Source organism: Patagioenas fasciata, chromosome 8, assembly GCF_037038585.1.
Source record: "Patagioenas fasciata isolate bPatFas1 chromosome 8, bPatFas1.hap1, whole genome shotgun sequence".
In the NCBI taxonomy this organism is placed as follows: domain Eukaryota; kingdom Metazoa; phylum Chordata; class Aves; order Columbiformes; family Columbidae; genus Patagioenas; species Patagioenas fasciata.
Window position 1 is genome coordinate 32924234 of NC_092527.1, and position 140662 is coordinate 33064895.

Genomic DNA, 140662 nt, shown 5'->3' on the forward strand with positions numbered 1-140662 from the left:
ATCTGCTACCATGCATTGATAATTAATGTCTGCTACAAGTTTGCTTCCCCGAGATTATCTGATTAGGTAATTAGCCCATGGAACAATACGCGACATAATGTCTTATTGTTCTATTAAGTGAGATCTGTTTGAGTGCACTGAAGAATGTACTAGTACTGTTTCATTTCTGTGACTCATATCCCAAGCAACACCCATCCGCAGAAAGACAAAATAAGTCAGAAAGAATCGGGAAAGGAGAAGGGAAACAATCCCCAAACCACATGAAATAAACTTAGGCATAAGTACTGTTTACTTCAGAATAGCTTGTAAACAAGTATAAATACAAGCAAGAAAAAACACAAGCGTTGTTCTCCAGAGAAGGCATGTATCAACATCAACAATGATCTATGTGCGATAAATGCCCCTGCAGAGAAAAACAATGAAAAATAGTTTGTCATCAAAACTCAGGGCCTTAATAAATCAATGGAAGGTGGAATCAAGAAAAGGGGCCAGCTCTTGGCCCTAGGTGATTATAAAAGGCACCCTGATTTTATTTTGCATGAGACCTCCAGCACAGTCTAGAGCACAGGAAAGGTTAGCAATGTCAGCTGTAAGTACATGGAAACCACAACAAGCATATAAAAACTCCAAGCTTAGGAGCCTGGAGACCTCACACAATCATCTCCGCTATCAAAACATCAAGGTCAGGATTCATTTGACCAACTTTACATGCCAACACAGTAAGTATCTACATTTGAGCTGATTCTCTCCACTCCTTTTATAGTCAAGAGAATCCTGCCTCTCACATTGGCAACACAAATGTTTTCCAACACATTTATCTGGAATCATTTGCAGAATCACTGTCAACCGAACAGCACAGACTGAAGACTATGTATCTGCAAAATAAGTTGTGGTTCTGGATCAGGCTTTTCTCATTTCAGGGATTCTTCCCTTCCAACAGGCTTCATTTCACAGTCACTACTAAAGACAGTTTTAAACCAGAATCCTTGCTGTTGGTGGAGTCCTCAGTCCATAGTGGCCTTCAGCAGGAGCTGGGCACTGGGGACCCTTAGGGAACCCTACATGGAACCCCAGAGAACTGCTCTGACCACTATGTCATCTCAGTGCGATGGCTTCACAGAATGTTAAGGATTGGAAGGGACCTCAAAAGATCATCCAGCCCAATGCCCTTGCCAAAGCAGGAACACTTGGATGAGGCTACTGCTGTCATATCTTCACTCGGTGTCAAGCAACGCTGTCAGGCCTTGCTGCATATTGCAAAGGTTTTATTCTAACTCTGCATTTTGTTATATATATAAATAACCATCAGGCATTTACAGGTGAGGCCAGGGAAGCACAGGGAGGTGAAGTAGCCTTAGCCAGGGTCATTTAGCAAGCTGGTGAGAGAGCTGGGGCAGGGATGAAAATATCAAAGCAGAATTGTTCTCCTTCCTGATGAGGAACACTCAATAGTGTCTCATACTAAACCACGCAAAAATTACCTCTTTCTGCATTTGTTTTCTTTGGTAATTGAAGGGAAGAGGCAGGTGAAATATCCTCCTCTTTTGACCTGTTAAATATATGTTCAGCAGTTCTCAGTCCTGTGTATAACTTCTTAAGTGATGCTGTGTTTGCTATTCAACAACTTTCCCTTCTATCAGTCTTAAAACTCAAATTCCCCTTGGGCATCACTCAGCTTTTATTTGTTCCACCACAAATAACTTACGAGTTATTCAGCATTTGTCAGGCTTGTTTTTTTGTTTTGTTTTGTTTCTTTAACCACAGAGATATACAACTTTTCCTAGTGTCCAGGAGATGTCTCTGGGCGTTAGCAGTAGCTAAGAACACACTGCTGCTGTCTGAAATAATCACAACTTCAGTTGTTTTCAGTGCTGATGACCTAATAATGAAGTTAAATCTATAGATCAACCCACAAAGCCAGTGCCAGCATGAGTACACTGTCCTTGTCTCTGGCTCTTTCACTACTTGTCTTGCTCACTTCCTATCCTTTTTCTTACTCTAATAACAAATTTGGAACTCATCTATCTTTCTCTTCTGCTAATTGCTGGCGGATGCATCTCCTTACTACATTCACTGACCTCTTCAAACACGTACATACAGCATCTTTGTCTAATTGTAACGTTCTCAGACCTCTGCAGTCTAGATATCTCTAAAGTCAGTCATGCTGCACAAACAATGGAGCACTAAGTTCACTGTATTGAATAACAGTCCTTGACTTTTGGGGCTGAATTTCTTCTTCCCTCCACGTTAAGAGTGTAGAACAAACCTATAGAATCAGGCCAAACTGATCCTAGCTGCAAAACTGGCAACAGCAAATGCCTGCAGAAGAATACAGAAATGGGGCAAGCATGAAACTGTGTTTCCATCAAAGACACTCACCTCGAGTTCAGGCTTTCCTCCAGACAAATTCCTAGAATTTATGCCACATCATGTCTAAAACTTAGAATATACATATTTTTTCTGGAATGTCTAAACTCCTTGACCCATTCCATTACTCCTAATCAGAATGAAATTCTACAGGATTTATCCAGAAAGAAACTCTAGTATGTGGGAAAAAAAATACAGCTTCCGAAACCAACTATAGGTCTCCTGAAGTCCCACCTCTGAATTTCAGGCTTTCATTCCAATTTCTGGTTTATTGTGAAGCCTTTGCATTCCTATTTTTGCTCCTGTTTTTATATTAATAACTGTGTCAGCACGAACACCCTTCCCGATATCACATAGCAAGACAGCATGTATATTGAAATAGTCTACCTTATTTTTACAGTCATTAATGAGAGCTGCTTTTTAGTATCATCCACTGCACCATCTAACAAATTCTAATATCCTTCTAACAAATTCTAACATCTTCTAACATCTCCTCTTGCTATGATGAAATTGCTGGTGAGATGCTGTGTGCACTCCTCAGAGCTCAACTATGAAGGAGATATTTTGATTTAAGTGTCAAGCAATCTAAATTATGTGAGGATTTAGGGTGAAGGCTCCAGATAATCTATGAAAGGTTGCAGACATCTCACTTTGAACAACCTCTCTTGGGTCTTTAAAGCACAGAGTGAGATTTCATAATTGGGGATCCAAGATACAGACCCTAGAAAGAAAATATGAGTGTCCCAAGTGTCAAACTCTGACATTATAAAATACAAGATGCTTGATGCAGGACAGTAGATTTCAGTCATCAGAAACTGTGCTTTTTAATTAGAAATAGCAAATCATATTTCAGCTACTTTCTATCCCTGCAATATGATTTGATTTCAGTAGTAGAATACAGCCTTTCAACAACTTTTTATTTTTAAATTCCAGGACATTTTTTTCCAAAGTAAAAAATTAATGACAACGTACATTTTTATGAACAGTTCTACCAATAACTGTGAAAAAACAGATGTGGGGTATTTTTTTTAAATATCTTTGTCTAATTTAAAAAGGAGGGGGTTTTGATAGAAAGTTTGTAACCACCTCTGCTAAAATTAGAGCTATTATATTCAGAATATGCTAATTTATTTCCCCTTCTTTTTCACTTTTATATTTAAGACAGCCCAAATGTGGTGATCGAAACTGAAAAACCATTGCTTTCTGACAATCCTTTCTAGAATTTGTGATGACTCACTAAATTTAACAACTCTACAAGTACCAAAATTTCTCTAGATGTGGGGGGAGGTGGAGGTGGCATTTGGATACATTTTCCTTTCTCCCCATGATTATAATTTATCAATTTTTATTCTAACATTGAACATATTTTGTCTTGCAAGAGCAATGGCTTAAACTAAAAAGAATTCCAACTCCATGTCTATTCTTACGTCTAGTGTTTCCCTCTTATGTCACTTGGACCTTCCAAATCACTTTTACAGATGATAGGCTCTCTTTGACTAGACATAGGAACTCACATAGATTTTACGCTTCCTGAATATAGTCCTCACGGAGACAGTAGGTATATTAATATAACTATCACTATTATATTTTCTACCATAGTGCCTAAGGCACTACAAGACCAGGTTCCTACTTATGCTAGGCAACAGATAAAGAGCAAGAAGTAATGCCCAAAAGCTTGCAATTTAAAGAAGAGCAGAGTTCCTGTTTAAATAAGATCCAGGATTAATTCGGTGATATCACTACTGGTATTTTTATCTGAGATACAAGCATTTTTCAGTGAGAAAGGTCTCAAAGACAGACAAGATGACTACAAACAGAGCAGCGCTCTCTGTACCTACTCCCTTGTAATTAAGATGTTGAGTTGGAGGGAGGAGAAAACATAACACTTGGGAGTATTTTATTAATTGTTTTTCAGCTTGAGTGCACAAGGTTAAATGTAGCCTCAGGCAGCTTTCACTGATGTGACTCACATCAGCATGATGTCAGAGCTTTTACTGACACTAACAGGCTCATATTTTGCAAAGAATAAACCATCCTCTGGTGTATTAATTAAGCCCCAGTGTGTCCTACGGAGAAGCAATGCGAAACCATAAGAAGTTTTGCACGGTGAGTTTAATGTCTATAAAACATGTATCTTGACAACTGCTGAGCATGAAATCTCATTAATCCACAGAACGTGGACAGCATGGAAAAGAGCCATGTATTTCTCCACTGTAACCATGTCTTCAGTGGCCATGGTCCTGATGGCAAGTCAGCATTGGCCTCTTCCCCAGGAAGACAGCCAGATGACCTGCTTATTTCCACTCACAGCACTATTTTCTATTAATTTTCATATTAATCCAAATGGGAGTTCGGCATGTAGGTAAACATTCCAGTTGAGCTGTTTACAGAAATCAGGAATTACTGCTACATATTTTTTGAATTGTTAGTATTATTTCACCATGTTCACTAACCTCATCAAGAAATGTTATTTTCTTCGTACAGCTTCCGCCAAAACAAACAAACCCACAATATCCCCTTCCCCTCAAAATCCCACAGAACTCAACAATCCAGCTAACATAGCTGCTGCATGACCTCAGTCCATGTTTGTGAGCTCATGGATCCTTCCTTGTGCCCTCCTGGAGCGCAGAACACACGGTGTCGTGGAGGATTCAATACCCAGGTAAACTGCATAAAAGAAAAAAAAAAAATCCCTTTCCAGTAGCAGAAAGAAACAGCAACAACAATAAAAAATTCCTACCATGTTTTCCCACTGAAAGTGTCCAACAAGCCAATCATTCTAAAAATTGAAGTATCACAGTGAACAGACAGGTATAGAAACTGTATATTCAAAAAGATTATTGTTTCAAAATTAAATTTGCTAAAAAATGAAATCCCTTGCAGGAGAAGTGTAATTTTGGTGATTTTTAAAGAGAATCCCAGAACAGAAGTTTTGCTCTTTCTGTATTCTTCCTTCCTTTTACAGTTCTGAAAAGCACACCATTTATAATATTTTTTAAAATTTAAATTTAGACTTTTTCTATTTTCTGTATTTTTAGCACTAAACTATAAAGTTTCCTTACCCCTAACCCAGTGCAAAAATTGACACTGTTGAAGAAATTTGGAAATGACTATCAATTACAAGACTCCCTTTTGTTGTTGTTCTTGTTGACTTACATTTCAAAAGTTTGAAAAGTTGCAGAAGGGAAAAAAGGAAAGCAAGCTAGGGAAGATAAATACAAATCTAAACTTCTATGGCTTGTATGAATATTTATAAGCAGCATTTCTCCTGAGAGACTGAAATTCTTCCACACTAGTATTGTGAAGGAAAAGGACAACATAATCTTATACTCCAGAAAGACCTGATATCTCAGATGATTGGCTTCTCGGTTAGCAGATTAAAGGTTTCAATTTAATCTAGCAAAACCAAGCAAGTTATGGGACCAATAACACAGATCACTACCAATATGGACACATAAACGCAGTTTCACCAAGTTTCTGCAAGCACTTTCTGTGTTCGTTCAAGGTGCCCCAAGCTGATACGCTTCCACCTTCAACCACCTGTTGAAAATGAACAAAAAGAAAACATCATTTTTTCATTTAAATTCCCAAACGTCAATTGCCTAAAATATCAAGAACCTCTTCCTCACACACTCATTTCACAGCTATTTCACTGATCACTTGAGTGCTTGACATGAACTCACATGAGAAGGGTGTAATATGGTCTCAGCCCAATTTTTTGTTCAGACTTCCAGGCTAGCTACATTTTGGTCTTACCCCAAATAACCACTGACATGTTCTTATGTCCTTGTGCTCAGTGCCCAATAGCACATAAAGGTTTGCCTCAGGACTGGAGCTCTCCACACCACACTGTAACTATTTTCAAGTTCTGATGAATCCAATAGTCTATAATATTTGCCATTACATCCAACACTACTCCTGGAGTACACACTCATCATCCTGATGTGCAAGCAGACCACGTTGAACTACATTTGGGCTATGCTCTGTAAAAACTCACAGGATCTTACGGTTCATTTCAACTCTTCCACATACTTCATAGCAGCTTCCACAAGTGGCCATACATCAGAATATTTTGTTGCAATCCATAGCAAAGCCACCCACAAGTACCATGCAGATCTCATTACCCAGATCTGATTGTCCTGACCTTCAGGTGGTTGGGACCACTGCAAACACAGTTTTAGACATTTCAGAAGTAAAGCCAGGGTGAGGTAGACAATTCCAAAACAGAAGTAAAGAAAGAGAAGGAATAGGAGGAACAGACAGGTTTTATATCAGAAAAAAAAAAGATTAATGGCTTGACTTTCACTAGTTAAGATGTTTGCTTAAGTTTATAGATCAAGGGAGTTTTCATTTTTCATGAAGTGCAGGCTTTTTGGAGGTACAGCAGATATCTGGTACTTCAGATCTCCTGTGGTCTGAGGAAGGCCAAACCTTTTCTATTACCTTGCACATCTCCTTAGGTTCTGACTCACCTGGAAGACAAGGATTTCCTTCTAGCCCCACCTCTTATGTGGATCTTTTTTGAGATGCTGTGGAAAGTTACTTCAATACTCCATAAACTCCTACTTTTTTCTGCCCTATTTTCAGATTTGCTGTATGCTTGCTCTGCCAGCCTTGGCTTCTGAAAGGATCCAATAAATAATAACAAATCTGCTGTTCAAACAAAATAGTTTAACAGATTGATTTAGGCGGGGGAAAGATTGAAAATTCAGAGCCCTGGGATATACAAGCATTGTTCTGAAAATAAAAGAAGGAAAATGCTCCACACACAGTAATTATAATTGCTTCATTAAAGTCAAAGGAACTATGGCTATTTTTACACATTGAAGGTGTGGTTTTTCTACCACTAGGAAGCACAAATTCCCTTCTAGTTTTGCCTTTCATTTTTTAGTATCTTGAGTAGAATTCTCTCTCTTCCTGGGCTATTTTCCAATAATCTAGTTCCTGCAATGATTATTTTTTTCCCTGGCAACACACAAGACAAAGCAAAGCTCTATGTAGTCACAGGCAGATTGCCCCAGTTCCTGAGTTAACTTTCTTTGACTTTCAACTAGCAGTTTTCAGTCTTCCCTGACTTCTAAATTCCTAAAATTTTCCAACAGAATTGCACCCCCAGCTCCCTGAGAGCAGATTTATTCTGTTAACAATAGGCTCTTCTCAGCTGTGTTACACAGATTCCTTTGCCCATGGGATGAAACCCACTGCTGTGCACTATCTGGCAGACCACAGCATGAACAGATCTCTGCTCTGAGAAAAATAGCTCGCAGTTTTGCATCTTTGAAAAATATGTCTGGATCTACCTACTAAAATATGAATTAATTGTATTTTGAAGTCTTGGAGCTTGATTATGGCAGCATAAACCAGTTACATCAACAGAGTCAACAGATCTGCACAAGTCTGAAACCAGGTACAAATGAATCCCTTTGTTGCCACAGCCCTCACTGTCGAATCTTTTTTCAGTGAAAACAGAAGTTACGCTACTTTAGCAACTTCAGACCATGACATTGTTCCACATGCACTAATCAAATACTGAACCTACTCAATTTTTTTTCTGTAATGTGAAACAAACACAGAGCTGAATTTTTTTAATAATTACATGGTTAGACCTTTTTTTTTACTTGTTAGTTTTTGAGTGGGTTTTTTTTATTATTCTGTATTACTTTCTCAACTTCTGCTCTTGTATTGGTATGTGCATATATATATATATTATGTAAATAGATACCCTTTTCTCATCCACTACAGGACTAAACTATTCATGTTTGAAAAGCATTGCCTCTATTATGTATGATTATTGCCACAGGGCAAAGCAGAACACCATTTTTTTTTGTTGTCTCACTGGTGGCCCACATCCAACAAAGCACTTAGCCAAATATTCACTTTTCCTCCTGGACTAGAGGTTTGACTATTGGATAGCACAGATCTATGCGCCCAGAAGGGTATGTTATCCATCACTACTGTGAGCCCATCAAAGACAGATGCCTACATAGCTGATTTAGACAACTAGAGTATGACAATTATTTGATTATCCTATAGAAATACAGAGACTAACAGGTTCAGGGACTCAGTTCATAATGAAGGTACATACCGGGCAGCAGGGTAGCCTCAAAGAATGTGACATAACAGAAAATTGCTTCACATATGGCACTCCTTATGTTCTCTGATTATCATATTTTAGAAATTGAAGCATTTGATGAAAACCACTGGACTATAAATTGGTGCCTTCAACATCTAGCTGATTACATTCACAGTATGACCTGCTTATTATATCCCATTAAAAAGGTAAACATGAAAAGATAATGGATTCATTTTGGCAGCAGCTATACACTTCGATTTTTCTGTTATTTCTACTTGGTTAGCTCACATTGAAAAATCCAAGAGCTCTCTTCAGTTACTAATCTATGAATGGCTAGATCTTCATGTTCTGGGATTAATGTTTAAAAATGACAGAGAAATTGCTCACTGGACAAGCAAGAATTGGTCAGAGTTTTGCGTTGGTTGGCATTTTTCAGGCTTTGTTTTTTCCAAAGTTTGACTTTGGTCTCTAAATACGCTTTTCTACTTAGTGGTTCAGATTGAGACAATCTGAAAATCAAGCTTTGAACCTCCCTGAATCTGGTGGTCTGAATTTATATTGAAATCTAGACCTAATTCTTGTCAGTAGCCCAGATCTATTTTCTAGATGAACTAAAAGCACAGCTACTCTGTCTCGGTAATTTAAGTGCACAGCTGAGTAATCATACTTCTAGTCCACTTCCACAGATTCGTGTTTACTGTTGATATTCATGTGCCTAATGTATGAAATATAGAACTGGCAAAACGCTGAGGATCTACCTGGTAGTTTTCTGGCCCCTGAGATTAAAGGCGTTTTTCAGGTATAACCTCTCCTCAGCAGTCTCTCAGAGGAAAGGAAAGAAAGAAGCAGGGAAGGGAGAAAGCACCTTTTAAGGCCTCCCAAAGCTTTTAATTGAATATCAGTGATTCAGGAAATATTCTGTCTTCTGCTTGTTCTGAGACGAAGGGGTGACAAAGAGCATCTTTATGCCAGTTAAACTTATTCTCTGTGCATGCAGACATTGTTTTGTTTAATGATATGTGGCGGTTGCAAATTCGACGAATCCAGACGCCGGCATAAGCTCTTTGATCGAACGGGCGGGCCGGGCGAGAGTAAGGAGTCTAATTCAATGTGAATTTACCATCCGTACTCTTTAATGAACTCTTAAACAACACTGAATATCAATGTCCCCGAGACCACGTTTTTCCAAGCCTTATATACTCTATACCAAAAGGCCATGCGGCAAGTGCAGGCTACAATTGGTTACACTCACAGTCACTCATCCCCCCCCACTATGGTGATTGGCTGCAGGGCACTGTTCACAGACTGTTCATGCGCAGCGGCAACGCCCCTCCTGCAGCCCGGGTTGAGGGCAGACCGGCTTCTGTTTACTGTCCTTTTGTCTCTGGTGTCTCAGGGAAATCCTTCCGTGTAGCACAGCCGCATCAAGCCCTGGCTTGTTCACAGCACACAGCCAGAGACTCTCCACAATTCCTCCTTTTTTTTTTTTCTTTTTGGACAAGCCAGGATTGATTAGCTGTGTGTACTAATCCTTCTTTGATATGTGATAAAAAACAACTTATACATAACATATAAATAACAATAACAATCAACATAAACAGTGCACTTTGCAATAAACCTGAGGTATTCCATTGCCATTTAAATATCGCAATGGATTGGTTAAACAAATTCCAAGAACTTTGGTTTAAAGATACTCAACTTATAACAAACGATGTGCTGGGTGTTGATAAACTTACTCAAGAGGTAGTGGTGTTTAAAGATCTACTTATATAACTATAGTACGCATACATGTCACAGCTAAATCAATGCAAAGGTTACACCTCACTCTGTGACCTCCGAAGGTTCTGCTGCAGGGAGTTGACTTGGTTGAGTTTGTTTCAACTCCGGCTTTACTGCTCGGCTTGGAACCCACAATGGACCTTGATCTGTGGAGAGACACATATACCCTCTACCATTAAAAATAACAGGTACTGGTCCCTTCCACAATCCAGTGGTGGGATCACGATATCTCACCATGAATTCCGGTAAAGTGTTTTTCCTTCCTAGTCTGATCTGATAATGATGAATGATCACAGGAGGCTCCTCATGATCTCCAGTTAGACATAAATAATTCAAGGTAAACAACACCTTTGCTAAACGCTGTTGACAATCTAACTCTTCCTGCTTCTGTTTGCTCAAATACCCTTTAATCATTTGATGTGCTCTCTCGATGATTCCTTGGCCTGTTGGGGAATGAGGTATACCTGTAACGTGTTTCACTCCCCATTTCATTAGAAAAGTTCTAACTTTCTGGCTAACATAGGCAGGGCCATTGTCTGTCTTAATCTTTTCTGGGACACCCATTACAGCAAAACAAGCTGTAAGATGTTTACATACATGTAGTGCTTTTTCCCCTGGTAAAGCAGTAGCCCATATCATTTTTGAAAAAGTATCGATTGTGACATGCACATATTTAAGTCTTCCGAATTCTGGCACATGTGTCACATCCATTTGCCATAATTCTAAGGCTTTTAAACCTCGAGGATTGACACCGATTCCTATACCTAACATCTGGCTTCCACACTGAGGACATGCCTGTACAATACTTCTTGCTTCATTTAAAGTTAAATCGAATTGTCTTTGGAGACCTCTGGCATTCTGATGAAAGCTCTCATGACTTTGTCTCGCTTGTTGGAATTTATCTGTTGGAGGCATGTGCTGTACTGAACTTACTAAACTATCTGCAATTTGATTTCCTTCACCTAGACCAAGATTCCATTGATGACTGCGGATGTGAATCACACAACAGGGTTCTTTTCTTTGATTTAAAATAGCTCTCAATTGTACAAACAATTTTCCTAATCGAGGATTATTCGATTGTCTTAAGAGGGCATTTTCCATTCTGGGTATTACACCTGCTACATACAAAGAATCTGTGACAACATTTAAAGCAGATTTCAGCCAATTATTTAAGGCCCATATTACTGCCGTGAGCTCTAAAGTCTGCAATGAATCCTCTTTTGAACCTTCAATTAAATGCTGTTTCCATTGACTATTCTCTTGCCAGACACATGCTGCCTGGTGTCTTCGTTTTCCTGCATCTGTATATACTGTAAGGCCTTCAACAGGTTTTGCTTTTACTTTGCTTCTCTCTAACCACTGATTTGTTCTAAGGAATTGCCATAGTTTACCTTTTGGTTGTCGTGAATGTACCTTGCCTATAAATCCTAATAATGCATTCTGTATAGGCATCGAATGTCTCAGCCACCATTCTAAATCGGCTCCATTTATCGGAATACTGATGTCATCTGGTTCCTGACCGCTAATTTCTAATATTCGAGATCTTCCTTTTCGAATCAGTTCTCCAATTGCTTCTGGTCTCGTTTGAATACTGAATTTTGGTTGGACACTGAGAAAAATCCACTCTAATAATCGCAAATCATTTTCTGTTTTCAATCTGACAGTGGCACAAAAGGAAGAATCTGTAGCAACATCTATGGGGAATTCCCCGTTTTTGTTTTGCCACTGGCAGATGATTGCACACGGATGTTCTAGATTGCTAATAAGGAGGGAAATTGGTCGATCAGAAAGTCTTCGGCTAGACCAATTTGTCTGTACTTTTTGTGTAATATCAGAAAGACATTTGAGATGCACGGACTCTAAGCTTATTTTCTTAGCTGGATCACCTCCTTTTAGAAGTGAAGTAAGAGGTGCTATATCATTGTTAGTAATGCCTACGCAATTTCTAATCCATTGTATGTCCCCTAACAATTTTTGGACATCATTTAATGTTTGTAAATCAGTATGTAATCCAATTTTTTGTGGACGAATCTGTGCATCACAAATGGACCAACCAAGGTATTTCCAAGGTGCAGACTTTTGAACTTTCTCTGGAGCTATAACCAACCCCTTTTCTTTGAGTTTGATCGTAATTTGGACTATGGAACTTTCTGTGAACTCAGCTTGTTGACAGAACAGAATATCATCCATATAATGATAAATAATTGTTTGTTTCCATGATGCACGAATAGGTTGAAGTGCCCATGCAACATACATTTGGCACAGTGTAGGAGAATTTTTCATACCTTGCGGTAGCACTACCCACTCATACCTTTTAGCTGGTTCCGCTTTGTTTACTGAAGGCAGTGTAAATGCAAAACGCTGTGTATCTTGTTCATGTAAAGGAATGGTAAAGAAACAATCCTTTAAATCTATAATTAGAATATGCCAATTTTCTGGTAACATTACAGGTGATGGTAATCCAGGCTGTAAAGCACCCATGGCTTGCATTTGATCATTTACCTTTCGCAAGTCATGTAATAATCGCCACTTTCCACTCTTTTTTGGTATTACAAAAATTGGGGTATTCCATGGACTAGTAGAAGGCTTGATATGGCCTGCAACTAATTGCTCTTCTACTAATTCACGTGCCTTTTGCAGTCGCTCTTCTGTTAATGGCCACTGGTCAACCCAAACTGGGCTATCTGTTAGCCAGGTCAATGGAGGGTTGGGCAACTGCTTTCCAGTGACCACTAAGGAAAAGGTGAAGTAGTTAACACAGCACCAAGTTGCCCCAAGACGTCACGGCCAATAAGCGCCTCAAGGCTGCTTGGCAATTCCATTACATACACCCTAAGGGTAACACATTGACCTTCAGGGAAACTAATCGAAATGGGATCAACACTTATATTTGGAGTAGTTTGACCCCCTACTCCAGCTACAGTGGAAGAGATTGATTTTTGAAGTTTCCAATTTCGTGGCCATTTGAATTGACTAATGATGGAGACATCAGCTCCAGTATCAAGCATTGCATTTACCTCTACAACAACAGTAGAATCAGACTGAAATAGTTGCACACGTAACATGGGACGCTGAGTCATTGATGAGGTGAAGCAAACTGCAGGACCTGTCGATCCAAATCCTTTATCACGCCTTTCTGTTGAGGATGCTGGAGGGACTCCTGGAAGCATTGGTAGGCAGTTTTCCAGTGCTACTACCTGAGCTATTCTACTCCCAGAAGGAATAAAAATTGGCGGATGCAGAGTGTAGGCCAGGATTTGAACAGTTCCTGTGAAATCTGCATCAATTATACCTGGTATTACTATAAGACCTTTGATACTAGCAGAAGAACGGCCAATCAATAGGCCTCCAATGAGACTATCTTGTCGAAATAAAGGTCCTTTAGCATTAGTTGGTATTCTATGAATTGCAGTATTGGTCAATGTTATATCTACTGCTGTCTCCACATCAACTCCGAGGCTTCCTGCGGTGCTTGGCTTGTTGAGGTGAAAGAAGCCTGGTTCACGGTTGGTCGCTGATTGTGATACAGGTTCGGAGATGTTCTTTGTGTCCGGTAGCTGCTGAACGTACACCATAGTTTGTGGTTGTTTGTTTTGCTTGTTGCAAAATTTTCCAATCGTGTGGTTCCCATACCGCTGTCTGAGTGTTCATATTTTGAATTACCGGTAGGGCTAATTTTGCTGGAGACCAATCACCTTCTAGAATGGCATCTTTGATGACCCCTGACCATCTGCTACGTCGGGGCTGCGGCTGGTCAGTAGAGTCTATAGGCACCTTTGATTGCATTGTTTGTGAAGGGCAAGCTGGTTTTTGAAACTCAATTTGTTCCTTATTTTTCTCTACATTTGACACTCTTAAGTTGTTCAAGCTTGTTGGTAATGACTTGCAGTAACTGCTCTACTGCTTGGGGTGAGCCCAATGATGTAGGAGGAGGCTCACAAAAAACTTCCGCGGGTGCTTGCGGAGGCAAAGTTTGAGGCGGCCCAGGCCCCGGCGGCTGCGCCGGCCCGGCCTCCACGCTTTTCTCGGAGGCAGGGGGGGCGTCCGGCTCGGGGCAGGGCAGAGGCGGAGCGGTAGGAGGAGGGCGGCACTCAGGGCCTCCCACATCCGGACAGTCGACTAGTTGCACTTCCGCCTTCTTGGCGCATTGCCCCAGAGACTCGGAGGGGGAAACTTCCGGTTCTTTGTTTACGAGCCGCGCGGTTTCTAATCCGCGTTGCAGATCGGATTGTGAAAGTATTGGCTGAGCCGGGACCCCGCGACCACCCCGAACGGCAGGTAGACCCCACAGAGTAGCCCACAGGCCCCTCTTTTCTTTTGGACAAGTTTTATCAGTCCAGGTTTGTTCTGGGACAAGCGCCTCCGCGGCTCTTAGGGCGGCACGTTGTTCCGATTTCATAATTTCTAATGATTCTAATACGGTTTTCCACAATTCTCTCACAGCTTTAATTTCTTTTTCTTCTTCCCCTCTGATAGTTTTGTCCCACATAGTGTCCCCCACTGATCTCCATTCCGTTGGGGAAAACAAAAGTGGAACTTCCCCAAAGTGTCCCCACTTCTGAGCTAAAAAAAATCAATGTGATTAGCTTTTCCTGTGACGATTCAATACCTCTCTTAGAGAGAATAGTCGTCAGCAGTGCCGCGGCTGTTTCAATATCCATTATCTTATCAGCGCGGTCTTAACGTAGGATGCGAGTGGCCAGCTCGACTGGTGCCCGTCTTTTGATACCGGACTAAGCACACTATCCCACACCCCGGCTTGGCTCCGTTTTTATGAACGCTGCTCACCGCAGTAATTTCGATCCGGAGCGATATGCTTTGCTAACGATCCATCTTTCTGCTACCATATGTAGATCCGAAGCGTTATGCTCTGCTAACGAACCATCCTCTGCTACCAAATGTGGCGGTTGCAAATTCGACGAATCCAGACGCCGGCATAAGCTCTTTGATCGAACGGGCGGGCCGGGCGAGAGTAAGGAGTCTAATTCAATGTGAATTTACCATCCGTACTCTTTAATGAACTCTTAAACAACACTGAATATCAATGTCCCCGAGACCACGTTTTTCCAAGCCTTATATACTCTATACCAAAAGGCCATGCGGCAAGTGCAGGCTACAATTGGTTACACTCACAGTCACTCATCCCCCCCCACTATGGTGATTGGCTGCAGGGCACTGTTCACAGACTGTTCATGCGCAGCGGCAACGCCCCTCCTGCAGCCCGGGTTGAGGGCAGACCGGCTTCTGTTTACTGTCCTTTTGTCTCTGGTGTCTCAGGGAAATCCTTCCGTGTAGCACAGCCGCATCAAGCCCTGGCTTGTTCACAGCACACAGCCAGAGACTCTCCACAATGATAGCCTTGACGTTACGATTAGCTATGCGTGATCTCCTGATAACGATATCAGTATAGGAGTCACTAAATGCCTTTCCTGTAAAAAATTGAAGACATTATTCTAAGTAAAAGAGATCCCACATAAAATTAGGTTTGTAATGATACTTCACTTATCACAGGATTGTACTAGCAGTAAGGTTCTGATTGCTCAGATAACATTATCTCCAGTATGTCAAAATTATTTGCATTAATTGCCAGTGGAATGGAGATAGAGCAATAAAGCTGCTTCACTAGCACATTGTATACCCAGTTGTGATTAATGGTGTGGTTAAACTTCAGATGCTTTCCCTGTAACACAATTAAGAAGAATAAGCTATTAGATAAGGTTCAGAACTAAGATAAATGCATCTTTTGAGTGCAACTTCAAGTTTTAGCACAGGTATTTACTGAACTGGTATGAAAAAAAGTCTTCAGACCAGTTCTTCAGATGATTCATATTTCTCTAACTCCATATTTAGGCTTAATTTTTCTTATTTAAAGTAGAAGCCAGTACTAACTTTTTTTCCTTTACAACTATGTAAAAGAGATACAGCTCTATCAGTGCAAAGAGATCATCACTTCTGTGCTTCACAATACACAACCTCTATGTTTTTCCATGGTGAAGCTGAACAATAAATTCTACTGAAAAAATCTTGCCTGTAATTTTCCTCCATTCACTCATCATATAGTAGGACAAGGTTATCACTCAGCTTATGTAGCACAGGCTAATTAAGCAAAGGATGCTTTGCATGTACAAAAAGCAGGATGGAAATACCTTAGCAAATGAATATAGTGATTATGTTCTGGCCAGTGACACAACTATGTAATTATTTGGAGAACAAGATAGGGAGGTTTGTTTGTATTTTGGCTTTTTTACCAGCAGTATGTAGGTGGGTAGTTGAGTTTGCTGGAAAACAACTTCAACTGATAGAATGATAAAAGCATTCTTGGTCTCAAGCACTGCATCTGTTGTCTTATATATCTCTGACTAGGGCTAACAACAGTTCAGTGGTGGGGAATTTTGTTTACAGCTCCTTTTTGGCAAACCAGGCTCTCCTCTGGAGATCCTGGTCTGCTGGCTGCAGCATCTCTAGACTAGCCCAGCTGAGAAAGTTCGGAAGAAACTTTCAGACTGAAATCCCTTTGGTGGTTTAACCAGAGAACATGAAGGGTGAATATGCCTTAGAAGGACAGCAGGAGAGTGAGAGAGCTCAAAAAGAAAAAGCAGTGTACTAGGCAGTAAAATACTCTCCAGCTTAGAAAGAGCAGTAAATTACTGAATGTGTTTTAACAACCAGCAGGACTCTTCTGGCATTGAGACCTTTTCACCTGCAACATACTGACATTGAAGTAGGAAGGACAGCATGAGTATGAAGGCATTACTCCTATATTTTACATATGTGCTTATAGTATGCTACAGTAGGGCTACTGCTCACCTGGACTTTTCCAGATACCCTTTACACATTCCTTATTTCTGCCTAGAAGTTTTATGCAATTGGATTTTAACCTTTTGCCTAAGTGTTTCTAAGAGTAGAGATGTCTGGTTTCTCTCTCAAAACACCAGCTCACCTTTGCCTGTTCTTAGTCCTCCTTTACATTATCTTTTTAATGAAACAGATTGTTATTTACTATGAATATCTTCAGTGTGCCATCCAGCAGGTATTTTCTCCCTATCAGCTGGAAACCACACAAGAAATTATGATTAAAGTTATATAATGCTACTTGCTATCAATAGAGAGGTACCACAACATGTTTTGTTCTGTGCATTTAACATGCCAAGGAACAGTGAAATTAGTAAATCCAAGATCACAGTGTTTAGATGTTAATCCTCATTGCAAATTACACTGTCTAGTAGCATAGTAGTTTTATGAAGTGTCTCATTTGGAACTTACAAGACAAAATAGAAAAATGTACCATTTACAGCCTTTCTGCACACTCTATATATGCAATTATGAATTAAAGGGTTTGTTCATGATCTGCATCCTTCTATAATCTCCGAGTGTTTTAGAGATGAAATGTCTACACAACACAAAACAATGGTGAATCCATATCATAATATGAGAAAACCAGCATGATATTTGCTACATTTTACCCAGTTCTGCAGCCACTGTGCAATACCAGATGCATGGCTGTCCCTTCCAAAGGATTCTGTAAGTGTTGAACATTTAGCTGAGTTTAAGGAGATACTGTATTAAAAAGCACAAAAGAAATGCATTGAGTGTTACTGCTTTCACAGAAATCATATCCAGCTCCCAGAGTCCCTGATCTGAAAATTACTGAGGAAATTGTTGAGAGAAACTATTATATCTGTGTTTACCCCAGCCTAGATACCTACCCACAGCCCCTATAAGAGACTGGACAACAAAGATAATGAAGAGTATAATCTGACCCACAGCAGGAGATAAGGGGTTTTCTTGTTATGAAAATATGCTATTCAACACTTGAAAGATCTCTTATTCACAGAAGAAAGTTTAAATGGAACAAAGAGCTGTTAAATTTCTGGTAACTACAAAACCGTGATACAGTCCATGATCCAAACCAAAGTGTCATCATGTTCAATAGTGCTAATGTGATGATAATGATCAGAAGCTGATTAAAACTACACATGTCTGTGTAATGCTTTTAACATTTTAATCCACATATTCTTGTTAGGGGTCTAAATGTTAATATAGAACTCCACATAGTACATTCAAATACCAATTAGTAATCCAATATTTCTAAGTGACCAGAAATGACTCCACATAAGTATAGAAAATAAAGGACAAAGTATGTTTAGGCTAGCACGTTTTGCAAAGACAAATAAGAGGAGGCAATTAAAGCTGATATTAAACCTTAGCCTGTAGACAGCAACAGCCATTAGAACAAGCAGGTAGTACAGTAAAGGTTAAAAGGCTAAGGAACTTCATGAATATGAAAAGCTTTTAATTACTGCTCATATTTACTCATTGTGTGACAAATGACTGAACCCTACAAAGCACACTAAGAGGACAGGGTCACCTCACAGGACACTTGTTGATTTTAGTGGCCATGTGCACAACTCACAGCATCAGAAACTCAGCTGCTACTGAGAGTATGGAGGCTGACAGAGGAATCAAACACAGAAACAATATGCCAACCCACCACAGTATTTTTGAGTTTGCAAAATCTGTTACATCTGGTGACGAACCATGATTATGCTGATCACTGGGAGCACTCAGCCTTTGTTAACCTTTATAGCTGGTACTCAGCTTAGCCTTTGAAGTTGAACACACCCATGAACAGAATCAACCAAAGACCAGGAAAATCTGTTCAGTCCAACATCTGTCTACCTGGACAGCTACCTGTGCTGCCTCATCTACACCTGACCAGCTTCATAGCGCAGGCCATAAGGTTAATTCAGTTGTATCAAGACTTGGATTGTGGCAAAGGCACATGTTCTGGAAAGGTGTTCAGATTTGTATAAAACATGAAGAGACTGAAAATCTGCTTGGTCCCTACGTTTTTTCTGTAGTTAGACTCTTATTGTTATAAATGTGAACTTTATTTCTGCATTTATTATCTTTTACTTTCTCTCTCACATCTATGCATCTTTGTTACAACCTGCTTCACTAGATTAAACTGTTTTAGCTCTCTCAATTAACTGCATTGTAAGCATCCTTTCTTTCCTGCCTCTCACAGTAAGCACAGAGAAAACCCTGGCATATCCCAGCATGAGGGAACTGACAGAGCATAAAACCCTCAGGATCACTGCAGAGAGACTTGGGTTTTGGGTGTTTTTTTTGGTTTGGTATGGATTTTTTTCCCCCTCCAAGAATGGCATCACATCCAACTCTTCTGCCCTTTCAGCTGCTCTATGGAACTAATACTCGTGGCTACAGCCACAAAGTCTACAAGAATCTAAGGGGGCATGAAAATTGTATCCTTTAGAAAACAGAAAAAACCTGTTCACTGAAATCAACTGATCTTTTAGAAGGTTATTTTTAAAATATGCCTCCATAACCTAGAAGGCTTTAGTCCCAGCTTCATATTTTCTTCCTATGCAGCTAGAAGCTACAGGTTATTTCATAATAAGCATTAGTTTTTTTCCTTTGTCATCTTTCACTGAGAAACACAGTCAACATAAGAGGAAATGTAAGTAAAGAAAAAACACCCTGACAGAACAGAAAAATAAACACTTTCCCTTTTTGGAAAAATAAAGCAACAAAACCACAACAAAACAAAAACCACATAACAACAACCACCACACAAAATCATAACCAGCAATAAAATTCAAATGTCATCTCAAGTTAGGCACATAGGATTGAGCTATCAATCACAAAAAAATCTGCTTACATCTGCATCATAGAAAAATAAATTTCATCAATTTTGGACCACAAACAATCCCACAATCCCCCCAGCCATTTTTCTCCAAACTCTTTACTGGATTTAGTTTATGAAACCAAAGGATATTTTGGGTAAAGCATATTTTCCTGTGTTCATTCTAGGACATCTAAATAGGATGTGTGAAATAATTCTTCTACTCTATTTACTGTAAAGAGCTGCAGCCCAATGAGACTGGTTTGGGGGATAGTATCTTAAAGACATAGATATATTAGAAAGATGCCAGGAAAACAACAGCATTATTGCAGGTCTAGAAATCACAACTTCCTGAAAAAATATTGTTTAGCATGAAGGAGTATGTGGTAAATCTTGACATACATAAAAGGCACTTGAAAGAAGGGGACTCTGATCTCTTTGTAAGATGTAATGGGCCTAAGTGCAGCCAGAAAGACTCAGGTGAAACAGCAGAAAAATCTGATCAACAACACTGAAGCATTCAAAGTTTTTAAGAACAGCTTAGACATTTGTCAGGACTGATTAGGTAAAGATGATCTGGCTCTGGGGCAAAGGAAGGAATTGATCTCTTAAAATACTGTCCAGTCCTATTTTCCTTTGATCCGATCTCTTTCCTATTGAGTTGATTAGATTTGCTCGGCCTGCATATACGGATACCTAACCCCGTTAAAAGGGCAAAATTCTTTGACTGTTCATTTCTAAACTTTAAACATTTGAATCACTTTTCATTGCATGTGTAGATTATTCTACGAAAATGATTTATCATTACTATGCTATGCAAACCCTTGATAGACAAAGGTTTTTGGTTAATAACAAAGATGTAACATGTATAATGCATAAGCATGGAAGATTATTACAAAGGTATTAGAACTGAAGAAGGCAAGATTTTCATTATGAGAGAAGGCTAGAAGAACAACCAAAATTGAGAAAAATTTCATTTTATGACACATAAAGAATATTAAAAGAAAATATGGCTGGAGCTTGCAATTGAGAGAGGGCACATCTGGTTCATACAAGTTCTACAGCATATTTACAGTTAATTGCTTATACGCTAAGTTAAATGGAAGTTTGAGTTTTTGTTGATTGGTGGAAAAAGACAACAGCCAGTAACCAAAGGTAGACATTGGTGGTAATGTTACTTGAGATGTCTACTGAAAGGGCTTAACCGTCCTAAATCATTTCACAGGAAATACCTAACGGATAAGATGCAAAACTACCTAATAGACAAGATCCAATGATGTCACAGTTATGAACGGAAAATATAACTACATAACCATGTATTTTGGCAAATTTAAGGAGAAATTACATATTAATCAGTGCCTTTGTATCTCGCTTGTGTGCACATTGTTATGTGCGGTCCTAATAGGAAACAACACATGTGTGGCAACAATAACAGGTGAAAAAGAAGCTTGCAACCAAGCAAAACAGTTACAGTACCAAGATAAAATTGCAAGGTTGTATTCTCAAAAAGAATCCAATGACTTGGTTGCTCAATATTTGGGATGTTCACTTTAGAGACATTAGACAGAATTAACTGTAAGGGTGATTGCTCAGCATTTTCAGTTTTCTTAGTTAATAATTGTGCTGCAGTCCAGAATATCTGAATGATTCTCAAGGAGGCTACTTGCAGAAACGTAGGAAAAAAAAAATAGAAATCACAGCTCAATCTATAAAAATGCAAGCTAGATAGATTTATTATCAACAAAGTATTCCAGCACTAACCAGAAAACAGTGAAGAAGTAATCTCCTTCTAGTTCTAATTCTCTGAATTCATTACCTCTTTTATGAAACCATGTACTACTTCTTGTAACCAACTTTAAGTGCAAAGGTTTGAAGGCTTATCTGCTACATCTTACAGCTTGATGATGTTGCTATATCTTCTATATTATCCTTTTTTATCTGCTAAGAAAACAAAACTGACTACATACCTACACAATACTCAGAAGCGTTGCATAGTTGCAGCATATCACAGCATTAGCACTACTGCAACACTAAGCCAATAAAAATATCCATGTTATTCACATTATTTTCCATGCTACACTATCAAAGTAATCAGCATTTTCTCATTTGTAATATCAGATGTGAGTCACTAACCCAGAAAATTAGATTTCTGAAAGAACACAGATTACATTTCCCAAGTACCAAAAATCTATCAAAATCACTCCATTCTTTTAAATAAAGTTTCTCTGTGCAAAAGCAATATAGAAGGAATCAATATGATTTTTAAAAAATAAAAAATTATTATAATTCATTTATTCAAATAGGGACGGTAGGCTTAATTAAAACAGAGCTTCAGAGACCCGAGGGAAGCACATATATAAAATTCCTACAATTAGTTATTTATTATTGTAAGTAATTATTTATTAAGAGTATTTTTTAAAGCTTGCAGGAGTTTAATTAAAATTATAGTAGGCTCCAAGAATAAAAATTGCACATCGGGAGCACTTTGATATATCAAACCGAGTCAAAATCACTTCAGTGCATGTTAATGTTTAAACAACTCTATTTCTGTAGAAGTGCGAATAAACTGTTACACACACTCAAACAGGATGAGAAATCACAGAGAAAATTATAGTTTACGCAGCCAAGGTAGCAGAGACAGGAAACAAACAATGATGTTCAATGATTAAGTTGGAGCAGCAGTTTTTGTGTCATTTGAGGGCTGGTGCAAATCTGGCCTCAGATCATACTAAAGCCTGCTCTGCTACAGCCTATGTTAATTGGCTCTAGTTCAGGCTGTTTTTAAATCAACCTCCCACCAATACGTTCTCACTATGGCATGGCCAAACCATGCTAGCAGTACAGCTGAGGAAAAGTTTATTATGCTAACAAATTAGTCCAGAAACATCAATAAAAGTGCATTAATTCTAATTGAAAAGTGAAGCCAGCTGTTGTCCTTGGATATGCACAGATGTGTGACAATTGACTGCACTGCAAACCATGTACAGGTGCAAAGGCACATTGGCCAGCTGAGATCTTTTAAAAGCAGCTTCCTTTGAGACTAGACTTACCAGACCAAGCATGCAGCTGTATTTTGCTTAAGTGTTCAATGAAGAGTAGGGGATAGTCCACTATCTGTTTCAGTGAACTCTGTGCAGCTGTTCCTTTGCTGATTTAACATTCATTACAACCACACTGGGGAAGTTCCTCAAAACTTTCATCATTTCATCCTCACTACTTAAAACATACTGTCACAAAGGCACCCCAAAGTCAATTTTAGGTGGACAACAAGTCCCAAAACAGACTTTATTCTAGCTGGAAAAGTGTAGGCAATAAACCAACTGCAAACAAGTTTTATACAATTATTAGGTGCTCCAACAACAGGCTTGGATATCAGTTGAGGTTATTGGGGTACAACAACATAAGAATAATGAGGATCCACAGTGTGCACACACACACACACACACACAAGAAACAAAACTAGAGGCCTCTCACTCATGGGTACCCAGAAAAGAATAATCAGTCGCCTGGGTGAGGCAAGGGCTCACACTTGCCTGGGTTAGGCAAGGACTCATTCAAGGATATATCCAGTAAATAACCACTCACCCAAACAAAAAGGTGAGATGTTCTCAATCCCAGGAAGTCTCCTTAGATGTGTCCCAGTCTAAGGCGGGGGCTCTGGTTCACAGTCCCGCTACTCCAAGACGACCACCCAAATTGGGTCTTCAGCAGGGACCCTGTTTTATAGCCTGGTCAGATCTGGCTGTGGGTATTACAACATGGTCCAGAAGCTTCTCAGCGCACCTCCTTTGTTGAGGATCCTGTCAATTGACTGAGGGTCCCATCCTTCCTTCCCCCCAAGCCCAGTGGAGGTGAAGCCACCTTTCCCCCAGTGAGGAGGACATGACTGTCAGCACCACCTGAGGGGCACAAAAGGTGATAAGAGCTGTCAACTGCCCTATTGAAGGCCCAGGATCTCAGGGGACATGCAACTGCCACACATGCACTGTCAATAGCACAGCCTTCTAAAGAACTTTCTAGTTCAGTCTTGTTTTGGATTCATAAGGCCAAAAGTAAAAATGTTTACTTGGTTCCTGCAAAGAAAAATCTCTCCCTGAAAAGTTAGTATCTACAGCAGGGGTAACTCAAAGGTGGATCTCACAGCTTTGTTACACAGACATCACCAGATACTAGTTAGAAGAAGCTTTTTCCCTCTGTTTACAGTGATTGAATATCAAAAGAAAAAAAATATAGTGACCTAGTTATATTGCATCTTCTTTGGGCCTAGAAGTCTTCGTAATAATTAATGCTACGAAATTGTATCGGAATATTCATATATGCAAATATATTAAAGTTTTTCCATGTTAAGGCAAGCAGCATAACAGTAAAGCATAGACAAAGCTTGTGTAAGGTAAATTGGCACCAAATTGTAACATTTGTTTGTACTAGGTGCCAAAACACAGGAGAAAATGGATGAGCCTGGTGATGGTCAGCAAAGGCACGCTCTGTACCAGGTCATGGTTAGTACAGAACACTTCTAGTTTACCAACGTTACCAAAATGTTTGAAGAAAACAAGATAAGAAACGTGCCTGATCTATTTTGCAAGATTTTGATGAACATATGGAAAATCCTGCTGGTGAGCAAGTGAGGTTTATAGCTATATGCTCAGCCCGTCTCTGGTATGAATGTTGCAAGTCTGCAACACGACAGGAATTGATCATGTAAATTTGCTGATTATACTGTATAAAGATCATAGTGACTTAGTTGAGCTGGGTCAATCTGGTTTCAGAAGGAAAAGACATAAGGAGAAGGGTCTTGTCTTGTTTTTAATCATTGCTGTTGTGTTTTGGTATAGGGAGGTTTTGGGGGTTTTTTTTGTATGTGGTAGGATTTTTGGTTGTTGTTTGTTTGTTTTGTTTTTCAGTTTGTTTTTTGTTGAATTACTATTTCATGGATGCCTGATGTTGAGTAAGAACTCTGAAGACAAGTCTGAACACTAAGCCAAGTACATGTTACATAAACCTCATCTGCATTAAATCCAGAAGGTCCAGGAATCCAGCAATATCCTACCTGTACTGAGGACAAGAGAATTCTGGCACATAGGGAAAAGAAATAGGCAAAGATAAAGGAATTTCTTGAGGGATACAGATGACCAACATCTGTCAAGATGCCTGAGGAGAGCTGAAAACATTTATTGGATAAAGACAGGAGATGAACAGTGTGGCTTGCTTTCTGAGGTCTAAGACGACAAGATCTAGAAAGAACCACAGAAGATGATAGATTTTCTCAGGCTGGAAAAGTATGTGAAAGCTGGAAACACTTGCTCTTTGGCTCCTCCTGGGCTGTAAAGCGGGGGATCAGTGGAGTATCCACCAGCTGACGTCAGTGAACTGGAGACTTAAAGAGTAAGTTTAGGTCCTGACCAGTCTAAGTACATGAGACGTCCTTAAAACCAGCCTGGGAGAACTCTCCTGAATTCTAAAATACAGTAAAAGGAGCAGCCTTCATGGCTACAGTGAGAAAAACATTTGGCACTGGTGAAGCATGACTGACACTGGGAGCATCTCCCTGGCAAAGAACTGTGTGTGAAGCACTTGAGATTTACACACAGTGATGAAGACTCCAAGTACAAAGCAGTTCATTAAGAGAATTAATAAAATAATAGGAATGGGACAGGTGAGATTTCCATGAGCCTCCTGTTCCCATGGAGAGAATTTACACTGTTGAAAGCATTATCAAGTCAACTTGGAGATGCCTCAAGGCCTCCATACAGATACCCATGATGCTCAAGATGGCACACACCTACCAAGGTTGCAAGAATAATCTGCCCAAGGAATATTTTTTCTAAACTTCCCAATTCAAGGTTTGTCTTCTCCCTGAAACAAACATGTCTAACTATTATTCAGTTCCTTGGTTATTAAAATTTCAAGTAACATTGTGATGTATAGTTGCATAGTTAATCATATCAAAACCTAAGAGGTTTTTTGGCTTTGCAGAATACTGTCAGTTTGTTGGAATCTACAGTTTCTTTAGGGATATATATTTTTTTTTCTGCAATTTCATTTAGTGAAATCAAATTGAAGCACTATGTTCCAGCATTACTGGAATGGAACAGTAATTCTGTTTCCAGACTTTTTTTTTTTCCTTATGTGGTACAATATTGTTACTGCTACTTCCATTTCTTTCCTCTGTTTTTTACTTTTTTTTTCCTCAGAAGCAAACACAATGACAAAAAAAAAATCCTAAAGTATCTATTTATGATTAAACAGGAAATTTAAAGTCCTGTGAAACTGCAAGAGCTGCCAATGCACTATGTAAAAACTGTATGCTCTAGCCATTCTGTATATCTCCTTGGAATCCAAAAAAACAGATAAATTCAACAAATGAGTACCTCAAACCCACTCAAAATTGAGTTTGTGCTAGTATCCAAGGTAAGTGAATCTCTGACCAGTTTCCCTTTGACCTGTATGTCCAACAGTAAGACATAGAGAGAAAAATTTAATGTTCAGAGAGATATCAGTTATGAACATGTGAGGTTTGGTCTGCATCCATCAAGAATGAATTGTGGATTTATCCAAACTTCCTTTCACAGATATATTTTAAGCAGCTGAGCAAGATACTAGGACACAAGCTGAAGCAGCCTAATATCCACCATCAGCTGTCTATGATGCAAGGCAGAATGCAAAGGATAAAACATACATTATCGTTGGTGAAATATCAAGGGAATATATTCACTGCATTTTAAAAATTATACATGCATCTATTCAAATCAAACTGTTCGGATGGACATTGCATGTGTACACTCCGGTAAACTAAGCTTATTTTTAAATTGTGTAGAGTGTTTCTGCTGGAGAAGAACTTTCTTAAAAAGCAAAGTGACAGAAGAAAGCCTTAGTATATTGAAGAATACAGAAGAAGCTTATTATGAATTAGTGTAGTGGAAAAAATATGTACTGCCTCAAAAGGGAAAGTCAAAACGAGACAATGGCACTGAGTATCTTCCAGTTCTGTCTTCTGTGGTTCTGCATTATAGTTTTTCTCAGATGTGATGAGAATGAGCTAATGCTTGCTTTAGTCTTCTCAATGAAACTGATTTGGGCTCTGCAGCTATCTTTCCTCTGCATCTCAAGAACGAATTGACTGATGCCTCCTCTCTAATAGCAAATTATATTACATTGACCTTTTCTGGATTCTCCAACTATTTTGCTGATATTTGCTACAACAGAAAATGTAAAATGGACAGCTAATGAAATCAGAGTAGGGGGAAAACATTATTGAAATGTAGTGTTTCTAATTCTTACCTGCCCCTCTTGCCATGAATAGATAGATTAATTAATAGATAGCTCCATGTTTTAACCTGTCAACTATAATTTTTTTTTTTTTTTTTGATAATTCAGACTATTGGTAAAATATCAGTAATCAAAATAAGAAGGTTAAATTCACAAATTTTATGTTCTCAAAATAATATTTTAACATCTTTCTCAGCCATCAAGGATACAGCTAGAATGATACCTATGAAGATGAAAGAACTCGCTGTCTCAAACCAACATCATCTGTGAATAACCTGTTTGTGCATTGTCTTTCCAGCAATGTTATTTCACAACTGTGATGAAGTCAAAGATACACTGAGCTTAAACAGAAGGGATTGTGTTTGTAATACATTATTAAATAGAACCCTTTCAATGAGTTCAGGACATTCTGACAGACTGTAGGGATGAATCAGTCATGGTCAGCAAAGCGCTTGAACAGTAAAGCAAGATGTCTGATAAATAACTTAAGATTCAACAACTACCTCAGAGAATTTCTGCGTATTACATAGAGTACTCATCTTCTGACCCATAGCATCTTAAATAGAAGCAGAAGTAAACCACACAGATTAATATTTACATGTTTACAATAAAAAGGGGATTCTCCTGGTATTCTCAAATGTCAAAGCAGCCTTAAAAGAAATTTCTTTCTTCTATACATTATTTAGCTGTTGTCCTAACCTTTAATTTTTTTTATAGAACAGTAGTGTGTCTTGGCTCTACTGTCAAGGTGAACTGATTGGATTGGAGATGAGGCAGAGGAAAACTGCCGTATTCTGTGTACAATTCCGTTTCCAAAGCAATACACAGAAACCTCCAGTTCCCATCTCTGAAAAGAGAATAGTTTCCCTTCCCTCTTGATCTTGACTGAAAGGTCTTTTATGACAAAGTTAGCTTCATGCCAAGATTAGGTAAATTGCTATGGAGGAACTATAACAGAGTTTGTGTGCATTGACACAGTGCATTTGAGCACAATAATACTTGGAAGGTTTACTTGCTCTCCTTCCCCTTTAATATCAACAGAGCAACTGTAATCTTTTATAAGAGAGGAATTCAAAGGAAACCAGATTTTAGCCAACAGAGGTAAAAGCTCAGAAGCCCTTTATCTGACTTAATAGAATTTTCTCAGTTCCTGTAGCAAAGAAACAGTATCTTGTGTCGGTAAGTACCTTATGCTGGAATGAAATACTTTTTATTTTAACTTTTATAAAAGGCTAGCCCCTAAAACCTGGTACCTTACATCTTGTGCTTTGTCCTTCTGACTAAAGGACAGGCTGTACTGATACACAAAGGCAACAAACAAGCAAAAGAATTCCAGAAAAGAACAGTTGTGACATGAGGCTTAATGTCTGGGCTAAAAATACTACTTAAAAGATACAACAAGAAAAAAAAAAAAAAGAAACAAGACAAGACCTTAAGATACAGATAAGGCAGAAAGAACATGGATTCTTGTCTCAAAGATACTTAGCTTGCAAAACTTGTACTGACACATGGAGCATATTGGCCAGTTGCAGAGAAGCACTACCACCTGATATGAGGAGTTGGGTCAGTCTTTTCTACCTCATTAGATTCTTCCTCTTTTCTCCTTTTGTGTTTAAGATTTTTCCTTGGGGATTCTGACATACATTTTAATCACAAAAGGATTGCTTGCTTCACTGAGCATTACAGGCACCTTGATTGTAATTAGGTGGACTGCCTAGGCTATTTAAGACTATTTATTGGGGTAGCAAACTTCTCTTAAACCACATTTGACAACAGAGAGATATCTATTTGCATTACACTCATCAGATTCAATGTCTGAAGGCTTGTAAGAGGCTTGTCAAAAAAGCAGACTTTCAGCTGTTGCCTAAAGCATCTGCATGCAGCAACATTCCTCCAAGAAGGCAGAAGACCTGTAGGTCCATCGTAGGACTACATGAATATCACAGACATGAGAAAAAGTGAATAAGGATATTTGTCCAAAACATGCCTGTAAGTTCAGAAATTCCTGCCATGTTTCATAAATCATTAACACACACTACATTAATTTTATCTCCCATGAGATACCATCTAATAGAACAATAAAAGACATGGAGATAAACTAAGAACCCAACAGAACTCTAACTACAGATTTTTCAGTATAATAATATTTCATGGCATTAACTTTGTATTCTTTGGGAGATAGTTTTCTTGCAAGAATTTATTCATTTACTTTACTGTTAAAAACCAAAAAAGTAACTTTTCTTGGAACTTTGAAAAAAAATTTCTCTTCCCTTATAGCTGTTCCCTAGCAGACATAAAAAGGAAGAGAAAGAATCAAAGTGGTGAACATATGCATGGAGTACCAGAACATTACGTAAAGCCTGCTTCCTTAGAAGGTCTGATCGTGGGAATCATTAAAAATGAGATTATGTTCTTATGGGAGGCATCTGGGGCACAACATTTGGAAAAAGCTGGGCTGGCAGCAGTCAATAAGGATTCAGGTTCTTCAGAAAGTTTGCAGCATTTGAAACTGTGCAAGACATTGCAGGCAGAGTCTGTCCAGTGCAATTCTCTCAGTTCTGTTTTACACACTATGACGAACGCTCCCAAAGGGCTTAGAATTCTGTTAAGACAAAGATCAAAGACAAATTTCTTCCTTGTAGTATTTATGTCCACTTCCAGTGACTTGTCTCTTGCAAAGGGGCAGCCCCTTGTGAAGGACTGTGCTTGCATGCTGACTTCTGCACGAACACGAACTTTGGGTTTACGTCTTGAATAACACCTCAGAGGGATTGACTGTGAAATGGTAATTCCTAACCAAGAGACCGCATGATGTTTCCTTAGTGTTTTATGTAAGTTCTTGCACTAAAAACAAACAAAAACCAAGAACAAAAACCCACAAAAAAAGCCCACAACCAAAAAAACCAACAACCACCCACCAGTGTTTCATGAGCCAGAAAACTTAAAAAAAATGGTTGCATGCTTTTGTTCAAGGAAAACAGCTTCCAGTGGAAAAATAATTCAGGACTTCCATTATCTTTAAAACAGATAACTATACCATGAAAAGGTTAAAAAGGGGACTGTCCCCCCTGGCTGCCCTTGAAATCTTACACAATTAGAGTGCTCAAGATTGTCTTACTCAAGGCTGCCATAGCTCCATCAGCCTGGTAAGGCTCAGCAAAACAAAAAGAATGCACAGCAAAGGAAACAGCAAATGTTTCAGTCCCATACTAGTGTCCTGCTATAGGACTCAAGAGCACAATCTTTTGGATCCCAGGATACCTCCTGCTTCTGAAACTGTTTCTGCTACCACAGAGGTTCCCCATCCCAAGGCAAAGCCCCAGGCTTCCCATCTCACAGCTTCACCACTCCTATTGCAGATGCCTTCTAAGCATTTCCTAGTTTTTGTCTGCTTCTCAACGACCCACCATTCTTTCCAAATCATTCTATCCCCAAAATGCTCACACCTCAGCCTACCACTCTGCCACGTTTCAAACAACTCTGCATGCTTGTCGAATCTCACCTCTTCCATCTTATTCCCTCTTACAGCATAGTCACTGCCCCATATAACGGACCACTTTTCGGATGCTAACTTTGACCTATAAAAACACATGGCCCAGGAAACTAATTAGACTGGCTTGACACGCCTTGTTCTTCACAAATCCAGATAGCTATTAACTTGCATATTGTTTTCTAAGTCTGTACTTATGTTCACATTCTTATGTATCGCTTCCATTATTATTTATTCCATCGTTTATGCAGTGATTAAAATTACATAGAAATATTTACAACTCCCTAGCTACTCTTTCTGTAAGTCAGACTGTGCTTATCCTTCCCCTATCATCTCCGAACTCCCAGGGTTAACTGCTAATAGTTCTGTGATTGTTCTACAGATTGCCAGACCTGTGATTTTTCAGTCACACCATCCCACCACCTTAAATGAGTAACCAGGAGCTCTGAAAAACTGAAAGGCATAGATGGCTTCTGGCATGAACAGCTGGGTTTATCTGGCATCGAATTCTTCATTAATTAAAACCAGCTTCCAAGTCAATGCATACAAGTTCAGGGATCAGGAAAAGAATTAATTAGTTTCTTATCAAAAATTAATAAGCCAAAACAAAATTCAGATAGGCTTGGAAGCAGAAGATGATGATCATCCTCTGTGTTTTGTGGTTTTTGGTTTTGTTTTGTGGTTTTGTTTGTTTGTTTGTTGTTTCCTGCCCCCTCCCCCCTCCAGGTGAATGTAAGAAGAAATAATTGGATTTAGAAAAGCTTTTTCTGTTATTCCTATTTGTATTGCACCAGGGAGATGGGAACCAACAACAGTTCCAGATCCACATATTTAACTTTCCACTCTGGACAATATAGAAAATGTGAAATCAGTGTCACAGACAAGTCCATTCATGCTCCAAAGGACAAAACACTTCATTCTTGGGTTTGGTAATTCAGAATGCAGTGGTTTGCCTACATCCACCTGGGAACCTTCACCTGAAAGGGACTAACATTTCCAAAGGAATTTTTGTCCAGGATAACAGGGTGGCGCTTTTCTCTTTCTGGCACACCTCTAGCAATAGCAAACTGCCAACTGGTAACTGGGTAAGTTCTCTCAAAGTTGGGAAAAAGAGCAAAGCTAAACTTCCAGGCTAGACACATAACAGTGACAGATCTTGGTATTGACAGGCAGAGGCAAATTGCTGTGCCAGAATAATTCTGGGCACAAGTGAACATGCACTTGGTATCTTTGTGTTACTGTAGTAGCTTCTTGTGTTTATTTTGTCTATAGCAAACCTAAAGATGTAGACTGCATTATAAGTAGACCGTTTCAGAGGTTCTTTTCGTATTACTAAGAATCCAGCTGTGATTAATAACAACTAATTTTATAGTTGCTCTTTAGTTGTGTTCCTGCATAATTTTGTTCTATTTTCTGAAGTTTTTCCTCCTCTTAGACAAATGCTGGCTGAGGTAAAGCACTTGTCTAATAATATTGCAAGTTGAGCTAAGGAGCACAAGAATTAGAGTATGAAAGGAATTTTTCTGATGCACATTTTAATATAATAATTCATAGTTAAGCAAGACAGTGCATTACTAGAATCTTGAGTCAGCAACATTCACTCTCTCATTCATTGTTGCGTGCAGTACTGAAGACAAGATTTTAACGTAAGCAGAAACCCTCTTAAAAAACAAGTGTTTCTGCTTTAGTCTGCAATGCTCTTCTCCTCACTGGAAAAGCAGGCAGGCAAACTACAACCAAACCAAATACTTCAGACAAAGTCCCACACCAAGACACAGCCCTGCCTGCATTGCTGTCTTCACAAACTATCAAATGAAATCACATTTAAATCCATTCGCCTTATCCACTACTGTGAAGCCATTGTAACTGCTTGTTATGAATATCTCTCCTCAGAAACAGATTGTGTGATACCATTTTCCCTACATTATGAGAAGTGGGGAAGAGAATGAGTGGCTGAAGTTTTAGTGAGCAATCTTACTCAGATATAAAAAGAAAAACATGCCAAGAAGTCCATGTCTTTTTAAGGGCTCTTCACTGCAAACAAGCCAACCTACATCACAGTCTTTCTTGCTGAAGTAACAAAGCTACCATTGGATCTCTGGAAAAAAAAAATGAACAACTCCTTAGGTAAATGTGTGAAAAATGTAGAACTAGTGCTTGTGGCTTTTTTTTTTTTTCTTTTTACACCTACAGATTTCCTCTTGCAGCAGAGCAGGTGGAATGAGAAATGCAGAGTAAGAAACTTTCCAAGTCACTACAGAATTTGTTCTCTCCTTGAAGAAGGGAGGAAAGGGGGAGTGCAGAAATGATGTGACAACCTCACCTTCCCGAATACCAGTTACTTAAGTCCACAAGAAGGAAAGAGTTTCATTTAAAGTAGAGGCCTGACACAATTGATGTGTTTGAAAGCTCTTCTACATCTATCATGCAGTAATGTAAAAGCCCAGACACAACTTCTTTAGGATCTTGCTTTAAATATTACCTTTGCCATGTACAGTAAAACAGTACTGTTCAATGTATTATAGAAGGATAAAGAGAAATGCATGTTTACCTTTCCCTGAGCCATTTATAAGGTAAGGTAAATGTCTTCAGAGTCGCTTGTTGTTTAATACAAAAAAAGTAATCTTTTTGTGATACTCTTAAAGTCCAAGTCCGTTTGAATGAAGTCAGCGGATTTGCTGATTAAGATTCCAGTACAGAGAGGCTGAGTTGTGTTAAAAGGAAATGTGGAAAGATTTATATGTTCAAAGTCAAAACTCATTACAGCCAGTGACTCTTATTTACCTCAGTGAACAATTTTTCACATAAACTAATGATTTTTGCCTTCTTCGCCAACAGCAATCCCCTTTTAAGTGTAATTACAAAGCTGTAACAAAACACTACAGATTATTTTCAATTATATTCATTTGCATAGCATTAACATCAGCTAGGGAGAGAAGAACTTTATATTATCAGCTGTAAGAATTCGAAGTAAGATCTCTAGCCAAAATTCAGTGACTTTTGTTTTTTAGCAAAAAGAAATTGAATATAACAATAGAACTAATTTCAGCCTAGCTCAGGACATGACATAACCATTTTAATAAATTTGTAGGCAAGACATATGAAGATTACTAGTTTTGTTTTTTTTCTTAAAGGTACTATTTAAAGAATAGTACCTAATCACAGAGGAAATAACAGTATTTGGCCACTACCTGGATCATTTAACTGTTCTTTCAAGTGTTGTCACATCTAAGTGTAACCAAACTCAGAAGTCTTTGCAGATGTACTGCTTAACACCCTAATAAGTAATTTTAAAAAAATCTACTTTGAGATCTTCCTGGTTTAGAATTGTCATATAATACTGTGATAATTATATTTCTACATGTTAGATGTACTGTGTGATAAATAACAGGTAGTTTGAGAATGGTTTTCAGGTCCTTTAAGTTCCTAGTTCTCCGGGCTTTTATCCCTTGAAGCTTGTTATAATTCCTACCTTGCCTTAATCATATGGCTACACTTTTTGAAAATGGGTTTGTTCAGATAATATTCATTATTATGGGATACAGCAAAATTAATTCTTACTGAGAAGACCCACTCACTTCTAAAGTAGAAAACATCCAGTATATTTCTGTGTAAAAAAATTATTTCTGGGAGAGCTCAGGCACATTTAAAGACTGATTGTGGGAAGACTTAAATGAAGAAACAAACAAACCAACCACAAACACACAAACATTTCCTGACCCAGAGAAGTCGCTGTTACAGTAACTCCAGACTCATCAGTTAATGGAAAAATATCCCAATTCTGATGTGTGTTTTAAGGATCAGAAGTCCAAAATTCCCTTTCCAGTGCCAAGTCTATTATGCAAAGTCTTCACCAGATATTGCCATTTTCAAGAACATAAAACGAGCAGGGGAACAGGGCATAAGTTGTACAAAAAGGACTACTACCATAAAATGACTTGATCATTCTTCCAAGGGAAGCCCATTACCTCTGATTGATCTACCTTTTCAAAAGTACCTCTTGTCCCTATTTGAGGCCCTGAAGTGACGAAAAACTTATCATACTTACAAATTAGTTGTCCTAGCAACCACTTGCACTTCTAGATTATGTTACATCTTTATGCATTTCTATTATATGTCTTCTCTTCATATAGGTGTTTCAGAGATTGTTAAACTCATCGTGTAATTTCCTGTCAAATAACTCAAAGGCCTCGAGCTTTTTAATCTCATTTATAAGGCGCCTTTTCCATATCCAGTATCACTGCTATTGCTGAAGCTACCTGAACTTACTGGGCTTTTTAAAGAACCACTGCTCTTCTCATAAATACCATATGCAGAGAAAAGAGTATCTATTTTCTTTGAATTAAAATCCCTTTCTCAATAACCTTCAGTGATGCTCTGAAGAGCTCCAAACTATTATAAGGATGACTAGAAAAGTGACAGAAACAATCCAGGATTACACAAAACTGAGAAGCTGTTGTGAAGGTCAGAAAACATCTGCAAGATAGCATGTGTGGTCCAGTTGGCTACGAGTAAGTAGTACTCAAGGTATCTGAGCAGAGAGGACAACTGGGCAGTGGAACGGTCTCATAATAGTAATTTTCCCCGGAAAGAATGCTTAGATGAGGAAAAGGAAATTAAAGATGCTGGCACAGAAGTAGAAAATAGTTGTAGCCTTGGTGGGAAGTTATATCCAGGTACCTTAAACCCCACAATTATAAAGCAGAAGCACAAGAATCTGAGCCTATAAAACCATTTTCTTCCAGAAAAATCTACCCATCCATTACTGTAGAGCTGATAGAAAAAAGGTTGAGCTTCCAAGGAATCAGTCTTCTGGCAGCCAGAGAAAGACAAACGAGTACCGAGATAGAATATATTATAAAAAATACACCAACCCAAATGGTAAATAGTTCTAATGGTCAAACGTACAGAGCAGTAACTGGAAAGAAAGACGAGAAAAGAAGAATACACACATTTATACATCAGTGGACTTCTCATAGGGCATAAGTACTTGAGCAGAGGATTAAGATACCCTCAAGAAAATAGATTAACTGGGAAACATTCAGCCCCCAAAGATCTAGAGCTTACTGCAGAAAGGAATATTGAAATGTGCCTTAAGCATCATCTAAAATGAAACATTTGAAAGGATTTTAAGAAGAAATAGCGTTACAAGGGACTTGATGAAAGCAAAGCTCTGAATCCCACTTTGCCAACAAAGCCAGGTCCCAAAGGCTTTTCACATCGATCACCAATGAGACCCTTTTTCCATTACCCAGACATCCTTCACTCGAGGTCCAAGCAAGCAAGCCTTTTACAGCCTTTTTATCCTGCCTGTGGTGCTTTCAGACCAAGGTGCAGCAGGCAATTCAAAAGAAAATGTCGTTTGGTTAATAACTAACTAAGGAATCCCTTTAAGCAAATTTCCTGTCCGGTTCTGCAATTTGCTCAACATTTGTCGACAAAAGAACACAGACTTTTCCGTATATAATTTAATCCACCATAGCTGTGCTGAATCAGCAAAGCTTGGATGTGGTGGACTCTGTCTTCCATGGACAAGCCTTCATTTATTCCACATACATCTGTTCCATGTTTTGGTACCTTGTAGATGGAAGGCAACTTCAATGACATATATTTCACAGAAACCCAACAGCATCCCAAAGAAAACTAAGAGTCAATACAGAATCTATAGGAACTTTCTCTATGGTTCTTGTGCTGATACTTTCTCAGTTTAACTGAAGAACATAGTCAAAATTTCGATTTAACAGAAACCCATTTTATATATTTGCATCAAATTAAACTCAGCTGTATTTTCCTGTATTTTGGTGTGGCCCTGGACCTATCATCCTCCCACCCCTAGAAAAAAATTAGAAGACTGAAGATCAAAACCTTACTCATAACACACAGCCATGTTTTATCAAATTCCCTCAAACTCTTGCCTAGTTCGATTGACACCTCTGGCCCATCTGAGCATTCCTCCTTGCCTGCTGTTGGTGGTAGAGGGATTTTCACTTGCCTTTTACCACTCAGTCCCTCTTTCTGTGGTATTTCACAAGCAGGTCTTGACTATTCTCCTAGTTCGCCTATGGTAACTTCCAGTCTGTAAGTGCTAAAAGACATCAGGGCTAACGTGGTGGAAAAAATTACTAGCTACCAGGTGAGAGGTCTTACAAGCAACAACATGTTAAAACAAGTGAGTGAAAAAATAGGTGAATCTTACACTATGAAAATGTCTGTGGGCTTGGAATGTTGCCAACTGTATACAGTGGCAATTACTTTTTTCTCTTGATTACGAAATTATGCGAATATTATTTACAGCCTAAAAAAAGGTTAATAAACATTACTCTGACGGAGTGAAAAGGACTTATCAAAAGGAAGACTTAGGAGATTTCTGAACCAAGGGAACTGTCTGCTTTTGTCTGTGTCTTTTCAACAACAACAAAAAAGACAACAACCAAACTAACAACAACCACCCATAACAACCAAACCAACCAACCACACATCCCCCACACCACTGCAAAAATCACATCAACAGTATTCCTGACCTGCATCTTCTCATCTGAGCAGAACAACAAACATTTCCAAACTCACAAAACAAACAAACAAACAAAAAAAACCCAACAGGACAAAACCCCTGCTAGGTGTCAGGGGTGACTGACAACTGCATGGGGCCAGTCCCATTCAGCCCTTCAGAAAGGACACTGATCCCACTCTGCTGCTCACCAACCTGCCAGCAGGGAACTAGGCAGGGACTGGTTTATACCTGTGTTGAACACTGCCCTGACAATGCTCATGTGCATTGGTTATATCCAATGAGTAAAACAGCACTTGCTTTGTTTTTTCCTGAGAATTTCAATGTTTTTAAAATGTATTTCTATTTTTTAATGGTGTCTGTTTGAGGAAAATACTGTATGTCCAAACTGAAAAGTCATAAAGGCAACAACAAAATATTTTGAAGCAGATAGCTTTGACAGATAGATTTCTGTGAACACAAAAGTCCTCATCAGTTTATTGTGTACCCTGCCAAATCAGTTTTGCTGATAAAATATTTTATTTCCTGAAGCTACAGATGCATTCTCTTTCACCACAGCATGTATGCTGTTTTTTATATGCCAGTTTATCAAAAATAATGTGTAGGTTTGACCTACTGCAAAGGAGACAAGATGTGGGTATGAAAAGTAAAGCACCTGAATGTTAAGAAAAGGAGGAGATGTAGAGATGGTAACAAAGTTCAAATGTGTAGAAAATAAGAGAGCATGGAAACAAGAAAATATTTCCAAGGCACAGAAAGGATTACCCTGTTTCTTATGCTGGGTGAGGATATTCTTTCTTATGAGAAGCCCCAAGACTGACCAACAGTTTGCTCACTTGCTCAGGCCAGATAGGTGGATGCTGAAGAGGAGCCACGTCACTGTCAGACTCCCAGGAGCAATATCATCAGCCATTGTCATCAGAAGTGACTGTTCTCCTGCTTTTTGGCTTATTTTATGTTAAAATGATTAAAACAGTGCAATATCTCTCAATCCTCTGAATTTTAAGGATTTCAGAATCTCTTCCCTACCCAAAGCCCTGCCGGCCTTTTATCGGGCACAAGGGAAAGGGCAAGCTGGTCATCATGGCGTCATCACAGCTCCATCACCTCAAGGTTAAAAAAATAAGGAAAATAAACGGGGGAGGGTTACTACTCTCCATTAAAGTATTTATGTCTTGCTGTGCTTGAATATAAGAGCTCATTTGGAAATTAGTCACCTGGACAGGCTGGAGAGTTGGGCGGGGAATAACCTGATGAAATTTAACAAGGGAAAGTGTAGAGTCCTGCATCTGGGCAGGAACAACCCCAGGTTCCAGTATAGATTGGGGAATGACCTATTAGAGAGCAGTGTAGGGGAAAGGGACCTGGTGGTCCTGGTGGACAACAGGATGACCATGAGCCAGCACTGTGTCCTTGTGGCCAGGAAGGCCAATGGCATCCTTGGGTGTATTACAAGGGGGGTGGTCAGTAGATCGAGAGAGGTCCTCCTTCCCCTCTACTCCGCCCTGGTGAGACCCCATCTGGAATATTGTGTCCAGTTCTGGGCCTCTCAGTTCAAGAAGGACAGGGAACTGCTGGAGAGGGTCCAGCATAGAGCAACAAAGATGATTAAGGGAGTGGAGCATCTCCCTTATGAAGAAAGGCTGAGGGAGCTGGGTCTCTTTAGTTTGGAGAAGAGACTGAGGGGTGACCTTATTAATGTTTATAAATATATAAAGGGTGAGTGCCACGAGGATGGAGTCAGGCTCTTCTCAGTGGCAAACAATGATAGGACAAGGGGCAATGGGACCAAGCTGGAACACAAGAGGTTCCACTTAAATTTGAGAAAAAACTTCTTCTCAATGAGGGTGACAGAGCACTGGACCAGGCTGCCCAGGGAGGTTGTGGAGTCTCCTTCCCTGGAGACATTCAAAGCCCGCCTGGACACCTTCCTGTGCGACCTCACCTAGGCGTTCCTGCTCCAGCAGGGGGATTGGACTAGATGATCTTTCGAGGTCTCTTGCCATCCCAAACATACTGTGATACTGTGATATCAGACAGGGTATGACAAAACAAAGCATGTGAAATCTTCGAAAGTCAGTAAAGAAATGAGAAGAGTTGGACCAGCAAGGAGCTCTGAGGACCAACTATTCTCCAAGATGATGACCACAGTCATCTGGGCAAATAGTGCTTGTGGATTAAGCACATGTACTTTCACAAAACTACTTTGAAATTCTGATTTTAAACAGGAGCCCAAAACAAAATTCTGCATTTCATCACCTCAAAGTGGATAATACTATACAATACCTCAGCCTGTACAACTATATAAGGGTGCTACATGAGCTCTACCTGAGCCCAGCACAAAACAGGACAGTGATCAACAGACCTGGTCCCTCATGGACACAAGCAAGAAAAATCTGGTAACACCTATTTAGACAAGTGATCTGTGGCCAATGCAAGGAGCAGGTCAGTAGGTTTAAAGTCATATAGAAATGCCAGCCAGTTTTGAGAGAACAAGAGATATTTTGGAGAGAAAATAAGTGGTAATCTATAAATCTTTTATTTTTTTGAGGGAGTAAAAATCAGATCAGTTCATTCTGTAGCTTGTCACTACACAAGTTCTTGACCAGATAATTCTTTTAAAAGATTAAGGATTTCATAGCAACCAAGAGCAAGTGATGTTGGAGTTGTTTTGTAGTAATGAGAAATAGTGTTTACACTGCAGTCTCCAGGGAAAGAGCAACTGGCGTTAACCCATTGCCATACCAAGTGTATTTTGCCAGGCTGCCTCTTGAAAGTTCCCCCTTGCTAGGTGTGAAAAGGGGCAGAGGAAAGCATCCCCCGCATCTCTGACAAACAGTACTTGGAGGTTGCTGACCTGTCTCGGGACAGTTTCATGCCAGAGCTCTGAGCAGACCTTGCCCAATTTAAAGAATAATGTTACATGGAAAACAAGAAAATGAACAGAAGTTCACAGCAGTGAACAACAAGGCCAATGCAGCACACTTGCTATATTAAGCATGTTAAAAGCTAAAGCAGAACTCATTGGCCTTCATTGACTTCAATGAGTTTTTCATCAGCCCCTTGTTGCAAATGTAGTTTTAAATGACAAGGAAATCATAGAAGCAGTGATATTATATAATTGTGTTTAGAGATAGGATATGGCCTGTAAGTATCTTCTATGGTTTTTTCTAAATATCTAATTGAATTAAGAAGCTGCATAAGCTTGGACTGTATCTACAGATTATAAATATTCTGCCACAGAATTTGACAGTGATGATGTGACCCTGGCCACAAGAAAATCAAAGCCAAATTAGATGCTATTCATAGGCAGTGTCATGTTGGAGATCAAGGATATAAATCAAAATAAGTTCACTGATACCTAGGACTTGGGACACGGTGACAAGCATTCACACTGGTCACTCGTGGTCTTATGCTTTTCCCAACAATATCAGCAGCATAATTACACTCTTATAGGAGGCATTATTAAACCCAGAGTCCAAAAAATCTTCCTTAAGCACAGAGTAGGGAACAGGTACATCTTGGCTTTTTTTCCAACAATTTTATGCCATTTTTATCAATCTATTATACAAACGTCAAGCAGCAAAAATTACTCCTGACAGACATTTCAACAGGGCCTGAAATCCAGGACCTTGGTTCATATAACTGCACTGAACTCTACTAAATAACAGAAGGATCTGTTGTAATGTTTAGCATCAAAATTGCTTGCAAAAAAAAAAAAAGGTATATCAACTTCTCAAAATAGCAGGAAAATGAAGACAAAATAAAGTAAGTCATAATATAAACATGGTTCCATCTTATAATCATGCAGGAGTTGTAAGATTTTTACCTCCAGTTGGTAAATTTGGGAATAGTAATTTGTTAAATGTATAGGCTGACTCACAAATTTTGTTTTAGTTTTGTTCTGATGGCTTTAATTTTACTAAAGTAAGCATGTACAAATCTAAGATAAAATAAACAAACTCCAGTTTCTTCCTACTGTAGGTATCAGCCCTGTCATATCACTGTAATTAACATTTTTTATAAACTCCACATATCTGAAAATTATTATTTTTAGACCCTTTTTTTTTCTGCTAGGAAGATGACCCACATATCACCCATAGGATGACTGCAATTCTCAACCGTCAGTTTATTCCTGATCTATTTCTGGTCAGTTGTTCCAGCCACCCCATGCCTGAAGTTACTTCTCTTGTGTTTATCCTCAACAGTGAATACTGATATCCTTTCTAGACTTCATTTTAACAGAGCACGCATAAAGTGTCTTCAGTCTTTTTGTGCATGCCAAGGCTCTGCATTTGCCTGATTCATCTTCTCAGCCCTCTCTGCATCTGTTCTGACACATTGGTGGCTCCCAGTCAAATGACATTCAATGAACGCACCCAGATTTTCCTTCCACTTGGTGCCACCTAAACTACTAGCAAAAATTCTGCTTGTAAATCCCTCAGTGCATGACCCAATGCTTTGTTCTGTTAAATTTTGTCTTATTTCTATTACTTCAGTCCTCAAGGTCATCCAGTTCTTCTGGTGTGGTACTTCAGTCTTCATCTGTATTGACAACTTTGTGACATCAACAAATGCATTTAGAATGGTTCTATACTTTGTGCCAAGTTTATTAATGGAAGTATTAAGCCAGGCTTAATTACAGTGCTTGAGGAATTCAATAGTAATTGCCCTTCAGTCCAGCAGTTTCCAGATCAACTCATTATTTCTCTTTCAGCCATGACTGATTTCTACCTCTTCCAGTTTCAATAACTATCTTTATGCCATTGTCTCAAATCCTTTACTGAATCAGATCTGAAGAACTTTACATGTCTAAAGTTTATTAGAGAAAAATTTGGCTTAATTTCTGATCATTTATCTTTGGTAAATCTTTACTGTCTTCACTCACTGGCTTTTAATCCCCAGAAATTGTTCTGCTAAGTCTTTTGGGCAAGTACAGTCCTTATTTTAAGAAAGGGCAAGTACAGTCCTTTCCCTTTTATGTCTTTATTTTATTTATTTATTTTTTAGTGCCTTGACAGTTCAGTGATGTCTGAAACACATTCATTTTCAAGTCAAAAATCCTAAAATCTAGAAACAAATCATCACACACCCATGTCAGAGGGGCAGGACAGCAAGACCCGAGGTATTACCATTGACTTCGTTAAATGGAAGTGTAAATCAGTACTGGGCAGCAATACAGATGAGCTTCTATTGTTTCCTATGAATCTGTAGAATTCTACCTGTCTGAAAGACCACTATTCACTTTCCTAATAGATTTATGCATAATGTAACTCAACAGGGCAAAAGGTTTTCTCATGTATTCTTTCTTTCAAATCAGACCTATTACTCTCATAAAGGTGAAAAATAAATATGGTGGGGCACTAACAGAATCAAGCAAAATAATGCATATTTTTTCTGAACTAGAGAATATATTCTGTGCCTGTTAACAGAGCTCAATTTCACTGTTGTTGAGGGTATTTCAATATTGCATTGACTATAGCAGCCCTTGAAGATGTTCTTCACAGCAGTGAAAGTTCTGCATGTAGAATAATAATTTCTTAGTAACACCAAAGCAGTGCAGGAGACTAACATCTTAGGTAAAAGCTAAATACAAATTACACAAGAAAAACAGGGTTGAAAATGAGACAGCTAGTTTAGAATTTTATCCAGCCAGTAGGACACTGCCCTGTCAACTAACAAAACACAAAGCCATACATCTTCAAAATTATGACAATTCTTCCTTCATACGAACATGAAACAACTACTGAGAGCTCCTTGCTTTATGATTGAACCCTTCCACAAAATGTCCTTTGTGCTTCTTGTTCTCCAGGCTTGCAATATCAGTATTTCCCTGAAAAAATCCTCACACTCCCAGCCACCCAGCAGAGCCTCACAACAGGAATGTTGCATAGATCAACCAAAGACATTTCAATGTAATCTTGTTCAGATACTAAGATGTCTACAACGTACATAGTCATCTTAACGTGCTTGTATTATTGACAGAGCCTTTACTAGTTCCTCAGTGAGAACTACTGATGGGGAAAGACTTTGCTGTTGCTCATAAAAGTTGCTGAAAACAGAAAGCTAAACTAAGTACTCAGAGTTTGACAGAAAACATATGATAGCAGAAATGGCCATGATATGATCTCCAGTCCACAGGTGTTTTTCAAGCTTGACTCCCAAGAGTAACTCAATCACACAAACACTCTGACTCTGAGAAAAATAACTATTGCACAATTGACTCATAAACTAACAAATTTCATTATTCTGGTTCATTCACTGTAGAAATGGTTCATTCACCCATATAACTTTTCATGGTTAGGACCAAAGATTATTAATCATGTAACATCTTAAACAGAGTATATGTATTTTTTTTTTTCCCAAAACCTCTTCTCAGTGATAGAGAATCTCTAATTTTAATATTAGTTTCAGTTGCCTTGTGATCTTACTGGTTGGATAACTGCTGGACAGTCTGGGCAATTAAGACTCCATCCTCCAAAAAGCCCATATGGACTAGAAACTGTTCCCTACAGGACCATACCTTGGACTAAAAATTATTGTGTTATTACATGCAGGAATAGCCTCAGAGCCTGATTTGCCACCTGCCCCTATGCCTCTGAGGTGACTTTGCTATGAAGACCATTTTGATGGTAAAACCATCTGTACTCTCAAACTCTATCCTTGAGCATACTCACAAGCAGTCTGACCTAATGCTGGCACAACACATCTGTCATGGCCACTTCCATCCAGCCCATCGGCCCCTGGTCAATGCCACATGAGGAACTTCAGGAAACATTATTGGTAAGTCCTTATATCTTCAGTCACAAGAACAGGTAAGGCAGGAGAGAGTCCATGTTCTACCTATTTTGCATAAATTTTTCAACAAGCCTCAAATTAAAACGAACAAATAAAGAATACAGCAAAAATGATAACCATATGATACCTGCAACTAAAAGGTAGAACAGTTAGCAGAGCTAGGCTTGGAAAAACTCACCACCTCCATCTGTCTGCAATGCAGTCTTTGTACAAGAAGCACCAGCTCTGACAGGGGGCAGTGTCTACATGCTCTGTGTTTCTACAGCGTGAAGTGGGAGGCAAAGCTGGCACACAGCTGGTTCATGAAATTCCAAAGGTAACTTCACAGCAAGTCTAATTACTGAGAAGTTCTTCTAATTAATGATTTTACAGTACACCTGATTATAACAAGAATGACTGTAAGAATTGCAGTAACATGGATTGATATTGTGCTGCATAGCAAAGAAAGAAAATGTTCTACTGATTTTGCAGTGGCGCAGAAAGCTAAGAGATACTATTATCTGACAAAACTGCCAGATTAGATACTGGTAGCAAGACTTGCTGGACAAGAGTAGTGGCAATATTCTCCTTCATTGTCTTGGTCACACTCTTCGTCAGGTGAGATGGGAATCAGATTAGGAAACCAATTTGTATGAAAAATGTATGGGGGGGGGAGGGGGAATGATCTGGATGAGGCTAAGAAAATATCAACAACAAGCAGAAAAAGGAAAATGGTTCGACATCAGTTGCCTTGCAAGGTGTTTTCCTATAGCCATATGCTCAAAGAGATCCAGTTCAGGGAAGAGCCAGGAACTCCTCTGAATGTCTCAGCATGACTGGGAAATTTAAAAAAAACCCCTGTAATGAAATCATTTGCACATTTTTCCTTCTTCACAGTAAAGGAATACATCAAAGTCTGTAAACTGAAGAGAAGAAAAAGACTGGTATGAAAATCACAAGACACAAAATTTTCACATACGGGTTTTGAGAGGCAGATGTAGTTTCCAAAATGTTAATGAATTTGACCTTTCTTCATCACCTCTCTTACACCTACTTTTACCTCCTATTCTCACATTTCAGATGCAACTCTTGGATGCCTTTCAGCACAACAGAAAAGAAAGAATGAAGTTGTGCCCCAGACAGCAGATCCAGAAAAAAAACTGTTCTACTCAAGGGCATTAAAATAGATATCAATGGGTGTCACATTTCTTGTTTTTATAGTCATTATCATGCATTTGTACTGTGATATCCTCTAAAGTAATTGCCTGAAATCAAGGCCCATTGTCTAAGCATTTTAAAGTATGAAATGAACCTTAACACTTAAGATATGAAGCCTGACAAATCTAAACAAATAGAGGTAGCAGGGAAAAAGAAAGTATAGGGCCTTGCTGAATTTCAGTGCCAGAACTGGAAGCAGAAATCCAGTTTGTGAAATGCCAGCACAATACACTGGTCACTGCTGGGAAACCACAAGCAGTTCACACAAGCAAGGAGTTTTACTTATGATAAGAGTTTAAGTATATAAAAGTTGACATTTAAAGGGCAGTATTTGTTATGGTTGATAACTACTTCTCACTTACTGTATTAGATACTGGAACATCATATTGAAAGTGTTTAAAAAATTGTGAGAAAGTAATATTAAGAAAATATGGACTTCAGGATACCCCAAATTTCCATCCCCTTCCCCTCCTGTGAACAGAAAACATTTCAGATAGAAAAGGTTTAATTCATGTCTGTTCACTTTATGTTTTCATCCTTTAGATATAATTTATTCTTCTTTCAGTTTCAGCTTCCTCCTCTCTCCCAAATTATTTTTTATGGCGACACTAGTGTAGATTATTGTGCAGTAGCTCACAGGTTTTGTTACCGTTTCCATTTTAGTGTTTCTTAGTAAATGTGATAGATTTTTCTAAGCTTTTAACAGATCTTTTCTGCTCCAAACATACGAATTTTAGGTTGATATCATGTTATACTTGCATAAGGTAAGTCATAATTGCTGTTACCCCTGCAGCTATTAGTAACTTTAAGTTAGTGATAAGCCTTCAACCTTTGGAAAAAGCCCAAATCAAAGTCAGGCACAAGATCATCTGTTTTCGTCACATATTGCTTTTAAGAACACTACAATATCTCCTAGAGTAAAATGACCTGTGCCAATATATATTTTGTTCCTAATTGTCAAGGATAAATACCCATGGGAATAGCTCTGTGGTTCCACAGAAAGTAACAAATATTCTTCAGAAGTTTACTTGTAGTCCTGAAAGATCTTTAATCAACAAGGATCTGCGCTCCTGCAATACTATGTTGTTTCTGATACAGCAAACCAGGCAATGATACCTTTGGTATAAAACAGCATGTGTTTGTTTTGTTTTGTTTTTCCTTTGTACATATCAGAGCTTTGATTTTTATGTTCAGGTTATCTTGCCCATTTCACTCAGTTTCAGTAGTGTCAGCCATGAGTTACATCTTCGAGGATTTGGCTTTCTCCAGCCTGTCTACTGATAAACCCATAGATATATATATATTTTCTCCAAATGTCTCTGTGTACTTAGATTTAAGAAACACATATACCTGGATACTGGATTATATATTAAGTTGTTATTATCAGAATTGCCATGTATTTTGTTTCCTCCTCAAATTGCATTTCTTGCTAGTTACAGGTCTACTGGAGCAGGAAACACCAAGGATGCAGAAGCAAAAGGATTACTAAAGATATCCATCTTGGATTTAAACGTCAATAATGTAAGCATGTGAAAACCAGGAATGTGACACCTAATTATTAATTTGCTTCTCCTGACCTACATCTGATTTTGTGTGTGCTATTTTAGGGCATAGCTTAAGCCACAATCATTTGTCAAGTTTACCTACTTTTTAAAAGCGAATAGGTTAGCTAAAGACCAGTTATACATGTGAAAATTTAGTATGGGTATTGCTTTTTATCAGATCTTTCTGTTAGGCTGAAGATTCCCATAAACATTTGATTTTTATTTCTATATTTGTCTCTAACTAGAGTTATAACTAACTTCTAGAAATATGCAACTGCTTTCTTCTGCTCTATGCAAATGGAGTTGTAATTAATTACATTCAGATCCAGGTAACCTTGTGTTAATTATTTGAATAGATGTTTGTTAGGACTGCTGAATCCAGCAAACAGGCAAATTCTTGTGGATTTTTTTATGATGATGATTTGGCAAACTGTGTGTTTGTTGGGACAAGCAGCACAGATTTACTCAGCCTGTGAAATGAACAGATGCCTTTTCTTGTGAGGCACAGAGCAGACATTCAGGAGAGCTGGAGAACTTTATTTCTATGGGTTTAACTGGACCTCGAAGAGGAGATAAAAGGTCCATAAAGGCAGTTTCTTGTCCAATGCTTAACTTCAGCAGGTGGGAAGTGATCTCCAGCAAGGACAAGTACAATCTGCCTCCTTATTTGTGCCCTATGACCTGGACTTTGAGTGAAGTGTTTATCACCATCAGAAACCTATGGAGTCTCTTTTTGAAGTCGAACTGACAACGAAAACTGGCTTCGTACTTGAAATGTCATATACCCACTCTCCCTGGAACTCCTCACGTGAGTCCTGCCAGGGTAAATTCAGAGAGAGACACTCAAGCCTTGCGCAGCTTACACAAAAGCCCACTCCACCACTAAACAGACCTTCACAAACTTCCCAGCAGTAGAGGAAAAGAACCCACAGAATGTCTTTTGAAGCACAGACAACTGAAAGACTATTGTCAGCTTCTATTTTCACATTTCACTGTGCCTTTGTTATGCAGAGAGATGCTGCATCCGTCCATTGCAAGAGAGAAAGGAGCAAGAAGAGGTTAGCGTGTGCATAACCTTTGATGACAGAATACACACATAGTCCTTTATCCAGAAGAAAACCCAAAAGCTATTTTCCTCTGTCTGTGTTGTTTCAAACATGTCCCACTTCATAAATATCAGATCTGCCTACTGCAGTGGAAGACAAGATGAGCTGGGAGGGAGACTACAAGAGGTGTATGACAGGACAAGGGTGGCACGCTGAGCTTCACTGGGTTGGAAACACGCTTGCTTGTACATTGTCTGGGATCTAGTAGAGAGACTGCAGAGGTGGTTACATTTCTGTAGTGGTGAAAAGGTCTGTACTGTGCTTTATTCGTGGAAAACATAGACATAGCAACTTTCATCCTAATATAAAGTATTAGTAGTTCATACTTAAGAGAATTGCAAAAGGAATATTGGATTTATTCTTCATCCTGTCTTTGCTCAATCATTATCTTTTTTTTTTTCCCCAGAAAGAGCTAGACAGCTATTTTCTACAAAAGCAACTACCTAATGAGCAGAGAAATCCTAAAGAATCCCACTGCTTCAAAAAGAAAGTTGCAAACCAGCACCTGTCTATTTGAGAAAAAAAGTCCACAGAAAACTGTTCCTGTTTGATTAAAGGTTGTAAAAGGCTCCCTTGTCGTCTGGTTACAGTAAGGAACAGAGAACCCTTCATATCTACTTTAAAAATATGTCTAGTTAATTTATCCCTCCCAGAAGAAGAGGAAAACATACAGAGACCAAAAAGAAAATTGCAAATTACAAGCTTTTTATCTAATATCCAATAACCAACTGCTAAGCAGGAATTTATTACAGACTGACCTGTATTCATGAAGTGTGATACAGTAGCTTTATCAGGAGACTTTTTCTCTCTAACATACACACATCAGCAATACCTGGTCTGTAAGTACTAGCCCTCTTCTTGTTTACTCTGTCTCCTTACCTTCATGTTCTCTTGTTCTATCAGGTAGTAAGGACCTGTCTGAAGAATTTTGTCAGACACTGGCATTCCAGAACTACATGTCATGCTTATTTTTCCTGCTGATAAGGCAGATGGAATTAGAGGCAGAGGCAGATCAAGAGGACACTACAGTTACTAGATAAGAAACAAAACCCCTCAGCTCAAAGGTAGTTTTGCAGCTTGGGGTTGTTACTTACGGAGGTACCTTTTGCCAGTCAGAAGCTACTTCAGAGCCTGACTCCTCCACAAAGCAAAGCCTTCAGACCACATCATGTGTTTGAAATGATTTTCAATCTGCCACCGTCACCAATAAGTGTCAAAACTTGACTTCAGATGTTCTTATAACAGGCATTAAAGGAAACTTCAATGGCAAATTCAAGTACACAGGCACAGTTTGTCTGCAAAAAGACTACTCTAATTTTAAAGGAAAAAGTAGCTTTTGCTGCTCCTTCATTACACTCAAATGTGGTTGTTGTCCAAAAATATTACCTTAGAACTGGGGAAGAAAAACATGTTTGCCTAAAATTATGAGTTTCCAACTCAAAGTAGAAATATCGGAAGGCACCTCAGTTTTGCTGTGAGTTCCAAGACCAGATTTTGTCAAATAAGTGACACATTATTCAAATACACATGTAGATAGAAGGCAACTGCAAAACTCATCTGCACACAACAGGAGTAAGAGGAACCTCAGTATTCCTTTTCCACACATAACCATATTTTGTGCAGCTGGTTTAGAAAGAAGGCTTTTTGGGTAAAGGTGGTCCAAATTCAGTTCCTACAACACAGTTCCTAGAATAGGAGCCTGTTTCTCTCCAAATAGGTCTGAGACCTGAGCATATGGTTTGACAGAACATAGTACAGGGGAGAGAATGCAATAGCTGCATGGAACTGTATATAATTCAAGTCTGATATTTTGAAACTTTTGTTTGATAATCTTATTGGTGACTTTGAAAACATCAGCCCAAGTAATTCCTTACATTTAAGGAAAAAACATGTTTCATATGAAGGTACAAACACCAAGGTTGATTATATTTCAGATTCTTTCCAATAAAGAAAGGCTTTCAAGTGGTCTCTACCAAGAGCATCAAAGTACTTTATGCAAATTCTGTGCCTGCCAGTCAAAGGGAAGAATTCAAAGCCTCCAGTAGCCCATCAACAGCAGGGCTCCAGAAACCTTTGTCAACACTGTGGTCAGAAAGAAATGCTCTAGAAATGGGAAAACCATCATTTATGCAACCTACAAGTCTTATTGCAGTTTACAGTACTGGAAGAGGAAAGGCTGGGACTGCTACTTGTTCCAAGCAGTGGACTTCTATTGGATATTTAAACTGACAATGAAAAGCACTAAACATTGCTAGAACAGACCACTAGACAAATAGAGTATAATTTATCCATTATATACTCAGTCATATATATACACACACATCCATGTGCATGGTTCCTAAACCACTAAACCTGTACTGAAGTTCTGTTCTGTTTTTTGTAAACTAGCAATGGTTCAAAACCCCTACAAGTATCCAGTTCTCTCCTAAAATCTACCACTTTTCTGACCTTTCTAACCTCTTATACCAAACTTTCCTATGACTGCCTACACATCATATAAGCACATAACTTATTTATGCAATCAGACAAGCTCTAAAGGGGAATACAGTAAGAAGAAGTGAAGCTCAGATCTTCTCTTTTGGGGAGTTTTCAAAATTTCATCACAGTAGGTAACATTTGGAGAGGAAAATTCTGAATTTCAAGTTCTGAAGAACTGACAGTTGACTGAGGTAATCACAACTGCTTTGCATTCAGTCACAAAACTACAGAAACACTGTTTGGAAATAACCTCCGGAGTCCAGCCTCTCACTTCAAATGGGACTGTCTCAAAAACCTCCATGAATGAATAGAACAAAACTTTTCTTGATAAACTGTACAACAACTGCAGGAAATCACCAGAACACAAAACTGGAATTTTCCACATTTTCTCATCATCCCTCGGAAGTTTCTTTACAGAGTCTGATGGCCCAGTCTTGTCAGTGGTTTAGATTCTCTGAAGCTGATTTAAGGAAAAAACTATTTTGACATACTTCTCCCCCCAAAATAAACAAACAAACAAAACCTACAAACAAACAAACAACAGGAAAAACCCCACCACACAAACAAAAAAGACACAAAGAAAACCCACTACAACTTTCTCCAAATAAAGATATCCATGCTTCCATGAGTTAAAACCTTCCATAACAACTCTGTTCACAACAAAGTGTTCACAAACCATCTGCAGGCTCTTACTCAGATGACCCATCTGACCAATAATGGCAACTGACGTTCATGTGTAAGAAGTGTCTGTTCTATTTGTAGAAATTTTTTCAAGAGGATCAGAACTAAATGAACTACACAGACATTCAAACTAGAAGTGGGTTAGTAATTTGCACACATATATATAAAAATTCTTTACCCATTTGTGTTCTGTAACATCACCACTATCTCCTATTTAAAAAGAACAAAGGTCTCTATTATCTTCATTAACCAAACTGTTTTGAATTAATAAGAGCGTCTACAGCTCTCAATTTTACATTTTCAAATGGGAAACACATACTATTATGAAACAGCAAACACACTGGTCAGATTCATCACTGTGTTCCATCTCTTTGCCAGTGTAAACATCAGTAAGGCCAGAAGAGTAGGTGGGGGAATTGCACACCTTCAGTTTTTTCCTTTCTGCCAGATGACTGTGTAACACACTGTTCCCAGCTGCTTAATTATTTAGAACATCATCTGCAAACACCTGGAAACATATTTCTTGCTTCAGTTCAATCACTTTCATTTTATCCCCTTCTCTTTAATTTACTGGCAGAGGAAATAATACAAGCTGTCATTCTAAATGACTCCTTCAAATAATTTGAAATAATTTCAGTAATGTGTTACCTCAAAACTGTTTTTTAAAATAATTTCTCTGTCTTGTGTATTACAGGATGCAACAAAAAACTGTGAAACCAGGTGTGTTTAGAGGCTGCACTTCCTAAATAGTTAATGGCATTTTGTTATGGTTAACAAAGGGAAACCCAAGGGAACTATAACAGCCAATATATCTGTGGTATGCCTTTGTGAACAGGAATACATACTGCAGGAGTAAATTAGAATAACGCTGCTCTATTAAAAAAGGAAATTGTCTCTGGGGTACAGCAGTCCCTAATGGAGGAAAAAAGAGATCTCAGAAGACGCTCAGTGAAACATCATCTCTGGGCTGAGACCCTTGCACCCAGATTCATGAGCCTTTCCTCTCCAAGTGCAAAAGACTAAACCAGACACAGCTCAATGAACACACAAGAGGCAGATTGCCCAGGGGATGAGCTAAAGAGACACATGTCCCAGCTCAGGCTGTGTGTTCTGGAGTCAAAACCTATTTTGGACAGGCTACATAGTCCAGAAGCGAGGAGTCCTGAGCCAACTGATAGTTGTTTGCCTTGATGACCATGACACTGGGTTTTGGGTGGAGGTCTTCCCCAGTTGTCTGTTAGTGCTTACTGCACAGGGCCACATCCCCTCAGCTCTGACAGCCAAAGGAGCCACATGAGAATCCCTCAGTTTCAGACATACTCAACCAAATTTATGAAAGGCTCAGTGGTTTGTGCTGGCCCAGGTAATTCTCCTGGAGCAGGATGGGGAACACATTGCCTGGGCTCCTTCCACCAGCAGTGTGGTAGGAATGGTGAGCCATCAACCACCAGCTGATGGCCGAGAGGCAAAGGCACTAGAGTTTAAAATGGTACAGCTAAAAAAAATCAGTAAAAAATGTCCACCTGCAGCAGGCAATTTCTCTGAACGATGCATCAGCCACATTTGACAATGGCTGCACATTTTTAAAAGTGTCTTTAATCAGCAAGCTTCTGCACAACTGGTTGTTCTGGAGCAGCACCTGAACTTTGATCATAGGTCAGCTAATGCTTTGGATGTTGGAAAGACAGGGAAATCTTGTCCTTCTCACTGAAAAGTGCAGAGGCTGAGCACTGGAAAGGATGGCAGCAAATAAAAAGTCTGTATATTGGTCTTTATCTGTACACCTGTCTCTGTCACTGCCATCTGCCAAAACACAGCATCTCAGCTGTGGCCATCTGTACATAGAGTGAGTAGAGTGAACACAGGCAAGAGTGTATCAGTGCTAAGAGAGACAGAACCATAATTTCTTATTTGACAGCTTTCAAGCTTCTTTCTGAGACTGAGGAACATCCCTGTAACAAGCACCAGGTTTCAGCCCAGATCACATTAAGAAGATAAAAAGTCACCTCTGGCCAGAATGATCAAAACAATTGCCCAGTTTGTCAAACCTACCAGCCTAACATAACATTTCAAAGCCTGTACAATCTGACCTACACATGGAAACAGCCTGAATTCAGAGCTATCCATCACCTATAAAGCATAACAAAGTTAGTAAGAGATAGGGAGGTGAATACATCATGGCTGAATACCTAGAAGTTTGGACATCTACTTAAAAGCCTATATTTAAAGCAAGTTGTTTTGAAAAGATTGGCTTATATTGATAAAAGAAACAGTGCTCCAAATTCTTTGACTTTCAAAAAATAGCTAACAGCCACAGCATTGCCTTTGAAGCCTCTTCTTACCCTGGTGTAGTGACACACATCTCAAGCAGAAAAGGACTGCTTTGCTCATCTAAGCTCACGATGGAAGTTTGTACCATGGTAAAGAGTTGCACAAATTCTCCTCATTGCACTGATTATAGTAGTTTCTTTGACCAAATCAACAGCTCGCCATCTAGCCCTCTCTTGCTTTTCCCTGTTCCCACGCCTTACATTCCCAATGCTTTACCTTGAGCCAGCTCTGGCACAGGTTTAATGCCATGGTGCATTAATTCCATTTACTAAAACAACAGAAAATTACTTTGGCAAAAAGCTAAACCTTTAGCAGGGTTAGTGAGGAGAACTGGCTTTCCATGCAAACAGGTAAGTGCCAGAGGCAAGGAGGGAGTGAAAGGGATCTTACTCTCTGGTGTCAGCAACCTGGGACCACCTCAGCTGTCCCGTGGATCCACATCCCAAGCCTCACTGCAGGCACTGTAAGAGCAAATAGCCCATCTTGCCTCCGAACGTATCAGTGCTGGCACAGAAGATGAGGTGGATTAGGAAAAACAATATTTCCAGGAAAGTGATTTGCATGTTAACATGCAATGATTCAATGATAGAGCTGTTTACCAAGAACTCACAGAACAGTGTCTGAACAAAGCTATTACCCTTATCCTCAATTTATTTCATTTTTTTTTGAGAATAGTATTTTTCTTGTACTCAGTGTGTTCTCTGTTTAAAATAGTTACTTCTTCATCAGCTGGAGTGTGGTCAAAACATGTTGGTTACATCATAAATCACACATCCCAACCTGCCAAAGGCTAAATGTAACAAAACACAAACAATGAAAAGCCCAGATGAAATACTGAAAAAATAAAAGTTATGAAGAAACATAAAAGTGTTTCCTTTGGTGTGAAAAGCCTGCCACCTTATTTTAAAATTCACAGTGGAAATAGCTTTCAGCATTCAAAGTGAGGAAGACTGGATCTGTGTTAAATAAAAGTAAGTTTGTCCCACGAAAATGAATGGGATATTCTTCAAAGGGGAGAAAATCCAAAAGGTATCCCCCAGAAACCCCCACATCAAGTTATATCAATGGATAATTGCAACTATTCTCCTGTAAAAAAGCCCCAGGGAATTCTACACAGATGTTTTCTAGTAACTATACTTTTGAAACTATTCAATAATGATTTTCTAACTCTGAGCGAATAAACTAAGCATATTCCTGGCCCACCTAAGGGAGAAATGTTAAGGTTCAAACTTTATGAATTTGTAGCACTGGTGAAAAGAATTATTTCGCCCTTGGGCTACTAAGGAATGGCTGGGTTTACCAGCATTCAAAAGAACATTAGACAGCTAATGAGAGCATTCACGATTACATAAGAGATAAATAAAATTATGGCTATAAACCACCTTCCTTCAGGACTAGGAAAAAAAATTTATTTGGTGGCAAACTATTCCATGAAGACCTAAGGTAAAATCTTCACCTTGTTAAAGTTACTAAGAATTCCTCTAAAGCAGATATGATTTTACCCCAACCTTGCTTAATTATGCAGCTTCCTCTGAATTCATTTGGCTATTTATCATCTGCAGAGCTTCTTATTTCTTTCTCACAGCACCTGAAAATACCCAGTACAGGTGCAAAGAAGCAGCCAGTTAGACTTCAGGTATGAATTGAACCAATTGCTTTATTCCTTTTATGTTCATTTTTGAGAAGTAAAATTAAATATTAGGCCCAAATAGGAAACTATGAGCTACTAGTTTGGCTGGCTCTAGGACTATTGAAGTCCTTGGTAAGAGGAGAGAACAGAATACAACATGGTCCCCAACATACTGCATCATCCTGCTCCCAGACAGCAACAACAGGCAGGTGTTAGTTTATTCACGGAGAAACTGCTGCAGTTCCACCCTGAATTGCTTTGCATCACCATCAGAACAGGATCCCTGAAAGTCCCGGCATTGCCTGGTCTGCACTGTTAGCCCTGACCAGCATCTCACAAGTCCAGTTCTCCCAACTGAACTCTTTACTATCTGTCAGCTGTTCTCCAAGGATCAGACAAGTACCAAAGCCCACTACCTTCTCTGTTTTCCTTTTGTTTTCTACCTCCTTGTCCCTCTCACAGACATACACACACCTCCCTGCTATTTCTCCCCCAGCCAACTACTTTACTTACTCTACTGATGTGGCAGATGCACACAGGGTTCACTCACAGCATGAATATCTCATAAAAACCTCTGTTTCAGCTGGCAATCCTGCAGGGCAGACCCATACAGGTCTTTAGCAGCTGTAACACAAAACCAGACGCTGGAGTTCCCCTGCTTATTTTAGTACTATATCCAGTTGTTAAAAATGTGACACCTCCAGCAGCCTACATAATTCATCATGATTATTCACTGCATTGTGATAGGATTTGGGATGATTCTTTTGATGTTTGTTGGTATGAGCCAGGATTACATTACTCCTCCCATGCCATGAAGCATGACTCCAAAGAGTATTTAAATCGTGGGAGGTAATGCTCTCCCAGTGCTGCTCATGACAGCATCGCTTCCATTTAGCCATGCACCCTTTAATGAACACAGTATTCTCCCTAATAAAGCACTTACTAAGACAAAAGAATACTAGAGAACTAAAGCAATGTATTAAGTTAAAACTGCGTCTTCTTCCCTCATGTGCTTAAACTCTCAGTTCATTCCACAGGGGAAGACAGAAATCCAGTTGATAGATTAGACATTTAACACAGAGCAAAGGTTGAGACAAGAAATTGTTTGTGCACCTGAGTTCTACAGAAAAGAAAGAAAAGTCAGGAAGCATGTGAGTGTAGTGAAATACGTATAAACCCTGCAAAACAGGAGTCCCAAGACCAGTTAGTCTTTTACCGACTACTATCTTCCAAAAACCTTGCACAAATCTTAAAGGGGTAATTCTCAAAAGCTGTTAAAGAAATAAGTACTCATCACCATTAATTTTCAAAGTAATTTCAGTGTAAAATCCCCCCCAACTCTTGAAAATCTGGACTCAATGAGTCTTATTTTCTGAGCTTTTTACCCAGCTCCCTAAAGACTTTCAGTATCTGTGGATGAGCACTGTACAGTGCTGCTTATAGTATCCATTAACAAAGAAAAAACCCTACAATAAACAAGTTACACCAGCTTAATTTTTGTAGAAAGCTGAATGAGACTGTTGATTTCCTTTCAGGATTTTCAGCTTGAGACTTAGATCTTCTAATGAACAAACTACCCTTTTTATCTCCTCATGCCTTTGTCGTATGTACATTGAAGCTACCTATATGTATATTGCTAAATATTCTTCAGACATATCAGTATTGATTTCTTATTGTGTATGTTATTGTTTGTTACTGGCTTTAGAAGAGATCAGATAGCTGACAGCTCCTCCCTTTGGCCTGAATAAGGTTACGGTGAAGTGACCTGCCAGTCAGTTGGAGAGATATCATCACAGTTGGCCAAGACAGATCCAACTGCAATACCACACCAGGTTTACAAGGTGAAATATGAATAATTTCTTGAAGGGAAACGGTTGGAAGATAACTGATCAGGACTAACTCATAAACCAGCTCACACTCCTCTCATTTTCAGTAGTATGAAGCAGTGTCTGCTCTTTCAAATCTATTGTACAGGAACTAGAAAAACAAAGAATTAGCACAAGAAGCTTTTTTTCCCAAAGTAAGGCAGAATCAGCACTGTAGAGAGTAAATCTTGCTTGTGAAATTCTTGTATGCAGGGAAGTTTAAAGACCTTTACAATTATTCTCTATGCCTTAGAAAGTATATGAGCTTACACAGTTAAACAATCACTCAGTTCTGAATCTCCTGGTTGTTGTACTCAGAGATGTTCGGCCTTTGCCCAGTTATGCCAAGAATCAGGGCTCTCAGCTAAAGCTCATCTGCACTGTCACACAAGATTTGCAGACGTGGGTATCAAATATTATAAAATAATCTTGCTAAAACAGCTAGGTGGCAGACTGCCAAGAGTATGTGAATATCAGGTCCGCTCCTCCTCCTTCGATAGTGCTAATTTCTTTGCAAGTCTCCCAGTTATTTAAAACGATCTCCCTTGGATAGGATTAAACACAGACTTCTTTTTCATTTCAGACAGGGAAACATTTCAGTTCTTCATCTTGTTTTGTACATAGTGCACAAATTTTTGAAGTCATGGCAGGAACCCATCACTGGCCTGTGCCTTCACTACAAATTAGGTCTGACAAAGGGGAAAAAAAAAAAAAAAAATACAACTAACAACCCCACATACATCTTTACTGTCTTGTTTTCAGGAAGTATAGTGTTCCACACATTTATCTAAACTTGCTTCATTTTCCTGTGTCATCTGGGGCAAGGACAGAAACCAAAGAGGTAATAATGAAAGACACTGATGTTCCCTCAGCTCTTTCTTCTTCTCTCTCTTTTTATTTTTTTTCTTAATTATGAATAGAATTCTCATAGGTAAGTAGAAAACTATGGATGACTTGGATTAGTCCTTGTGAACTTTAGCTGTTCCAATGTTAACTATAATGAGAGTCAAATATGAATACAATCCATCTCTTGCTTTCCATCTGGCTGCCTGGTCAGAACTAAAGTGCCTGGGAAAATCCCAAGTCAGACACTGAGCAGGATCTTTATTTGGCTGATTAGAGCATTGATGAGGTTTAACTAAAGCAGTCAGAATTCACACTCTTTTCCACCTGGCTCTGCTTCAGAGAACTTGTATATTTTTCCTCACCTCTTTTTCCCCCTTATCAATGATTCCATGAAAATCACACCCTTTACCTGAACACTTACTTGCAGCTGATAAAAAGGAATTTCACACTGTCACCCCTCATTCTGTGCCATCATGGACCCATGTGCTGTGTCCCCACAAGCTGCATATCTCAAAACAACCTCACTGATGATTTGTGTCTCTGAGCACACCAGCTCTGTACAAGCAGGATGGCACCTGCAGATACCACGTGCCTGACAAGGCTCTTCAGGGGATGTTACTTGCTGGATATTATTCAGCAGTTTGCTGTTGGTCTGTGCTGGGCACAACACTAAGTATCACAGCTAAGCAAAGACAACAAAGCTGAAACTGAAATGGTGGAAAAACCCCCTTTATCTGCAGTTGTATTTGTTTTGCAGATGAACAGCCCAGTATTAGTTTGAACCAGAATGTCCAGTAGCACAACTTTCTCTTTTTTCATCATCTCTATATATCTTTTTCAGAAAAAGACAGAATTTAGTTCCTATATGGAAGTCATTCACTCTTCAGCAAAGAGAAAGAGGAGGCTATTATCTAAAATATACCAGTCCAATGGTTTATTATTGGTGTTCTACCTAAAAATGTATTAGTGTTATCGACAATGTGATCCCAAACAGACTAATATTCCCATAATAACAACATTTTTTTTCTTCAGCTTGACAGTACCATAATATAAATTTATTACTCTGTTCATATCACATTTTTGAGGATTTTTACTTCGAAGCTGAGCATAACTGCTCAATGCAAACGTGGCTTCTTTTGGATCTAGTGGGGGGATTTCCAGCTAAGAGAGAGACCCTTCCATTCCTACTGAAGTAGAATGCGTTTTCTTACTGTTTGTGAAGTGATCCTCTTCTGCAGACACCACAACCTGAAACAGCAAAGCACATTTGAACTTGCAGCTTCTGATCTGAATGGGACTTGACATCTGCTTCCATCCAAGTACATGACAATGTCTTCCATGGTTATAAGCACAAGCTTTACATTAGGCACACTGTGAGAAGCAACTACCTGAATTGCAACCTGCCCGTGTTCATGATTTCCTCAACATTTGAATTTCTGACACTTTTATTCCCAAGGACTTTTATAGTAGTGAAAATATGGTCTGAAATGAGGATCTTCATTAACATGTATAACACGTGCGGCTTCTCCTCAACAGTTGCTTACAAATTAGATGTAGCAGGAACTGTCTATGACCTTCAGTTAATTATTTCATACCACTACTGAATTTCAAGAACTCCAGGGAGTATCTGTTAGAAAATACCTGCTGAATATTTGAGGAACAGCAAATGACACAAGGTCATCCATTTAATAGGATGGTATTAGCATCCTGCTCTGAGGACCCAAAAACAACCCTCCACCCAGCACCACTGGTCAGAGGGCAGCAGCAAATTACTCACAAAGAAGGGGAATAATTTTTCTTTTTTTTTTTTTTTTTCAGAAAGTTCTACAACACATACTTTAACAAATCATTAAGGATTTCATTCATATGAACCATGACTTAAATCCTGTTGCTTTTCTCTCCGGATCAACAGGGCAGAGACCGTTCAGTCAGCTGAGAACTTTTCTGAGTGCAGTAACTGTAGAAATAATTTTTTTTATTGGCACACCTCACTTGGACTCCTACTTCTGAATGTGGTTTACCTTGTTTGATCCATCCTGTGTACAAATTAACAGAGTAGTACTCATCTGAATAGTCCTCAAGTCCTAGTAGACAGGCAGCTACCTTAGAGTACATATAGGTGTTACAGTCTTGTTATGCCCCTGAAGAAGCTCAGTAAGTTAATAACATTATGGTAATACTAGCAGTGGTAACAATAATTGGAGTATGTTAGTTTACTCCATTGACTTTTATTTGATTGCCCAGATATTTGCAATCTGCTTTTTAGAAACTATTCTATATTTATTATTTGCTCTTACTCATTCCCAATAGTGCATGAATACAAAAAACAAACACCACATTTACACAATATCACAGGCAGGCCAAGAAACTCCAAAGAATTAGCTGTGTTCAAAGAAATATTGTTGAAGAGGGTGAACCCATACGCTTAGCAAACCAACACAAGTCTCTAAAGACATGAAGCATCCCTACTTCACTATTCCCTCCAAGGTAAATGTGGGCAAGTGGGACTGGCTAGGAAAATGGACAAGAAAAGTTCAGGAAGAAACATACTCCTGTCATGTACAAAAACACTGCAGAACAGAAGAACCATATAGCTCTTTTATCTAATTCTCCACCAAAAAGGGTGGAAGCTTCAGTGTTACATAGAATCCATAAAGACAAATTGCTCTTTGCTGGACATGGGACTGAAGGTGATATCTCTCAGTATGATATATCTCTTTGGCCACATCTCTGATGTGAGTTATCTCCCACCCTGTCAAGCACTTTCTCCTGCTAATCATTGCCTGGTCTGCTGTTCTATCCACAACTTGTCATCCTGCAAACCCTTAACACCACCACCACCAGAGTGCCTCCTGATTCATTACATGAGAGGAAAGCTGAACCTGAAGCTTTGCAATACATATTTATAGTAAATATTTTAACAATGACTAGAGAATCATAAGGGAAAGGAGGGAAAGAGGAAAAAAAAAAAAAATTAGTAAGGTTCCAAGACAAGGTTACATATTTTTTGCTGAGCAAATCTACCTCAGTGGCATGAGGTAGCTGCTTACAACAGCTCCAGAACAGCTTCGTTTTGGCATATTTAAAGCTTGCTTTGCCTTGCCTGAACTTATTAAACACCAGCATTGACAAGCAGAAAAATAGCAAAGTTTATGATGCTCAGAGACCTATTGGAAATCCAGGAGTTGCATCCAGTTTTTAAGAACAGCACTGAAGACACTGCTGCTTTCATGGCTGCAGTCCAGCTGAGTGAGCAGGAGACATCTCCAGACCTCACAGGCTGATCACATTCCCTGCTCATCAAATTCACCAGCCCTGGAAGCTCGACGCTGCTCTGCTTTGCTCTCACATGCAAATACTAAACAGTATTTTACGCATCCAGCCTTACTTCTGAGATACTATATGAGTGTGCATTCAATCACACACATTAAACGCAAAGTGACAGAAGATTAATGAATAGAAAGGAAACAAAATGAGGAGATGTCATTTTGGGGAAAACACTGTTGCTGTGACTGTCAAAACTGAATAATAGATCTGATTGCTTAACATGTACTAAAATAAATCCTTGTGGTAGTTTTCAACACCTCAAATCACTTTCAAGCTCTGATTCAAAGTGCAGTGAAATCAACAGGAAGACATTGAGTGTCTAAGAAAGTTAACAGATCAGAGCATGCAGAAGATACAAAAAATTTATTCTTGCCCAAGGCTGTGCATATTTTTTACTTCACTTTTGATCATTAGTGATAATATAGACTTTGATACGTAAGGAACAAAACACTTATGCATAACTTTACAGATTATTACTGAATATTTCCACAGTGTTGCCTGCAGTTTCAGATGTAATTATTTATCAGAAGTCTTAGTTAATTGTTCTTTTCCCCCTCAGTATTTTTCATTACTTTTTCTTCTTACAATTATTTCATTTTTCTGGATTGATCAAACTACTACAAGGAATATAAAATCAGAATTATAAATCAGAGAAACTAAAACTACTTGAAACAAACAGAGAGAACAATCCTCTTACAACAGGGAACTTGATTTTAAAATCATTCAGACTTGAGTAACTATCTGTACAGATGATTTGCTGAGATTTATCAATATATATCTTTCTGTACAGAATAATTAAAGTGAAAAAATCTCTTGCTAAAACTTGAAACAAAGCCAGTTTCTTATTACAAAGGGAATACCAATTTGGAGGAAAAACAATGTTCCTCAAAGCACAAATTTGAGAAATATGAGGTACATTGTTACAAAGATGAGAAGCAAATCAATTGACAAGAGGAACTAAACAACAGACAAAATCTGAATAAATGTAAGAACTGCACTACAAACATCAAGAGGCATAGAAAGAAGCAGCATGTGTTTACGCACATTGACCAAAACCAATATTTTTTTCTATTAGCTGACTTTTAATGACTAGGAATAACAGAGAAGAGAGAATTAGTGGAAATCCATACAACTGAAGTCTGTTTTCTTGATGTACACTCAGTAGTTTAGATGCAGAAACAGTATAGATATTTCCATTTGGCAGTGGATCCTCATTATGTAGCTCTGTCCCTCTGCCAGCTGATTAGCCCAGGATCAGCAGCACCCAAACTCTGTCTCTCTACATTAGGTGTGAATGTCTTTCCATGGCCTACAAAGTTTCAGATCTTGTTGCCATGTTGTGGTGTTACAGGCATGATTGTTTGGTTCATCAAAAAAATATTTCAGATAACCAAAGTTTTTTTACCTACAGAATTAATCTCCACTTAAGCCAGGAATGATTAAGGGAAAAAAAAAAAGAAAGAAATACAGAGACAACAGAAGTCTGGCATTTAAAACCTCAACCAAGCAAAAAAATCCACAAAAAAAATATTTCTCACTAAACTTCCATTAAACATTATTCACAGATTTAGGAATGTGAGAAAAAAAAAATGTTAATTCCTGTGCTTTCATCTTCTGAAAACCCTACACAACCAAATTCTCTATCACATCTTGAGTACACTACATTTAACTGTCTCTGAGTCTGTACCAAAAAGCCACTTATTTGTTATCTAAAAGCTCATAGACATTATCACAGTAGACAAAAGTATGGCTGAAGCAGGCTGTTTCCTGGAAATAGGCTAACAAAGCTGAATGACCAAAACAAAAGCTTTACTCAAAATTAAGAGTAATTCTGGATATAAGTCATGCTGAATTCATTAACTTTCCAGCCTGGAAATTTTCCTCTTAACATAGCCGGATAACCTTCTAAGCCATCACTGGAGGTAACATTAATACTTTACATGGGAGCATTAATGAGTAAGCGACAAGATGACAACTCTCCAGGGAACACTAGGGCTGGATTCCTGCAAGTATTAATACAAATCCAGCGGGCCATAAGCAAGTCCATTCTCCTTCCCAACAGGATGGTCCCTTAGCTGTTCATCTCCTTCAGAGAGACTGATTTCTTTCTGGATTCCTAGGCATAAAGGAAAGCCATGGTGTAGCACTGTGGAGTCCAGCATAGCACCTGCTCTACCTCTACTTCCATGTGCAAAATTATTTGGTTTACTCTTAAATCCTCTCCATATAAAACAACTTTTTTTTTTCTGGGAAAATCTTCACAAGGTGTTCTCTCCTCCAAAGTAACTGTCAGGTTGAAAACAAACGTCTGTTTCTTGCCGCTTCTCTGCACCGTTAATCTTTTATTTTGTCATCCTGTGCTAACTTCCTGCAAGGCATCTACTTCTACAACACCACTACTTGAAACTCCGTCCCACCTAGAAATCTCTTTACTAATGTGGGAGTTGTGCTACTACAAGCAAGCAGACATTTAGACCAGAAGGGTCAAAGAGTACCTCCCATACACTACAGACAATGTACAATTAGAAGCTCTTTAGAGTAAAGGAACAAAAACTACAAATTCTGCAATGTTGCATGAAAAATCTCAGTCCTACCACCAACAAGTTCATGAGAGAAGGTGCACTCTAGTCCCTCCTCAGGTACCAAAATCCTTATTTTGTGCTGGAACAAGGGCATCCCTCATACACCAGCAGAGCTCCCATTATATTGAACTGTATACAACATGGAATCCATCTTCGTTCAACATAAGAGTTCACAATGCAAGACTCAAAAGCTCATTGCAGGTGAAGGAAAGGCGTTAGAAATCTAATGATGTGATTTTTATTCTACAACAGCAGAGCTCTTGAGGATCTATTAAGGAAAGGTGTGTATAGAGCACAAAATAATACAGACACTTGATGAGAAGTGCTCTCCTGTCTACCAGCACCTTCAGATCTTACCATGGTTTAGTAAACAATGCAAGGAACAAAACTGACTGTAGTGCTAGCCTCATGGATTCAACAGTCTCTTTCTATAGCCCTTAAGGAAAACACAAGGTAGTTGAGAACAACTCAGGGTAATAACCTGTTCTGAATACTTAAAAGTAGTGTATTTGCAAACAGTTTTTTTCTTTATTTTCCTTACCTGCCCCTGGGAAAAACACTCTATTCTAGATAAATGAAAGCCAGGAATCTTATCCACATAGGATAGAATAGGAAAGCAAAAATGTAAACAGAGGCAAATGCAGTGGCTGCCCTAGTATAAGGGTTGAATAAATTCAGCTTTGGAAGAAGGAATACTTGTGGATGAGCTAAATGTGATGTGCAGGTGTAAGGGGACATTTGAAGCTGGAGACAGGCCAACAGGGATTAAATCAGAAATACACAGTGTAATCAAGTCTCACAGAAAATCCCTCAGTAAGATAAGCAGACATAGAAATCAAAGAGAAGTGCTTGTGCAGTGCTACGTTTCAGCATGATCTAACAGGAGACCTCCAGATAGATTTTCAGGATGTTAACGGGTCTAAGGATATATACAGGAGGGATTTTAGACAGGTGCTAAGAAAGCCCCAGCTAGTACCAGCCTGAATCCTCAGATGTCTTAAATACTTAAATGCTCTGTTGGCCTTGACAGGAAAGCTATCTGGGTGTTTGTTCATTAATCCTAATTCCTTTCCCCAGTGGGGCTAGGCTTGCAGATAACTCAAGTTCTTATTTACTCTCTAGCTAAAACCAAGATTACCCAACATAATCCTTTAAGACTCAAAATAAACTCTAATACAAACAGAGTGGGTTGTAAGTGATTATCAGTTTGTTATGACTTCCTAATATTTCTCCCATTTTGTTGATACCAGAGAGAAAAATGGCCCAACATTTAGATATTTGACTTAAATTAGGGAGTTCAGAGTTCAAGTTCAAGCTTAAGTTAAACTCAGGAAAATCTCCTTGGAGATGTTTTTAAGTTTCAGTTCCCTGATTGTTAACATGAGTTCAAGTTAAATATGTTTTTCCTTTTTTTTTTTCCTTCAAAAAAAGCTAAAAGTTAAAAGCATTATTTTTTCTCAGATAATTTTGCTTATTTTAAACTTTTTTTTTTTTGTAAAAGACACAATTTCAAAGAAGGAAAATTTTTAAACCTAACTCCAAAAATTCCACTTCAAAACATCATAATCTGAAACCTACCAGCATTACCAAAATAATGATTTTTTTAAACATTAAAAGAATTTTTTCAATATTACCAGAATAATCACCATTTATATATTGTCTGAGTTGTTTGTGTAATATAACTCAACTTCCCAGGTACTTTCAGTCCTTATGACGCTGCCTTTAATTTTTTTTCTCCTTTCTTCCTTTTGACAAAGTTACTGGGTTTTGGGGAGAATGTCATCCAGGTCTAGCTATGAAAAGCTGAATCACTTGGGCATGAATACTATAAAAAACAAAACCACCCAGAACAATAACATGTCTTTGCAAACGCAACTCAGTTTTTCCTGTCTTTTGTGTGCATCACAATCCCCGTTGCTGTTCACCAGCTCTGGGGCCTGACCGTCATATACCTGTTGGCTAAAGTGTACTTTATGTTTCTTCTCCTTCTATGTATTTGTGTTGTGTTTTTGCTTTTTACTCTTGAGTCTGGAGTGACTCATAAAAGCACAAATCTTTAGAGACAACTTAGAGGGTGGTATCAGAGAACAAGCTTGGGCAATGTGTACTCTGGATGAAACAGATTGATTAACTCATCATATGAGTATCAAAAATAAAACACAAACCAGGGGCACCTTAACAAGACACAGTTAAAAATGCAAACTCACATACTGGAAGGAAGATCTGGTCTGTACCTGTTTTTCCACACTAAGAGATACACTTCTCTGCAGCTAGCCATGCTCTCCCCAAAGCTCGTGGCTGCCCAGACACCTATTTCAACTGCCCCTTCCACTCTGATTCTAAGGCAACTGGGGAAAAGGAGAGTTCTGGGTAGAGCTTGAGACCTCTCCTCAATTGCTTTCCTTCCAGAAAAAGAAGATAAAACAGGGTGGGAGCAGAAAGCTTGCCGTTACAGTTAGTTCATGGTTCAGCCAGCCACCAAGCATTAGAACCTTCTCTTCTTTCAGAAGGACAGTGTGTCTATCAGTCTCGTGCTCTGCTGGAGCCAGAGACACAGCTCTGCTGTGCCCACAGGAACAGGCTTTCTGTGGGATTCCCGCAGTAGTGCCAGAGCCAGGCTCAGTCAACAGAGCAGCCCTGTTTCAGTCCCGACACTTTCTTCCTGACATAGTTGGTCCTTCCCACAAAATAATGAGGAAACACATATGACAATCAGCAAGAGTCTCAAGACAAATAGGTGTCTTACTGTACACTTAATCTTGCCAGAAACTGTGGCTGAGGAGATTGATAACATCTCAGTCTTTTTTTCTGACACAAGAGGAAATACTTATGTCACTACTGACTGGATTTGGGACCTTTTCATCTATAAACCCTCAAATCTCCAGTTCACCCACATCACCCCTTAACACCCACTCACAAGGATGGATCACTGATGAGGGAAGAGCCATAACTAAAAGCAATAAATACCCACTAAGATCTACTGAGATAATTTGGACCTTTTGAGATGAAACTTTAACTATAAGGCTCCTAGAAGTCACATGAAACCCCAGGATTCAGGGATCTGAAGCACTGGATGACTGCTTGTGGGTGGGCTGGTTCATCACTTCTAAGTTCGGGAAATGCTGAAGTTTAGCTCAGATTGTTAAAGCTAACAAATGACAACAGAAAATCTGAATTAACTAGAAAAAACTCTCGTCCCTACACAAGTTCATGACACTTGTGTGTTTAACCACTGACTATTCTAACCTTACGCACACCAGAGATGCAGAAGACGGGGAGGGGACAGATAGATTTCCAGAAACAGACTTTGCCTGCTACTTTGAGGTACTTCTTGTTCCATGTCTCTCCCTCAAAAAATCTTTTACTTCAAGTTTCTCATACAGGAAAGATAAATGCAAAAGTTTGCCCAGAAGGAACTTCCAAACAAGAACTGTACATCCAGAACATGACACAAGCCTATTGAAGGTGAAGAGTCTATCAACAAAATCAAATAGATCTGGCAATGCCTACTGCCAGGTACCAGAATCAGACTGCAGCCAAATAGCTCTGATTTCTCATCATTCAAGCTCTAAAAGTACACTTTTGAACAGTGATCTATCTTGTCTTTGGGCTCATAATAATACATACCTGCTGTGAAAGTTGAATGAGTAGAGCTTTTAGGAAACAGAATGCAGGAACGTAGCTCTTCACTGATGGAAAATTGAAATGATCAGCCACTAGCCCTGCAAAAATAAATACTATAGCAAGGAAACCTGGATGAAGGCTGAAACAACAACTGTCAGAGAGGTTATCTCAGAAATTACAGAAAAGGCAGAAGTCAGTAATGACATGAAGAGTCTAGAGGGATGAGGGACTTTTCTCTGAACCTTGCTTGTTTTCTGTAATGACATTTTCCTTTAATGCACAACAGAGTTTTCATACTGGCAGCCGCTAATATGTCTGGATGAACCTTGCTGTCTAGTACTCCTCAGGCATTCTGTGGCCTTTTCTATTAGCATACCACATTTTAGAGAGATACAGTGTTCGCTACACTATCTGTTGAGCAATAGAAAAGCTCTCACTCGTATAGAAGTAAAAGTTGTGTTCCCTTTGTCAGGGACTTGATTAAAATGATAAACAAAAACATCCTTTGAAAAATATTAATCCATAAAGCAAGCCACTTCCTGGCTTCAACTAACTTGTGTGTTTTATGGAAAGGGAGGATGCCTCACAGAACAAGTCATGTTTTCTATTTGGGGTAAGTTGAAAAATAAAACATACAATTTTTACAATGTGAGTAGAAATACAGAAGTACCAGAAAACCTATTTTAGTGAGATTTTTAGGTCAGTTTTGAAGAAACGTAGAGGAGAACATGAAAGATACACTATGTACCTTTACCCAGACACTATGGATAAATCACACTCAGCTACCTCTTGCTCCTATAAAGCGTTTATTTGAAAAATCTATTAGAAGAGCTAATAATAAGCTTGAACGCACAAGGTTTCAAAATGGCATATTTAGTTTTCTTTCCTTAACTCCTTCAGGGGAATGAAAGGCATCGATTTCAAAGAAAAACACCCCCCACACTTCCCTAGGAAGGCTTAAATCAATCTGTGCTTGGTTAAGAGCGGAAAACACTGGCTTTGACACAGAGAAACACTTTCTCCTTCTCCTGGTCTTTCATGGCTGAATGATTGTATGTGAACATATACATATGTAGAACCACATAACACCATGAGATGTTGAAGAAAAAATTAAACACAAACATCATCCCTGTGCTAGAATGTGCTGTATGGATCCACATCTACCTCTAGGTCCCCTACTACTATGTTTTTTCTCACCAGACTAAGAAAAACAGATTTCCACTGCTAGTCAAACAGAACATATTTGTCTACCTTCAACCTGTTGGAAATGTTTTCTTCAACGGGAGAATATTTGCATAATACTGTTTTCCTTGTCAAGTTCGCAAGAGCTGTGGGACTTATTAGACTGACTTTGTGTTGAATATTCAACAGTAACGTGCTAGTCATCTGAAATGCCTCATAGGAGCCAAAATGTACGTGAGCTAAGACAGATGGTTTAAAATACATCCCTGCCCAGATTTTGAAAACAAAATGCACTTTGTGCACAAGAGTAAATGTTGGTAAGCAGTCAAACTGTCAAAAAACCCGCGTGGGCTTGTTTTTTGTGTACATGGAATTCTTCTGGTTTAAAACAGAGGCTGTTGAGGGTTTGGCAAAGGCCAATGCGCTTCTTGACACAGCGTTAGAAATCCTTCCCTTCTTGACTGAGCCACTGCGGGGAGCTCCAGGGCCCACTGATGTTTGCTTAAACCTCTTCCACGAAGAAAAAGGGTACTTCACATTAAAAATGAATGCAAGTATTTACAAAGGCAACTACCCGAGGAAAGCATGCTATGTACTTTTGCTGTTAGTATGCGTTATCAGATGCAGCTCGAATGAACAACCCGGCTGCATGCAGGCATAGCAGGACAGAGACAATGCGATACAACATAACATTCGATTGAGCAAAACTTCATAACTATGATTTGGAGGCACATGGCTTTTATATTCCAGGAAAAAGAGGAGCTTTGGACTTTGTGAAAGCTGTGGGCTCAGAGGAAAATGTTGTCATAGAATGGAAAATGCTAACCAGACTTAGACATGCTCCCGTGAAATCAAATTAGAAGTATCTCCATTATGGGCAAGGTCCTCAAGAAAGGAGGTACTTAAGGAAAAGAAGCTGAGTGACAAGTAGGAGACTTCCCGAAAAGCTAGCCAAGAGTTAAAAGCCATGGGTCAAGACAGTATCTGAGGAAGGCTTTGGAAGCAGCAATGCCTTGATAAGAGCTGAGTTTGGGGCAGCACTAGGAGGAATGAGGACAAGGCAAGGATGAGAGATTTGCAGTCTTCTCTGGGGAAGAATTCCAACTATCTGCCGATTTAAGTAAATAATTTAGTAACTTTAAAGGTCTTTCCAAAGCATAGCCTCTGCCCACTCCTCTTGCTCCACACAAGGTAAGATGATGGGACCAGCTCCTCTTTCTGCATCTGTTTGCACTCCCCTTGACCCGAGGGTTGTCTCTCCACAGCTTGCTCTGTAAGCCACTGAACTGGAATGGGATCAAGCACACACATCTGTGCCCAAATTACACATTTTATCAGTCACAAAATCTATCCAGATGGCAGACAGTCATCCACTGCCAGTAATCTACTTCTTCCACTTTACCACCACAGCAAATTGATGACAAGTCATCTAAGCAGCCATTTTAAAATTACAAGAGAACAAGGATATATGGATGTTGTTTTGTTTGGGTTTTGTTTTTTGCTTGTGGTGGTGGTGAAGTTTTCTTTTCATGTTTGTTTTCTGTTGTTTTCTATGTGTTTTGTTTTTTGTTTGTTTTAAATAACAAGCCATCCAGGGGGACAGAAATTAAGCCTGTAGTGCTGCTACACAACACAGAGCCATTTAGTTAAAAAAAAAATAAATAAAATAAAAATCACAGTATTTGCAAGTACTTTGATTTCTGGCAAATGCAGGAGCTGTGGCTGCTTGCCAGACCAGCCCACTCTCTTACCTGCTGTGAGCTGAAGTGTTTGCAAATTTTGCTCTTGCCTTCTCATGACTCCTTCCAGGCTTGCACTGGAGTAGTTAGGGAGTTTATAAACATCTCTCCCTTCTCTCTCCCCCTTAGCATAGAAATTTCCTCTCCTCCTAGAGAAGAGCTTTTCTAGGTATTCCCCTGAGTGACTTCTAGCTCCTGTAATCCTCCAATCTTTTTTTCTTCAGGCAAACCTTTAAGAAAAAAAAAAAACTGGGAAATCCAGTTTTGGCAAGGTTAAGTTACTTTGCAGCTGGTCAAGCAGGTCCTTGCAGAAGTTCAGAATTTGTATCAACAGGACATGAACAAGAAGCAACGCTGGATAATTTTCACAGTTAAATCACATTGTGGTGTACTAGTTTTCTGATCTCACTCTGTCACAGCTGCTACAGGAATACCTGTGAGCTTTTACATGTTCAACACAAGATTCTTGAAATTATGTTGAACTCCAGGAACAAGGTCATAGGCTGGGAAAAATTAAATAAGATGTAATTATTTTTTTTTCTGTGAAGCCACAGAGTATGAAAATCCCTTTTCTCCTTACTCATTTAAAAGCCTTATGAGATTCACATACTATTTCATGTGGGAGGACCCACATCATCACCAGATTTTCAAGTGTGCAAATGCCTGCAACTAAACCATCTCCTCTGGGATTTTCTGATATTGAGTGACTGAGAATGTGAGCATCCATCTTGCGCTTCTCAATGAATCCCAAAACTGCCAACGGGAAAAAGATTGCTGTTAGCAAAGACGGATCTGCAGAGCCATTAGCAATATGTTGGTACAAATACCTCCACCACACAAGCATCAAACAGAGCAGAGGAATAAGACCTCTGAGCAATTCAAAGGCCTGAATATGAGGGTTACACCCATGAACCCTTTGAGTTTTACTGACTGGGTGGCATTCTCCCATAAGCAAATAGCAAATCATGCTAGATAGGCTTTGCATCTAAGAGCTTAGCTGAAGAATGGATTCTCCAAAATAGCATTTTCTGTATCTGTGTAGTTTAATACAATGAGAAAACATGCAGGCTTTCTGTAACAGCCAGAAAAACAATAAAAATATTATGTGTCTGTCACCTCAATGCTCAGGAGTAATAAATGTGATTTAAATAAAAAAAGAAGCAGAAAAAAAAATACAGCAGCAGCTACATATTTGGGTTTTTTTCCTTTCAATTTTAGCAGAACTAAAGATTATTGGAATTCTTACTGGAGTTTATTGAAAATAATCAATCTTGTATATTTTGCTGTTGAATTAATGAACCTGACACTCTTAACTCAAAACTTTTCCTCAGTGCAATAGCAACAGATTATCCAAATATCTCACCAAAACTGAATAAAGTTTGTTGATATTTGCTAGTCTAGTACAACATTTACATTTCAATCTGGAGAAAACAATGATTAGGAGACAGCAAGTTGCTCAAGAATTCGGGGTTTTTACTTCCACTGCAATTTCATTTCTGCATCTGGGACAGTGTTTCAGGTTGCAGGTGCAACAGATTTCTAAGTGAATAGGTGCCCAGAAGTTCAACTCTTGATGTGAGGAATCTTTGAACTCCAGATAGCAAGGGGAACAGCATTGGAAACATCAGAGCCAGAAACACTGTCCCAAAAGATCTCATTATACCTGCCAGGTGGCCCAGAAGGCACCATGGTTAAGACACAGAACCAGAACTACGGTCAATTGACACCTTCCAATTGCAACAGAACACTTATCTGATCAGCTTTAAATATTCATCCAGACCTAGTCTGTGTTTGTGACACCGAGGAGAGATCTCTCCCCACCCTGCTCTAAATGGTTCGATATCAGGAGCTCTTGCTCTGCTTTTTTAGCACTGGGCTTCTGCGTGAGATTTCCCCATGCTCTTCTGCTCCAGTGTTTTTGTTGCCCTATAGAAGCTTTTTAAGTGATTTCTTTCATGTTTAATTCAGGAGTATATTTTAATAATTGTTCTTTTCTAGATAGGAGCCATGGAGCAGCAAATCCTGTAGTTTTAAATTCAGTATAATCTCTCTTGATACATTTATAAATCTCTTAATATTAGAGGAGGTCTCAATTAACATAAATTGTTGGAAAATATTGAGATTTTCAGTCTTCTCCAGTAGCACAAACTTTAGAGTTTGAAGAATAGGATAAAGTTTACTTATAGAGGCGTATTTGAGAACAATACTTCTCTTACAAATTTATGAGGAAGAAGCAAGGTTTAGAGAGACTTAGCCAATAGCTGGGAAAAGAAAAAACAATCCCATGACAACTGCTTAGGTCAAGAGGTACAGAGGTTCATTTCTGCTCCCACACATCTCTTATCCAGACTCAAAATCGCATTCATTTGTGTAACCACTGAGGAGTTTGCCTTGCAGGCTCCAATAAAACCCCCTATACACAGAAGTATATAGAGCACCAGGAGAAAAGTTTGCTCGCTATGAGTTTCCATCAGTGCCTGCTTAATTCACACACATTAAAAAAGCAGCATTTTCTGGAAAACCTAGACAACATATAGATAATGTACCAATACAATCTGAAAGTAACTACTATGTATAGATTGGTTCAAATGAGTGTCACCAACTTGACCACCTGGCTCCTAGCAGGCATGAGCCACAGCTGGCGGTAGAAATCAGCATCACACCATCCCACATTTCCTACTTTAAAACCACAAGAGCCATTGGAAGTGTTCAGACCTTTTTTTAAGCATCTGTTTGTGATGAGGCTGTGACCTCCCTATTCCTATGAGAAATAAAATCCCACTGGGAAATGCCAGGAATATTTCAAAAAACTAACTGCTCACCAATAGCATTTACAATGTGGAATGTGCACATTTATTAGTTTCCAGATTTTATATGAGCTCACACTGTACTGCTCTTGAGGTAACTCATACAAGACACATTCTAATTTAGCCCATGAGTTTTTATCTTAAAAGCCACTCTCTACAGTTGTTTTCTACAGAAAATACTTTCAAATACTCAGACTTTGGTTTCTGCTCATTTAGTTGTAAAAGTGACATCTGGGGGAGAAGGGGAAGATGCATATTTATTTCCTGATTAAATTTTCCAGTGATCAGAACTCTTCGAGTCCTGACTTCATGGCTCTTACAACAGTTCAGGTTTTTAAAAGCAAACTAAATAATCAAAACACACACTCTAAGAATATGAAAATCCAGGCTTTTGTAGCTTTCAAAATAAATCATATTACTCTGTACATAAAGACAGACAGATAACATTCCCATAAAGAATAGAGATAAAAAAATACAAAATTTAATGTAGCATTTCAAATGCTTGGTTAGAAGGCACAGTTAGAAAACTAATTTTCAAACTAGCAAGGTCACAAGTGGGAAATGAATTCCCAATACAAAAATGTTTCAGATGAAAATTGCATAAAATGAATGATACTTATTCATAGCCACAGCACGCTAAGAAAAAAAAAATAATTTAAAAAGTTGTTTGGTTTGGTGTTTTTTTTGTTATTTTTTTGTCTGTTTGTGTTTGTTTGTTTAGTTTATTTTTTTTTTTAGCCCAGCCCAAGAATATCTGAATTCTAAATCAATAGTTATCTCTAGCCAAACTCAAGTGTTTGTACAACTTCAGACAGGTAATTGCTTTCAGGGATTGGATAAGGAACAAGCACATCAAGGGATATTGCTACATCAATCTCTCTTTTATATTTTATTGTAGCCTTTTGATTGTTTCAGGGATCAGCACTGAGAACTGATTTTGTCCCCTAGTAGATGCAATATAAAGAACTAATATGCTAGGCACACATCTTTGATGGCTGCTTTTTCAAGCCATTTAGTAGCATGGCTGGGGGGCAAAGTTTACAGGGAAAAGGCAGTTTTAAAGACATTTAGATTTTTCTTTTTTTAGAATGATCAGTGTAAATTGATCTAAGGTCGCTGGAAAGGGAATAACAAAAATGCCGTCACAAGATGTGAAAACTACTTAATTCCAAGAAGAAATACATTAGTAAGACCCTTTACATAAGTACAGAACAGGTAAACCTATTGTATTTCATTAGAATATATTAACTTGACACAGTAAACAAACATTCACCTCTCCATTGAGGAAGACCCATAATATACACTCACAGCTTAGCCAACTGCTGATACACAAACACTTGATGCTTTTTCACTAAAATATTATTAGGGTATTTGAGGGAATTAACTTTAAGTTGTCCTCTTAAGATTTGTCTTTTATTAGAAGGATTATTTTTAGCTGAAAACCTAATTTTTTCCATTTTTGAAAACACCGTAAAGTCCAAAATATTGCTTCTCTTCATCAGAAGTCTGACTCTCTCTAAATATATACATGTGTGTGCACGTACGCGTGTATTGCTATATCCATCAGAATTGCCTGTGCGGAAAACCTGTTCTATGCAGATCTAGTTTTCAGTATTTGAGTTGGGGTGGGGGGGGGCAAAATTGAGAAAGCTTCTGTCTCCAAAGTCTATTTTTGACAGCAAAAATAAGTCAATCACATTTATTTTGCCAGCTAAAGTGACTTTCTAAATGCCATCTTCCAAGATACTTCCTGCAATAAGTGTGAAATAATATATGAAACATTATATAAGTCCTAAAAGGTCTAAGCTTGTATAAGATCCACAAGTTTTCCTCCGGTTTCCTCTGTGTAGCATGAAGTTCTTGGAAAATCTTTCTTCACAGAGAAGCGAGTTCCCAATTTAGTGGTACTTTTTTTTTATTAGAAGAGGATGTATTTTAATGAACTGAATACATTAAGTTACCACTAGTGTTTTCACTGGTGTTCACTACTCTCCCTGGTGATGAGTCAGGATTTGCATTTTAACAGCAGCTGAGTACTCTACTGGAAAGACATCATGCTCAAAAGCTCATAAGTAGATTTTTGTCTATTATTTGGTTTATTTAAATTTATTACCACCTTTACAGTCTCCTATTTAAGGGATACGCAATGGCCCTGTTAATTGACCTAAATTAACATCTGTATTTTTGTGCCGAGTTGTAAGATTAATATACTGGAACATAAACGTGATGATCAGCTTTGCAGGGTGATTGCTTCATGCATTTTGCACTGATATGATGGCACAAAACAGGTAGAAACCTCCTGATCACCTAGCAACTCTGCTTGTACAATGCGAATTTGAGTCTGTGACAAAAGTTCTTCCAAAGAGTTTCAGCAATGTACAGCTAATAGCAACTGCAGAGCTGCTGTAATTAGCTGTGCCACCCTGACAACCAAGGCACTGCTCCTGACTCTCTTGTCGCTGAAAGGAAAAAGCACATGAGACAGTGTCTTTTAGAACTGCACATGCAGTTGGTCCCTAATGTTAATTTGTTAGATAGATTACACAGTTCCCACATTTGATTTTATATATTTACAGCTTCTTTTCAACCAATCCAGATCACTAGAACAGAACTGGGGTGGAGGATGCAGCTGTGCTTGCAGGCCTTAGAGAACTTCGGTGCCAGTCACAGCCACCTTGCCCAGCTCAGCTGCACCTAAGAGAAAGCAACCTGCCCAGGGCCAAGGTTATTCTGACAGTTGAAAGGGCAGCCAGCCAAACCCAGAGCACTTACTTTGTCTTCCTATTGAACAAAGCCTTTCTACTAACAAAATGCTTCATGTCAGTTTTCTAGTAACACAAAACCTGGAGAAGGACTTGGGACTCAGCACAGCAAGCTCTCATGCAACATACACCTTTGCTGTCTTCTCAAGCCATTTACACTTCTATTGTTTGTTTTTCCTATTGGGTGTATGACAGAACTTTGTCTTAAAACCAAAACGGCAGAAATTTGATGGTGCTGACTGAGCATGAGAAAACTGCTGGGAGGGTAAAACCAAGGTTTGTACATGGCGCCAGGTTTCTCAAGTAATAGTGTTTTAACCCCCTAGTTCTGACTCAGTACCACTGAAAAGAAGCAGCATCCAGAAAGCATAGGAATGTGAAATAACCAAAACATCTGCTTATCTTAGGCAGCCTCTTGTGCTATTAAGAAAATTATTTCTTACATAGGCCTGCCTTCTCTATCCCAATCATCTTCAAACCTTCCATAAGTGTTTTTCTGCATATCGTTTCTTCCATCTTAAACTGCTCTCCCTCAGACCTCTGTTCAGCAAATGCATCCCAAAGCACAGACTTTCTTTTCAACACCAAATCCCTTTTGGCTTGGACAATGAGCAATTTCACACTGCTATTTTATTCCTAGTGACCTGGAGGGCAGCACTGGAGCCCCATGACCTGCTGCAACCCAATGCAAAGGGACACTTGTCAGGGTAAAAGATTTGGCAGAGAGATTTTTTTCCTTCAAGAGATGATATTTTCAATAGAAAAAAAAAGCCTCCCCACACCAACCAGGGAGAATTTTCAGCTCCCAGAACAAATGGTCTGAAGACTATATTGCCAGGTGCAAACTGGGAATAGGACAATACCTCCTGCAGTTTCACTGGACCATTACGTCCTTCTTCACTTTTGAACTACCACAATTTTGTGTGCTTCAGAGTTGCCACCTGCTATGTCAAGAAGCACTTATACTTCAACATGTATAAACACACATTTAAACAGTGAGGCTATGCCTTAATGAGAAATTTGCTTAACCCTACATGCTTATAAAATTACATGTTTCAAAGTGGTCAAATAAGAATACAAAAGAAGTCTGGTGCTGAAGAGCTTCAGTAGCTCAAGCATGTTGGGGAAAGAAAAAGAGGTTTTCAACTTTTAAAAATTCGGATAGCAAAGTATTGAGTACTTAAGCAATATATATGTAGCAGAACAAAGTAGATCACTAGAGTAAAGAGGCACTTGAGGGGCTAATTTCTAAGTTTGGACTATCTCTAGTCTGGTCAGGCAAACTAGATACCTGTTGCCAGTTCAATTACATCAAATGCACTCCTGGAGCATACCAATTAATTTAAATTTATCCAAAAGGAAAACCCATCACAGTCTTCAAGTTGCTCTGCTCACTTCAGAAATGTTCTCCTGATCCAAAGCAAAAGGCTAATGAAGAAGCACCTCCAGGCACCTTGTCTTACACACTAGTGAGAGATGGCAGTAGCTGATATGGAAGACAGAAAAATCACTAGGGCTCTCACAGCTGAAAACCTTTTCGAGATACATATTAAGCCAGCAAGACAAGCAGAAATATATTAGAAATGCACTGAAGAAATGAGGTTATTTTCATGGGCTCAATATATAAATATTCATTACAGAATTGCCAGGTTGACGCTCTAAAAACTAACAAGGCTTTGATGAAGAGCTGAAACAAACCTCTTGGAAAAGTCAGCATATTTCTCTGCAGGTTTTAGTGCCACAGCAGCCTGTGAAGCCTGGGCTCATCAGGATAACAAGAAGCAGGTATCACTGTCACAAACTTCAGCAGGGCCTTTGCAGGGAAAGGATCAGGGTGTGAGGTGAAGAAAAAATAGAAATGCTCTCCAGGAAGACTAAACTGTAAGTGCCCTAACTGAACCACAGGGAAGGACACAGCCCCACAGCAAGGACATCCAGGCAGTGGAGCTGGAACAGTTCTTGTATCTCCTGCTGAAGTCACCAAGGGGGAGAAACTGCCTGGTCTGCTAACAGAGCAGCTGTGCCAGAGTGACCATACATGCTCTTATTGCTGTCCAGAAGCAGGGAGGTTTTCTCTGCTTCTTCACTGGTGCAGCCAACTGCAGCTCACTGGTAATATCTGACTGATCTTCTATAATAACATAGACAGAATAAGAAACCTTCTCCAAGATTCTCTTCTTATGACGAGCAGCTGAGGGAACTTGGGCTCTTTAGCCTGCAGAAAAGAGGTTGAGGGGAGACCTTATCACTGCCTACAACTATCTGAAAGGAGGCTGTAACATGGAGGGTGTTGGGCTCTTCTCCCAAGTAGCAAGTGATAGGACAAGAGGAAATAGCCTCAAACTGTGCCAGGGAAGGTTCAGGTTAAATATTAGGAAACATTTCTTCACAGAAGAGGTTGTGAGGCAGTGGAACAGGCTGCCTAGGGAAGTTGTGGAGTCACCATCCCTGGAGATATTTAAAAGGCACATAGATGAGGCCCTTAGGGACACAGATTAATGCTAGAATTGGGTTATGGTTGGACTTGATAATCTTAAGGGTATCTTCCAACAAAAATGATTCTATGATTCTAAAATTATAATTTGCTCAGTAATCATTTTGCATTTAACTTTAAAAACAATCTAACTTTATTCTCTGTGACTTGGGAGAAGCCAGCAAACAAAGCTCGCCCTTGCTGTTCCAGGCCCCACAGCTGCGTGTGGCAAAGGCAGGGAAAATGAGACCCTTCTCCCATCTCATCCTGGCTGCTCAGGAGAATGAAGCCTGTGAGGAAAAACACTCATGCTCCTCCATCCCACCAGAAGGACCATGGCCTCCCCACCAGCATGGCCTCACAGGGCTCACACAGTCAGGACCTGCTGCCTCTCCCTCTCCCAAAATCCAGCCCTGCACACCAGCTTCCAGCACTTGCATTCCTGCTCTCTCTAACATTGGCCATGCTTGCCCCTCCATCCACTTTCATGTCTTCATTTTAGAAAAACACTGTTTTCCTCACAAGTCTATTCTTGATGCAAGGAAAACAAACACCATTGTTAACTGGAACTGAGCATTCACAAGCTAGAACTCGCAAGGGCTCAAGCATACAGCAAAAGGCAGCCCTCACTCAGCTGGGGTTTGCATACACAGGTCCAGAGACACTGGCTCACCTTATAAAAATGAACCTGACCCACAATTAGTGGCTGATCGAATAAAAGAAAAAAAAAAAGAAAGAAAAGTATAAAAAAAAGGACAAATGGACACATGGATACTTGTCTAAAGCAAAGCTTCTCTTACTGAATTACTCCGCTGTGACTATACAAGCACTTCAGCTGTGGTAATGGTTCATTTTTCATTAATGACATGGAAAAGGGAACAATTCTGAAGGCTCTGAAATACTTCATTCTTCTGCTGAAATCTTTTCCATGCATTATTTACATTCATGAATTCTCCCTTGACCCAAAACACATACATTTCATTTACTTTTTTTTCTTTTTAGTTCAAAACTACTTTTAACTACAGCTGCAAGACAAAATATAAATACAACATTAAGAACTACAATTTATGAGCAAAATATTGAATAACTGACAGTGGAATTGCTGACAATTTTTGATTAATGAAAGATGGTGTTGTCATCCAATGCTACTTTTTGAATCAGGAGATGGTTTACTTCCAAATCCACTTAAAATACGAGGTCTATCGAACTGAGACGTTATAATCATGTTTGCCGATTGCTTTAGCAATTGTCTCCTGCAATCTTCTAAACTAGCTGCTACACTCCCACTGATTGTGTCCAGGATAGAAAAAGATAACACAAACACCTAACAATTATTATTTTCAGTGCAGCTGTGGTCACATCCCACATTAACACACATTTAGATCTGATCACACCATAGGCTGCTATTCCTATATGAGGCAAAAGCATTATGACCTTACAGAGCTAAGGTTACCTTTTTAGCTCTTTACAGCACCATGAGCCAGAAATCACCAAAACTGTGCATCCATAGGAGAGAAATAGAAACTAAGCAAAGGTTCACAAACCATCACCCCAAGAAGAGCTGTGCAAGGAGCCTTTCATGAAGGTTACAGAAAACAGGAACTGACTTTCCTTTTCCCAAACAACTGTCCTTCCTCTCTGGACTGATACAGACAGCTGGGAGGGGATTCCCTCCCTCCCCAGAAGCTGCAGGTTTAATGGCTGTTCTCACCTCCCAGCTCCTCCTCAAACCCCACAGAACAGCTCAGGGTTGGTAGCTGTGTTGCAGAAGAGATACCATGTCCTCAGGGGTGCTCCTCCCCTGGGCAAACAGCAGGCCAGGTTCTTTTTGTGGTTTTATGGGTTTTTTGTTTCCCTGTGTGCATTTCTTTTTTTTTTTTTTTTTATTAAAGGGTGTCAGTTCATACATAGCTCTGCAAAGAAATTCCAGGACTTGCTGCAATACAGAAACAAAACGGACTAACAGTACTGATTCTTATTCCACTGGGTGAACAGGTTAATAGACCAATAACCGGACAATTAGATTAGACAGAAAACCTGCTTTGGAAGAGCAGGGAATATCCTTTGAGATTTCCTACTGTCTTATCTCAATTTGCAAGCTTCCTTATTTAAAACTGGCAAATACTGGTAGCTCTCAGAGCTTCGTTTCTCTACCCTTCTATATGACCCCTATTACCTAGTCTAATAGGACAGTTTTCTAGCTGTTCTAAGCTGTGACAGAAAACAACTTCTTAGGTCTCTTCAGATTGTAGTATATAGTAGCATGATAGTTAAATCTTAATCAATTCTTATTCTTGTTGATTTACTAGCTTGTTAGCATCTAACCTTCCCTTTCCACATGCCTCTGGGAGGCTGTAGCCAGGTTTTATGTATTAAAACATTGGCCTAGTCAAAGTTATTCCTTGCCTTAGTTAACATTTTTTTCTCCCTGCATGACAGCACAACACAATCCAAAAGGGAGCTGGACCAACCCAGGCTACATTGACCACCTTTCCCACAAGAATAGTGACTGTCCAGAGGTTCACATCCCTCTCCCTGCCCAAAATCCACCACCCCAGGTCACCTCTAAGGGAGTAGAACGCAGAAAGCACAAATCTGGAAGCATATAGAAAACTGCGCTGGCAGTAAGGACTGCTAATAACAAGCAGTACTGAACATCAAAATAAACTATCGGAATAGAGGAAATTAAATATCCATCATAGATAACTTTTAAGAATAAATAATGAAAACAGTGGCTAGAAAAGTGCAATTGCTTCTCTTGGTGACAGACAGATAACCATTTGATTTCCCTCTCCAGACACTTTTTCCCCCTCCTCACTCTAGACAGAAAAACAAAACTCTTCCTCTTGCTCTCTGGAAGGAGATACCTGACAGTCATTTCTACAGCCACACAGCATAGCAGGGGACAGGGCAGGAGAACCCTTGTCAGAAGATTAAGTACATTTTGGAGGCCAGATCCAAGGTTGCTCCCATGGCTCAACTAACGAGACTCCAAACAGGTCAGCTTTTCCCTTTTTATTCCTTCCTCCAAGAGCTTGGCCCAACACACTGCCGGCAGTCTGTCTCACACCCACTCTCAGAGTTCAACAGGTACTGTGGGCTGTCATACTAATTTACTAGAAGGGCGGAATGAAATAATAAATCAGTCTCAAAACATACAAGAAAAATTGCAACTTCATTGCCCGCAGGCGAAATATGTTCTCTGTCCAGGTAAGACACAATTGCTCTTCTACACACCAGGCTCAGCATCAGCAGCCACTTGTATTTTCATTTAGCATCAACTGAGCTTTGCAACTAGCACTTTGTGCATCTTTTTAGTTACAGAGAGGTAAGTGACTGTTTTTTCACTCCCAGCACTAGCCATCAACAGAGGGCAAAATTCAGCCCACAGTGTAGTCGGGCATATTTCTGGCATTGAGACCACTGTGGTTCTGGCTTTTTTTTTTTTTTGACTCATGATTTAGCTTTGCCACAATTGCCAGACACTAAACAGAGTGCTTGGTAGCCTATAGAATAACCCAGGCAACAGAGCAGGAGGGCTCTGCTTGCCTTGTGGGTTTTTTTTAATATAAAGAAAACCACAAAAACAGAAAATGCCACAAAAAGCCACAAACACTGTGACCATGACAACTTATACAGCGGGTTGTAGACTGAAGTGTCCCACTACTGAGAATAGCTTTTAAGTATATATCATGAATTAATTAGCTTTGTTTACCTAGGAAAATAGCCAAGTAAGTTAACGATAGCATAATTGGTTGGTTAATAAAATTTATTTTTTAGTTCAAAGGCCCAATAAGAAGAATGAAAAAATAATGGATCACACTGAGAAGTTATTTATTTTTCCAGCAAAAAATAAACCCTGACAAGAAGAGGTTGTTTTCCTTTCTCAGACTGTTTACTACTTATAAGCTTTCACTTCTCTTAAGCGCAGGCCAATTTATTTTTTTTTTAAATCAAGTTGTCCTTATAAACACAGCTTGATTTTAAGAAATAAGAAAATCAAACATGCTAATATTTTGTTCTATTTTTCTGACTCCAAGTTAAAGGAAGTCATTTCCAGTTAAATTGCTCAGCTTTCTAGAAACCAGATGATCATGTAGCCCTGGCCAAGGACAGAAGGCAATGCTCAGAAGTCAGGAGACTGAGCAGAGATGTTTCCACCTATAGTGATGTTGCTAGAAGAAGAGGTTTTGCAGCTGCCAGTGACAAGGCAAGAAAATAACTCGATTCTGTAAATAAGGATTTACATTCAGCTCTCAGCTAGAAAGCAAATATATACCCCTTGAAGACAAAATGTTACCTGTTTCACCAAGACCTCACCTATAGTGCTCTCTCTCTCATTCTTTATACACAGCTAATGATAATAAGCATGCTGCAAACAGATAAAATAACATGGATCTTGAGTCCGCAGTCAGAGCAGATGCTGAGTGTTCAGTTCAAATAAGAGCAAAAATTCAAAGCAACAGGATTTGAGGAGGTTTATTATAATATTAACTGTCCAGGAAAAGAAACCCAGTAACCACAGTTCAGGTTTTTCCATTAAAATATCAACCTAATGCATTCTCCAGGATCCCAAATTACATAAAATTAGAAAATTTAATTCTACACTATTCAAATATAGAAATTAGAAACGATTACTGGAACAAAGTAAATATTAACTCCAGAATACATAGGAAAACTTAAGCCTTTCTAGCCTCACTAATTACAAACAAAAGTCTAAACATTAACAAAAAAATATTTAAAACTCAAAAAACACAGTGCTGCTTTTTAGAAGTACTACTGTTATAGCTTACAATTGTTGAAAGTTTTCAGTTTAAGAAGTCTAATAAAATGTAATCCTAAGTATTATTCAAGGCTTTCTTTTTATGTTCACAGTTTTGACTAGCAGCTTTCATGATTTTTTTACTGTACTTTAAGTTTTAGTTTGTGAAATGTCAATTCCTGAGCAGGACAGAATTTCAACTACCATCAAACTTATCAGGGTCCCAGGTGCATGTTCAGGTATGTAACCTGTGACCTTACTGGGAAGCTCAAGACCACTGTGTTACAAATATCTTTTGGCAAGGAGGAACAAAATAAGTTACTCTACATTTAGTGTTTCTTGTTGGCAGCATTACTGTCTGCACAAGAATGCAAGATGGTTTTCTAACACAGGTCAGTTGTTTTAACAAAATAAGTTCCTCTCTCTCTGGTTTCAGTCCAACAAACCTGTAAGGTCTGGTGGTATTGCTCAGTATAACCTAAACTTCAATGAGGTTCTTCTTTAGGATTTTAAATTAAGACACAGAATTTCAACCTTATTTTAAAGCATGTCAACATCTCACCAGCACAATGGGTCACTGACTTTTCAAAATCCTTTCTCCCTGAAACAAGGGAGAACATAAGAGATGACAGAAGGGTCTGCAAGGTCAAGCAGCTTCTAAGAAAAATACCAGAGAAGATAATCAGCAGTTCTGTAATGTATAGCCATTACAATGCCAGATGTTACTTATAATTTTGTTCATCAGAAGGAGATGATTAGGAGTGGAAATCGTGACTTACGCTCTAGTCAAACAGGTTGAAATTAAGAGCTAGGTCCAGTAGGAGGAAAACCAAACAAACCAGTTTTGGCAAAAATTCCCTTTCCCCTTTCTCTGCCTCAAAACAAACAAGTTAAACCATTGTATGAAATTTTCTGAAACTCCTCAAAAAATTTAAGTATTTCATTAGAGATAAGCAATAAGGTTTTTCTGGTAGAGATTTACACTTTGTCTTCATTCCATGATGCAGGATGTACAAAAGCACAGTATGTTCTATAGTGCACCTGTGGCACTATGGTACAACTTGCATGATTAAAACATTATGGTTTTCAAGTATTTTCAAATAAAATTAGTTCCATGAAAAAAGTTTTTCCGTTTTCTGTTATTCTAAGAATTCTAAGCAGCTCTTATGCTGACTGTATTCCTGATTTCTTCCATGCCTATCACCTACAAATGATTAAGTACATTTTATTTAATTGGTAAGCTAGGGTAAATATATTTCTTACACCTGAAGGCACAAAGCCAGCAATAGTCCTTTCTGTGCTTTGCAGCAGGGAGGCAGCATATTCCACTAAATCTGACTGCAATTTGAAGGAAAAATCTGATTATGCCCTAGACCAGACTTTGAAAAACACCTTTTGTTGTATGTTTGGTACAGCCTACAAAGTCTTGTGTTTCCATATTTTGGTTATTTGAACAGCAACCAAGGAAAGTGGTTGGATTACAACTTCAAATATATCCTAGACCCTGAGCAGGAATAGAGGTAAGGGCAGCATTCACCGTTCAACTTTCATTTTAAAAACAAGAGGCAGTAATTCTTAGCCAGTGGTAAGGACAATAAGCTGGTTACTCAGAACAGTATTTTTCATACTGTTTTGCACAGAAACAGGCAGGAAGGGCATTGGCATTATCATCCTGACATTAGAGGAATGAATGAGGAATAGAGAGCTGAAGGAATTAGTCTAAGCAGGAAGATTCTCACATGATTAGGAAAAGCCAGGACATTCTCAATGTTCAGAGTCCACATTCTCAGATTGTTTCTCTACCAGTACTATTTATTCAGACTAAAAATAGTATACTTTTATTTCTACAAATAAGAAAAAAGGTTAATATTGGATGAAACACTTTCAACATCTATGGTTATTTCTACATCAAAGAGTGTATTCAGAATCAGAGCAGACATTTTTCCCATCAGATGTGATGCTCTCATTCAAGAAAGAATTATTTTCTGGAAAATCCTTACATCATACTGTACTGCTCAGGAGGTTCAGAGAGCCTTGAACTCTGGGCCACAAATCTTGAGGTGGGGAAGTACAGAAAACAGCAGAACATTGTCCCATATTTTAAACAAGTTAAAACTTTGAGAAATACCTTATTAAAAGACAAAAAAAAAAAAAAAACAAAAAAACAAAACAAAAACCCACAACTCTATTTCATCATCATGTTCACTTTTTTATTTTAACTGACCACACTGTATTTTCTACTGACATTTGACAGAACAGGAGATATAATTTTGTAAGTAAAGCAAAAAAAGTCAGTAAATGGCTTCTCTATTCCTCTGCAGACAATATCTTGCTGTCACTCAGCAAGCCATTTTCCATTATCGCTACCACAGCAATGCAGAATTGGTTTTACTCCTTGAAAAGAATATTCATCATTTATAGATAAATTCTCCGTTGTTTCTCTTCATCTCTTACTAACAAGATTCCCTCCAAATCTCCATTTATCTTGGGATTCATGAAAATTTCATGTCATCCTCTCTTGTCCAGAAAGATATCTGTTAACTTTCTACATCAAAATGACAGAGACTGAAGAAAGTTCTTCCTGAAATGAGTTTCCTCAGTTCTTTGGCTCTGGCCCTTTTAAACTGTGAGGCTCTTTATCCATGATGTATTTCATAGTCTCAACCACTTTGGTTCAAATGTTTGTTTCCTAGCTAGAGGACCATGTACTGCCTACTATGGGTATGCCCTCAAAAGACCCTTCTTTTGTTAACAGTCTATTAACCAGTTTTTAATTGCAGTCTCCTTTTCCCACCTTCCCTGATGGTTTCCTTCCCCAAATCTCCCTCACTTTAGGGTCAAACCTTTAAAGATTTTCCTCAAAACACCTTCATATCACACAAGCACTGTTCTTTTCCAGTATTGCATCTTATTCTGAGTAGAGGATTGTAAATCTGTAATTATTTCCACCCCTGCTACTGACATCAAATGATGCATAACTGGCAATGAACTAGAAAAATCTAGATAATTCTAGCCTAATACGAAAAGTTAATGCATTCCTATTACTATCCTCTGTATAAAGTAAAAAATTACCAGTCCGTGCCAGGTGCCATTGTGAACTGAAAGCTGCCCTTCCTTAGCTTTGCCTTATGGCATTGAAAAGGTGCTTAGATAGACATAACAAAGCTTGTTAGACAAGTCATTAGGTGAAACAGTTATGTTGAAGATCTGTCCTTCCTTTGTTGCACTGCTCTTGCCAAAGAACTTGTATATTTCAGCTTGTAAAAAAACCCAAACAAAAAACAACACACACAAAAACAAAAAACCAAAACAAGTCAAACCAACCAAACAAAAAACAAAACAAACACACAGTGTTTCACAATTCCCAGAGACACCCTGCATGCAGACAGTTTAGTTTGGTTGTCTGCTTGCAAACAAAGGAGGCTCTTAACCATTTAGCAGTCACTTGTAACAAACTAGAGTGTTATGCTGAGCACCAGACTCCCAGTGGCAAGCAGCACATGCTTAAAGCAGACACAGCATTTTACCTCTGGTATATGATCTACACTTCCAGCAAATCTTGTTTGACAAAATTTGAGATCAGGAGTTTGCATTGCCATCCTCTGTTTGAGAACAATGATCTTACTTCCATGACCATCTGCCTTTTGAAGCCATCTATATTTCTGACCTTCAAAACACATTCTATGCAGCATGTAATTACATTGCTTACACCGCCAAAGTTACTTGCATTCAGACCTTCCACATTATTTCATTTTGCCTTCAAGTTCTTGTCCCAACCAAGAAGATCTCTTTTCCTGAATGACAACAAGCCCATCACTATACACGTACAGCTGGGAGAGTATTCTTCCCTGTGTTCATTACTTTACTTTTATTAACATAGAATTATTTTGCCACTTTCTCATTCAGAAACTCAGGATGGTGAAATCCCTTTGCAACAGTTTTAATTTTATCTCCTTTTTATCAAGTCTCAGTTCTTTTTCACTTGTCCCTTTTCCATATTGTTATGAACATACATCTTCTTCCATTGCACAAACCGATTTTTTTCAAACCATCTTTCACAACATGTCACTTATATCAACATCAGTGAGAGCTCAGCTACTACAAAAGCCTCTGGCTGAAACTAAACCAAAACTGTTTTAGGAAACTAACTATATCACAATATCCATATCATTTCACTTCACAAATTTATTGGCTAATAAAATTAAAGAGGAGTAACTTTCTCCCTAAAAAAAAGAAACAACCAACCCACATTAAAAATCAACAGATATACATTTTGATAGTAAGTAGCATCTGTTTTCCACTGGCTTGTGTTTTTAATGCTAGAATCAGTAGTTCCATAATTTTGCATTTTCATTCTTTTAGAAAACTTGATCAAGCATCCCCAATATAGGCACTTGCCACTCACCCTCTTTAGAGAACTTTAGTGGTTCCCTTTCAGGAAAAGAAGGGTAGGTCCTTCTTTTACCCCCCTTTTCCAGTATAAGCAGCCTGTTTTTTCCAGTTCCAGTAAGAATAGCCTATTGTTTATCAAGCTATAAAAACCTGTGTGGAAGAGAAAAACACAAAAACAAGGGGAGGACGTAGTAAACTAAAAGCAGCTAAGAATACATGACATAAAAAAAGGAAAGCAACACATGTTTAAGTGACCTCCTTGTACTTTGATGCTGACTTTTGACAAGGTTTTGTCAAAACCTACTTTTTTGTTTTGGATCTCTGATGTATTTTCTTGGGTTAGGTCTGGCTCTGATGCTTGACAGGGAGAGAGCCATTTGCACTGTTTTGTAAAGGGCTGGTGGGTTCCACGCGGTTTCCAGAAGAAATGAAAAAGAAAAAGATAAATATATCATTGTGTCCTTGTAGCACTTATAACAAAGATAAGGAGTTTTAAACAGGGTTGGCCCCTGGTAGGGTAAGGATCCAGCTCAGTTCCAGCTTCTAGGCTGTAGCAGGAAGATTGAGCACTGCTACTACCACAGAGAAAGACCCTAATACCCTTAGACCTGTTATCAGCACAAATCCATGTCCAAATGTGTTATCACTGCAACATTTACTTTCTTTTTCCTCTCATTTCATGCGTGTTTTTCCAATGCTTGGCTAAACTTGTAAGATGATGGCCAAGCTATTTGAAAAGCAACAAAAATTGTTAACCAAGGTTGATAGGGTGCTCTTGGCATCAGAAACTGGTTCGCCCTTTGATGAGATATGAAATCCTCCCAAAGAGAAACAGGATGTTGAATGTGAGGTAAAGGTGACACCTCTTGCTAACACACAATCCCACCACAGTTCTCAGTGGTGATGTTATAGCATACGGGAAAATACAAAAGTACAAAGTGGTTTCCTAGGTACAATTTGTACTAGCTATCCACCAGATGCAAATACATTTTCAAATTAAGCACATTAATCCTCAAAACAAACAAATCTAAAGTTACAGGATCTGTGCTAGCTATAGGGGTAAGACTAAAGTCATCGCTCAGTTGTAATTAACTGGATGACAATTGTGAAGGGGACAAATCCAGAGCCTGAGGTCTGTGCCTGGTCACTGCTGTCTTCTGGTCTGCCTCCCCCACTGCTCTTTTAAAAGCCCTAGTTCTGTTATCCTCAGATAACCTGGATGTACACACAGCACGAGAGCTTTGGGATGATCTTCCTCTTACAGGCTGATAATTGGAGTGCTATCAAGTTGGGGGGAAAAGGGGTGAAAAAGCTTTTCCGTTATTTTGACTTTTTTGGTAGGCTGGCATGGACATGGGGCAGAGGGAGGCATTGTTCGCCCCAACAGTGGTAGTTTATGGGGTTCAGGTGGGAAAAATACAGCTGTTAAACTCCAGCAGTAGACACAAGTCTGGATTACAAATAAGTAGACAAATCTGGATTACAATTATTAAAACCACTGAACTGCAGACATCCATAAACGTCGCTTTATTTATTTTAGCACAAGTATGTTTAAATCTCCTTTCTCTTCAGATCAGTAGAGGTGGATTAGCCAGTTCTGTGAGCACAGCTATGTGAAAGAGAAAGGCAAGGAAGAAAAGGGAAATCTTAGGAGTTTGTTGTGCAGAGCACTCTGCAGCTCATAGAGCAGAAACTGAAGTGAGCAGTACAGGCTTCTGGCTCTCTAATCACCAGAAAAAGAGATGAACACTTGAAAGAAACAAATTGCATAAGCAATAAGGGTGCACATAAAGTGATTTGGGAAAGGGCAGCTCTCTCCCTGGTCATTGCTGATGAAAGCTGGCAGTTGGCAGCTGGAAGCTCTAGGCACTGACCGGCAGGTTTCAGAGAGCTGTGCCTTTGAAGAAACTGCAAACCTGTACTGAGTGACAACAACAATCAGTCAGAAAAGAGCATGTATTGCACCTTATCAAATCAGTGTCCTAATGGTTCCAGAGAGCCTCTAAAATAAAAAAATATTCAGAGCATAAAGTTAAGTAGCTCAAAAAGCATTAATAGCCATTAAAATTTCTTGTAGCACACAGTCATTAGCTATAAACACAAGCTACCATGAGACTTTCTAAAAAAGCACCAAATTTGGAATGCAGCATAGGGGAAGAGGAATAAAGCAAATACAGTTTGGAGGAAGGATAAATGTAGGACACATTGTATGAATAATGGATACCAAAAGGCATAACTGGAGACCCAAAACTTGTGCAACTCTATTTGGCAAATACAGCCATTTCCTTTCTTCCTTCCTTTTGACAGAAGCTGTAATAAATGCCTCCTGTTCAGATGTACTTGAAAATATTTTTTCATATCTTGAAACCATCTCTTCAAACAGTTGCTTAGCATAATCACAATCTCAGAAAATCTGCCATAACTTGGGAGCCAAGAAGCAATAGCAATACTCATCACCATGTTTCCTGTTCAGTGGAAATACAACAGTAATATAATGCACATCCTCATAATTGTTTCTAATCCTCTTCTACTATAATATCAGCAGATTTATTCTATGTAACAAAATTGCCCGAAATAATCTTTCAATATAAGTACTACTATACATAAGTGTTTGAAGGTGAGAGTGAGGATGGAAAGGTGTTTCATCAAAGGAAGGAACATCAATTTGATAATAGTTACATTTGCGCCCATACTAAAAGGGTGACTTACATACAAAGGTGGCAGTTCTGTGCAGGCAACACCACAAATTTCTGTGTGTTTACCAGCCAAGTTAAGCAGCTGAAAAAACTGTTTATTCATGCTTCAAGCGCAACCCAACTGTCTGTCTCATGGTAAGGCACGTCATGCCATGGTTAAGCAACAAAATATTTCTCTGTTCATGATTTCCACTGCTTAAATTCAGAAGCATATAAAGAGAAACAGTCCACCAAGGGCCAGACTAATCCCCTTAAAAAAAAAAATCCACAGAAATCAGCAGCTAATCTAAGCAGTTCCCTCCTGAACTCTCCGCTGCAGAAAGACTTTTGAATTTGCTGTCAATGGAGAGCAGTCCAAGTGGGGGTGTCTGGGATTTACACCTTTCATCTGTGCACCCAGCACACATCAGATGAGCACAACTGTGATGCAGATGAGATGCACTGCCACAAACGCTTTCAACAGAGCCCGACTACCCTGAGTTGTTGCTCATCACCACTGTTACTGCTTCATCCATGGGACTGCTGGTGTGGCCAGCCCCAGCACAAACCAGCTCTTGCTTCATTCGCTCCAGTGTTTTCTGGTTCAGGTTGCTGGCACAAAGAGCAAGGCCAGCAAGTACAAGTGGGTGGACACCTCCCATTATCCAAGCCCTTCTCTAACCTAAGGGGAGACAGTTGGTCAAGGTACCTTGCTCATCAGTACAAACTCAGCAGCTTCTCACCACTTAACTCATTTCCAGAGTGCTCTCTCACACCATCACCGCACCAAGGCAGCAGCTTTGGGATTACTACTTCAGCTGTGCAGATGTAAGTCTTTCCCTCCCCATGAATTTCTTGCTACAAATATCAACTCCTTTTTGGAAAGAAAATAGGGCAGACTACAGCTGACAGTGTCAGTCTTGATTTCTCAGACTAAATTAAAACAAGAGATAAGAGGATGTGTTTTCAACCAAGCTTCTTGTTTTTTGCTTTTGTTTTGTAATTCTTAACACTAATGTCTAGCTGTGCTGGAGATTGTCAGGGATCCCACACCTTTTGTTGAGTCTGATATTGTAAAAGCTGTGTATTTCTCAGAGTTCTAAGATGAAGAGATACAGGATTATAAAAGTTGACTTCATGAGAGAACAGAATATGAACATTTAGAGGTTTTTGGGAAGAGCAGTTTTTCAACATGACATAAGCCAACAAGAGAAGTGATAGTAGTCACAATTGGTGAACTTTCCATTATTTCGTGACATAAGAGATTGCCTATCTGTACTGTTTACCTTTCTATCATCATATCAATGCTCTGAAAATCTCTTCACATCCAAGTGCAGAAAAGTGGCCTCTGTGGCCCAGATGTCCTCCAAAAATCTCAGGATTTTCATGGTCCTTCTCATAGGGGTACAAACATTCTGCTTCCCAACTCATGGCTGATATCTCTGTACATGAACACCTGTGGTATGGAGCTTGCTTCTACAGCTGCACATTAAAAAATAGCTCAAATACACAGATGGTTTCACAAAGATTCACCTTGGGTTTTAATTATCTTTCAACTCCCTTGTCACTGCCACACTTCAAAAAATAATAATAATAATACAAAAAAAGTGTGGAGACACACAGCACTTCATACATCTTCTATAAAGTTCCTATTGACATTCTTGTGTTCCACTCCAGTCTGGATTTTGTCTGTTCACAGCCACTTTTCTACTTTCTCCTGCTCTTGCCTCTAAATTTTGCCATAGGGCTTGATTTCTCTTTTCTGCTTTACCTAACCATTCAACCCCACCTTGTCACAGCAGCTTTTTTGTTTCTCCAGCAAGTAAATACTGTGCTCATCCAGCCTCTCTACAGATTCCTGCAGTTTTAGTGGCCAGCACTGGCGCAGAGCAACAGCGTTCCCCTCTTTGAGCCAGATTCTTCAGTCCCTTTTCCCTCTAAACACAAAGGCCTTATTGAAGCTACTTGCAAGCAGTACCAGAAAAAGTACTACTTTTCTCAGAACTCTGTGCTGAGAACACACTGATTTCTTGCTGTAGAAAAGGACTCCATACTCCCCATACCTCACTTCTTTCAGCAACTACAGATGAATTAGTTAGATACCTGCAGTCTCAATTTCCACCCAAACACATGTTCAGTTATTCAGTGAACACATTTAAAGAGAACAAAACATAGGATGAGTTCTGTTTAAAACCATGTTATTTAACTCTCAATTGAATAAGCATTAAATTCAAACTGCTTTTCCAGTTAATTCTTCTTAGAGCTTTCAAGGCTTTCACATTATCTGAAGTTCAGCTGAACAAGTCTGCAAATAAACTACCTCCCGCACAAAATCCAGCACAATATCATCTCACATTTGACCTCTCGATTTGTTAGTCTTTTAAAAAGAGCTTTTTAAATGAAAAAAAAGATGAACTGCCTGCTGCGCCAAGAACTGACTAGTGAATAAAATAAGCTACTCAAACTACTCTGAAGATAAATTCATAAATAAACATTAACGAAACTATACCTAGATATGTAATTGCAAAATTTATTCCTAAAAGTTATTAGCTTGTTGCCGACTTTTCTGCTATTATTTATGCAATGCGCCAGCATTAAGATTGCATGGTCCTAGATCTTACTGTTTAGCACATTAAATTAAATTATGTGGCTATTTATGAGCTGGATGCGATCTCTGTGGGGGAGAAAAAAAACCCAACACACAAAACTAGTAGAAACTGATTTTGAAGGTCTTTTGGCTGGATCTGTATAGAATTACACAATAGAAATTTGTTGGGGGATGGCACAGGGGCAGATAAAGCCCCAAACATGTTTATCCCTAATCCCCAGCCAGGTTTCCTGCCAGACAGCCTGAAAGGAAGGTTTGTGACCCCAGAACAGCTTCACTGCATGGACTGCTTGAGAGTCAGTATCTCTAAATTAATTCACCCCCAAACTGCCCTTAAAGTAGGATTTGTAGAGTACAGGGCTTGAGGGCAACTTCATCAGATGGCAAGCCAGGGGATGTGTCATGTCATCACCTGGCAGCTGCCTCATCTTATAGGAACCAGAGGGCAAGTGTTTGCAATAGCCATGTCCAGCCCTGACATTACAACCTTAAATTTCTGTCTAGCTGCCTACAGTCCCCATCTACTACTCAGTCTAGACTCAGTATTGTTGCAAGGACTTATTTCCAGTTTTATGTAAGGTTATTCTTTTGCCTTATTGTACCTTTTGGAGGTTGCACTATCCCTTGCCTTCTCCCAGCCTTCAATCATGCGTTTATGTGCCTTATAAACCAATGTCCTTGAAAATGGCTCCTTTGCATTGACTCTCAGGTTTTCCCTGACATTGGTGTCTAAGTCCAGCCTGGGAAGCTACTGTCACTGTACACTGATCCTGGTCAGTTTTTTAACAATGCTAACATTGAATTAACCTGTTGTTGATCATGTTTCTCGTCTCCCTAGAAGTTTTGGAGCTCAGAGTTGTAAAGTACTGAAGGAAGGCAATAGAAAATGTGGTAGTGAAAGCAGAAGGAAGATAGATTCACATTAGAAGAAATTAGCAACCAATAATTAATCCCAAATTACAAAGCCATTCAGGAAAATACATTCTAATAAATAGCCTCTGTTCTATCTAGAGAGCACAGAGACAAAAGAGTGGCTAATGAATTCTTCAGTCTCTGCTGGGTAGTGCCCTAGTGTGGCAGTTGCACACACCCAATGAGGTCCAGAGCTGTCAACAGGGCAGTTGGTAGCTCTTTAGGACCTTTTGTGCCCCACTGTGCTTGTCCTCAGGCACCTTGGTCAATGCTGACAGTCACATCCTCCCCACCCCACAGCATGTTGACTCCTCACATTCATCTGCCCCAACCCAGCTGAGGGAGCAGGAGGGGCAGGACCCCCAGTCAACAGATAGGGTCTTCAAGTCAACAAGATGCCCAGACCCAGAGAAGCTTCTGAACCACATCCATAAATGACCACAGACCACAGCCAGACCTGACCAGACTAGAAAGTGGGGCACCTGTTGAAGATCCCCCCTTGGAGTGGTCTTCTCAGAGCAGTGGGACTGTGAACAGAGCCTACCCTTTAGAGTGTGATGCCATCTAAGGAGACTTCCCAGGATTGAGTACACCTGCTTTCTCCCTGGTGAGTGATTATTTTGTTCTGAATATATTTTTGAATGAGCCCAGACAAGCAATTTTTTCTTCTGGGTACCCTGAGTGAAAGAGGTCTCTTCTTTTTCTGAGTGCCCGCATGCTGTGGCTCATTATTCTGGTGTGGTTGTATGATAAGAATACCCCCAACTAGTATATCAAATCTGCAGTTTATTAAATGCTGCTGGAGTGCTGACTGATTTTGGATTACCCCTCTGCCACTTGCTTTGTCTTCTATTGTTTGTTTTCAGTCTTCCATTTGGTTCAGTTCCAAATTAAACTTAGTTTAAGCTTGCTGTTTGCTTGGAGTCATTTTGGGGTGTCTCCATGATACCTAGTACTACTATATATTATCCTGATCAGTATCACAATGGGTTTGCAATACTAATCATTACAAAGTCATTTATTGCATCCTATATCAGACATTTTAGTTTACATTACCATTTTCTGTACAGAACACTAACCCAATTCCATTCTTCTGAAACCTCTTGTTATCTGATGTTAAAGCCCCACACTTCACTGTCAACTCAGGACAGTTTTCCTGATCACACAGAACACTTTGGCTGCTCAATAATACAATAATTACTCAATAATAAAAGGTTCTGTTTAGACCACAAACCATTTCAGTCTGGACTATGCAACAGAGATGTATCACCTGGAATACATGACTAGGAATCTTCTAAGCTAGCTTTAACATCCTTTATGAAAACTACACTAATTGAAAAACATTTATTTCATCTTATATGAAATAATGCAGCAAGCAGGCAGAAAGGATCTGCCATAAATTCCAGGTAACTTTGTACTTTCAGTGGCAAAGCAAGTTAGCTCATACAACACATCAAGCAGAAGCAACTCTACTGTTTGCAGTATGTGACATACCTCCCCTTAGAACTACACTGAGTCCCCCTGTGTGTTTCTTCATACTTTCAACTCCAGATATATGCAACTACAGCAGGACATACTGTACAAGTTAATGTCAGTGCAGAGGCATCTACCATAACATCAAATCTTAGCAGAGACAAAGCACTTCATTCTTTTACACTGATGTAGTCAGTTGAGATGAATCTTATTTGAGTTTTCTTCTAGTTTGGACAACAAAAACAGGCTGTTTAAGTTCCACTTTTCATCCTGTTTCATACTTTGGCCTTCACAAGCACAGATACAATGGCTAGAAACAGTGTCATAACTTTCAATGACATTTAAAAATTTGTTTCTGTATTAGGCAGTTTAAAAGTTGTAAGCATAGGTTATTCAAAATAGGTATTTTCACTTTTTCCCAGAAAAGCTTTCCAGATTACAATAAATGTAAAACAAACAGGCACTACAGGAACTGTAACAGATCCTAAAGGAATAGTTATAACAACCTGCAGAATTTATAGAAATAAGATTGTACAATCTACAAGTTTTCCTTAAACCACCAAATAGAACTGAGGGAATAATTATATCCCAGAGATTTTCAGTGTTGGCAGCAAACTGCCTGTTAAATTTTACATTAGAGTGTGAAATCTGTTATAAATTAACATTTTCACCAACTCCTACTGGGTTTTTCTATAAGAGTAGGTAAACTGAAAAGAATTCAGAAGAAACAGATTTTTCAGCTTTTCTGAAGAGACCAAAAATGTGTTTATCATGACTGCATACAACATTGCACTTACCTGTGCTTGACCTTCTGGTACTAAAGGTCATGCCATTATACAATCACAGCTGGCTATAGCTTTCTGTTCTAAAGCACATTTTGTGGCTATAACTGCAGAAGTATTAGCTCATGCAGACCATCAAGCAGCCTGTGATACATAGTAAGACATGGCATGATGAATCAATTAAGTCACTGAGGCATGAGTCTATTACCAATGAGAAATTAAGATGGAGGACAAGGGGTACAAAGATGTACTGTATGCTCATATTTGAAGAGATGGAAAGCTAATGAAGCAGAGACAAAAGAAAGATTTTTTTTTAGTACTCTGGTGTTGATTAAATATTGTACTGAACATAAGAGCAATTTGGTACTTGTCTTTTTCTTGGATGGCACTACTATCACAATTAGGCTGAAAAGATAAATACTTCAGTGCATCACATTTGGCATCCCACATTCCTGCAAGCCCTGCTTTGCTTCCCTGTGTATTTGTGTCAGTTCATGCATATCTGAAATGCTGCTGACTTGAGACACACACACCTGAGCAAAATTAACTGTGGCAACAGGAAAGCAGTAGGTGAGCAGCAGTTTAGAGAGTCCATGAACCAGAAAATTTCTGCCTGTTGAGGATTTGTTTTCTGTTGCCCATGATAGATACCACCGTTTCAGTAAGAAGCCACATGCTCCAGCCTCATTTCACAGCCCAGATGTTCTGCTTGAACTCTAATTTGCTCACATCAATCTGCAGTTCAAACAACTGTAGTAAATAGGATTGTTGCTCATTATCAGGCTTCTGCTGGCTATTGACCTTGTCTCAGAAGGTTCCCCCTCACTTGTTAAATGCTTAATGGGTCCCAGCATTTTTTCCCTTGTTAAGCTCCTGCAGGCATAATAATTCACAAGATTTGAACCTCATTACACAGCAATGGATGCGGCAGAACCTCAAAGAATCCCCAAAACAGAACCGGCACTTTCCAGTAAGCTCCGAATCTGTGTTTTACACCTTCTGTTAACTTTCTCAGATCAGTTCCCTACAATAATTTTGTAGACATCTAACACAACATTAGCTTGCAATAGATCACAAGCAGTGAGAGAAATGCTCTGACTTCTACCTGCAGTATGAGGTTTGGGCCCTCTTTCTCTTGTGATGAGAGGAAGTTCCAAGCATGCAGATCACTGTTGTACAGTGGCCTGAACACAAAGACACAGTAGGAAAATGAGGCATTGTCCACTTGAGATCACTGTAAGCAGCACTGGGCTGTCACGCCATTTACCCTTGTCCTTGCTGCTGTAAGAAAATCCAATCCAGAAGAAAGATTTTACAATCAAACCATCTTATCAGGGTCTCGCACAAGCAGGGGAACCTGCTTGCTGTTACCACCTCTTACTGGTGTTTCTCAACAAAATACACAAAGTGTCTGGAGACCTTATCACTCTACAACTACCTGGAAGGAGGTAGTAGCAAGGTGGGTATCAGTTTCTTTTCCAAGTAAAAAGTGATAGGACAAGAGGAAATAGATTTAAGTTGCACCAGGGGACACTTATATTAGAGATCAGGAAATTTTCTTCACAGAAAGGGTTGTCAGGCATTGGAACAGGCTGCCCAGGGGAGTGGTTGAGTCACCATTCCCGAAGGTGTTTAAAAGGTGTGGGACATAGCTTAGTGGACATGTTAGGTTAATGGTTAGACTAAATCTTAAGGGTCTCTTCCAGCCTAAACATTTTTGTAATTTTATGTACTTCACATTAAAAACAAGCAATCTCTCATCTGTCCATTCATTCTTCCTATGGCACATATTAAAGCTTCATTGCTAGGAGTCTCCAGGCTTCACAAGATCATGACCAACACTGCTGTGTTGACTGTGGTGTGCTACATGCTTTTGTTCAAGTTTCCTTTGTCTGGAAGCAATAACAAAAGGCCTGCAAGACCCCCACTGGACAATCAGTAAAATCAATAGTGTGGAGAGAATGTGATCCAGCTAGTCATGGATGCTTGCTTTGGTTTGCTAGGTCAGGGGGCTTTGCTTGCTTTTATGTTCCCTCCCTTGGCAATTCTGAAATCATTGGTAGTAGTTTAGAGAACTGCAGATATAAGACATAACATTCCAGCTCATCCCTTGAGATACTACAGCATGCTTTTCTGCAGAAATCCTAACATACCAAATGCAAGCCAACAACTGTCAGTGTTAGTTTCAATGAAACTGTGCAGGTAGAAAATATACCAACACAGATTTGCAGCCAGAGCTTGTATAAAAGTCAGGCACATTTACTCACTTGAAGATAATATTTAATTAGTCCCACAAAATTATTTTTACTATCTTTGCCTCTGACAGCAAAAATGGCAATAGATGTGACTTCTCAGGGAAAGGAGAGCTGTCACTCAGTATTGTGCAAACACAAAAGTTAAACCCTGCTCTGAAAAGAGGACACTATACTTCGCAAGAAGGAAAGACAAAAGAGCAAGGTAGCTGTTCAAAAAGCTTAAATATGCAAAGCAAGCGGATTTATTAGGCATGTAATTATTAGACCAGTAAGAGTGTTTAATGAATTGCACTGCCTTGTAAATATACAATTTGCTTCTAAATTATAAGATCTGCATTGAGGACATGTTTGCCTAGCCCTTTCCTACCTATTGAGCAGTGTTGTATACACTTTTGAGGCTTTACAAAAGAATAAATAATAGTGATGAAGCCATGTAATTTCCTACTCTCATTAGGACAGAGAAAGCAGGGAGAAAAGAGCTTTTTATTTTGTCTCCCCATCCACAACTTCATGCCATCTACTTGATTGTCACTCCAAAGGAGGCTGTAGATGTGCCCACAAGAAGGAAAAAAATCCATAGGAGACACCATGACCAACTCTAAAACAACAATTAATCTACTTGGAGTCTGATTGTACAGTTGCTTCGTCCTGGTTCAAAGTGTTTGGAAAAAAGTTAGATGGGACTAATTTAGTTTATTAAAGAAGGGGTATTCAAGATCAGATGTGAAATGCTAGCTTCCCTCTATGATTATGCAAAGCACATATATGCATACATACCCATAGATTATGTTTGCTAGTAATTGCTGTAATGGTAATGGGGAAATACATACTAATATCCATACTTACAGTGGAATTCACAATGATGTGCAACATTATCATAATAATGTTGCAGCAAACAGCCAGAACCTTCACAGTTCCTATGTGGATTTACACACTCCATAGCACCTATGGGTTATAGCACAGAAACGGCTCATCATTTACTTCAGGTAGAGCACACAGGAACAAAAGCCTTTGTTGCTAAGAACATAGTTTGCATAGGCTCTATACTTCCATTTACATTGCCTTGTCAAGCATCTCAAAATAAGTAAAATTGAAGTGAAATTGGACATCATATTTTGATAAGTCAAAAATATTGTGTTCAAATACCATTTAATTTTTAAAAAGTCACTTTGGAGAATAGTTTGAATATTTCCCAAATGGAAGCTCACCAAACAGATGTTTCTCTGTGTTTCTTCTTCCTCAGAATGGCATTTGGCAACAAAAACACATTCTCTTCAAGAGCATCCAAGCTAGCTCATGCTTCAAGAACTTATTTCTAATGCCATTAGGTGAATTATTTTCAAGTAAGGTCCAGCTGCCAGCACAGCCACAGGCTGTTGTGGGGCTGGGAGTGGTGGTATTCCACAACTCTGGTAGCTTTGCAGTCAGACAGCAGTCATTTGTAGGAATAAAGTTAAACTTTAGAAGTTCTTAGTTTCTTTCTTCGTTTCCCCTGGGATCCACAAGACAGGAATTTTAGCAGCAGAGATTTTTCAGAAATCAGCCTTAACATCTTCCAGGAACTTATTGGCAAACCCAGAAGCCCAAGATCAATGAAAGAATGAAATATCTTGACAGTCTGCTGAGCAACAGCTTTGGGAAACATGGACTGAGTAAAACCTCTGAGCTGCTGAAACACGTCAAAGAGCATAGAAAGAATTTTGCTTGTTAACATTTTAATCATGCCATAGAAATCTACTCAAGAGTATCTTTATTGGACTCTAAGTTCAACTAATATACAAGCTCAGTTCTGTGCATTACTATCCCCACAAGCCTGACACAACCCATTAACCACCTAATACATTAGAAACACATTTTTCCTGCACCCAGCTAGAGCCGCAATATGTTTTTGCTAGCAATAAGTTTGCTACGTGCTCATTTTCAAACACACCAGAAGATTGAGGGAACTCTAAAGAAAGTGGTAATTTCACTACAGCCACTCAATAACAGAACCACTAAAATTAAATGCCCTTACCAGAAACTTTTGTTACACTTACATGAAGGTAGCAAGCAGTTCCTATATTCTTACCATTATTCATAGCCCCCCGTCTTGCTGGTCGCAATTTCCATTTAGCAACATAGGCACAGGATCAACACAAGCAGTATGACCTTGAGAAGTACAAGTCTTCAGTAAATACCTTACTGTGAGGCATAACCTCTGTGGGGTTTTGGACCAGTATGTTCCTCACAGCAGTAATCCCTCATGATTTTCAATAATTTGTTGTGGGTTTTGTTTACTTGTGGTTTTTGTTTGTTTTCCTGTGGATGGTGCAAGCTGTTTACCATCAGAACCAACCCTTAGTAAAATCAGAGGAGCATGTCAATATTGTGACCAACTCTCTGGTCTCTATAAATGCCTCAGGAACAACCACTCATTAACACTTTAATCCCAACCTTCAACAGGACTGATGTGCAAAGACATTTTAATCCTCTTAGAGGGACACTTGCATATAAAGTAAACACTTTTCAGGTATCTCAAGCTTTACAAGATCTTTGCATCTCAAGGTAACAGCATCAGGTACGAAGATTCATATTCTTAGACCTTTTGTGACAAGTGTGACCAAAAGATCACAAAAATGGAGGTGTAATAGAGTCATTCTAACTCACATTATCAGCTCTTCCAATTCCACCTTAACTTAAAAATGACTTCAAAATTTCTGCATCTAGAAGCCCATATTGGCTGACTGGACCATATGATAGAGATTTTTCATAATGAAATTTACATTTTTCAGCTGTATAGTCACAATATCTCACCTTTTAGATTTGAGTTTTCTAGAAAGTTCTTTGAATGATCACTGTCAAAAAGTTATGCCTTATTCTCAGTCTGATAAACAAGCAATCTGTAGAGCATACCTTATAGAGATCCAGTGTTGATAAACAGAAAGACTTATTTTCACCTTCTTTTCATTTTTACACTCTGAACAATGTCACATCCAGGAGGAAACATCGAACAGAAATATTACTAAATTGGGACTTTGACTTAAGAGATCACTTCAAATAGAGAATAGCACAAATGTTGTATGCATCTCTCAGCTGAAGGAGCACTAGAGTAATTCCTGGCTGTTTTCACTAGATGCAGAGAAAATTAGTATTAAACTAGGAACATGCAAACTGCTGATAAGATGGATTAACTTGTAAAAGGCTCATTTCTGCAAAATCCTATTGCTCGCTGTTAAACCCTTGATGCATTTGTCAAGTCTGGTCTCACCTTCAGACTGAATATTTCAACTTTTCCCTCCGATCGAAGAGGAAGAAGACACAAGAGTTGTGACTTTGTTGTTTCTTGCATCCATTATTACTGAGCCAACCACAAATTTATTCTTTGTCTTTTTACTGCGGCCTCAAAGCATGTCAGAACAACAGAAAATACCCCATTTTGCAAAAACAACCACTGAGCTGATGGAGTGGTTATAAGTTGCAGATACTAGAAACTGAATCCACATGTCCTAGATCACTACCCAGTATTGTTCTTCCAAGAATACTGCCATTTTTCTTTACATATCTGTTCTCATCAAGATTAAAAAGATAGCAAGACTGTACTTTTAAAGCTACCGTGAGAGAAGAATGGACTCCAGGACCAGGCATCTGTTAACATCGTGGTGGGACTACAGCCAGTCTTCACAGCAACAGTAGGGCACAGCTGCTCTAAAGTTAGAGTCCAGAAGAGTAAAAGTTGCAGTTACAAACACTTTTGCATAACAAGGACTCAACAGCTCAACATCTTCTGGTAACCACCATCAAGCAGCTTTATCACATTGACCACAAAAGGCAACGTGGGCTGACAGTGCTGAATAATAGGATGAAGCAGAACATACTTGATCTGCTTCCCTAAAAAGCTACAGCAGGAATATATGTTGAAACTTTCCAGCTTCTAAAACATACAGAAGGTCCCACACATTAGATGGTTTCTAGAGACTACTGGTGGAATTTGGAATTCAAACTCACAGTCAGAGATGCAAAACCCTTCAGGCCTAAAAAACATGAAGACAACTCATAGAGCTTTCACTAGGCCCAAGCAAAAATCCACTTCAGAGTCTTGATGCTAGCACAGAAATCAAAGTAAATGATTCCGATGTTATCTACTTTTGTCAGTTTTATGAGACCTTTGGTGTTCTGCAAGTTACTCAATTTTGTTTAACAACATTTACTTTTCCTGCTACTGCAAGCTCATGATGCACAAGAGGAACATTCCCCTGGACCGCTTCCGATGACACAAACATTTCACAGCTGTTTCCAGTTCTTAGGGAAAATAAACTTGAGTGAAGAGATCCATTATCATTCTCTTCCTGCAAGACCTGATTGAAAAGGGCTAATCTAGTGCTGCTCTGTCTGTTCCTGATCCATATTAAACTATTTGGTGGGCTAGAGATGGGTAAAGTAACATAGAAGGTTAATGCCAGGGAGCAAACAGATTCACAACTCTGGAAGACTGTAATTCCTAGAGAAACACCAAGTACAACCTCCTGAATAAGCAGGCCTTACTAAAAAAACTTGATAGCTTTATAGACTGTTGAAACTGTGTTTGCAAAACTTTCACATTCAGAACCAATTCAATGATGAGCTCGTTTCCATACTGAGATTCCTCGCCAGTGAACTCTGATGATGCAATAAGAGGTTTCAATACAGACTTAACTTTGTTTTCCACACAGTGGTAGGAATGTGACTGAGTATGAACAACATCTCACCAAGAACACTTGCATAAGAACAAAATTCAGGAAGCAGTAGTCTTCCCACTAATCCTGCAACTCCAGTAGCTGTAGTTGTTAAGGACAGCATGCAGCCTAAACCAATTTTATTTATTTTTTTTCTTTCAAGTGCATATAGTTGTATAGTAGATGCAAAAAAGTAGCAGCTGGCAAGAAGAGTGGAAAATAGACCTGTAGTCAGAGCTGGGTGCACTGTCTCCACTCAGTGGCATTGGTACCAGGCTCTCCAGACACAGAGATGTCTCACCCCTGTAGCACCCACCCAGGCATGGCTTCCAGAGGAGCAGTCCTATTTAGCTCTGCTGATTCTCAAACTGAAGAGTGTAGGTATGCATCTTCTTGTGGCATAAGATGTAGATTCACTGGGTTTCCTCCCAACTTCTGCACAATACATTCCAAAGACTGATGGTAATGGTTAACAAGGCAGATGTAGACATGTGTGACTCAAGAAGGAAACAAAAAAACAAAACAAGTGCCACTCACAACACACACACCAAAAAGAAAAACTACCACAACAGAAAACAGCAACAGTGACATGGCCCTTAGCTTATTATTAAAATATGATGAAAACAAATAATGAAAGCCCCACATGGCAGAAAGTAGTACATCAAGGCAGGGAACCTTAGGCTAACTCCAGGTGATCTGGATCCAGAATGGGAAACAGCAGGCTAGTGCTGGTGCCAGGCTGCAGAGCAAACGTACAGGCATCACACCAGTGCCAGAAAAGCAGTCTGGCAGGCTACCATTACCATGCATTCATTACCATCTGCCACCTGCAGATCATCCATCCCTTCCGTTTACACCACTGAACTCATTAAAAGTTTTCCTAGTCCTTGTCATTACAACTAGCTAATACTGCTGCTGACAGTGGTTTGAGCTAAATTGACTGGGTTTGCTCTATTCAGTCCTCAGTGTGAGTCCTACCAGCTGTGGAGATGGTAGTTGCTCCAAGATCATTGGTAGGCATACTATTGTAATGAATCATTAAGGAACCATACTTTCTGACACACTACAGAATAAGGAAGTTGCAGAGTTTTGAATGGTCCTCTATTACTTATTCTGCTTTTAATATCTCAACTAATATGTCACTCTTCTTCCAAGACACTCACACCATTGTGACCTCCATTGAAATGCAATGCTTCTAAGGGTCCTCTTGACATTTCCTGGCTTGATTAGAATTTACTCCTTATAAGACAAGCATGAATTTCTCTGCCAAAGATTTTCTAAAAAAATTTGTGATCACCAAATTCAGAAAGAAAATGAAAGAAATATCAAAACTAAGTTTATAACCCATAAAAACCTCTTGGGAAAGGAATGAAGAAGTCAACTAAACTGTGCTAAAACAGCATAGTAACCAAGTAAATACAGATGTTACATAACATCAGGGAAGTCTCAGCTGCAGAAAAAGCCTTGCTGTTCCATTCTGTCCTTTTATTGGATTGATCTTCAGGAGGACTACCAGTTCTGCAGTTCTTCCACTGGTACAGTGCCTTAAATGTATGCCCACCTCATTAAAACCCCATGGGAAGGCAGGACTCTTTTTAAGCTCCTTTTGGTTTAAGTCTTGGCTTCGCACAGCTTCCAGCCAGACTGGATTTTTTTACTGTAACTGATATTCTTTCAATATTCATAAAACATTGTTACATAGATATACACAAGCCTTACATACATAGTGAAAGTTAGCAAGAACCACTTGAACACAGATAGGAAAGAAATTAACATAAGCAAACAATCCTGCTCAGCAGCTCCATCACAATCACCAACTTGGTTTCTTCCACTTCTTCACCAGTTCTGTAAGCTTTTTAAGATAAACTGCTTTCTCTGCCCTCTTTGTTTCTGGTTGTATTATCAACACTACTACTTTGCCCTAGGTAAAGCATGTCTTTAAAACTTGACAGAACAATCTTTCTTTTTAAAGAACCTTAAAGTTAGACTTGCCTTTTCTTCAACTTCTGTTAGCCAAACTGATACAAGCTTTACATATCTTTACATACTATCATAAAACATTCCAAAGATACAACTACCGCCACTTGAAGGGAGGAAAAACAGTAAAATATCAAAGTTTTGACTCCTGTTTCACTTATTCTCCACTGTTACTTTAAGGACACATTCTAGGTGAGGTTATACAACAAACAGGATTCATAACTTGAGTCCAAGGACTTACCTCACTGATATACCAAAGGCTTCTAAAGTTGTATTCATAGTATCCATAAACAGTAAGAAGACACTTTCTAGGAAGTAATCTGTGGTAGAAAGAAGTATAGGAACAAGTACTAAAAACCTTGAGCAAGTTTGGAACAGAAACATAATTAAAATGACAAATTAAACCTGGCTCCACCTTTCATATTACATCTTTGACTGATTAAGACCACCATCCTCATGTGTGGAAACAAAAACCTATGTATTCTCCATTAAAATTAATGGTGGACAACAGACTGAAAAAAGGAAGTATTTATGGTTTGCTTAAACTCTGAGATCCCTCATCTGAGGAGAGCTCCAGAGGCTTGAAACACCTTCCTTTCACTTGATTATTAAAATATTGTTTTCTCAAATTCTTCCAGCTGAATTTGCTGCCTCCTACATATATCAAAGGATGCTTGGTATGGCTACAAAGCCATAAATAAGTGTCATTTACATCAATAAAGTACTACATCTACACTAGTTTCACCCACACCAAAACTCATATTTAACTGTTTCAAGAAGTCACAGGCCTCCATAGCAGTTGCTCTTTGGGCTTTAAGCTGTGAACTATGGAGGAGGAAAGGAGTCACCAGCAGCCCCATGAAGTAATGGTAGACAGGGTTGGCAAAAAAGAGGCTTGAGGTGACAGGAATTATAAGGAACACTAAACAAAACAGGACTTAAGCATTGTTATTTCAAATATTTGCATATAAGCAAGGAAATGCTTCTATAAATACGAGTAGCAAAATGAATACTTGGGTAAATCTGGTCCCACTGCTGAGTGGAACAGTGGACCTGTTGATACAAGGGGTGGAAAAGATTCAGTCAGCAAACGCTTTCTTTACTTCACTGTTGAACGAGTATCATGACAGCACTTTTGAGTACTAATGTTAATTGAAAGGTGAAAAATAAGCTAATTTTACAAAATACCTCTACATTGCTCTGGAAGGCCCAGGAGCTTGAAATCATAAGATTAGGTTTTATTCAGTAAGAACACTGCCATTGATCCCAGAAATGATTCTGCTCTCTAGGCTACCTGGGAGAGGCAGCTGGTGAACATCAGAAAAAGTTTCCTCAAAGCACTTGTGGGCTCTCTAGATCCATTGGTTCTGAGAGGGGGGCACAGTCATCATCTCAACACGTTCTTAGTTCACAGACTTTTGTACAATTGAGACTTACTAGGCACATTTCAAATATCAACAAGATGACAGAACTAAATACCCCTGTGTCTATAACTGAGACTCTCAATTACTCATAAACATTCATAGCACAGTTCTGGTAATTAGTTTGTAAAAGTTTTGATATAGCTGTGGATGTTCCAGGAACAGAAGTACAGAGCCAGTATTGCCAGATGGATTATTTTCTGCAAGTTATTTTTTCAGCATACCACTGCAGAAAATTCAGATAAAATGTAACACAACAGGACTGTATAGCAATTATTCTAAACCTCTGTGTAGTTTAGAAGAAATTACTTCCCCTTTGTAGCTCTACTGGACCATCCACATGCTTTTATAAGCAAGTTATGGGAAAATTTACTTTCTACTTCCTCTAGCAAATTCTATCAGGCAGTCCCCTTCAGGGAAAAAAAAAAACAACCCACACAGTAGGAACTTTCAGAATTTTAAAGCTTATTCAATTCTCTTAGAATCTTCTATGAGGGGTTAGAAAAGAAAAATGCATTATGTTCTCACTGTAAGTACAACTTAAAAAGAAAAAACAGCCACACACACAAAAGAAACCCCACCCAAACAAAAATAAACCGCACACACACAAGTCCTTTACCTACTAAGCAGATGAGATAGGAAAGAGGTTTTACATGCTGGCATAACCACATAGTGCAGCCAAACCTAGCAATGAAAGTTGCATCAGATCCATCAGTGCCTAAAGTGAATGGACATTTTTAGCCCAGCTCATCGCCTTGTACCTCCAGACATCACTCCTGGAACCAAATTTCTGCTTTGAATAAAGTGGCCTTAGAGTCACCAGCACATATTCCAGAATCTTTAAAACATCACAGTACTAAGATAAAGAAAACTCATTCTATAAGGGAGGCAAAACTAGAGATTCCGTCTTATACACATGGTCCATATAAGAAAATTAAGTCCTACCTTACTTTTTTCAACTAACAGTTATTGTACATTATCATTAAGAAACAAGAGTAACCTAAACCAAATATAGGAATGTAATACCTGTGTTATGGCATTAACAGCCAGCTATCATGACCTGGACTCATTCCTCTGCCTTGTGATACCTCACTGTTGTGTGCAAATCCAAATCCTACATGGACACAGCTCTCCATGCAGGAAGATTGACAGAGAAATCTCACTGAAAGCATTCAGACTGCAGACTACACACAAGCCACCTCCAGAGGAACTGAAGCCATACTCTTACCTGGAGTGGCTGTTGCATGAGACAAACACGGTTCAGTACTTCTCTAGAAATCTCAGTATTTCTTATAAAACAGAAAGCAAGTATCTAGCTTCCAGAACTGCAGGGGAGGACAGCTTAAAACAAATTCCAAGTGTCATTAGACAGAGAAGAAAGTAATAATATTTGAAGTGTAGAGAGTCAGTATTAGTTCCATTCCTAAAGGTTTTAGATAAACAGTACTGTAGTTATATCAGTCACATTAACATTGGTCCTGTTTGCAATATCTTTTGCAAATTTTGTAGAATATAGCCAGTCTGCAATATCTAAGGTTACCTTAATGGGAAAATTCAGGCCAATCACCAGTTTTCAAGAGCACAGCACTTCAGAGTAGTGACATTCAGGACCTCAAATATTTGGAAAAAATATTGTGAAAACAACTCAGGGGATTCTAAATAGGTAGCAGTTACAATTACTTTTTTCCACCCTCAGTGTGCTGCAATGCATTTTTTTTAGTATTCAGAACAAATCCATGTTTTTAAAAGAGCTGAAAACAAACTTAGAAAATGATAAAAGTTGAATTATATGGTATACCTGAGGGTAAGCATAAAAGATTATGTTGATGGCTCCTTTCAGCACAGTTTAAATGTAATGTTTTATAAGATACCTACAACCGGTTAATCTCCCATCTTGATTTGAGTGAAGTTCAGTATACCTTAGAATGAGATAAAGGACAGAATCACTGTATATCTGTTGAATATATCCCTAGTTAGGAATTTCAAGGGAAATTCCACCATAGCAGAACTGAACCCCAGACAATGCTACTGCTGCAAGCCTATAACACCCATTGACTACATAAAGAGCCTAGAAGCTTAACTTAGTTACAAATAGACCAAGCAACTTATTTTCATACATGATGTGTATAAGAATTATTTCATTCATATGACAATGTTAGTGGGTGTATTACTAATAAATCTCCAAAAGAGGGGGGAAAACCTACAAAATAAAAAGTGAAAGGTTATCCTACTCTGAAAATTGTGCCTCCAAAGGCTGACACTAGATGGTTTCTCTAGTCTCCTTTTAGGATGTTACTAATGAAAAATTGCAAGTCCTCTCTTCTGTTGGACATCTAATGAACCCGATCTGTTTCAGTTCGCAGCTTATGGCTCTGTGCAATTTTATCGCACAACACTGAATGTCAAGTGCCACTCCCATCCCTCCCCTGTGTTACTAAAATCTAGCCAACTCATCCTCTGGAAGAAAGGAAAATGCTAACAACCAAAATTACAAATACTTCATTGTCTTATTACAATATGCTTATTTACATAAACGCCCTCTATTCATCTTATTGGATCAGCCTGACCAAAACAAAATTTGCATTTAAATAGTATCACTATACTTGACATCAAGTACCTGGACTTATTTTCATACTCTTATTTCCACACATAAGAGGCAGGGAAAAGCTTTCCCTACTCAGAGAACAAAAGATCAGTATGAGATAATAAGCGGAGTAATTTCTCAGATTTTATTTTTATTAAGCTGTCCAGGGGCCCTTCACTTTTTCCCACTTTAAAATATGCCGTAGTTAAAGAAACAGCAGATAAAAATCAGACACGATCTAGTCGAGAGAAAATGGAATTAGCTTGCATGATCTTGTTAACAAGGATGAGAGTTGCTTGCTTATAGATAGTAGCCATGAGTAGAAGTACAACAAATGGAGAGCAGCGGCCACCATTAATTGTGGTTTTCGTGTTTTTTGTTGTTGGGGTTTTTTTTGTTGTTTTGTTGTTGCTGTTTGTTTGTTTTCTCCCCCTTTAAATCAGGAAGGCTATCATACCAGCAATCATGCACTGGGAAGCAGAAACACAGATCCAAAGTAAAAAGTTTTTGTTACCAGAGACTAGAATTTCACTGGAAGGAAAGGGTTTGACTTCAGAACTGAGAAAGATTGCTGCAGGAAGAGTTACTGGAGCTTCTTTGAGTACCACTCTGCTATAGAAAGGGGACTGAATTGCAATTTCAATATAAGAAACAGGAGAAGCAGCAGTCCTGTTCTCCACTGGGGGACAATGGCCACAGAGAGACAAGGAGAACAAGAACTAAACATCACCAGCTACAAGAATTGGAATTTGTTCACAGAGCAGCTTTTTGCTTTCAGGCAATTCAGGTAGGATATCCCCTCTGAATACCAGTTTACAGTTGATCAGTAGTCCTACTACCTGTCAGCATCCCATAAACCTACATTTTGCTACATGAAGAGGATCAATTAGGAGTTGCTTTGTCATCTCAAAAGAAAGTCCTAAAGAAAAGCAGCTAATGAACACTTCATTTCCTGCAGCTCTGGAACACAACACAAATCATTGCTTGGATGAAGAACAGGAATACAGTAATAATTATGAGAGAATGATCATATTCTTATTTGGGCTTGCTGTTGGCTTTTTCCCCATGGTTCTATTCTCTACTATGTTCCTCATCCATAAAGCCACAGAAGTGTGTTATTGCCACATGACAAAGCTTCCAAATTAAGCATTTAAATGAAATGAAGATTTGTTAACTCCAAAAGAGTGAAAAAAAAGTGTAGCAATATCCAAAGCATAAACCTTGAAGTTTTGTATGAACCAGCTGAACTGCATCAGCTAACACAGCATTTCTGAGAGCAAAGTCTGTGAAGCACCAAAAGGCTCACAAAGGACATTCTTCTTCAGGGAAGAGGATGGCAGCTCATTTCCCCGAAGGATGAGACTGGGCACAGCAGCTCTGGCTATGGACTGCAAGAGTTACACAAATAAAAGGGTTAGCTACCTCTAATTGTCAACACTCAAAGTCACACCAGATTTTAAACATTTCAGAAGTGTTTGGGGTGGGGAGGGCAACCTCAGAGTAAACAGGGTGTACAGAGCCTTACACATGTTGACTGATGTACCCGACATTCGCAAAGCCCCCTTTGCGGTAGCTTCAGCATTGTGTGAGCACAGGTGTCTTGAACTGAAAGCAATACGTTTGCTCAATTACTTCGTGGTTCAATGACAGAAAGAGGCTCCATGACAAATCCATTCAGCTCACCCCTTGCAATATCAGCAGAATATGTTTCTCATTTTTCTATCCCAGTAATAAAGAGAAAAATTTTTTGGAAAAAAAAAATATGAAATTCAGAATTAAACCCCAGGCGGAGGAAAAAAAGTTTCCAAATATCCCCCAAAACAAACATTTTATTTTCGCAAAGTGTCTTCCAAGTAATCAAGACTTGATGAAGATCAAGTTACAGACAAAATACTTGCAAGGTTTTGTCCTCAGATTAATGTTTTCTAGTCACTTCACCAATCCCAACAGCATCCTTGTACCCTGGTGCAGTTTTAGGATGTCAATTAAAAAAAAAACAACTGTACTTCACTGAGAAGTAGAGCAACTAAAAGCTAATCAGACAAGCATAACTTCTGCATAACTCTGCTCCAAAAAGAGTTTAACACCCTGGCTTAGTCCTGTTACTTTTATTACAATCCTAACAGTAAACAGTTTCAGGATGGTAACCTCAGACATGCAAAATTCATCACTCCTCAAATATTACTAGGAATTTGACTCCATTTCACTGGAGGTAAAGGATCTGCCAGGCCTCAGCATAAGGTTATCTTTATCAAGAATAATGTCGTGTTCCATTTATTGTTATTCATTTACACAGCAAGATAAGTCTTTCCCTCCCAAACCAGAAACTTACTGTGTTGAACAGCAAAGCAAAAGTCTGTTTCGGCATAAAGTTGTTGTCCAGCTCCTTTTATGCATACCTTGTGACAATCCCTGTGGCATTAACAATTTCCCCAAGGAAAAAACTGTCACAACAGCTCAGGCAACTTCTTATCCACACAAACTACTTAAAAAAAGGTTTTATTGGCTTTCATTAGTAAATTTGACTACTGAATAGGACAGTTAAACAGGCACTAAGTTTTTCAAACAGAAAATGATAGGAATGCAAATATTTAATGTTACCTGAGCTGTTTTGCAAAAAAAAAAAAAGTTTCTATACAAAGGCACTATTATGCTCTGAAGTGTAGCTACTGAAGTTGTCTTCAGCTTCTTTTTACACCCTCTAGAGAATTGACTGTAGGATCAATCACAAGACTTTTCACATAAATCAAGCCCAATATCAAGAAAACTTCTCCTTTCAGACAATTACTCTCAGGAAAAACCCAAAACATTCAGGCAGGTTAGATTTTAAGAACATCATCTGCTCAAAAAAAGAGGACATCACAGTAAAAGACACAGGTCTGTTGCAGATGAGTGACTTAGTGTCCTGCATGGTTTGCAGTACACCATACAAAATTTAAAAGACCCTTTTGAATGGGCTAATTAATCTCATTTCTCAAGAAAAAATAGCACCCAAGCCTCCAGTAGGAGTAACTCAGTCTCATTTAAGTGCCACAGGAAAAACACTAGTAGTAAAACACTTACATTTGATGGAAATTCAAAGTCCACTAGGGAGTACACCAACACTTTCTTTAGTTTCTACATGAAAACCTACTGCAATTTTGTACATCTAACTTTATCAAGAGCTTGAGCCAAAAGCCCATGTTAATTTCATATCATCTTGGTTCAAAGACAGCTTCAATAAATGCTTCAGGACTTTTATTGATACTCTAATTTTTCAGACACTGTATGCTTTAAAGGTATCCAGTCACTTAAATTAATGCTATTTCTACCGAAGCCACAATGGGCACTTATCACTCCCCATTGAACTGACTGAGGTTTGTAGGCAACGACCTACTAAAAATTATGACAAAATTAACATTCTGCTCTCCATTTGATTCGAATTTCTACACATCTTTCACAATGCCTTTTTGTCTTCCAGCTGAGTTATTAATGGGTACAGGAAAACTATTTGCCCTGCTTCCCAGAGTTATTGCAGGCCAATGTACTTGTCAGTTCTAACAAATTATTTTTTTCTGGCAAAAAAATCCAGTTACAAGTTGAATTGTTGCTTTTTAAAGTCAATTCTCCATCCTCATAATAGTCAGAATGAAATGTCTACCAGTACACTCAACTATTTCAGATTATAGATAGTAGAGTGCCTGGTTCCCACTGCTGTAAATGGGCACATCAGGAGCCTATCTCACAGGGAACAAGAGTTGACACATATTTTAAGTTGGTGATTTTCACTTCTTCCAGTAGAGAAAGAAAATTCTCTACAGACTGATGACTCTGTTTAAAGACCTCTATGTGATACCATCACCTATTACCTACTTTTAAAATTTATTTTTAAACAAACATTAGTTCGTCTGTTCTCCTTCACCCAGATACCAAACATTTAACTTCAGATTTGTTTTCATGACCCAGTTAAATCAAGTGACTGATACTTGGCTTTGAGCGCTCAGCTTTCTCATAGCATGAATTAAAATTGTGCAACCACAAAACCCCACATGAACTGTACCATAGGCATTGCATCAGGTAACTGATCTTCCTCGTCTTGTGTCTCCTCCTCATTTGATATTTATCCAGTCAGGTCACCCTAATCTAGACATAAACCCAGGGGACAAGTCACATTTCTGTGACCCAGTTTTTCTCCCTGAATATCCTGCTCTACAAGCAAGTTGGCTCCTCACTCCTTTTTTGTGCTGGAAGAGTCCCACAAACTTTCAGTCAGATGTGTTCTGAGGATAGCAGACACTGTACTGTTAACACCACCTGTTTTGCTTCTTTGTTCTGTAAAGCACATTGGTGCAGCTTTTGACCTGCTCAAGCAAGTCAGTTGAGGCACATTTGAATTCCATAAACACCTCGTGCTAGTCTGTATGGTGCTATGGACAAGAACATTGAATACTCATAACTGAAAATTAAACCATTAGCGGTATTTTCTGGCACTTTAACGCACTCTCTTTGTCACTCTCCCTTCTGTTCTTTTTAATGTACTCTTTGTCTAAAGGACATATTTAGTTCCCAGAGAATAGCAGATTCTTACTGTTATTTGGTTCTATTTGCAAGTCATCTTGTCCTTTCCCTTCACCTTCCATGTCACCATCAATTACCTTATTTTTTTGTGTTCTACCAAGTAATCCAAGTAATTTTTTCTGTTCTTTTTGTACTTCTTTTTTTTTTACTTTCCCACCTCCTTCTTCGCAACACTACCACCACCACCCTCAACTACTTCAGATTAACTGGGAAACATCACATCTCTTTCCTCCAGTGTCCTAAGTCACGAGGAGCTGTGGCAAATACCTCACAGGAACACCAGGAGTTTGTGACAACTTCAGGTCAGATCTGTGGGTAAAAGCTTCAGTACAGATATTGAAAGACCTCCTGAAAATGATACCCAGTGAGGTCCAGGTTGTAGCTTGTCTGAAAAGAAAAGCAGCCAACATACCATACCCAGGACTGTAGGCAGTAGCATGCAGACCAACACACTTGGATCAGCTGTTCATCACCTCCCATGGAAACAAGGGACCATGACGCTGGGGGAGTTCACCTCTACTGAGCCTTTTGGGTGAAATGCTACACCAATATGATGTATGTTCACAGCTTTATAAGGAAAGGTGAGACTGGTCTCTAGATGCAGGATGGCCAGTGCTGTGTCCAGCTAAGAAAGGCAACTATTTTTCCATACAGAAGCTGAGAAGCAGTCAAGGTTTCCCTTTGCTGCACCTGTACAGGTACCCATTTCCATGCAAAAGAGTCGGCAAACTTGCTTTAAAATCTGAGCCCAGAGATCAACACTCAGGGCAACAGATCCTCCAGGAATTCTCCAGGTGCCTGTGAATTTACTTTCCAAACTGCAGGCTTTTTTTAAAAGCCTTAAGTCTTTCAGGTAAATTGGTCTCACACCTGGAAGAGCAGACATGACCAACATCCAGAGGACTACTAAGCAAGCACAGGTTTCTGTACCTCTGGAATAATAGAGTGTTTTCTTTCCTGTGCATTCCCAGCCTCACCTTGCAACTTTATTTTGTTTCTTAAGCATTTAGGAAGACTAAGCAAATATGAGATGAGGTGTACCTGGCAAAACCAGCTCAGGAGCACACTGATTCAGTCCAGCTGGTTGCAAGAGGAGAGCACATAAATCATAACAGATATACCACACTCTCATCCACAGGCTTAGCTTCAAAGCTATACACTTCTGCTCTTCCTTGGGGTTGTACATGTGAAGCTTTTAGTAAGAATTCAGTTGTGGTGCAAAGGGGTATTGAATTTGACAATAAAACCACTAAAATTTGGGTTGAGCTACTGTTAGCAGTAACAACCAAGAACATGAGTATGATTGCAAACAACATCTGAAAGCATAACACTCAAAAGGGAAAATACCTAGAACACACAACTCTTGCATTTAGCTTTAGGATGGGTTAAGAAACTGTACTAGTAAATAGTTAAAATGGGCTACTGCTGAAAATAATGGTTGTGTCATTGTTAGAGTGAAACCAAGTGGGAAGAATATTTCCTAAACTTATGTTCACCAGGTTATGCTCTTACAATGCCATAGGTAACAGTTTGACAGAAAACGTCCTGCCGTTACGTGATTACTGGTGCTAGAACAATGAATAGTAAGATTTTAGTATAAAAGTTCAATTTTATGATTGTTAACTGAGACCTCCTGCTCCACTGAATGCAACTAGACTTCGCAAGACTCTCTTTTCTAAAACATAGTGGATAGCCCCTGCTATTTCAAGTTCATATTGTCATCTTTTGGATACAGACTTCTGTAGCTTCTTGCATTCTTCATAATACTTTCAAAAATAGTGAAAGAAAAACTCAAAGCATATTGATCTTTTTCCAGCTCACTTTTCGAGTTCTGAGCACAGTTTATGTAGTTTGTAAGACTAGCATCAGCTTATGTCTCAGAGCTGCATGATTGGACTATCTCCAGTTTGAAGCTTTTTGAAAATCCCAGCTAAATTCCTCAATTTTCTGAATTATTTGAATGTAGCAATATCTTCTGTACACTAAAATACTGTTAGAAAGGTTAAGGAGTAAAGCACAATTATTGTAATGGTGTAACTGAAGCAAGAAATCTTGAGCTGAAACCTGATAAGCTCATAGATATAGACTAACAATCAGAATATTTGTAGTATATCAAGAGGATGAGCGATGGCCTACAGAAGATGCCTTTAGCACGGTAAGGTGTAAGTAAAGAGCAGAAAATACACCCAGTCTCTTCCTATATGAGAGGAGATATGCTCCTAGTTGGTATCTCTCTGTCAGTAACTTAGATAAACATTTGAGATACTTTTCCCCCACCCCACCACATTAATTCACAAGGGACACTTTTGAAGGAAAAGTGCTCAAACATATTACAATATTTACTCCATCAGCAGTGGCTAATTGTGATACCTCATATTACATGCAATTTCATATTTCTGTCTGCTAAAGCAAGCAGAAATCTTTTAATTCACAGTTTTCAGTGTAAAAATTTTGCAAACACTTTTACTGAAAACCACACTATGTCTTATTTTGGAGCTATTACACATTACTGAGGTACTGATAAGGCACTTTGGTTCTCATAATGTGCGATATTCTATATATAGACATGTATACAGACATGCAAGCACCTGAAGAATGATCCCTGCCCTGCAGAGAAATTACAAAGTCTCATCACACCCACTTTACAGATGAAGAGGCTGTCATGGTTAACTTCAGTGACTGACAGTAGACTTGTATCACAGCTGAAGCACAACATCATTCACCAGGAAGCCAGCTCTGAACAGACACCCTGCACAGTAGTTGTGGAAGCACATGACAGGGTGACTGCCATACTGCTGCAGCTGCACCATCAAATACATGAGTCAGGCAATTTAAGACCAGTTCATGTCTATTCCAGCTATAATACCACTTCAAGATTCTGAGGTCTGAGTCAGCCTTAACACCAAGAGCAAGTGACACATCACTAGCAGAGCACAGTTTTCAGCCCAGCTGTCATAATCCAAGCCAGCAGTTTTCAACCCAACATCTGTCTCATCAAGCTATTGTTTCAGCACATCCTTGAACACCAGGAATAGTAATTGATATTTTAATATTATTTTGATTTTTTCATTTGGCTCTGTCATTGCTACAGGACTCCATGAGTCATTCAGTAGGCATTCAGAAGTGCTGCTTAGTTACTTGCCTTCAGCAGAGCAAGTTGCCCACCTGGTCAAAGGCAAGAGCTCCAGAAGTCACAGAAGATATTTTGGTTGAAATTCAAAGAACACTGACATTACCTAGGGCAGTTGCAGAAGCAAGATGTGCTGAAAAACTCAGTGGCAACTTCACAGGCTCAGGAGAGTTTGCAGAAACTACAGCTCTTCTATCTCCTATGACAACATTTGCTGACATATATCCACACAGAGCTGGGCTTGAAACTATTATACTACAAGATCATCTCTAATCACTATCTGCAAGCACGAGACTGTTCAGCTATTTTGCCCCTTTCCCTTTTTATTTAAAGAATTAGTCATTGGAAAGAATCTGCATACAACCCTTTACTCAGGCCTGCAGATGAAATCTCAGGTCAAGCTAAGGCAAGAGGAAAAGTTCAAACAGACTTGATAGAACCACCTATTTGCGACATCAATTTTTTGCCTTCAAATGACTACAGGAGGCAGCAATAAGGGGTAACATGGCAAAACCCTACAAAGAATATTTAGGAGAATTGCACTCTGAATCTGAGCCCTCCATTCCACATGGAGACAAATATGTCCATACATTTTTTTTCTATGCAGCTGTAAGTGGCAGAACTACATTCTTTAAGGAAGCCAATAGTGCACCTGAAGCTAGAGAGGCAGTACTGCAGTTCAGACGTCTATATAGTCACTACATCTCTTTGCACAATTTGTTCCCAGCTTGCACTCAACAGCCTGATTCAGACAGCTATTTGTCAGCCCACCTACATGGACCTCCATTCAGTAACAGACAGAAGCACGTGATTATCATTATTTCAAAGGTAAGTACAATGAAAGCAACAGACTGCATCTGTACTTAATGTAATACCTTCTTTTGGTGAAATCAAGGTTAGATAAGCCATCCATGGAGCACATATAACCCTGATGAAACATCTGCACGCTCTCTCAGATTTCTCTGCTCATTCTCTAACATAAAATTCATGCAGATCAACCATTTTTTGCCCAGTAAAATGCAGTCCCTGAGCCCACAGTGCTCCTGACGCTCCTAGACAGACGCACATGGCAAAGGCATTAATATCTGCCTGTTTTGTTCCCTCCTGGCACTATCATCAGGAAAGAAATTTGCTTTATCAGACAGAAGTCAGGACAACTCTTATTTCAGTCAGGGAAAGCTTGGCATTATGTTTTCCTCTCTATTATTAGGAAACACTAAAGCCTTAGAAAAGTCACTATTAATGGACCTGAATAAGTTTTTAAATTTATTATACTGCATATCACCTAGACTGCTTATTTTCTCAGGGTCTGACTTACACAGTCACTCAAGGAAACTGGGGTAGGGCGATGGGAGTCTGGAAGGAGGAAAAACCCTTTCTGCCTGCTATTTAAATCATAAATAATGGCAGAGAACAAGAGATATCCATTTTCTGTGTAGAATCCAATCCCCAGGAGCTATCTCATCTCCCCCTTCCATGCCCCACCATGCCATGGTTTGATAATGTTTAACTAACAAAACACTCACTTCAAGCTTAAGGATAACTTTGCCCACAAATACAATGACAAAGTTTCAAATTTGGTGCTTTAACTGTTCCATTTTGCAAAATATGTTTTTAATATGGTCTTATTCCAGTTCATGACATATGGTACAGAGGGGTACACTTTCCACACAGAAAAACATTCAGATTTGCCACCCCAATATGCATGGCTGTGGCAAGGGAAGACAGGCCAGGTTTGCATGGGAAATGACATTACTGTTTTCCTTCCCAGTTTTTTGGGAAAGAGCAGCAGCTACAGAACCTCGCAGATATCTCATGCGTGCAGGGCAGTGGGTACCCCACAAGGGGAACAGCAACTCTCCACTCATCTGAGGGAGAAACTAATGCTCTGCTGCTTCATTTAATGCCCTGAGACATGGTATTAGCTATTATTTGACATTTATACCAAAATAGGAGGAGGATCCATCTCCAAGATACCACCCTATCTTTTCTATCTTTTCCTTTATTTAAACATCTGATAATACTACCTAAGAAGGGTTCAACACTTAAACTTGCACTGAATCACTTTATTTTTTCTTGTTTCCCTACTAAGGATTTTTCTCCTCACTCAAGACAAATGCAAGTCTCTCCTCATATGTCATCCCATTTTAAAGGGGGCATGAAAGAGGAGAAAAGTAGAGATAGGGAACAGAAAAAATGCCTGCAGAAGTCATCTCTAAGGAAATCAATATGAATAATGCTTCATCTCTCCAGTCACATTGTGTTGTATCCCAAGTGTCTCACTTAAACCATAACTAACAAGTAACAACAACAAAAATCATAAAGCAAGACCTGCAGCAGTATTTCTGCTGCAGTATCAGGTGGCAAAGTTCATAGGCCCCCATGGCTCTCTCTAAGACTCCAGAAGCATCTGCAATTTCACCTTCCAATTTATTCCTTCCAGTCAAAGCCTAAGGCCTGTATTCAAATTGCATACTCTAGATTTAGGCACAGAGGTAAAAATCACACCAACTCCAGAGGCAGTTTCTTCATTAGAAGCTGAGTGAAATGCTTCATGTCAACAACTGAGAACTGGTTAGTCCCTTCGCAGGTTGAAGAAGCAAAGATGGTGTCTAATCAAACCATGTTACTACATAAAACACATGGAGGCAGGTCAGATGAGTAGAAAAAGTGGGTTTGGTGGGAAAAAATAATGTAACTTGTGACTCTTCTACTAAAAGTAATGTGACATTTTCCTAACGGCAAAACATCTGCTAAGGAATCACAAGAACTTGGTTCAAATCCTGGGTGCATTTTCTTAAAGTAAGGGCCTCTCCAAATTATCACAGAAATTTTGTGAAAATGTACACACATTTTCTTAGCTTGGTTCACATCTTGGTGGGTCTGAAGGGAAATGGAAGATATACTCCAAAACACAACAGGAACTGTTGCAAATATAATGAAAACCAAAAAGAAATGTGTTTGCTTGAAAGGTTTCTGTTTGCAAAACAAGTCAAGATGTAATTCAGTCAACAATAACAAACCATAGCTGCATTCTCAGAACATCCAGGTGTATTTGCCCAGTTGACAGGCCATGTACCCTTCACTGCTTGGAAGAAATTACGTTTGTTAATGAAGCATGCAAGCTCATATGCAACATTAGCTACTTTCCCTGTTGAAGGCACAAGAGCTCATGAAAACTGTAGGAAGTGTTAGTAAAAACAGAGGGCACAGTTTCAAGTCTTCAGATCTTGGATTCTGCATCTGACTTTTCAACTTGTTTAATTAAAAAACGGAACTACACCAGAAGCTGACGGTCAGACTTGGACGATTTACTCAGTTTAGCATGAACTTTTGGCCTAGAGAACTCTGCTTTAGTTGGGTCCATAGCAGATCTGGATTCTGCTCTTACACCACCATTAGAGCACTGTGTGGAGCTAAGTGATACCTTATCTCCAGCCTTTTTTTTTAATAGGCTAAGGTAATACTCTTATTTCCCCACAGGTAATAATACAGCATGCAAATGTTGTACACAGATCTGAATTTACTGTGGAAGAAACAGGGTAGAAATAGGAATAAAAATAGAGTAAATAGACCCTATAGCAAGTTTGTCATGAGCCCATGCAACCCTCTGGTGCCCTGAGCCACAAGCTCAGGTGTGCTTTTAATGCTGGTGGTCATAATGAGACAGGAAGACCCTCTCTGCTCTACCATGTCTTGTTTCTTTTTGGCAGGCAGAAGAATTGAGGAACAAGGGCAAGGAAAAGGAAGGGATACTCTTTGGGGGCATAATGCCTCAAAAGGCCACCCATGCTGCAGGGAGATGGTCCTCAGACCTGGCTACAACCAGCAGAGAGGACTTTAACTGCTACTAGTAGCAATATTGAACTTGCCCCACAAGTTGCCCATTAAATGCTTACCTCATTCATGCCATGTGAGTGTGCAGGAGGACTTCATTTTAAAACTGAACCTGTTTCTGCCTTGATGCGCTACAATAAACAAGGACACAGAAAACTGTCCTTGCTCTCTAGTCTTGAGGCTTTTCAGCGTGCAAGGCAACAGATGCAGTTTAGCTCCTCTGCAATATTAAGTATCAAGTTCATCAGTTGCACAATTATTTATTGTTACTAAAAAAAAATATTGTCACTATGGCAACCGGAACATCTACCAGATTTGATTTCTCCAAGACACAGAATGCCTCTCAGGAGCACACGGTGGACTGATAAGCTATCAGAGTTTTCACAGGGTCTCCTAGGAAATATTTTAATTGTTTTCCATTGCAGAGAGCTCTGCTGCAGGCCAGTCATTGTTTTGATTTATCTAATTGAACACTCCTCCACAGCTCCTCAAAAAGATGGAGTGTCAGAAGAAGTTACTGCCTGGAGTAATGAGGCATTCACAAGACTTGTGGCACCTCTGGGACCAAATACCAGGTGAGAGCAGCTTGTGCCACTTTTCAGAGCTCAGCTCCACTGTTCTGAATTCAACTCAGTTTCCTTCCAGCTCACATCACCACTTTGGGGTCAGGATTTCAGCTGCCACCTTCCCTGATGCTTGTACCCAGGAATTGCACGCTCTTTTAGCAAAGACCAAGCCCCCATTCCAGTTCATTATACTACAACAGGAAAAGCTTTTCCAGGAAAACCAAAGGACTGAAACAGGTAGTGGAATAAGAAGCAGTGTGAAAAGAATGTTGATGCATTTTTATGCAGAAGTCTCCTTTTACATGACAAGTGATGCAGACTGATGGGAGAGTGCTTGCAAGGAGAAAAAAATTCTATCCCTACCTGCGTGTTTCTGTCCCCTCCTTGTGCTGTGGATACAAAACTGACCAAAGTACCAGACAAATCTAATACCAAAGGAAAACAAGTTAGTTCTCAGATAAGCAAGCTGCCTGAACCTCCCTGAGGCCACATGTTTGTGTCTGAGGCAGGGGACTAAACCTTAGTATGGAAGCAGCCCAAAGTTATATTGAATAAAGTCTAATAAGGTCAGGCCATAATGTCTACCAGCAGGCACCTGAAGTTACAGATGTGAGTTAGGTCACTATGACATTGTTTCAAACTCAGCTTGGCCAGTAACGATAACCCTGAGACACTTCACCATTTTATGGTTGGGGCGGCTTTGAGCACAGAATCACTAACCTTGGAACTATGTTCTGGAATATTGCAGTAGTGAAAGTCTACAGCAGTTCCTTAAGAACAAGCTGACACTTCCTATTTGCAAAAAACAATTGACAACACGAGACTCAGGAGACTTCAACACTTATTTCTAAAGGTACTTAAATACAGTTTCTGTTTTAGTATTATGAGACTGCTAAATATAGATTAAGATACTTTGTCACAAACAGCAAAACGCATGCAACCACATCTCCCATACTTGCTTACAAGTTTCCTATTTGAAGCCCACAGGAACTTGGCCCAACGTCCCCTAAGAAAACTGACTATTTTACAAGAGTGATAGAAAGTAAGCAAAGTCTAAGGAGAACCTAGGCATTCCCATGGTCCTTGGGATCAGCACATTCGAGAAGAGTCAGCAGCAAACCAAATTAGCAACTCAAACCCTGTGCGGGGTCTAGAAACAAGGAGTATCTCACGGATTCAAGACTTAAAAGTTTCCCACTTATATTTCCTACTTTGATTTAAAAAACATCAGGCTATCAGACTGCCCCTTGAAATGACATTATTTGCCATTTTTATCAGGTTACATATATCTATAATCTTTAGAGCCAAGACTGTCAGGCTACATGACTAAAGGTCCATCAGAATGAGCACAGACTGACTGAGGAATCAGAAGCCCAGCAACCTCATCAGTAATAGCTGGAGCACACTGAGAAGTACACAGTCTCTTTGAAGACAAAGGGGAATTATTACACCTGTGTCCTTGTGTGAAACCCTGAAGGATGAGTCAAGGAAAGAAGCTCTCCTGCAAACTGAAAGAGGTTATTGCCTCAAGGGGTAGCACTACTGTTCTATGACTTTGTAGCAGGCTGGGTGAAGTGCACTTTGGGGTTGTGCAAAACTTATTATGGAGTGTTTAAGTGGAGGACTCTGGAATCTGTCCAGGAGAAAGAAGATACAAGCAAGTAAGCTATGAGAAAAGCTTCAGGTGGGAATTTGTATCTTAGTAGACATCACAGCAAACCATGGAAAACAACATCATGTTGCTCTGCAAGCAGCAGAGCTTATTTTAATTCATTTCAGTAAGAAAACTCCAGCTGAAAACACAGCCTGAATTTTTGACTGGAAAGCAGTTAAAGTAGAAAAAGTAAATAAAATAATCAAGCATCACAGCCTGACTTAAATTACTGGGGGTACAAAAACACTTGTTTTGTAGAAGCACCATTGTATGCTTTGGTCTAGGTTTTTAGAGTTGTTTACCCCAAGCTCCTTCTTTACATGCAATCAAGTAATAATTAACTCTCAGTACTCTATGCACATTGCAAGTGCCTTACAATTTTCTGTGTGCGTAATTAAAATTATTTACAGACAAAAATGGCAGCTATGCATATGAATGCAATGTTTCTGCATTAAGTTTAATATTAGCAGGTAGGAGGGTAATCAGTTAATGGACATGCAGAGTTTTTCTTTAAGGGCAAAAGCATTAATTACTACTGTTTCCATTTTTATTTGCTCTAATAGAAAGATTCCTCCCAGAGTATGCCTAAAGGTTTATTTCAGTTCAGATATTGTTTTATACAATTGAAATTCAGGCTTAAAGTTACCCATCACCCAGGGAATTGGTAATGACTATTATTCCTGGTGTTTTTTCCTTGAGAAGTAAATCCCACACTCTCAAGGAGTAAGTCACAAAAGGCATTAGTGATTCCACACCGCAGTTATCAGTAAATGCACTAATTCACCTAATTCAGCAGTCATTTCCAAATCAGGTCTTTCTTAAAGTGTCCCTGACCACCCCACAAAATCATTCATACACACTGTTTAATACAGACTACAGGATTTTTGTTTTGTTATCTTCCAGCAATTTACAAGATTGACCAAGTTCAGATAAATGTTACTGCAGGGGGGGTAGGAAATTAGTTTCATACAGAGAATTAAATGCATACAGATCAGCAGTAAAGCTTCAGACAAGTCATGAAGTAACAAAAGGGAGTTGTACTCTTTCCAGATTCAGCACTGTGGAGTCTATCCACATTCGCACAGTCAATACATGCTTGACAGACGCCATTTCTTGTATGGGAAACTTTCATGAAATCCACACACATAGCTGAAGTTGTGTAGTGACAATCCACAGCCAGCAGGAAGAAAGAGTGACCTTTGCAGATAGGAACAAACAGGAAACCTTCCCATGAGAAGTAATGACTTGACATCACTTCAGGCAAATACAGAGCTGCTGGCATTATGGTTTTGGAGTTACTCCAAATTATATGATGTTTATCTTGTTTCCTGGCATCCCCAGTGAGCAGCAACTCCACACACTAGGCCCAGTGGCATCAGACAGCAGCAGGGCTGTAATCGACACCCAGCGCTCTTGTAGCTCATATGCAGCCAAAGCCTCTGAGCTCACACAGCTAATTTTCTTCATAGCAGCTTGTATGGGGGTATGTGTTGAATTTGTGATGAAAAGTGTTGATATCACTTCATCTCTGAGCAGGGCTGGCACAGAGTTAAGGCCCTTTCTGCTCCTCACAACACCCCACCAGCAAGTAGGCTGGGGGTCCACAGCTGGGACAGCTGACCCAAAGGATATTCCATAGCACGTGACATCATGCTCAGCACATAAAGCTGGAGGAAGAAAATGGAAAGGAAGAACATTCAGAGTGATGATATTTCTCTTCCCAAATAACTGGTAAATGTGACAGAGCCCTGCTTTCTCAGAAATTGCTGAACATCTACTTGTGGGTGTAAAATAGAGAATGAATTCCTTGTTTGCTTTGCTTGTGTGTACAGCATTTGCTTCACTTATTAAATTGTCTTTATCTCAACTCAAATTCTCTCTCTTCATTCTTCCAATTCTCTCCCCATCCCACCAAGGAGTGGGGCAAGTGAGCAGCTGTGCGGTGCTTGGCTGCCAGCTGGTGTTAGACCACAACACATGCCACAGCACCAAGCCCACCAAACAGGAGCTCTGACCCTTGCAGAGACTGCACATGGTATGAGTTGGTGACCCTAACCTAACTGATATTCCAGAGACAGTGCCCCGCCCTTTGGCCAAGGTCACTGTTACCACAAGGTAGTTATCAAAAAGGAACATGTGAGATACAGCACCCCCTGCCAAGCAATGAACTTCATTTGGGAACAGCCCAGGTGATCCCTGCTAGGAAATTCAAGCTCCCGCTCTGCCCCCAGCTGAATTTTTATAAAAAGATGATTCTGATTTCCAGAAACATAGCTGAATCCAGACTACAAAATGCTTTCAATGGCATAGCTACAGCATTCAAAGGGGGAAGTTATAACAGTAATGCTAGTTATCCAGCTGCCAGAAAAAACCCTATTCCCACCAGAAGAGCAAGAAAAGATTTGTTCAAGACAACCTCTTACATCCATTATCTACAATTTGCATCACTACTTTCAAACCAAAGGCTTTGCTTTCCCCATCAGAGGCTATTAAGGGTTTCCTGCACTACTGCCCATGCAAGAATCTAGTAAGGTGTATAAACACAGATACTGATTCGTACTTGCTAAAGACTTCACCATTGTCAGTTATTGTTTGTACTAATTAAAATACTGTATGCAGGTAGAGTCAACACTGTGACACTAGATTGAAAGCTTCTAAGCAATTCATCATATTGCTAAAATATACAGGCATGTTTCTCAGCACCAGAACATCTCCTTTCTAATTTAGAATTGAATTAAACATTGCTGCAAGTTTGTAACTCAAAGATAATTGCAAGACATTTTTCCTAGCTTTTTGTATTTTCAATTTTGATTGCTGCAAGAAGTTTAATGGTAGCTGTAATTGTCTGTGCCTCCCCAGAAGTCCCCAAGGGGCAGGCCGCAATCCCAATTTCCTGGAAGCAAACCATCACACTTGCTTGCTTTTAAAATAATAAAAAGGTAAAATAAAGATGTAGAATAAACGTGAAATATAATGTAATTAAGAAGTTTCACTAAGAACCATTTCCTTCAAGACTTTATTTGGCAAATCTGAGTGTTTTGATGAAAACCAGTGATGACCAATCTCCTGGACAGGGCTACCACTCATGATGACTAATTTCTTAACAAAAAATAATTAAGAATCTCCATAAATTGTCTATTCAGTGTAGGTTAGGCTGAAACAAAGTCTACCAAGTTGCTTAATATTGAGCCATGTTGTTTAGTTCACAAGAGACAAGTACCTGAATTCCCCATGAGAGAGGTTTGAACACGAAAAACAAATAGGCTTTTCAAAATATAGCCCATTGCCTAACTTCTCATACTGAAGGCAAGAAAAAGATTCCAAGGATTTGGTAGCTTCTTTGCTTTTTTGTTGTTGTGCATTGTGGAAGGTTTTTTTTTAATTATTTGGGGTGCAGGGTTTTTTGTGTGTGTGCTTCCTCAGGAGGGTATTGTGTCTGTTAAAAGCAAAAAACACACAAGAAAAACCACACACAAAACAACCACACCACACATTCCATCTGTAGTGCTTCATAGCTTTAAACACCTGTTTCCAGTCACTTGAGGGGAAAGAGGAAAAAAAATCCTCTATTTTGTGGTTTGATTGAGGCCCATGAGGGAATAGCAGAAGCCGTCTTGTCTAGACTGTGCTTATGCCTAAAAAGGCTGGATCAGATGATCCTTGAAGTCCCTTCTAATAGAAAGGGCATAAAATAAACCTCCACTGCTACTCTTCTTCATCTTGTCCCTGCCTACATAGCCACCACATGAGCTATTCCTCCAGTCTGAAATTCTTTAATTTCTTTAAAGCACATAACTCCCATAAATACACCATAAGGTCTTGTTGTACTTTAAAAGTGCATGTCCCAGGGCCCTGGCATCTGAGTATCTGAATAATTACAGGTCACTTGTGATCCAGATGAAAGAGACTAAAAGATGAGCACGCAAAACCTGCTCTTGAAGTCAAGACAAACACACAGAGCAGAACACTAGGAGGGGAAAATGGAGCCCCAGCAGAGTAATACAACAGAATTATACATCAAACACCCCATCAACACCAACACACACCACCTCCCAGCTGCAATCAAATCCCCCAAAACTCAAGTACAAAGAGATTCCTTCCTCCCTCTTTGTGAAAGAGCCTGAAAAACATGAGATTGGAAAAACTACACAGATAGCATGCATTATTAGAAAATAAAGGAGATGCAATTAACTTAGCAAGCACATCCCTAGTTTATTAGGAGACCTACACAAGGCAAAGAATTTAATACAACCCTCCTACAAGCTCAGGGAAAAATTAAGTGACTCTGTGATTAGCATACACACACCTTGTACTTCTAAGGGATGGAAATTTAGCCTGGTATAGCTTAGGCAATGGACAAGATCTAAACAGACCACTCACTGCTAGAATCACATTCCAGAGCAAAGCCTCATTTTACTGAACAATTCTGGGTAGAAACGTAAGAGTAAGATGACTTTAAACAAATGCTTGCCAGATGGATAGAAAAAGACCTACATTTCTTAAAGAAATTTTCAATTAAGCACATATTCAGAAGTCATGTTTGAGAAGTATGGAAGGTAAAGACTTTCTCCATGCAGCCAGATTGTTTGCTTATAGACAGGGTGAAAACCAATTACCTTCAGCAAGTTAAAGACAACCTTTTCAGAAAAACAAAACAACAAAGTCACCACACAAAAATCCCCACCACATAAACCTAAAACACACCTACAGTTAATGCAATGAAGATTTAATGTGATACTATGAGACCAGAAGTACCTGTTCGGATAATAAAGAAAGAGGGGGACATCTGTGCTTGCCACATATTTCCCTTTGAAACGAGACTACCCACACTATCACCTGCTACATTCAGCTAATTTTAACCAGCTGCATTTTCCAAGCAGATCTCTTCAAAATACCTACAAAAGTTAACTATTCCCTGCATTGCACCTCCAACCTGTGTACCACAGACATTTCAACCTCTCCCAAACACACACAACTGAATGAACACATTGCAAGATGCACTTCCCCATCTTCATTTGTATTATTATGTTTGGGCCCAAGCTTACCTATACATTAAGTCCTTTTCTTCAAAACTCAGTCAACAGATGTGCACTGAACAGACTACCATTGCTACATATCCCTCCGTGAAACAGACCTGGCTCTGCCCAAACTTATCGTCCTTCCATCGACTCACATATGTAGCCACTCTGGTGATCATTAACTTTAATAAACCAAAAGAAAGAAGTACCAATCCACAGTGTGTGGAAAAGAGCTCCAGATACACTCCTCCACAGCTAGATAACCAGAGATGTGGGAGGACTTCCCTCCCAACAGCTCTGCAAACCTCTTCTTATCCATGCTTAATATCTGCCAAGATTCCCTTTCAAGTCAAGCAGCCATACCTACAGGCACCCACTCCTTCAAGCAACACTTCTTCATCAGGTAATACTTGTTTATAAGTGCCACTTGAGTATTTCCCTATTTGCTCAACTTTGCAAAGTTGCTTGCTGAATAAGGTCTTCACCCAAAGACCATTATTAACACAGCAGTGTTTTTAGAAAACAAAACAGCATATTATTCACACTGAGTTCTGCCATTCAGCTTCACCCTCCCAGCACCTCATTTTTTTCTATTTAGCCTAACACAGCACTTTCCTGAAATTGGACACAAGGCTGACATTTTTCACAATTTACTGATATACTTCTTTCCGAGGCCACTTGATACGTACTAGATTAAAAGCAGTCCTACCACATACACACAAAAAAACCTTATTTTCCCTCACTCTCATTGTGTCGCCCTTCCTCCCTGCTGGGTAACACACTCCATCTATCACAGCCTGCAGAGACCCCTGTCACAGGACTTTGCTGTGTGTTGCAGTACCCCACTCTCTGCTCTGCAGGTTACAAAGGAGTGCAGGTATATAATCAATTATACCTAATGTTTAACATATCTCCTTTCATCTATCAATCACCTGAATAGTCAAACTGCAAACTTGAAAGATAACTATCACATTCCACTAAACTGTAACTTGGATGCAAGTTTGGGCTTCTCATATTATATAGTCAAACAAAAACCACTGGCTACTACTGTAAATTACATGTTAGCATAAAAAACTTTATTTAGTTGTGAATTAATGATTCATGAATCCACTGACAAGAAAGTGAAGAGTCATTTAACATACAAGAGGGAAAGGAATTTTGTCCTGTTAATTTTTTCTCTATACCATGCAATAATTATATTTTATCACTAATAATTAATTTACACTCATTGAGTTCTACATTCACTTTTGAAAAGTAGTTAGTTACATTCTTTGCTCTTCATTTCCTATAAAGCATGGCACAATCTAAGTTTTACAGCCACCACTCTGAAACTACAACAATTTTCACTCGGCCAAGTTCAGTTGACAGCATATAACTACTCAGTTCATTTGCCAAACTCCAACTCACAGTTCAAGTTGTTTCTTCTAGTATTTTATCTTTTCCAAGCAAAGGTTTCAAATTACAACTGAAGTACAAACCTATTGATTTAAAAAACAAAACACAACACACCAACCAAACAAAAACCAAACCACCACTCACAGTACCAAACCAACAAAAAAATCCCAAGAAACACTTCGAATGGAAGTAAGGACTACATTCTTGAACAGCACTACTTCTGCAGCTTTCAGCACAAATCCCAGGTAAAACAGACCTTCAGAACAAATTTTGTAAAAGTTTATTTTCCATTCCAAGAGAATAAAAGTACGTGGGACAACAAGAACTTCCTATGACATTCCTGGCATAGGTTTTGCCGATAAACTGTTTGATCCATTGCCTTTATTAAAAGTCCTCTCCAAGAGAAAGTTCCCTTCCAGGACCATCCTAGCAGAAGAATCTGAAAGACCAGATAGTGGATGGTAACCCACATTGCAAGCTTTACCCAAAACTATCTCCCACAAAATCGCTGAGATTCAGCCCTACCCCAGCTAATCTTTGTATAAATACCCTTACTGAAAAAAAGGTTGGTTTGTTTTTGTGGGTTTTTTTTGTTTGTTTGGTTTTTTTGTTTATTTCTTTCTTCCCAGGGGAAAACCTAGGGATGCCTTAAGTCACTGCATGTTTTAGTCACTATTTTGGAGCTATGCAGAGAGGCAGGCAGTAATATAACAAGAAGATGCTTGCACTAAGTAAACTATAAAGAGCACCTGGAAACAAATAGATCTTAATTACAGAATTTCTTCTCTATTAAGAAACAAACAAAACACAACACTTGAAAACAATCCAAATACAATCCAAAGCAAGCAGGACTTCAAAACAGGTACAAAACGGGCCTCCTAGTTAGGGCAGCTTCTCTAGAAATGATCATTTTAATGAAAGAAGAAAAGAACTAGATCTATATTCAGCAGCATACAAAGTATACATACATATGCATGGAGTTTTGCCCATTACTCTTTCGATGCTCGGTAAAGAGCTCCAAACCAGACTTTTGAATCAATTCCATGGCAAGATATAATATCTAATTTTCCTCAAGACTAGTTATAAATTAGCTGTAGTTCACTACCATCACCCAACCAAGGCACAGTTTTTACGTCTATACCATTCAGCAATACTTAACAAACAAATTGCACATATCTCCAGAAATCAGTATCTGCTAAGAGTGTTCAGATCTGTAACATGTCTAATCTAAGTATCTAAACCCCAGCCAACTTCCATCAGCCCTCACTCCCTCCCAATCCTGCAGAGCACTTACCTTCAACCAGACCTTGTCCAAATGGCACCTTCTTCCCTCAGAAGCTCATGGGAAAACACAGCCTTTCCTTCACAGCAAAAAAGACTCAGCTTCTTCCTTTAGATTTTATCTTCTTCAGTGTACTGGTTTATTAAGGCAGGAGCTCAGCTTCACCTGGGTTGGATGGGGGGAGGTCTCATCTTGCAGGTGAGAGTAATGAGGTAATCTGGGAGACAAATATGAGTCTTTTTTGACAGAACTAAGGACAAAGTGCATTGCAAGGTGATCTTAGGAGAAAAGGTCTATATCTGTCAGTGTTCATTCTCATAGCATTTAAGGTGTATGACTTAGATACAGATATGCCCTTCCCAAGAGGCATGAGATTGGATTAAAGGGAAAGAAGTTCCCAGACCAGCTGACCTCTCAAAAAAGCTTTGTATTTTCTTTCCCTGAAGGAAAGATGCTCTTTGGATGAAGTTAGCAGCTAAATCAAAGCAATGTCACAATACTGGCTGATAAGCTGGAATTCATAGGTTCAATAAGGATAACTGGATGGCAGATGTCAGGTCAGGTAATTTGATGGGACTTTTCTCTGTAAGGGCCAGGCATGACAGAGGGAAGACAAGCAGTGGGTGGACTGTGATTCACCTGCGTATATCCTTATTCTCCGGGTTTACTTGCAAGAGTTAGATCTGCATGGTTAGCTGTATGATTTCTTTTTAAGTGCCATGAACATCTTTTATAGAAGTCTGAGTCCACTACAGACAACACAAACATTTCCACAGATTCTTCTGGGCCTTAGTCCTAAATAAACCATTAGGATTTCTAGGATGTCTTCACCTGTCCCAGGAACCCTAAAACTTCTGAAAATAGTTCAGTTTTTCTAGGACCTCTGTGAACTCCTGCTCCATCTGCTGCCAGAGGGATCCCAAATTAAGGCTCAAATACTCCAGCTGTGAGAATGACAGTGGGTCTTTTTCTTAGTACCCATCAAGATGTTTTCTTTCTTACTGATGAGCTTGTCTATATGGTAAAGAATACCTTAAGCATTTTTAATAATATCAGAAAGAGCTGGGGTTTGGTTAGGACTGATTTCTGTGCATTACAAACAGAAGATCTCACCATAGCAATAGTACCCCCCAAATATCATCATCAATCTTTTCTCCTCTAGGCTCAACCCATCCAACTCTCTTTTTCAGGTGACATCTCCTTTAAGTTTCCCCTGTGCTTGTGGAGAAGCTTTCCCTGTCCCTTTCTCTCAGCTTCATGTGCCTTTTCCTTGTGATTATCTAACACAGTAGTTAAATCTTTCATCTTTGTCTCCTAGCCAGAATTAATTGTTTCATGTTACACACAGCGTATTTTCTTTGATTAATTAAAACACACACAGAGGAAGCTATACAGTAATTTTATTGCTCTTTCCTACTAAACAGCATTTTGTGTTCTGGATATCATCTGGCAAATGTGCAGTTCACTTATGAACTACAAAACAGAATTGAAAATTAATATAAACTGATTAATATTGTAGCAAAACTAACAGCAGTGCCATCAGTTAGAAGGAATGTCATGACACACTAGCATTACCCAAGGAATTTAGCTTTTTTTCTGTTATTACTGTTGCTGAATTTAAATACAGTGTGCTTTTTCATGACATAATAGATATGTATGAGGTTGCCTACACGTTGTCTGAGTTGATGTAGATAATTTAACATTCAATGGATAAATTTACCTCCTGTGCACATTGCTATTCTAGGTGCAGGGGTTCAAAGCATAAACAACAGATGTCAGTATGACCTGAGCCTTGCAGCATTTGAAATACAGCTGAAGTTTCACATTATTCAGGCTAAGTCTGCTTCTTGGAAAGACTCATCATAAATATTGGATATCATATTTCACACATTAGTGATTATGTCTACTTTGCCCCACATGAGCAAATAAATGTCTTATTCCTGTTGGATATGGATAAACCTCACAATCATCACCTTTAAACTATGGCAGTGCCCTCAGCTGTAAATGCCATAGTTTGCAACAGGTGTTTTGGGCATGCCAGCGCAATGAAAACAAATGTCTGTCCTTCAACAGAAGCTTGTGCTTCCTTTCCTTGGGAAGGAGCTAGTTTCAACAAGTGTCTTAATTAATCCTCTGCCTAGCTGTGATCACCCCAGGTCTGCATGGAGTCACATCTGTCCCATGTCTTCACAGACCAGCCTGCTGGAACCAGCCTTCCTCCAGTGTTCTGATCACTGCCAGTCTTGTATGCCTTGAAACTCACCTCTGGACAAGGAAAACTGAAGGATTTATACAACAAAACCAGTCAGGAGAACTGTAAAGTCCAAGCATCTTTCAAACCCTGAGTTCTGCCCCTAAAAAGGAGGCAAAAGCAATTCTTAAACCAAGATTGGTGTGAGACAGAGGCTCAGATATCAAAAGATGTATGGCTGTGGGAACTCAGACTGCATGCACAGATAACAGAGCTAATTTATTCTGAAAGCCCTGAACAAGTGTATGTTAAATTGGTTGCACCTGGATTTTCAGGCCTAAATAATTAAAGTTAAGGTCCTTTTGTTTGTTTGATCTTTCAGGAACACTTGCTGCTGCTGCTGTTTAAACATCAGTCTGACACTTGAAACATTATGGACAAATCTTCAGTCACGATTCCTGTCCACACTATTTTTCTGAGTGATAGCTAGAACAATTTCCTTTGTGTTTTCCCAGTAAAGTGTGAAATTGTTTTCCGAAGTAATTAGCACATTCTGCACCAAGTAGGAATTAGTATAGCAATTGACATCACAAAAAGTCTAGCCATCCACAGGAGAACGGATTTTGAAACAATTTGCCTAAACCTTCCTAAGGTCTTGATCCCAAAGAGGCAGAGAAAATTACCACATAGATTTAGTGTGAGCTCCCATTAAAACATTAACTCATTTGCAGGAATCTACTGTAATTAAATTAAAAGCAGATATTATCTTTCTTTGTTATGAAATGATAATAAATAGCCTGTTGTAAGATACACAATCTAACTCTCCTGTACCTGTAATTTTCCTCTTCTTTGAAAGTAAGAGAGAGCTCAGAGACGCCTCCAACAGCTGCAGGCAGAACACAAGGAAACTTGTGTTTCTCCACCCCGCTAACACAGGCACCATCATTTGGGTTTGGACCACAGTGAAGATCTGCAGCATCTGAGGAAAGCCAGGTGCTGGCCAAGCAGATGTGTTGTTAGATGTGTTTCAGCATTAATCGTTCTGTGGAAGGGAAAGATGCATTTTTTGATGTGTGGTGTTTCACTAAAAATTAAATGAAGGTTTAGTGTAAAAACAAAAGAAAACAAACAAACAGACCAAACAAAAAAATCCAGACAAAACACACACACACACAAAAGAAACAAAACAAAAACAATGACAAACAAAATCAACCAAACAAAAAAATTCCCTTCCTTTCATTCTTTTTAAGGTTATTTGCATTTTGTCCCAGCTGCTAGAAACATCATCTTTCATTTTTGTGGAAGTGTCACTTTTTAATTAACTTGTTGCTCTTCTGAAGTTCCTTCTCTTTCTTTAAGATATTTTTAAAACTTCCTATTCTTTCCAGGTACTACAGGTGTCTTCAATAAGAAGCATATGCTTGGCCTTGCACTCACTGTAACTGAGGAGAGTTCCATTGACACAAGAGCCCAGCTGAAAATTCAAACACTAACAAATATTTGGTAAAATCCTGTCCAGAAGCAGCTTCATCAAAGCACCTGCCATTCATCTCAAAAGGAGAACATCAATGACCTCGTCCAGGCAGTTCCTTGCTGTGAGGCATCAGGTTTCCCCCCCAGGGGTGTGAGAGGTGACGAGGTGGACAGAAGCTCCCTCCACCCAAATCCTGTGCAGCTACAACTGTGCTTCACAGACCATGATCCATGGGTCAATCTGGAAGGTCAATCTAAACAATGTTAATTTTATTTTCCCTGCTCTACATCAGGTTTTCTTAAACAAGATCTTATTTCTTTAAGATTTACGAGGCTGGGAGAAGTTCCCCTTGATTTGTGTGAGACAACGTGTGCTTGAGAATGCAAATTCTTGCGTGGATTAACAGGCAAAACATCAAATTTGCTTTTTCCAGGTGAAGACTTTGTGAACAGGGTAACATCCACTATGGTTTCTGTCCAGTACCAGGTTGTATAAAAAGATTTCCTCAGAGCTGTCAGACCTGTATGGGTCAGGGGTTGGAAGCTACAGTAGCTGGTTTCCACTCTGTGCCTCTGACTTTCCAGGTATCCTCAGGCCTCTCTCGTGCCTCTGAATTCAGTGACTTCATTCACCATTGCCCATGACATAAGAATACAAATATTTAACAACCTATTTCAAAGACATGACAAACTTACAAAATGTTTTGCAAACCTAACATGAAAGATACGAAAGAAATCACAAATATTATTATTCAATTCTAATTCTCCTATTCTTCTGCAGAATGCAAAGTTATCAGCTATTGGGCTGATTTTGTATAGTTCATCACAGTGTGCTTGCTTCTTTCAAATTATTGTGGGTGTTTTGATGGAGAAAAATCATGTCTAACATTGTGGGATTGACACTGTAAGATTTCCCAGAAGAAAGCTGCATCATGGAATATTCCCTCTGGTATGAGGAGGGAGATTTGCATGGAACAAGCAATTCGCTGTTTTCAAAAGTCCTATTTAGAGACTGCCATTGGTAGCATGATGCATCCTAGGGCTGTTGTGTTTTTCTGCTCCTGGACTTTCTGGAAGTAGCAAATTTGGATTTTCTAGAAGTAACAAAAAGAAATAGCTCTATTTTTAAAACCTCAAATGACAGAAGATCAATATGGAATCTGCAGGAATGCAATCTTTCACAGTCATAATACAAGCCTTTTTCAAGAATAAGTTCAAAACCTTTCAGACCAGCTATTAAAACAAATACGTTTCAGCCTGGAGATGAAAGTCCACAATTTTTGCCAAGTTTTCCCAAAATTCGTTCTGCTGTTTCCATCATGCTGCAATGAGTGGTTCTGAATATGTTTCTTATTACAGCAGCCTCTAGCAGTGGAAACTGGACAGGACACAACCTGTTCAGTCACATCTTCAAAGCAGGCACCATAAATAGACATGCAGCACTGCCATTTCACATGCAACAAACTGGAGTATTGAATATTAACCAATACTGTGAGCATTCAAGTAGATTTCACATAAGCTACAGGCAAGTTGTCGGTTGATAGCCAGATATTCCTGGTCGGAGTTCTTGTTTCAAAGTTTACATGAAATGTGGCCTTAATAATTGCTCCGTTGCTTCTTATGGCAGTAATGCCCACTAATTCCCCTACCTGGAACTGTCTGCAATGAAGACAAGGTGGTCCTGGGGTGAAGAACATCTCTAAGCACTACTAAATTTAAAAATAGAAGGTTTGGTCCTCAGACAAAGTCATATAGCAGACAACCAAAGGGTCATGTGTAACCCAGAGCAGCTGATGGGCATGAAAAGAGCCATTGAAAGATAATGGTCTAATTAAATAATTGAAGACTTCAGTAACACATGAATATATGAAATGAAAGACTTGCAAGTGCCAGATTTGTAACTGTTGTGGCTCAGAAGCTGTGAAAGTGAAGCATTTCATGAACATTTGAAGGAACACATCTTCCTTCTTGCGGCTGCTGGTATTCTCAGCTCCCTGGAGCTCCTGGCAGTCTTCACTCTGGGGAGTTTGCAGTGAACTTCAGCAGTTTAAATATTAGTCAAGTGGGATGTTCAAAGCCATACAAGGGATTTGCAGCCCCAAAATCCATTAATTTTGGAAGGAAGTGAATACTTCAAAACCTTAGGGACAGTCAAGCATTTTACCCTCATTTCCATCCCTAAGATTTTCTTTCAATGAAAGCTTTTGGTAAGAAATACCATGGAGGAAAGCACTGATTTGCAGCTATTGCTGGAGAGAGCTGGTCACTACCAACAATGACTGCATGGGTTTTCTTTGTGTTTTCTTGTTAATCTTGTGTCCTGTGTGTCCTAGGTGATTTTTGTATCATCTCTGGACCCTGTGTTGCAGTTGGCAGCTGTAAGGCAGAGTGAAGAATGTGCAAAATGTGTTATCAGAAGCTCAGGCATAAAAGTTTTAAATCACTTGCCTATGACAAGCAGAAGGACTCTGACTAAAATTTACTGACTCTCTCACATAGCAATTTACCACTTTTGGCCATTCTCTCTGCTTGCTTCCACCAGGTAAAGTGTTTCTAGAAATGAAGCAAATGACAGCACAAGCTCACACAGATATTTTATTACTGATGGACACAGGGCACAACCACAGCCTTCAGATGTTTATCCTAATGATTCAAGGAGCACGGGTGTTCAGCGTATACCAAAAAATGGGAATTAGCCAGGACAGCAACACTTGCCATTGAGCTGCCAGGTCATAAGAGATTTTACAGGAATTTACTAGGATCATGGTACTTTTGTCAGTCCCATCACAGACGCAGAGAGATGACTCTACATAATACAGGTCTTTCTGATGTGCTATGAAGTCTGGCACACTAAAGGGACTCACTGCAGGGAGTGCTGTGCCTCCCCTCCACCCCTCTGCTCCCTCTCCAGGGTAATCCTGCCTCTGCTCTCAGCAACAGAGCACCTTACTGCTCCCAGCAGTCACAAGAGCCTTGCTAGAGGACACAGCTCTCACGTGATTCTATTAGGTGTTTTTTCATATTCTACATAAACGCAAACTTGGGATGTGGTTTGAAGCATTCTATAACCTTAGCAGACAGGTGTTGTGAAGTCCCAGTGGCAGTAACCTCACCTCCTTCTTTGTCCAGGTGACAAGAAATATGCTCCCATGTCTTTTGTCTCTCAGGGTAATTTCAGTTGATGCTTTCAGGTGATTCCCACATGAGCAAAACTGAATAAATATAAATATAAAGCACCTTTCTTCATAAAAAACCTAAACAAGGTTTTATTATGGAACAGATAGTAACAATTTTTTTATATATCTTTCTGCCACATGAACTTTTCACACAAAAAGGGTTTGGGGTACCTCCAATGTCCTGGATGCTTTGCAGAGTTCTCTGCATGGACAATTGCAGTAATTGAGTATCTCAGTTCAGCGTCAAAGCCAGGAAGGTAACCCAAGTGCCTGACTCCTGAACAAGAGGGGAGAAAAGACCTTTTAGGCATTTAGGCCAGTATTATGGTCAGTAGGAGGGATGCACTCAACGCATCACATCTGATGTATTGAGATCTGACCCTGTGACTGTCACTCACACTCCGCTGTTGGGAAGCAGGACAGGGACATCTGCAGCTGCACCCTCACCGGGTGTTTCTGAGAGGAGCCAGAGGGGAAGAAAATGACAACAACATATTTCTGTATTCAAACTTTGATTTTTGAAAGAAGGCCTAATTCCTTCCTAAATGTGGCAGCAGGTAATAATGCTGATTTATGAAAGCAAAACTGTAATATCATGCAGGTTTAAGGGGTCATGGTACAGCTTACTGTAGGGGGATTGGGAGGGACTGTCCATGCACTCACAAAGACATCACATACGGGATACATTTACGTTGCCCAAATCTTAGCATTGAGTGAGAGCTGATTCCTCTTATGTGTCTTTTTACTGACTGAGTCTCACTTCCCATCATTACTTAAATCCTCCTCTGTTGCAGAAATAAACGGTAATATTGGATAATAAAGGATAACATTTGCTTAAAAATATTCCTGCAGCAATATGGGGCACCAGGCAGCCTGTGGGAAGGTTTGACTATCAGAAACAATAAATTTCACCTCATCTGTATAGGCTATCAAAAAGCCTATTCCATACCAAATGTCGCTTTCACATACACTGATGGGTACCCAGCATTTAATCCAAAGGATCAGCTGCAGGGCCAGAACAGCAGTAAAAAGGGAGCGGCGGGGAGGGGGGCGGGCGGAGAGAGATAGAGCAGTATAATAGGCAAAATATCAAGTGGCACATGGAAAGGAAAAGAGAGCTCTCCTGTACACACTCTTATGAAAGGAAGGAGATAATCTAGTTACTGTGAATTGAGAACCCACTGCAAACTGCTCTGAGGAAATGCACGTCAGTTTGTGCTGGGGAGAACCAACTCATGCAAATGCTAATGAGCCTTTGAAACTCATTGCATCACACAATAAAAGCTATGCTGCGTTTCAGCCTGTGTTCTCAGCCATGAACATGGAGATCTGGGAATAAAATTCCTCTTCGGGTGAGTTATTTAATTGCAAGATTCCTCGAGCTTCTCTTTCAGCACATGCCCCTGGCAGCTGTCAGAGGCGGGATGACACAGACCAGGTTTCTTCCAGCAGGACAAATCTGCATTTCTATACTTCACAGAAAACAGAGAGTCGTGTCAAGAGCTGTGTTTATTAACTCTGCAATACCACAGATAATTCACTTTGTTTCAGCTCTTCCGAGCAAATGAAAATCCTGGGTTCTTGCCATTCTCTGGAAACCTGATTCTCTCAACCAGTTTGGATAGGTAATCTGCAGAATCAAAATCCTCCCCAGGGAGATGCTGTGGGTACAGTAACACTGTTTAAAGATCCCTACCAGATAGCTCGCATCATTGAAAATCCTTCTGGAAATATTTCAAAGCAGCAGACTGGAGAAGTTAAAGTCAGGGAAATGTGAGAGTTGTGCAGGTATACAACTATGCAGTAACCTTTCTGAGAGTCCTAGGAGTGTGTTGATTATCCAAGAATCAATTTCCAAACCAGCAGAAACAGCAAACTTTCTTTTTAATTTGCGATAAGCAGAAATAAAGCTATAAAGAAACTCTGATAACGAATTTATAATATGCTCTATAAGAAAATCGCTAATAGAAGTGTATTAAAAACGTATTTAGTAAAGTTTTGTGGTAGAGATTCAATGGACTGAATCCAAGAGCTGGATCAGAGCCTAACATATTTTTATGAATTCATAAAATGTTTTACAATACTCATGAACAGGACCCTAGAAACCAAATTCAAAGCCTGAAGCAAATTTTTTTACAATGCATATATAAAAACAAAACCAGGGGTTTTTAATGACAATTCTGACACATTGTTAACTATAAAGGGAACTGGTAATGTTAAAAACAAAATGGGGAAAAAAATTAAGAGAAAGAATTTGCTGGGTACTGTAAGTATATATTTTCTGTTATTACACCTGGAAGCAAAACCATTAATTGAAATAAAGGTAAATGGTGAAATCACTGCTGAAATCTCCCTTTATGTCACTGGAAACTAATAGTGCTCTTCAAAACTCCTTTGGATGAGGACAAAGTTATAACCCACCTGAGCCGCTCCCCACACTGTGCTTTACCATGAGTGCCATTTGTTTCTTTGCAACGTGCTGCTGTATCCCCTTTTTTTCCTGACTGGAAAGACAAGAGATTGGAGTTTATATACAGATCCTAAAGAGGATGAACACAGAGAAATCTACCTAATAATTATCTACATTTTCACTTACTTAGTCAAGCATTGTTGGTTTTCCTGTACAAATATTGCATGTAGGAAAACAACTGCTGTAAAATACAATGTATTAAAACAGTCTCAGTCCTTTTATTTCTCACAGCTAATCATTGATTTGGTTATCGTGCCAAGAACACACTGAACCAGGACCATTTAAATAAAAATAATTCTACTTTCACCGCCTTCCTCCTTCATCAATCTTCATACAGTGTGCCTTGCATGAGTTAATAACATATTAATTGCAGCCAGGCTGTAATTGATTGATATAATTTTGCATGTTTTACTGATGTTTATTAAGAGGTAGTACTGAGACTCTCAGGATTAACAGACCTATGTTTTGAATTACCTTTAATTTCTATTCAAAGCCCATGCAATTCTTTACAAGGGCTCTTCAAAAGAAGTTCTGCAGGAAACAAAGCCAGAAAATTCACAGTAGATTACAACTCAGCAGGAGTGAATTCATATGTGGTGAAGAAAGGAATTAAAATAAGAAAACCAGTTCCACTTTTACATTTTCAAAAAAGCAGAACAATCCTGACCTTACAATGATCATAGTTCTTATAGCAACACAAACCAAAGGCTGATCATGTCTGTTAATTTGTCTAAGTATGGGCTAGAGAACTAGAAATACAGATCTCACGTCTGCTGCAGTTCTCAATGGGAACAAAATAATGGAATAATTCAGGGTGGGAGGGACCTCTGGAAGTCAGGTGGTCCAAATCCACCCCATCCTGCCTTGAAACAGGGCCAGGACAGGTTGCTCAGCACCTTTTCCAGTCTGGTGTCTGACACCTCCAAGGTGTTCAACAGCCTCCTTCTGCCCTTGCTCCATGATTCACTGCCCTCACTGTGCACTTTTTCCCTGGTATCCGATAGGAATTTCCCTTGTTTTACCTTGTCTGTTGCCTCTTCAGAGCAGGATCGAGCAAGTCTTGGTGTTGCAGATGGAGTAGGGAAATTTGGCACATTATTCCTCTAAAGTGCTCAGGAGAGGGGAAGCATCACTTGGGCTCTGGATAATGCTGCTAACAGTGTAGCTCACCCTTATGACCTGGGCAAGCATTGCAGGTGCATTGGCAGCTTGATGCCCACCAGGCCATGCAGGTCCTTTTTCTTAACTAATTTTTATATAAAAGGTCAGTTAGTAGC

At 39.2% G+C, this 140662-nt stretch overlaps 1 long non-coding RNA gene across 1 annotated transcript; it reads right to left on the bottom strand.

Moving 5' to 3' along the window:
- Positions 1 to 4460: 4460 nt before the first annotated feature.
- LOC139828506 (uncharacterized) lies at positions 4461 to 104949 on the bottom strand. The gene is made up of 3 exons (XR_011740184.1): positions 104873 to 104949; positions 5810 to 5907; positions 4461 to 5034 (listed from the first exon to the last, which is right to left on the bottom strand). It is a non-coding gene; the product is annotated as an uncharacterized lncRNA (long non-coding RNA).
- Positions 104950 to 140662: the final 35713 nt, after the last annotated feature.